The following is a 138965-nucleotide window of genomic DNA, read 5'->3' as shown; positions in this document are numbered from 1 at the left end:
GGGCCTCCTTGTATTTGACATTATAACTCTTTTGCATCTGGAAGAAAATATTCCAGCTTGGTTATGTGTCTTGCCTGGAGCCATGCAGTGAATCACTGGCAAGAAAAGGAACAGATCTCAAAAGCCCTGCAGCTGCCAGCTCTGGCCATCAGACACCTCTCCTTCCTCCAGCCTCAAAGTTCTTTAAATCTGCACACATTTAGTACATAATGCATACATTTCTCCATTACAACAGCAAACACTAAAATTTGGGTCTCATTTAACAGCTCCATGCCTTCACTCTGAACCAGAACGTTGTGGGGAGGTGAGGCAGGTAAAATGTGCTCTCCAGCAGGGCCCTGTGTGTCAGGGTATGGCAGGCACTTGGTCTCAGCAGATTTGTTTAGGCCCTAACATCTCTAACAGGGCATGCAGATCAGCCTGTTCTCATTTGAATGCTAAGTGGCAGTCAGAAGTGGAGGTGGGTTGTGAGCAGAAGCAGATGTGGGTGAGCTGCCCCACCTCTCAACCTCCAGCCAACATTTCTCCATCTTCTGTAGCCTCTCTATGGAGGGACTCCAGCTTCATCCCAGCATTAGCAGGCAGAAATGATGCTCAATAGGGCAGTGACCTCATCTGACTCCTGAAATACTCCACATTGTCTCAGCAGGGTACCTGTGCTGGGATATTTAGCTCAGCCTTGGCCCAGTCCTTGGCTTTCCAGTTCTGCTCACACCTGCTGGACCCTCCATCCTCTGCTCCAGGATAAGATACTTCGTTGTCCTTCCTCTCTCAGTTGCCTTCACCTGCTGGACAAGGTGAGCTGAGCTTTGCAAAGGTCACTTGAGGTGTGCAGTAAGCAAATAGATGTGATAAGGATACTGATCACCTTGGGAACATGGCAAAACACAAAGGGCTCTGACTAACTCTGCATGGAAATACCCTCCCTAGAGGGGCAGGCAAGAGGCCAGAACAGATCACACAGCCCTGAGGAATTTCCATCAGCACAGACACAGATGGGCTCCACTCCCAAGTCCTTCCTGGAGGCCCATAACAGCAACTCTGCATTACTGTTGATCAACCAAGACTGGCACTTTGGTCCTTGAAATCGAAGGAGACCATCAGTTGTGGGGAAAACTGGAAGGAAGGCAGCACAGGCACATGGAAATGCTCACCTGGTAGGTCCTCTTCAGAGGAGAGACACTGTAGAGGGCAGGGGCTGTGCTGGCAGAGGGCAGGACTGGGCTGTGTGGACAGAGTGAGGGCACAAAGGGCTGGTTGGGTGCTGCTTGGTCCAGCGTGCCAGGACCAGGGAGTGGCTCACTCAGTAAGGTTTTGGCCACTGGCCTCCCTAAACACAGGGTTAGTGGTGCTGGGAGCAGGAAGCTCCCTGGGAATCCTTCACAAAGGCTGCACAAGACAGGACAGGTTTACCCCTCTGCATAAAGGATTTCACTTCTAAGCACCCAGTACTCACACATAAACTTCTAATATTTGCTAGTGTGGAGCTTCTTGTACACTCAATACATTTTCTAAAAGATCATTCTTTTGTTGAAATGCAGCTGCTGTTGATGGGAAAACCTCAAGGTGAGACCAGGAAAGGCTCACATACAAGCTGGCATCCCATAAGGGCCAGGCCTGTGAAAGGCAAACAGCGTGAAGAGCTCAGCAGCACTTCAGCCCCTGACCTTTTGGTGCCTTGCTAACACAAAAGAAGAGATGCATTGAAGGATTAACTGTTGGTCCATTGACTTCCCCTCAGATTTACATTCATTTCCCACTGCAGGACAGGAATGTTTCTTTCTCATGACAGGAATAAAAATTTCAGTGTTACAGAGTAAGAAAAGGCACACATATCTTTTCAGACAAACTTAAAAGTGTTAAGAAATATGCAAATTATTCTTATGGTTAACTGTCTATTTAGGTCACAAATGCTAAACAGCAAACTATTTCCCCCCAGGATCTATTAGCAAAAATGATCTTGTAATTAAACGCAGTTTTTAAGGTATGAAGGAACTTTTCAGACAGACACATAACCTTTCCTACCTCCTGCCTTTGGAAACCAGAAGGGTCAAGTTTAGATTCTCACCTTGTGTTCAGATCCCAGTCCTGAACTACACAAACCTGGGTGTTGTAGGATCCAGTGGCTAAAACAAAACTAGCCACCAAACCAAACAGAATGGATGGCAGTGACAGGCAAAACACTCAGTAATGCCATGACACAGAGTGGCAGGACAAATAATTCTGTCATGGGGAATTTCCATGGATACTACAAGCAAACTTCCATAAAGTTAAGGAAGAAAAACATCTGTAGGTTGTAGCCTATGAGCTCCTCTTTTAGCTACCAAAGCCCTAAATAGCAGATTGGAATTCTGCACCTCTGATCATCATCTATTTAGCAAGATACTGAGGTGGTTTTTATTTAACAAATTGCAATGGAGCTTTCATCTCTTCCTTTCAGATGTCACATCATCTCTGGTAGCTACTGTGAATGACAAGGAGTCATTCAGACTCCTGTCCCCAAGGCCAGCAACTACCTTTGTACATTGCTTTGATTTTTCTGTGAATAAAAGATCACTTAGAAGCCTGAAGAGATGCATTATTCATCTTTGAACTCCCCTGAAAATCATTTTAAGCTGTTTATAGCTCCAGTCACTTGGAACTTGGGTGCACAACTTTGACTCATGACCAAACAGGTCTGGCCAAATTCCTCCTGAGGTGCCAGGCAGGGGCCAGTGCTCAGGAGGATCTGTTCTTACACTGGGAGCAATGCTTCTCACAGACACCCGTGTTTGATCCAGAGCACAGCACCTCCCTTTGCCCATGCTGGGAATATTGCTACCTCCTACTGCACTGTGTCACACACACACAAAGCACGGGCTATCCACACCTTTTCCTGGTGAAAAATGTATTTTATAGGGACATTTGCATTGAAATATTCTCTTGTTTCTCCTCCTGTGGCATGCCTTCAACTTGCATTGCCTTAGCAGCAACTGTGTACTTCCTTCTTTACCCTGGGGATTCTCTTCCATTGGCTTTGAGCTACAGAATACACATTAACAAACCAGGCCAGGCCAACCAGGCCCTTCCTTCCTCTTCTTTTTTCTTAACCTCCTCTCTTGTACATGAAGTCTAGATTAAGTTTAGGGTGTTTTTCTTGCTGAAAACATGAGATAGTTTACCCAGAGTGTTTTTCCATTTTCCACCCAGACAGAACCAAGAAGGGAATCAGGAACACACCACACTTTGTCTCTCTGGGTTTGCAAACTGTGCTCATAAAAGTGCTGCATTTAATGTGGACTTGTCAACAAGCTCATTCCTACAGCAAGTGACAATTTAGACTGTCTTCCAGAATTTTTAATGAGGAATCCCCTAACAGGATTCAGGGATCTCAGCAGGATTTTAAGAGCCTTACACAATGTCATTGTAACCAGAGTCTGGCACTCCACAAAGCAAAGCAGCCCAGCAGTAATGACACCAACAGAGCTTTCATGTCAGTGGTTCTCCTTTAGTTTTACAAGAGTGACTGCAGAAGAAACAACAAGCAGGAACATTTGTTCCAACCTTAATTGCTAGCTTCAAAACCAGAAAATTAATTTCTTATAGCCATGTTGCACTCCTGTTTTTAATGCACATGTATAAATAGTGCTTTTTAAAACCTCTCTGGCAGCTCTCTAAAGAATTACATTGCAACAACAGCTCCAAATTTAAAGTCAAAAGACACTTTTGGTATAAGATTTTCATCTCCTTTCTGGCAAAAAAAAAACTGTCTTGCAAAAATACTTCTGAGACTCCTCCAACTACAGAACATCTGTGGAGAGCTGCAAATCTGAGGAGGGGGAAGGCTTCCAAAAGGACTTTCAGAAACCCTGATTATTTATACTCTCATATTTCCCTCTTTTCCTACTACCTCATGTTGTAGTGGACACACCATTCATAATAAAAGCTACTAAAAACAGAGGATTTCTGACATTATTCCACCTCAATGTGAGCTCCTTCCTCTCCTCCAAGTGTCACAGCCATAGGCTGAACTTTGCATGTTTTGATTTTTTTTGTTGTTTTTGCAGGTAAATCAATTTCCCAAGATTTTAGAAGCTTATGAGGTGGTTCTGGTCCTGCTACCAGTGAAGGATCCGTCAGCCACGTCTGAGCAACCCTTACAGAATCACTTTGAAAGTGCATGAGGGTCTCCAGCCTTGGGATATGGCCTTACTAAGTAAATGAAAAGGAGGTACTCAGCTGCAGCAGTTAACTCAGAGCCATCCACCACACATCACACACAGTTTGCTCCCCCTTTCCCGGTGCATTTCCCCTCCATTTTCCTCTGTTTACTCCAGTACCAGCAAAGGTCCTATTTTTGTAAAGAAATGCAACACTGTGCAGAGGCTGGGGAGGGCCAGTCACACAGATCCCACAGGAACTTCTCCCCAAGCTCAGAAGCCCAAAAGCAAGTCTTTTTTCCATTTAATTATGAAACCTCTGCTCCTTGCATACAAGAGGGGAAGTTTTATGTCTGTGCAGTGTTTGCTCCTGTAACTTTTCCCCCTTGTCCAAAAAAAAAAAAAGAAAAAAAAGAAAAAAAATACTCAACATGAAAGGACTGCATCAAGTCTGTCACTGAGAAAAGCAATATTTTCCATATAGATACAGCCCTTTCCTGGGTTACTGAGGCTAAAATATTGTTTTAAAAACCTCTCCATGAAATTGAGAGATTAAATCCTAAATTTATGCCTTGTTTTTTCCTTGGGAGGTTTTTGTGCAACTCTACATTAGTCTGAGCTGTGTTACCTAAAACAAAGGCTCCTATTGGTTCAAGTGATCAATTTTAAACTCTTCTCAAATTGAAGAGTCTGTCAAGACTCTTTGAACAATCCTCACATTTCAGTATGAACAATTTTAGAGGAAAATGTCCAGAAATTGTCATTCTGAGTTGCAAAAGCTTTGAATTCACAAATATTTCAGTGTGTCAGGGACAGTTCTCTGGCAAACCTGAGTCTTATTTTTCCTGGAATAAGTGATCAAGTGAGCTGATGTGAGTCAGTCTCTGCTGTACACAACACACAAGGTTTGCCATTAACCCGGACCAGATCAGAACATTAAGTTGATGCTGGTACATTAACTGGGGCAGAGGAAAGGCTGCTGGTTTCTAGCACCAGTTCCTGGGGGAAAGAAGAATTTGGGATTAGAGGACTCACTGGAGCTGGGAAGAGATTCCATTTCCTACAGCGTTTGGTATTACCTCCACATTTAGCCTTGGCTGAGTAACAATCCATCTTTCTGAGCACAAAGCAACACACCAAACCCAGAACCACAACAAAGAGAGTGTGTGCTCCTAAATCATCAGTTCAGGGTCTCACTGCAATTTAAAATGGAGTCATCTGACAGGGATTATCTCTGTGGCTTGAGAAATAAAGGACAATACCCTGGATGGGAAGACATGCTTTCAATCTTTGTCACCTAACTGCTGCCAGAGGACAAGCATGGTGGAAACCAGTCCCAAACATGTAACACAGACACCACATTTCCTCACTCCCCTTTTTCCAACGGCCAGCAAATGAACGCCTGTGACTCGCAGAAACTGGGGCTGAGCCACATTTCTGAAGGCAGAAAGACTGCAGAAAGCTCCAGCATGAAGGAGAAAAAGATCTTTGTGGCAAACTGAATTTAGCAACGTCACTGGAGGCTTCTGACTTAACCCTGCTCTGCCTGGCTGCACGCTCCAACCACCACCACTCCACATACCTGCCAAACCAGCCCCATTCAGCCCACTTGGAGCCCTGCCACCAGCAGCTGGACAGAAGATGACTGATGCAGTTGTAAAGCAACATCTAATGAAGAAATTATTTTTATTTCAGGGCTGTAATTAAGCCATACCTCACAACAGTGCCACTGGCTGAGGCAGGAAGGCTGCTGTGGGTTGTACCAGGAGAAGCAGGGGATGGAATCAGGTTGTTATTCCACTTCAGACCAGTCCATGTTGGCTTGAACCAACCTCAGACCAGTTTAATGTAGCTGTTTCCTTGCCTGTTTCTGCTGCCTGGCCAGGTCTCCCAGATAAAAGGGCTGCTTGCATTGCTGTGGCACAGAGGAGGGTGCTCTGGCTCTGGACAGGAAGGTGTTGTCCAGGTTTCTGGGGACTCTTGGTACCACAGAAGGGGACACGGCTACAGCAACAAAAACTGCAAGGTCCCACTGCCAAATGCTCCACCTCCAGACAGCTTCTCAGGCCCACTGCTCCCCCTGTCCCTGCAGACTCATGGCTGTGGTTTTCATTGTACAGGGACACAAACATTCCATACATGCACTTAAAGCAGAAGGTTTAAGCACTGACAAATTAGTTCCATCTCCTGCACATCAAGCTGAACATGTCCCTTCAGTGGGCTGCCCAGTCAGCTTAGCCAGCTCCCAGGTGGGCACCTCTGCCTGCTGAAAAGCTCAATGCTGAGCTGACAGCTCCCTCCTCTGTCAGAAAGTAATAAAAGCGGCCTAAAGTCTGTCCGAGTGTCCCTCGGAGCAGGGGACCTGAATAACCGATGATATTATACATTGGATTCTACTAAACGTCTCTGAATTTTCTCTGTTCTGCTCCATTTACAGACTCAAAGTTCTGGAATTATTTTGGGTTTGATCATAAACTGAAGTTCACTGGTCTTGTTTGCTGCTTGTTAGTCAAACTACATTTCTCTGATACGGTTTTTAATTCAATTAAGGTTCTCTGAACATACCACAAAGTAAAGTTATTGCCATTTCATTTTCTTGCCACAGCAGCTACTGCTCACTGAAAGTCAGCAAAATGCCATGTACAAGCTTAAAGCAAAGCTGCTGTGTTGTTGTGAAATAAACTACATAATTCAGCTTTCAATTGAGACACAAGCTGAAAGAATTGTGTAGAAAAATAAATGACTTGCAACAAGATGATAGTGGAATACAGGAAAGGTTTTCAGAGCTGCAGGAGGAGGTTGTGCCCTATTTGTGGAACACAGGAAGGTGGGTCACACTAGGATTAAGGGATGAGCTTGTGCAAGTCACTGCAGTCTGGAGCTGATGTGCCCAAGGGCCAGCCAGGGTCCCTGAGAGGTGCAGCCTCCTGGATACATATTCCCAGGTAAGGACAAAATAACTTTCAGTTCAGGCAGTAAATCACCTTCACAGGAGGAGACCAGCAGGAATCCACACTTGGACAGGGAGCACAGAGTGCTCTGGTGGCTTGGCTGCAGGATTTTGAGGAGTGCTTGCTGCACCCCTGGAGGCAGAGGATGGGCTTGGAGACACACAGTTCTTGGAAGGCTGGTGTTCCTCTGAGCCTCAAGGCCTTCCAACCAGGATTCTCTCAACAGGAACACAGAGCTGCTTTCTCCTGCTGCAGTAGTCCTGCAACAGGAGGTGCCAATGCCAGACACTTGAGCAGCACTGATCTGGGGCTCGTGGGCATCCTTTCCCCAACCACTGCTAGAGGACAGCAAAGTTTTGGAGCTTCTGCTCCCCCTCTGCATATCAAAGGCTTTGGATTTCCCTGTGTGAACAGTAAAGGATCTCTCTTCTTTGAGAATCCTATCCAGAGCACAGGAATGCTGCCTTCATCAGGGCTGTCATGACAGCAACACATCAAAGCACCCCTGGGCCCAGCAAACTACCACCCATGGATAGACACAAGTGAGTTAATTGCTACAGCAAGAGCGAAGGAGGAGGCTAAAGGACAGGCTTTTAAGGTGGCCACTTCCTTTAGGACTTCAGATAGGTGACTGGCCCTTCAGGATTCTTTATCTGTGAGGCAGATCAAAAACTAAATCCATCATGGCCTGCACTTGGCCTAAATGTGATGTAGACTATGCAGAGAGGAAGACTGATGGCCTACATGGAAGAAATAGAACTCCTTTTGGTTTGGACTCTGCTGGTTTTATTTTTTTTTATTGGCACCATTGGGAAAGTTCCCATTTGCTTAATTAGGCCACATATGAGGAAACAGGAAAGACACTTGGCATATTTGGCTTGACCTGCTAATTTTAATTGTTTGTTAATCTGAGCTGCCTGGGTTCAGATAAAAGTTCTTGACATTAGGAGCTGGATATCCAAATCAGCTGGGAAGGATAAGTGTTGGGGATTTTTGGGTTGGCTTTGTTTTTTTTTTTACAGCAGACACAAACCCACATTTTTATTGTGGTAGACAAATGCCTTACACCGCTCAGCTTATAGCCCCAGAACAAAGACAACATTGACATACCATCATGTTTGGTTGGCAAGCACTTCTAGATACTACTCCCAGTTTCTGACAAGACTTTTAAAAGCAAATTATTATGCAATTAACTAATGGGCAAGTGATGGAAGCACTCTTAGTAAATCACGTAAATGCTCTGATGTTTGAAGGAAGCTCTCAGTTTCCTGGCACAGAAACTACATTTACTCCTCAGTCAAGTACATAGCTTGACCAAAAATATAAGCCATGATATATTCCCTAAGGGAAAAAAACTTACCAGCTACTGCATCCTATTATTTCTTCTCAGTTCTTTTTTTTTTCTGATAGCTGAAAACACACTTGAAAGACTGTCTGACTTAAGTAGAGCTGATTGCAGAAGGTATCTCTGCAATAAAAATATCTGCAAGAGATATTCAGAGGTGTTTTAGCTGTTCATGGCATTCAGTTAATAAACCATTTTTTTCCCTGTATGGGCCCTTATCTTGGCAAAAAAAATAAATTGAGGGGAGGAGGAGAGAGGGAGGGAGGGGCTTATGTTTATGACCAAACTAATAGTTTTAGAATACATTGCTTTAATTCATAAACAAAGTCTCCACATGTCATGTGAGAAGAGCTGCACTTCTGCAGCACCTTCTCACCCTTGACACAAAAAACTTATTGGGGTCCTGGCCACCATGAAAGTCAGGATGAAGACTGTTTTCAACAATACACACACAAGACAAGAGAAGGTGGCAAGTTCACACTACAGACACCTTCAGAAGGTGTGGTTTACAGAGAGCTAGACTGAGGATCCTCATTGCTGGCAGTAGAGCTTGTTGGCTACCTTGATTAAAATCAGTTTTGAATCCATTAAGAGCTACCTATTCACCAAATTGGGAAAAGTCAGCTCCTGAAGTACTTTCATTAACATCATGCCCAAACAGTACCCACCTGAGAGAGCAGGACCTGGGGCCACAGACCCATCCAAATTCAGTGAGTGCTCTCCCTCAGGCAAGGAGCTCCTGCCAGGAAAAGGAAGCACACACACTGTGATCAAAACACCTGACAATGTTTTGTAAACAAAGCAAAATTTCCCAATGGATCATGAAAAATAACCAGTAGGCCACAAGGATCTCTATCAAACAGTAATAAAAACAATTATGAAAAGAACCTATGGCCTAGAAATAACTGATTTCTGGTTCAAACCCCACCAGCCCAGTGTCCAAATCACAGGTAATTTCCCTATGGACTTCAGGAAAATGAACTTCTGTCTCAGCATCAGAGGTGGAGCTGTACTGCTCAGCCACAGAATAAACCATCATGGGCCTCTGACTGTGCACACTGTCAGTCATCCATCAAGAACCAGTACTAAGCTGTAAAAACCATTTACCACATTGAATCAAATGTCTGCTTAGTAAGAAAAAGTCACCTTCCTTGCAGTGCTTTACAAAACAAGCCAGTCCCTGGGAGCTGCTTACTGAGAGGAGCCAAGCAGCACCTTTCCTCTACAGGCACCAGAGTAACCCATAAAAAGGTCAGGCTAAAGTTAGCTGGCAATGCAAATGTTGTCAAATGAGAGAATGGAGACAAACACTGCAGATCACACATCAGGAGCAGCACAGCATCAGTTTCTTACAGTGCCCAGGTTAAACAGGCCATCCCCAAGTGCCAGCTGAAGGCTGCTGTGCCTGTTCACAAGGGAGCCCTGAGAGACAGAGAGGCTGTTTTTCATCAACCCTCTCCATGCACACATTCCCTCTGCAGTGATGCCCCCACCCCAGGTCCCCTGAGGCCAGTTCCACATGTTGAACCTTCTCAGGTGGGCAAGGAAGGAAACTATGAAGTAATACCCTTCCTCCAGTGCATCAGCCACAGGGCTCTGCACCCTGGGATGAGGGCAATCCTTGGCACTAAGCTCACCACAGACATGCTCAGGAGATGCTGTCAGTGAGCCCAACCCTTCCAGGCCCTGCCTGTGAGCCCCTCAGCTTTCTCCACCCCCAAGAGCACAGCTCAGTGCCTGCTAGGAGCAGAGCTCATCTGCTCCACAGGAATAAACAGGCCCATAGACAAACAGGGCACTTTGATACCATTGCCCCCGCCCACTTTTAACTGAATCAATTACGTTGTAAAAGATCTGAGGTCATTAAATACAACTTATGAGCAAACTCCTGGATGTCAGCCAGACCATGGCACAAGTGCCACAGCCAGCCTTTCCTTGAACACCCCCAGGGACAGTGACCCCACATCTCCCTGAGCAGCCTGTTCCAAGGTCTGATCCCCTTTGCTGTGAAGAAATTCTTCCTGATGTCCAGCACAGAGCAGTTTAAGCCTACATCCTCTCACCCTATCACAGGTTCCCAGGCAGGGGAGGCCAATTCCCACCTGGTACAGCTTTCTGCCAGGAGTTGTGCAGAGTGGCAGAGTCATCCCTGAGCCTCCTTTTCTCCAGGCTAAACACCCCCAGCTGCTCCTCACAGGACGTGTGCTCCAGACCCCACACCAGCTTCTCTGCCCTTCTCTAGACCCGCTCCAGCCCCTCAATGTCCTTCTGAGCTAAGGGCCCAGAACCACGCACGGGACCCGCGCTGTGACTCTGCCGGAAGAAAGGGGGAAACGAACCACCCACAGGCAAACTGGGCATCGCGATTCAGGTCCCCACCAAGCTGCCTTTCCCCCAGTAGGCGCGGAGGGGCCGTGCCCAGCATCAATAGCTCCTCCCGGTGTAGGCACAGAGGAGGCCACAGGGAGGCAGGCACCTCCTCCACAAAGCAGCAGCGACAGCGCCAGCCCCGCCGCTCCCCAACTAGCGCGATGTAAATAGCACCGGCGTTTTTATAGCGGCCCTTCCCGGCAGCCTCCGCGCGCGGCCGCGCCGATTGGCCCTGGGGCGGGCGGGCGCGCGCGGCCGGGCGGGGCGGTTCGGGAGCGCGGCGCGCGCGGGGGGCCGGGAGCGCGCACGGCCTGCCCCGCCCCGCCCGTTTCCGCCGCCGCCGCTCGCGCTCGGGCCTGTGGAGCAGGAGGCGGCGGGAGCCGGACCAGCGCAGGCCGCAGGTACCGGGGGGCTCTCTGCCGACCGAGGGGTGCGGGGGGGAGCGGATCGCCGGTTTCTCTTCTCCTCTCCCCCCTTCCCGCCGCCGTCGCCGGGTGGGGCCCGCCCGCCCCCGCCGGGAGTCCGCGGCCTGCGGGCGGGGGCGGCCGGGCCCGGCCAGGCCTCTCGCCGCCACTGCCGCGCACAAAAGGGGAGGGCTGGCCGGGGTGGCCCCTCCGCGAGTTCCCGGGGCCGGTAACGGGGCCTTTTCCGGGCCGCGGGAGCGGGGGAGGGGAGGAAGGGGCGCGGCCCCGGGGCTCTCCCGCGGGAGCCGCCCGCGCCCCGCCCGGGCCCCGGTACCGCCGGCCGGCCGTGGGCGGCGCGGAGGGAGGCGGCGGCGGCAGCGCTGCCCCCAGCCCCGCGGGGTGACACGGGCGGCACCGGGGGCGCCTCGGTGAGTGGCAGCGTTGTGTGACGTCACCAGCGGCGGGGCCGCGCCCCGCCCGCCCCGGGGGTCGCAAGCGGGGGTCGCGCCGGGCCCCCCGCGGCGCACGGGGCCGTGCCGGGGTGCCTGCGGAAGGGCTGCCGGGATCTGTGCGCCGTTGAACTTTTATCTTGGGGAGGAATCGGCCTTTGGAGCGAAACTGGAAAGTTTGGGCGGTGTTTTTTTGGTGGGGCGGCTGCAGCAGGCCGGGGAAACGCCGGGGGTGGTTTGACACGGCCGGAGCCCCGGGAGCCTCACCTAGCTCAGAACTGCCCGGTGTTAAACGAAATCCTGCATAAACCTTTTCTGCCAGGAAAGCCATTCCTTCGAGGGCGTGAGGAACCTCGAGACTACTGTTTGGGTTTCAAAAATAAAACCTAAAACTTCTCCCAGGGGTCTGGAGTGTTAGTTACTACAGATCCTCAGGGTGAAGTATTGTTCCCAGTCCAATGATACCACATCTACTTTGATATCCCTTTAAGAGGTGTCTGGAACGGGCGTTTGTTTGTTTTTAGTTGCTGCCTCATATCCAGCTTTTGTTTCTCTCCTGGTACAGTTCACCTGTTTGTCGCAGGGAACCCTTCAGGAGCAGCGGTTCCCACTCACTCTTTCTCTGTGTGATACAGTATTTGGAGAAAATTAAACACTAAGCCCTCCATAGGTAATGTTAAGTTTGTTGTTGCCTTTTTCCCCCCTTCCAGAGCTTAGCCTAAGTGTCAATTCTGCCATCTCTGTGATTTTGAAATGGTGAACTTCTCCCAGAATCAGACTTCTGTTGATCTTCTTTTTATCTCAGAAATCTCAAAAGTTAATTTTATGTGCCCTAAATGTTGTTTGTGACTCAAAGTATTAAGTTCTCTGATGGCTTTATTTGGGGATTTTTCCCAGTATGGAAATATTAAGTCTTTCCCTCCCTGAAAAGATTGTTTATGAAAATATTTGTTTGCTGTTAAAGGCTTTTCTGATACATGTGTGCTTTCTCCCTCCCCTCTTCTGGTTTTATCCAGGTCTCCAGCCACCCAGCACTGGCATTTCTCATTCAAATCTACAGAGTCTAATTCTGACACTGATTTGGATCAAGGCTGCATGTTTAAAAAAAGAAAAATGTTAGCCTTATTTCACTTTAATTAGTTCATTGGAATGTTTAACAGCATATTTAGCATAAATGTTTGACATAAATTTGTATGATTTGTACAATCACCTGTAAACTTGGGTGATTTGTATCATTTAACACTAGAATACGTGGGTTTTTCAAAAAGAATTTCTCAAGACATGAATGCACTGTCACACAAGGGGCAAAATAAATTCAGTCTCAGCAGAAGTGAGCTGAGCAGCTCTCATGTTATCCCTCCTCGCTCACCAGGCTCAGGCTCTGGCCGAGTGCCACAGCAGCCAAGCGCCAGAGGCGGGGAGTTCTCTGAGCCAGGAATTGACAGTAAAAACATCCTAAATGATCTCAACTGCCACCAGGATGTAGCACTGGGGATGGCTCTTCAGATAAGCAAATTCCAAATGAAAACCTTTTGGAGGGGTCTTGGAAGTATCATCATCTTTCCTCATTTTTCTGACAGTAACTCTTGGTTTTTCTGTTTTTTACACTTATCTTTCTCTCTCAATGTATTTAAGTTGCCCAGAACCCTGTGGGCTCTTCACACCATATCTTTGGTCTCCTCTGTGCTAGATATTTCTGACCTTGGCTACCTTTTCATTAGCCAAGTGTACCTTCTCAGTTTCTCTAACATTTTATTCCCTGCTGCTATGGCATCATCAGGTTCTTTCCACGTCTCCACTCAGCCACCATCTTTTACCTTTAATACTAAAACTCATCTCTCTCTTGTTCTGCTCTGTTGCCTTACAAAGTGTCTTTAAATGCAGTTTGAACTAATGTGGAGGAGAAGTGTAATTGGGTGAGTTTGAGGAAGTTAGCATGTTGATAAAGTACAGAAGTGTGCCCTTGATATTTTAAATTAATCCATGATGAGCTTGTCCTAGTAAAACACTTAATAAGGGTGAAACTCTGTAATAGAGAACAGTGCAATGCAAAATAAATGTGCCAAATGACAGCTGACCTTCATTCCATTCCCAGGGTACAGCTATGCACCTGCACACACCTGAGTGCATGATGAAAATCCTCTGCTCCTTGCCTTTTGGGATAATTCCTTTCCTGCTATAAATAGTGGGTAGCTAAATAGAAAGAGGTAGTTGCTTATTGGTAAATATCAAAAATAAGCAAAAATATCCCAAAATACTGCCTGTGGTACACTGGTTAAGTTACTACTACTTTTACACTACTGTTGGGTGTCTGGGTGCCTTCTGGTCTTGGTGGGATCTGTTACCACTCCTTCTGAACAGTGAATAAAGTAACAAAGGCTAATTGGAGTTGGTGGAGTGACACTGCCCTGTCCCTCCTTCCTTCTGTCCTTTTCCTATCACCATATTTTCATCTGGAAAGAACATTTGAGACTGTAAAAGTTGAACTAAAATATCTATAGACTACCTTTTAATTAAGATATTTGCCATCCACACAACTAACAGTCAGTCCTTCTAAGTGAGTCAGCTAATTAAACTAATCAGAAGAAGGTTTGCTGTCTTTCTCTGACCACCTTTCTTAACCAAGGTCCCTTGTAAAACAAACAGATGGAGAGTCACAAGTATACCCAGTAAAATTGGGCAGTACACCAAATATGAGGTTTTGCTTTCCTCAGGCTCTGACAGTTGTGGGTTTTCTGCTTGCTTTTTTATTGTTGTTTTTTAATCAGAAACAGAGCTCAATTCAGTCTCTTTGCTCAGTTAATTAGCAGTGTTTTGCAACGATAAATAGTTCTGTCTCACCTGGCCTGAACTGTCACATTTTGAGCAGGTTGCTAGTGTGGATGTCTACAAAGGGATTCCTCCTCCTCATCTTCATAGTTTTAAGGAAGATTGTCTTTGCATGTGTCAGTGATTTGAAAGAACTAGCAGCTGTCCAAGTACCAGTTATCTCTGTTTGCATTCTTTGCTAGCATTTCATTTTTCTTATATTTTACACCTGGAGATTCTTTATTCTTCACCTCCCGTCTGCTCTGTTGAAATTGTGTGAAGTGAGAAAGCTGTCTCACAGTGGGATCTTGACTGGGTGCTGACCAAGTGAATTGGCTCATTTTTTGAACCTCAGTCCAAGAGCTGTTTGGAAAGGCTGGGTTCCACGTAAACCACAGCAGAACTAGGCTTCTGCGCTTGAAATTGAAAATGTTCTTGGGAGGATTTTAAATTATACTGTGGAATGTTGACAGATGAGAATGAGCATGCAGTTTGGGATAAAGAAAGTATTAGAAATAAGAATACAGCCTTCAGAAAGTTTAAGTCATGAAGTTGACCAGAAAAGTAAATAAGAACGTGAAGTCTGGCAAGTCAAATGATAAATACAAGGATACAAGGACCTGCCAGAGAGACTCTGAGAAACATCATACCAAAAAAGAAATAATTTCCAAGTTTATCAGAAACAAGGAAGGCTCAGGATTCTGGAGGGCCAATAGATGGAAAAGTGAAAGAAATATTGGATGATGAAGCCATGAGTAGGAAGATGACTTATTCCTGTTTCCTGTGGAGGAGTCCAGGAGTCCGAAGAGGTTCCCTGTGCCAGATATTCCCGTTATGGAGAACAGGACTCATTGGAAGATCTGTCTCTGCTTGAATTTTCAGCAAAGTAATTTATAGAGCAAAGTAATAAATACAGTTACAAGATGCCAAGACCAGATGGTGCTTGCCCAAGGGTTCCAAAGGAAACTCAGGCCTGAAATGACCGAATTACTAATTACACTGTATAACTTCTCAATACCTTGAAGCCACAGAAATAGAGGAGGATTTATGTGGTAGCAGTTCTTAAAGATAGTTCAGCAGGATATCACAGTTCAGTGCCTTTTTAAAAAGTAGAAAACGAAAAAAGCTAACCAGATGGACCAACAACTTAAGAGCAGCAGAAAGCCAGTGTGGCTTTTGCAAAGGAAATGGTGCAGCTCATAGCTGCTGGAGGTTTGTAATTACTTGAGAAGCACAAAGAAGGGAAGTTTGGGAGAAGAGAAGAAGAGGGATCTGTGTTACATCTCTACTGTTCAGCATATTCATAAATGATCTGGTGAGAAGGGTGTTGAGGATGAAGGGAGGAAAAGATGAGAGCTGATTAGGAAGAATTGCAGCTTGTCCTTCCCACACTGAATTACAGGCAGCAAAATGCCAAATGAAATTTGTTCCAGATAAATACAAAGCAGGGGGATAGTCTTAATTTGTTTATGCACTGATGGGATGAAAGTTAATTATTGCCACTTAGAAGGAAGAGCTTGCCATAATTCTGTGAAAATGGAAGTTTAGTGTTCAACAGTGATCATATGAGTTTGTATGAGGGGCTTTGGGAAAGGAATAAAAAAAGGAAAACAGGGATAGCATCATGGCTCTTAGTCCTCAACACACTGATTACAGTGGGGTGCCACAGAGAAAGATGTGCTTTGAGATACATTGCAACTGGAAAAGCAAAGATGAGGCTGGAAATAGTGATCAGAGATAAGGAATGGATTCCATACAAGGGATGCTTAAAAAGATTTGAACTCCTCAGCTTGGCAAAGACATGACCAAGCAGTCTGGTCTAGATCAAAACTGATGGTGCCTCTCCCTCAGTCTGCACTGAGACCACAGAATGCTTTGAATGACAGCGATTTACACGGCTCCAGAACCAAACAGGTGGAATGACAGGAGAAAACACTGTCAAATGTTGGGCTGTTGGGCATAAAGAATAAAAAGAAATAATTATCCCCAAGCTGTCTACTCAGAAAATACACTTATGGTGGTATCAGTGCATTTGCTCCTTCTTTTACTCTGAGATACCTGCCTGTGTTAAGCAGAGGTGTTTGATCTGAACCAGTGCGGTTTCAACAGATGTCTTGTGGTGGGAGAAGAGGAGGAAGGAGCACAGGTGAGTGTTAGTTGTGGGTACAAGTGGCTGTCTGGAGAAGTTGGTGTTAGTTTTTATTGTCCATATGTGCTTTACTGCCAGCACCTGAAGACAGAGCCACCATGCCCAAGCAGAAGCCTGCCTTGCTCAGCATGAGGTGCCCCACATCCCATCTGACATGCAGGAGGTGTCTGGGAGGAGAGGACACCAAGAAAAAACTGGCTGAAATGCAAAGCTTTTTGCAGATTACACACACATGGAAATCCACAGATCTACTATAATTACCTCAATATTAAGCCCTAATCTCATTTTGTGCAAAGTAATCTTGGGACTCAGTATTGCATAAGAGAAGGGCTCTCGTAAGTCGTTGTGCCTGCAGATAGCAAAGATTGGAGTCAGTGGGGGCAAATGTGCAAGAATGGTCTGGGGGGTGCAAGGACAGCAACAGCAGCCACAAATCCTGAGGACAGAATCCTTCTGTCTGCCCCCAAAATCCAAACTTTGCCTTCAGCCTCAGAGAGGGACTAGTCATGGTAGAGGAAGACAAGGGAGAAATGCTCAAATTAGTCTTCTTCCCTAGGTTCTGAAATGGTGTTAATTTACTAATTATGTACCAGTAGGGAGGTGAACAGTATAGGGGTGAACTTTGCAGGCAGTTATCAGGAGCATCCTGCTAAGTTTGGTGTTAACAAAACAGGATGCATGTTGACAATGTTAAGACAGAGTTTTGCTTGCACATATTGCTGGTTTCGTTTTAAAAAAAATTGACTCAAACATGCTTAAAAAAGGTCTTTCAGGAACCTTCTTTTGACTGTTTTTCTCCTTCCAAGTGTTGAATGTGAATTAAATAACCTGGCTTGGAAAGGAAATGAAGGCATCTGTTTTGTTCACACTTAAAAAAAGTGCAAGAAAGCCCTACAGATGAAATAAGAGAAAAGTAGTAACTGAACATAGAAAATAGAAAACAGAAGCTCAAAATTGTGGAAAGTAACTGGGAGGAAAAAGGAGCTCAAATAACTATGAAATTATGGATCTAAAAAGTAGAAATGTGGTGAGGCCTTGCCATGTGTCCTGCTGGGAGGCCTGCCTGCCTTTGCTTTCAAGCTGGCTCAGCCCATTTGCTCTTGTCCTTGTTTCAGGCCCCAGCTTTGCTCACTGCTCTTTAGGGTCTGAGAGAAGCATCCAGTTGTTTTCTTCTGTGGCTGTGTCTCTTCCAGACTGTCCTTTTTCCAGTTCTGCTGTAGTTGTTCCTCATATGGTCACTGCTGTGTAGTTTAATCGTCCGTGTGCCCTGCTCTGAGTCATTTCCAGTTCATTTATAGCCTTTTGACATGGGAGGATCACAGCTGCACACATCAGAAGATGCAGTCATGCGATGGATTCCGACATCATCTTAATGGTTTCTGGTTTGTTCCTTTTCTCCTAGTTCTTAATACTGGAATCTTTAAAATTGTGGCACTTTGGAGTATTGAGCTTTTATTTTAAAGGAATTAACTATATAACTTTTGAATGCTGTCCTTGAGTGGCAGTGATCAGCTCCCAGTCCATCATTTCGTATAGGAAGTTGAGTCTGGTTTTTACATTGCATATCACTTCACATTTCTCTCCTTCAAATTTTATTGCCAAGGCACAGAGCCTGTTAAAGTTCTAAAATCCATCACAGTTAGCCCTTGCCTTTATTGACATCACCAGTAAATTTTGTTGTATAGCTATTTTTCTTCACTTTTTCAGGTCATTTATGAACGTTGAGCTGTGCAGGTTCCACGGGTGTTTTTCTGAGAGCGCTGAGCATTTCCTTCTGCCTGGTTTCCTATCTTTTGGCACTTATTTATCTATACACAGAGAACTTCCGTGTAATCAGGTATTCTGATTATCTCATTAAGTTAAAAAAAAAAAAAGTTGAATGATATTGCACGCCTAATCTGACCAGATTTGGTAATTGACAGCTCTGTTTTGATACATATCTTAGCTCTGAAGATCTCTGGCCTGAAAATTGAGGGGGGCAATGTAATTTTTTTTTCCAGAAAGCTCTTTACATAGTGCAGCAGTTTGAGTTTGAAAGAATGTTAATATGCTGTAATAATAAAGAGAAGTAGGACAATCTTAATGATTGTAATCCCATCAGATTTAAGACATCAATCCCAGGTACAATAATGGAATAAGTAACGAAGTGTTCAGGAAAGAATTAAGCGCTGTCACTCAGCCTGGACTGGGGGAAATAGAAACAAGAGGTGTTAATTGTTTTAGTTTGGTTCTTAAGTGCAAGTGTTCATCTTAACCTTCAGTTAGTACTTGACAGTAATTGCATGTCGTTTTCAGTGAGAAAAGAATACAGAACAAAATCAATATGGTTCATATTAAATTTAGTAGAAAGGCAAGTGGAGGCTCAAGTGAGTCTGTGTGTAGTGAAAACATGAAGGAGTTGGACTCCTGGGCTGTGTTTCTGAGTGGTCACCAGGAAGAAATGCAAAATGCCAGTAATGGGAAATTTGCAGAGGCTGAAGAAGTGAGGAAGTGACTTCATCATAATGCAGAAAATATAGTTGACTGCTGGAGTGAGGAGCATGGTGCATGGCATTCTCTGTTACTGCTATTTTAAAGTCAAGATGATCTTCTCTTGAATTAATGCACGGGGTGAAATGTGCTGGGGAATGACCAAGCAGTGGCTTGTTTGCACTTGAAACGCATCTCCGGGTGTGGTTCTCTGATACTGAATGAATGGGTTTAAGGCTCCTCTCCTGGAGCTGTGCTGCAGGAGCCCTGAGGCATTTGGAGCTGGGATGGATAATGTGGGATGGGAAGGTGACACCTCTACCACTTTGTTACTCCTTGTGCCAGGAATAGACAGGCACTGCTGTCAAAGGTGTAAAGGTAATTAAAAAAAACAAAAAAGCAACCAGCCCTGTGTTAGGGTGCTCCAGTCTGGAAAGGCTGTTATGTGAGCAGCAGGAAGAGGGTGAGCGGAGGCAAATTGTTCACTCCCTTTCCATTTCGGAATTAAGAGGCAGTAAAAGAAACCAATAGGGACAATCTTGAATTTGAAGGAAGTGGCTTTAGACAATGTGTAATTAAGTTGTGGGAACTCCCTCCACAGGATGTTGTGTGTGCTGGAAGTTTTACATGGGTTCAAAGGGAGTCTGGACAAGCTCATGGAGGAGAAATCTGTTTGAGGTTACCAAATTCATGTGAACCACATCTGACCCAAGAAGCTCCTGAGCTGAAGGCTGGTGAACATGCAGGGAGAAGCTTCTTGTTCATTTTTCCTCTTCTTTAGTGCAAGAATCCAGTCCTGAGTTTGTCTGAAATGCCAGGCACTGAGGTGGAGAGCCCTAACTCCTAAGTCAGCGTCCCTATTTCCATGTATGTAGACCTGCAGTAACAGATGGTCTGTGAGTCTCTAGGTGTAGGTTTAGGTGCAGAAACAAATTGGTCTGGTGGTCAGTGTCCATGTTGGAGCTGCTTGTGGGACACAGTGCTGGGTGTAGAAGGTTGCATAGCTCATGATTTGGGTGTTTTCACAGAAGATAGTTTGTGTGTTCCTGGGAGCACTTGGCAGTGCTGAGGCTCGTTCCTGTAAAGCACAGGCAGGTGCTCTGTAAAGGGAAGGAGAGAAAAGCAAAATGTTTTCAAGCAAATTTATTAGAATCCAAAACAATTTTCTTCTCTGAGAGGAAGATGAATTGTGTGTTGTCACACGGGATTTTTCCTGAAGAGGAAGGCAAGGGCAAAGGCAGTAATTTGATAGGATGAATCCTACTTTGAGACTTCACATGATATCTCAGATTAGACGTGCTGTGTCCGCATGACACTCAGCACGGATCTAGTGCTGACAGCTGATTCAGGTTTCCTCCAAAACGTTGCACTGGCAGGCTTTATACTGCATGAGGAACCTCCTGCCCCATCACAGCCAGAGAGGCAGCATGAGCAACGCTCTGTGTCCTTAACGAAGATTCACTGTATGCCCATGCCTGTAAAACACCTATTGTGTACTTTTGGATAACTCTTAATGACTGTATAAAATTCATCAGTCATTAAGGGTTCACTGGGGCTGGCAACCAGTGTTGCTAAGACCTAATGCAGTTAAGCTGACCCTGTTCCCAGTTCTGGTGATGTAGTACAAAGAGGCTTGAGCTGGTTATTTGTGGAGTTAGCTGAGACCTGGGGAGGTTTATTAGCTGGGGCTGAGCACAGCTATGCTGCTCTGGATTTAAAGCTGCCTCTGGAAATGTACAGCTCTATTTGCAAGGCACTTTTTCCAAGCTAGTAAAACATGCCAGACTTGAGCCTGGTTGATGTAGGCTGAATGAGCTGTTATCAGAAAGCTGAACACTCAGCTTGCCTTGTCCAAAGACCTTTCCAAAGGACCTGTGTTTAGGGTTTAATCCCATTGGATACTATGCTGACCTTCTGTGTCAGTTTTTCAATTGTACTTCAGTCTTACAACAGAAAAATTCCATTTCTCTGTGGGTTAAATTTAATGTGCGGTATCAGTAGCCTGCCCTATGCTTTGCCACCTTTGGAACTTTTTTCAAGTGTAGATTTCATATGTAACCCTCCCCAAAAGCCCCAGCAGATTGCTTTTTCTCACCAGCTGCTCCCACATAGTGCTGTAGTTAGAAATAGGTCTATTTTGCAGTACTGTCAAACTGCTTTATGTACTGGCTGCAGTAAGGAGTATAAATATAGCTATTTCTCAAAGGCCTTGTTAGCAACACTTTAAATAATGTGGCTTTTTGGTTTATGAGTGGAAGTGTCCACAGGCAAACTTGCACAGAATTAAGAAAATCTCAACCATTATAATGAAATGTATTGACCATATTCATGTTTTTAGTGTTTTGATTCTGGTGGCTTGGAATTGAACTGAGGTTCCATCCCAGTAATGCTTGATTTCAGGTTGTTCATGGTGTCAGAAGAGCAGATCACTCTGAGCTCAGTGTGTCCAGCTGTACAGATCAGTTCAGACAATAAATAAGTGGTCACTTGCTGCATGTTTTGGGGTATGTACATCTTCCAGGATCTTTTAGGAACCCTGGAGCAGAAACGGGTTGTATCTGACTCCTTTATGTGATTGAGTCACGTTTTTCCATAATTTTTTTCTTACTTTTATTTCAGTCCGAAGGCTATTGATTTCCCAGTTTGCAGCTTCTCTAAGAGGCGAATTTGGGTCACAGTTTCTTTTACTTCACAACTATTCCTATGGAAGAGCAGGGCCATCCTTGTTGATTATGTGGGGGAAAATGGCAAAATAGCACACATAGGCTTACACAGGCCGAAGGAAGCTGATTTAAGGTAGCAGGATTAGCATTTCAGCAGCAAGCTGCAGTATTTCTGGTATTTGTTTATATGTGCTTTCACTAATGAGAAGTGAGCAGCAAAAAAGGATTATAGAATGTATAGTTGCTGGCATTCTCCATTGGGACTTTAGTGGAGGAGAAGATTGAGACTCTTGCCTGCTGTTGGAGATGTGGGAATCCTGGATTCTGCTCTAGAGGAGTGGTTACATCCTTCTGCTGTTCTCCTCCTGGCCTGTTTGTCTGACCCCTTCCCTGGTCGTAGTCCTTGGGCCACTTCACTCACTCAGATGCTCTGCGTTCAGTCTCTTTCTTCACTGTACACAGCTGCTCTAAAATCAGACCTGTTTGCTTTGGGGCTGATCTACTTTGGGCTCCAAACTGCTTTGCTAGTTCTCAGTGTTAGTGCCCAACCTTGCTAAATGGCCAGAAGAAAACTGAGAAAAGCCTGCTTATCCCCTCTTGATCCCTGGAGTCTTTGGGGAAAACTCTTTCTTCCTCCACCTCAGACTTGAACAAAAGTGAGTATATTTTAGGAGTGAATGCAGGTACTGAGGCAGAAGCAGCTGAGGGACTGGGACAGAGTCAGTTCTCCCCTGTGGTAGGTAGAGGGCAGGGCCTCACTGGTCAGGGTGGGAGACACTTGAGCAGGGTTTCTTTTTCTGGTCCCTCAGCCTGGCTCTTGTTCCTCCTGCTGCCCAGGGCAGGGCTGACTGAATGAAGGGAAATAAAGCAAGTGAGAAGAGTGCCAGGCTGTAATTCACTCAGCACCAAACTGCTTCAGTACTGTGCAGAGGAGTCAGCAGCAAGGCAGGCTTTGTAAGATTTCAAAACCTTTGCCTTCCAACATTTTGGTTTTAAGGACTTCAGCAAGATTAGGTGGGAAAGAATTTAAAGGATGTTCTCCCCCTTATCCCCTGCAGCATCCTTACTGCATGCTGAACTGCTTCTGAACTGCATCTGCTGAGTTCTTGCTGACATGCAGTAATTCAGAATTATTTTTTTACAAAATTCTGTATTATGCAAAGGATCTCCCTGTATAGCATAGCAGGCAACATAAAGTTACTAGTAATTAATTGGTAATTGAAATTAAATATAGTTGTGATACCTATGTGATGGTAAAGGGCTGTTTCTTCCATCAGTTACTTTCTCCAGGATGAGATCCAGAGTGAGACAGACAAACCTGGCATGTTTGTTGTCAGCCTATCCAACTTCATAATGTCAACAGTGTGTCCACAATCCTCACTCATGCTGTGTGGCCTTGGGACCTGCCAGAGAGGTGGCACTAGAGAAGTTGTTCCTTGGAAAAATAAATAGCATGCTGAAGAGGCAAATTCCCTTGCAGTAAAGAGTAATACTTGGGGGGGAGTATGTTTAAAACATGGAAAAAAATATTTTCCCCATTTCTAATTCTTCTGGAGTATTTGGTGGATTCCCTTAACAAGCGGGGCTTTATGCTGCAGGAGTCTTGGAGCCTCACTGCACTTAGAAACAGCAGCCTCCTGTAACAAGGATATTAGTGTGGCAACTCTGCAAACAGGAGCTCCTTGTGTTGTAACCTCCTGTGATGTTAGTGGGATTGAGCAAAGGATGTCTAAAGCTCCTGTAATACCTGTGAAAGACACTGGCTGAGGCTGGGGAAATGTCATAATTGAATTTCTTCCATTCAGATGAGTCACTTGAGTCATGTTGTGAGAGTTTCCACTTTCAATCTAGCACACTAGCTGGTTTTGAGAATCCTATAAATGCAAAGGAAGAGGGAAGAGTGGTTCATTGAAGAGTAGGAAAAATTGCAGATCTCTTGCCTCGCTGCAGAAGACACCACAGATTCTCCTAGAAGATCACTGCAGCCATTCTGCTACACTAATTGGGATAAATTATTTCTTGCCCAATGTTCTGTGTGCATCATCAGTGATGCAGTCCCAGCAGCTTCCTGGGTTTATTGGACTCTCCCTGCTCTGTGTGTTGTGTTAAAGGATGAATGTACTTTCATTCAGTTACAGGAGGCAGTAGTAGCTTGGGTTTGGTCTGTTTGTTACACCCTCTCAGGTAGCTCATAGAGGTTTTTTAGCACTGGTGAAAAGCTGTGCTGCAGCAAATTGTAAATTGTGTGTAATGTGCATCTTAAATGAAACTCTTTAGGCCAACAAAGTGCTTTGATTCTCACATACTGCTGGTAGAAATTTGATGTATTTCCATGTTTCAGAATACTTGATGAAGAAAACCAGAGCATGTCAGAGTGCACCAGAAAGACCCAGCTGCTGTGAATGCTGGTAGTGTTGTCCTTGTTACACGCACCACTAAGATGCAGCTCCATTCTAACAATCCATTTTTTTCTCTATTGTGCTACCAAGATGTTGTTTTTCTGAATCTTTGCCAGACCTGACAACCCCTTACAGCCATCCACTGGAGAGGAGTGTATTTATTTTAGCTAAAAATAACTGGCTGAAATATGCTGATCTGTACACTGAATCCTCTAAATTAGGAAATTCAAGGAATTCCTAAATTAGAAAGTGTTGGATCAAGGTTGGATGAGGCTTTGAGCAACCTGGTCTAGTGAAGGGTGTCCCTGCCTGTGCCAGGGGTTGGCATTACATGATCTTGGAGGTTCCTTCCAACCCCAACCATTCTATGGTCCATTGATAATGATAAGTAGAAAGAAGTGGTTGTGATGTTTGGTGACTTCCTTCCGAGGTGGGTGGAGGTGTCTGGCTGTGATCAGAGCTGACATCCTGAGGTGTTTATATCTACCCAGCATTTATAATCTGGGCTGCTTCTGAAAATTGGAGATTTTAAGTGGTGATCTTTGCCTCCTGAATTGAATTTTATACAACACACTTGTTCTAGAAGGAATTGCTTTGTAATGCTGTGGAAGGTGAAACTAAAGTAAAAAATATGAGGATGCCATAGGTGACCAAAAAATGATAATGTGGTTGAGGCTTTTTGTGATGGTCCAGAAGGATCCTCTAGGAGCTGATGTTGAGGGAATTTTAATTCCCTGGATTTTGAATGTACTAGATGGAGAGGACTGTTGGGTAGGTTTGATCTGTCCTGGTGATGGTCCTGCACTGAACTGTGAGCTGGAGAGCCTCATGGGCAGGTCCTGAGCAATGGGAAGGAAGTGGTTGAGCACACATTGCTGAAGGGCATCTTGGGTCCAAATGATGTCAACACATCTCAGGAAGCATTCAAGCAGAGTTTCATGATAGGCTTTTCTCAGGGAAAAGTTACTGAAGAGATAAAATAAAGCTCCTGAAATAATTTTGATACATCTATCCATACATTTTTCAAGCTTTTTTGGGGAAGTGTTTGTAGAAAGATCTACATTAAATAATGAGTTTTTGGGGGTTTTTTTACATAATTGTAGTTTCCCTGTAGACCTTAGGCATAGGTATGTAGAAGGCCAAAACATAAAATTTAACTGGCAAGGAATACTTAAAAAATAATCTGAGTGATGGAAGATGGAAGATTTAGAAGAAGATAGAGTTGATCTGATACTCCATTGAAAAATACAGTTATCTGTAGTGATGCCAGAAGGTCACCTACCCTGGGTGATACTGCAGGGAACTCAAGGCATCACAGGCCAGTCCCTGCCACCAGCACAGAAGGGAGATGAAGGAGGATGGCAGGGAAGGACAGGTTATGTCAGCCACCCACTGTGTCTCCAGGGTGGTTTCATCAATGGCCTGGATAATTATCTGGGAATCACTGCTATTGAACTTGCATCCAACAGACTGTGATTAAACTGAAGGACAGAGCTAGAACCTGAAGGCAGAATAAACAATCAGTCACTGTAAGGACAAATACAAGTGTGGCAGTGGATACTCAGCTGTGTGAAGAGAGAACTACTCACTGTGGAGACATCTGAATGAAAAAAAGTCTGTGAGCTATCAGGAATTAAAAGCTGACTGTATCAACAGTGTTGTCTTCAGGGGAGGGGACAAAGAAAGAAAAAGACACACAATTCCAGATTGGTGTTTAAGCAGGGTATCCCAGAAGATCAATGAAATCAGTCCTTCAGCTCTGGGCACTCTTCACAGAGCCCTAGGAGAAATACTGAATTCAGCTTTTGGGCTCCACACTTTGGTAAATTTCTGCCAATTGGACTCTGCCCAATAGGGAGCAATGGGAAAGTCTAGGAAATATGATTTACAGAGGAGGCTTGAATAAACTGGCATTGTTTTGCCTGAAGAGAAGACTAAATGAAGGCATGTATTCTCAACTGCACTGGGGAAAGGGAATAATCAATTTCCTTATGGCCACAAAAACCAGCATAAACAGTTAATGGGCTTATATTACATCAAAGAAGGGTGAGGGTACACACTGAGGGAAATTTTCTCATTGTAAATGTTGGTAGAGCACATGAGTAGATTACTTCAGAGATTTTGTAGGACTTGAAGGGCAGATTAGCCAAAACTGACATAAATTGAAGTTACAAGTAGTTGATCTTGAAGTTGGTACAGAGGACAGATAATTTCCAGTTCTGTAAAATTCAAACACTACCATTCCTAGAAAGGATTCAAAATCATCTAAAACAATGAAAAGAGAACTTTTATAAGGCTTGGATCATTTAAAACCTTCCACAAATGTAAAAATTAACCCAAGTCCCTAAGGTAAATAACTTTAACTTGTGTACCTATATATTTGCAAGGTGAAAGAAACTGACTTTAGACGTGGATTTGGATCACTTGAGCAGTGGTGTCTGACGAGGCCGTCCTTGACTCTTGCTGCTTGGTGGGTTGAAATGGTACCTGGAACATTCTCTGTACCTGGAGCAGAAGTACAGAATCTCTGTAATATCCACTGCTTCTTCACCACCTAACAGTCCCAAAGTTTGCTTTTAGATGGTAGTTTTACCTTTTTACTTCATTTCATGAGGGAAAAGAAGAGGTGAAAAGGATAAAAAGTTTTTGCTGTGTCCTCTAAATCTCTCCTGTGCTTCTTTGAGGCCTTCTCCCCTTGCCAGCAGCCATGATCATCCTCATAGAACTTTGTTCTGGGTTTGTCATGGCAAAAGTGAACTCACCGGGTGCTCGCTCTGTGCTGTTTTGGTCATGCAGTCATAGGCATTGTGGTGGTGTTGCTGTTTGCTCCATCTCCAGGAAGCCTCATGGGATGACTAAGCAGCTTCCCCTGGAGTGCCTTTGTGTTCTGGAGAAGAAAGTCCTTATGGGTCTGTCCTCACTGCACTCTGCTCTAGGCAGGTCACTCCCTGACTCCCTGGCTTGTCCCTGCATCGGTCACAAATAAACACCTGGAGAAAAGAGAGCAGGCATATACATAGTGCTGCTTTTGTTTGCTTTGCCAGATCCAAAACAACCATCTCCTTCGGCCCCACCCTGACTCCACGCTTTCCTTAAAGCTTTCCAAGCTTTTGTACTGTCTTTTTCAGGCCAGAGTTGCTCATGAGCAGATCATGGATTTGTATGGTCCTGATACAGACCAATCAATTCATCATTGATCAGTTCATTGCACAGCAGACATCTGCACGGAGTACCCCCTTCTCTTACTGCCAGCTGACAGCAGGCTCTGTTAACCTGGAGGCAGGTTAATGCCCAGGAAAGGGGGTTGAGGAGTGAGATGTATGCTGCCAAAATCCTTTGCAGAGTGGTGGTTGTAATCTGAGGAGCTGGTTACCTTGAGATCCTTCTCTTGGTGCTCTGAGGTGGCAGCAGGTGCTCCTCAGTCCAGCTGACTGGTGCTTTGTAGTTAAGACAGCTCAGTGTGATAAGAAAATGTTACTGCCCTTCAATTGAAGCATCTTGTATATGATTACCTGGAATACACTTCTGAGAGGGTACCCTGGGACAGTGCTGCTCACTCACTCATTGTCTCTGGGTGCTGCTATCTCAGCCTTCAGGACAGATCAATAAATGCTAAACCAGGCCCATCCCCTCTCCTTTCTATTATTCTTGCACTTAGTGGGCTCACTGGTGTGTTGATAAGTGCTGGGGAGTGTTTTTTCTTAAAAGGATGGGAATCTGAACTTATCCAAGTCCAGATATGTCTGTCTCTCTAACAGACATGCATAATCAATTAAAAGGTCTTATTAACTGAAGACTTGGTGTTTATTAATTATTAGCATCTCGGTTAAAAGCTGTAACAGTTGAATTAACAAGTCATTGTTTTGTTTTTCAGCTATGGCAGCCATTCGAAAAAAGCTGGTTATAGTGGGAGATGGTGCCTGTGGAAAGACCTGTCTGCTGATTGTATTTAGCAAAGACCAGTTCCCTGAAGTGTATGTTCCCACTGTCTTTGAAAATTACGTAGCAGATATTGAAGTGGATGGAAAGCAGGTATGTGAACCCTTCTCTAAGAGCCAGAATGAACTGGTGTTTGTTCAGAATAGCATGGACATCTCCACACTTACTTAATATTTAAAAATATATTTACAATATAAGCACTAACCACATATTAAGCATGTTTCTGTGGAAAAAAAATACTGGCCTTGCTAGAACGTGCTCATATCCAGTGTCTGTCTAACAAGGTGCTTCTAGCTGTACACAGGCTGAGGTTCTAAAAGCCATGCAATCAGTCTGAGGAGAATGTTGCAGCAGGTAGGAGGGGATGGAGCAGTGCAAAGATGCTGAGGGCATTGGGGCTGCTGGCCTTTGGAACAGAGTCTCTGTTTTAATAGGGACCTGGAATTGTAATTAACAAAGACTAATTCCTAGAGAGGTTTTTTTTCATACCTGCTCCAGGCAACATGCAACATCCTTCTGAGAACAGATGACAGACAGGTTGATTAAGGGGGTTGATTTTTGTAGTGTACATCAGCATCACCTGTCCTGCTTGTCTGAAGGAGCACAATTCTTAGCATCCAAGTGTAGCCACAGCTCACTGAGCTTCATCTTCAGTTTGTACTTCAGTAAACTAATTATTAAAATATTTCATTTTAGTTTTAAATATTTTGAAAATCAGATTTTAATCAGTGGAACCTCTTGAATCCTTTTGTTTCCCTGCAAGCAGACATGTCAGACACCCACTCCAGGGGGCAGCTGTAGGTGCTGATCCCTGGGTAGGTTGCCTTCTGCACTTCTGTCAGCAGGGTGCTGGGTGATGTGCAAAATTGTCACTTTCCAGGACGCTCCAGAAGCACACAAAGCTGGAGCTTTGCACCTTGAAAGCTCAGCTATCTACAAACCCTGTCAGGCAGGCACAGCCTGTGCTGTAGCCACACAGAGCTGACTCTGCCATGGGACTGCAGCTCAGGCATGGGGCAGGTCTTGGTGCTGATGCTGCTGAGCTTCCCTGTTTTGTCCCTGTGGGACCTTGCCTTGGCTCTGGGCTCAGGTACAGCCAGGACATTTTTCAGTCCATTCCAGTTCAGATGCAGTGACTGTGGATCCTGAGAAAAAGAAGTTTTTGAGCTAGTTTTGACTTTATGTTAAAATAGATTTCCTAGTGTTGCAGGGATGGGTTATTTATGGATTTAGTCATGATAGCTCTTGCTGCTTGAGTCTAAAAAGAGCTTTCCTCTCCCATAATGTGAATCAGTAAAAGAAAATTTACTTTTAGACTAATATTAGGACATGTTTTTTCCCCAAGTGACAGGTTCTACAGTTTCTATATTGTATTTTAGACTCTAAGGACTATTGTTTGAAATATGTATGATATCCATTTCTCTGTCTCATCACCAAGTCTAACTTCCTCATTCCTTTCTGCCTGAATCTCTGCATCTCTGAATGAGAGAATAGGGAGTCATGCCCTATCAGCTAGAGGCAGCCAGTAGCTAAAGGAAAATAGCATCAGCAGCTTGAGCAGTATCAGCTGATTTTATTTTTGTAACTAGAGGATATATTTTATCTAAGCTCTTGGTCTTCAGAAAATTTGATTACAAAAGTTTGTAGGAGAGCAGCGCTTAAGCCTTTTCTGTTTGACAGCCACTTACCTCTGTCTTCCTAGAAAAGCATTACCAGAAATGTCCAGAAGTTGTATGAAGACAAAGAGGTGATGGTGAGAGATATTGTGTTGTAGGAGCTGATTCCAGTGTCATAGACATCTCTTTAGAAATATGAACATTTACCACAGAATTCACATTTGCAGCTGCAGAGGTGACTGAGAGGAGGAGTATTTCTGACTGAAATACAGAAGATTATTTTTGTATATGTGTGCAACTCAAGGCTTTGTCTCTTCACACTTTAAACAGAGAGTTGCATTGCACATGCAGGCTCACGTTTGGGTTCCAGTTCTGCTTATCTGCCTTTATCTGAGCTGCTGTGGACTTTTTTCCTGGAACTTTTGAATGCAAGGGTTTAAAGAAGGCACCCATTCCATTATGATGGCAGACTCATCAGAGAATCTTAAGCAAGAGTATATGTACCTAAAGAGCTTGATTAGAGTTTTTAAAGTCCTTTGCTTTAAATGTTGGCTATTCCTTCTACAGTTTTAAACAATCCTATTGGGGTGTTCTCCCCTAGCTCCAGCAAAAGTAGAAAAACTGAGAACATTAAGTACTTTACTTCTTGGTAACAAGAAGCTTTACACACAAATCAATTGTGTTAAATTTGTGCACAAATAAGTATGATCTTGACATTTCTTAGTCACTAAATGTTCCAGCTGTAAACCCATTGAAAATGTGCTTAATTCTAAAAAGCATATTCTTATTCCACTTTCACTGAAAACTGGTATTTCTGGGTTGATTGTCAGAGAGTTTCCTAGCCCTTTGGAGCTGATTCCCTTCGATTCTTCTGTCTTGCTTTCCTGCTGGTAGCTTTTATGTCCTTTTAGAGAATAGACAGTGGTCATAGGTATACAGAAAATACTCATAAGCAGCAATAAGTTGATTTTCGGAGTTACAGAATGTAAAATTCCTAACAGTTCTCCTGGCAAAGGAGAACTTGCAGTCTCCTCCTTTTGAGTGGTATTGACTGAAATATTTTATTCACTCCTGTTGTGTTCCTGGCTTCTGAATCAGAACTTTCCTGGTGATCTGACTCACCCCTTATCTTAATTTTGCAGGTTGAGTTGGCTTTGTGGGATACAGCAGGACAGGAAGACTACGATCGACTTAGACCGCTTTCTTATCCAGATACTGATGTTATACTTATGTGTTTTTCAATTGATAGTCCTGATAGTTTAGGTAAGTAGATCTCTAACTGAATCAGAATCATATATTCTCTATATCGATATATTCCCCTTGGAAGTTGCACTGTAGAATGTATTTTCCCTTGGGAGCTTTCCTAGTTTCAGAATTGCTGCTGGTTTGAGTGTGTAGTTTTCAGACATTAGAGAATTCTCCAGCTACATTAAGAGCTGCAGCAGCACTCTGTGTTTGCCCAGATTGTAAAAATTCTCTTCCCTCTCCTCCCTTCCTGCTCACCAGTATCTGGGTGCCAGGGTCCCTGGGAGAAGTGAACTGCCAGGCAGCTTTTCAGGTGTGCAGCATCTAGAGGCCAGCACACCTGAGCACTCCAGGTGCAGCTGCAGAATTGGTATTTTGGCTGTAGTGCAAAAACTGGCTTCAAAAGCCTTGTCTAAGTTGTTCCTTCAAGCAAGAAAATATGCCATATTACATAATAGTGAATGTCTCTTCAAAAGCTGAATGGAATTTCATGAAGATAGAAAGTGGTTATGCAGCCTGCAGGTACATCCACTGGTGAATCTCAAATGCCTAAGAGCTTATGAAAGCACAGCCAGATGTTTTAGGCTGTTCAGCACTTCCTGCTATACAGAACTTATCAAGGTTTTGCTTTCAAAAGCCCCCAAGTCCTCCTTCCACTAAAAAAATAAAGTCATGTAGGGATGTGAGGAGGAGGTTGCTTGTATATGAGAACAAATTCATTTGCTGCATGGAGGGAGAAATGGCAGATTGAAAATTACTTACCCTAAGCCTTTGTTTCTGTGTATCTGTAATTAGTGTGTTGAATAGTTCTGCTGCAGTAAGGGGAGAGCTGAGAGGGGTTGTTTTGTGTTGCTTTAGGAAAACAAGTGAGGTTAAAACTTAGGCTTCATTATTGTGCCCACCTCTAGCTTCTGGAGATAAATAAAATGTTTCTCTTGAAGCAAAATATTCCATAACTTTCCAGTCCAAAAATCTGCATGCTGTTCTTCAAATTCTCTTGTGCTAACCCTTGTCAGGTAGCTGCTGAGAGAAGCCTAAATGTTACATGTCCTTCAGCCTTCAAATTACTACAGACAGGCTTGTCCTTTTTGGCAACAACAGAACAGGTCTATTTGCTTCCTTGTGAAGAGTAGAAAAAAGGGCATCAGTGTGGATTATCAAGTTACAACAACTCAGGCAGCGTGTAGAAACTTTAAAATAAAACTCTCCCCAGAAATGGGGTTTGTACAGTCATGCCTCTCTTTATTTTCTTCAGAAAACATCCCAGAGAAGTGGACCCCGGAGGTGAAGCATTTTTGCCCCAACGTGCCTATCATCTTGGTAGGAAACAAGAAGGACCTGAGGAATGACGAGCACACAAGACGAGAGCTGGCCAAAATGAAGCAGGCAGGTTCCTTCCAGAGCCTTACAGTAAATGGCAGAAGTGTGTGGTGGTTGAAACAGAGCATTAAGCAGGCACCCACAGCTGGCTGCTGGTTTCTGTGGGCTGTCTGATCAACACCTATATACACAGACTGAGGCATTGATTTGAGGATTTGCTCATAGGCTTTTTTACAGTGGTAGCAAAGAATTGCATAAATGCTTCATCAGAAATAGGCAGTCACTTGCCTGTTTCAAAAAGTCTTGCAGCTTTCAAGCTTAGAGATATGAGAAAACTGATGGTGTCCTCTGGCATTGGATTTTTAACTAACCAGTTCATTACGTGTGCTTAATCCAGAAATTCCTTTGCATTTGTTGGGAAGCTGGGTGGGAAGGGGAGGAGCAGTGTGGCTTTGGGCTGTCCTCACCTGCTGCTTTGTGCTGTTGCAGGAGCCTGTCAAACCCGAGGAAGGCCGGGACATGGCAAACCGCATTGGTGCATTCGGGTACATGGAGTGTTCGGCAAAGACCAAAGACGGTGTCAGGGAGGTGTTTGAAATGGCCACTAGAGCTGCTTTGCAAGCCCGGCGTGGCAAGAAAAAGTCCGGGTGCCTTCTCTTATAAAGCGTGGCCAGAGGAAGATGGCCAAAGCAGCACCCTGCACTTGAGTAATTTTGAAGTGCTGTTTATTAATCTTAGTGTATGATTACTGGCCTTTTTCATTATCTATAATTTACTTAAGAGATTTAAAAATCGAGTCATCTTGCTACCAGTATTTAGAAGCCAACCATGATTTTTATAACAATCTGCATCAAATTCATCTGTGCACCCAAGGTTAACCTCAACATTCCTCTAACAGACCTTTTCTGCACTCACAGGATATGCCAGGCGCTAATTGAAGACAATTCTCTATCTTCTTTCTTGTCTCTATAAAGAGAAAAAGCTGTCAACACAGAGGATTGGTCTGTAACTACTTTATAACTAACGTCCTATTCTAATTGAGTACAACCGTTACATGGCTGTATGGAATCAAGAGTAGCTTCAGTGCTATCACATTTAGGAAGATCTGATTTTCATGGCTTGGTGTAAAACATTAATTTGAAAATGTGATCACTCTGAAATGACCAAGTCCCATTCAGCTAAGGAAAAGTGAGGGTTCTGTGGTTTCATGTTAGTTACCTTTTAGTTACTGTGTAATTAGTGCCAGTTTAAATGTATGTTACCAAAAATAAATCTATTTACCCCAGCTTAGATGTAGTATTTTTTGTATAATTGGATTTCCTAATACTGTTACTTGTAACCTCTGCGTTAAGGTGTTCTGGGTTTTTTAAGAAACTGTATTTGAAAATAAAGTCCGGTGGAAAGCAGCTGATCCTCTTCCCCTGTTCATTTGTAAGAGTCTGACCCATTTGAATGATATGAGTGGTCTGCACACCCAGGAGGAGTTTTTTCCATAACATGCTGTAGGGATGAGAAAAGACAGCCTGCTCACACTCAAAGCTTCTGAACTGTTCAGTTGCCTTAAATTCATTGCTGGACCCAGTTTCAAAACTTAAAAAAAAGAAACTTTTTGTGTAAGTTTGGTTACCATGTAGTGATCAGACTCCTAACCTGTGAACTTCTTGCTGTTCTGCAGCCAACTAAACTCTTTCTGTATTTTCATTTTTCCAAGAACTAATAGAATAAAGGCAGTTTTCTAAGCTCCCTGTATCCTGGTGTCTGTATTCCTCACTCTGGGTTTTTGTCCCAGCATCTGATAGCCTGAATTAGAAATAGCATTTTTGATAAAGCTGAGAGAGAATTCGCTGAGCAGTTGCAAGTGCTTTAATACTTATTTTTATTTCCCAGCAAGGGATACCCATCTGCTGCTTGTGGTGCTTTCTAAATGCTGCAGCAGAGCCGAGTTGCAGTATCTCACCTGGCCCCCACAGTGAGCAGCAAAGCTTCCCAGGAGCTTTTGATAACCAGCAAGATGAGAGTGCATCACTTGAGTTGGGTTTGTCAGTCCTAAGCATGGGACTAGAGGAGCAGGAGGAGGCTGTGCAGGGTGAAGGGAGGAGCAGATGCAGTGTTGTTGTGGGAGCATGTGATGGTTTGCAGCAGCTGGGCTGCACTGGAGCAGTGGCAGAGGTTGCATGAGGCAGGGTGTTTGCCATGGCATTGCATGAGGAGGCTTTCAAGCCCTGCAGCACAGGCTGGGCTCAAGGTGTGGGCCCTGTGCTGCAGCCATGCTGGAGAGAGGATTGTGCTGCTCCTGGGGAGGAGAGGCCAGGGAACAGCAGTGGGCATCTCCATGCTCACACTGGATGAACAGCAGCTGCTGCTGAGCTGAGAGCCTCCTCGCTGGGCTGGGTAGGAGGCAGTCCATGTCTGAGCACCTGGCTGCATCACATAACGGCACACAAAACACCTGTGGCATTTTATTTTCTTTTTCTGGACAATTCCTGATCACTTTTCTTGCAGTAAAGGAGAAGCAGACCCAGACATAGGAATGCCCTGTACCTCTGGTCCTTGTCCTTCCTCTTCAGCCACAGACACCCAGAGTGAATTGTCTGACAGCCCCAGTGGTCTCAGCCACCCCACCCTTCCCTCCTTCCTCTCCTGGGTGTTTGTCCTCCCCCTGCAGCGTGACTGGGTTGAACAGAGCAGGAAGTTCTCAGCTGTGGCCGAGGGGCTGCCAGGGAGGATGTAATTTGCTGGCCTGTTGACAAGTTTAGTGGCTCATTTGCAGTTCCCTTTTTTGGGGGGCTGTTGCAGTTGAGCAAATCTGGGGGTTTTCAGTCTTGCAGGGACGTGGGGTTGCAGTCTGCTGTGGCCACAGTTACAGAACAGATCTTACAGGGGTTTGGAGTCAGGTTGCCTGTTCCTCAAAGCCTGTGGCTCTGTATCTGCTGCTCTTTTTCAACCCAGCAGTGACTGTTAGCCCAATGTCACTAAGCTTTTGCTGACTTACACCATCATCTCAGTTATCAGTCAGCTTTCCTGCCTTTGAGGGCTGGCAGCCTGGCTCCCTCTGGATTCCTGCCACATCTGTCACCTCTGGACAAATGTGAAGCCACATTTGCTCTGGATGAAACAGAGCTGAGGACACAGATGGCCAGACCTGACCTGGGGAATGAGAGCTCAGCACTAATGGAGAGCAATCCAGGCAGGCAAGGAGCTGTGGAAGAGGCAGGGGAAAAGCGAGGAGCCAAGTGCCAGCCCCCTGGGCAGGGGAGGGAGTTCACTACCAGGAGTGGGGACATGATGTAAGCTAGAGGCCAGAAGGTGTGGTTTGGTGGCTTTTGTGATTACTTGGCACTGTTGCTGTTAAACAGTAATTTTTTTACCATGTAGGACAACTGTCAGTTGTCACACAGCCCAAAAGGGGACCACTGAACCCATCTGGTCCCCCTGGAGCTTCTGGCACTCCTCTGATCCCAGCTGAGGAGGCTGCACAGAATGTTTCCAGGCACAGGCCATAGCTCTGAGCCAACAAGGAAGTTCATTCTGTACCCTTAAAACTTGCTCATCAAGGAAGGGAAAGCCCTAACCTGTCCTTCTCTGGAAAGGGCAGGGCCCCAGAAGTAAACTCCCCCACTTCAGAGTCATTCCCTGGGACCAGACAAAAAAGTGAAGGTGCCAGTCTGAGACTAAAAGTGGCAGCAGAGATGTGGCCCCACCCTAGATATCACCCTGAAGGGAAATTCCTCTTCTTCAGGAGCTGTGGCTCGCTGTGCCCAGGGGTGGGTGAGGAGGAGTCTGTGGTCACTGTAACTCATTTTTTTCAAGAGCAAACATGAATCATGTGCCTCGGCTCATCCGCTGTTTTCCAGCACCGATCTCTCTCAGGACACTTGACTTGGCTCCTGCCATCACTGCTGCAACACACTGCAGGTCCCCAAAGATGCAAGATAATCAGGAAAGTCCCCAAAACTTGCCAAAGCTGGGAACTGGAACTATTCCAGTTCCCAGTTAGTGAGGCAGGTGCCAAGAGCAACTCAAAGCAACCCCCCCAGATCCTGCAGTCACCTGGGCACCCAGAGCAGAGAGGCAGCATTGTGTGGTGCCTGTTGGTGACAGCTGGCATTTCGTGACAAGTCCCTGCTCCCAAGCACAAAAGAGAGCAGACAGCAGGGGCGGGCTGAGCGCATCCCCCGCGTGGGGGCCCAGGCTGCCTTGGCTGGTGGCCAGGGCTGATAAGCAGCTGTCTGACCTTGGGCTGTTGTGAAAGGAGCTTGCTTGGCGAAGATGCAGGCAGGAGGCTCAGCAGGGGCTCCCTGCTTCCCCTGGGAGCTGCACTGGAGCTGAGGCCCTGGCTCTTTGTTCCTGCTGGGCTGTGCTGCTCCACTGTCCCTGTTGGTCCAACCCATGGACATGGACACAAGGCCTGACCCCGAACTGCCTCTTTACTTTAGGAGAGGGAAGTGGAGGGACAGCTGGGCCACTTGCTTGGTGTGAGCACAAGAAACAGCCCAGCTCACTTAGGGCTGCCTTCAGTCTGTGGGGAACAGAGCAGTCAATACTGCATGATCTAACACTCCTGCAAACAGACTGAAGCAGTTAGGGAAGAAATGGAAAAGCCAAGGATGGGAAAAAGCAACCCCTGAAATTGAGAAAGGAGCCTACTTCTCTTTATCTAGTGAGGATATACCAAGCTGTAATCCTGTGTGTAGACTTCACCAGCCTCAAAGAAGTGGAAAACTTATAGGACTCTGAAGAAGGGAATTTGTTGCTCCTTTTTCTTGTGCTCCTCCCGTTCCTCTTCTGTAAGAGCCGTAATGAGCGATTCAGGACTCCAGGCAACTCTTCATAATGCAGCTTATTACACCCAATACGTTACAGCAGCCCAGGGTTGTGGGTGACAGAGCCTGTCCCTACAGCTGTCAGCTCCAGCTGCAGGCAGGCCTGGAGACCCTTTAGTTTTGGTTACAATGCATTATATACTTTTCTTTGCTGACCACCTTAATGCAGAAGAACCAATCTATACCTTAATTTTTACCTATAGCCTATCACAACTACTATAATTACCATATTCATGTTACTGTTCACCTATCACTAAAAGTCAGTACGTTACAGTTTAAGCTAGAAGTTGTTTATCAGTTGTCTTGCAGTGGAAAATTTTGAGACCTTTTTTCTACTTGCAACATCGGCAGTCTTGTTTGCCTGTGCTATCTTTCTGCTTGGTAAAAACACCTTCTTGTTTGAGGTGGGCTTATCCTTTGCTCTAAGCCATAAAAACCCCTTCTAACTAACATAGCCTTTGCCTTCTTAGTTATCCAGTAAGACTGGCTCAGCAATTATTTTCTTCGATATCAAAACTTGCTTTCAATTCCATTCCTCCTTCGGATTCTACATTCAAAAATCTTTCTGCCAAGCATACATATTTGTGAGACTTTCTTGTCAAACTTTCATCTTTCCGATTCCTGATGCACAAACTGCAGGTGTTTCTCTCCCCAACGCCATGTTCAGTGGCAGTGGTGTCCTCGGAGAATGCTGCAGCCTTGGTCACACACTGTGCGGGTGGCCTGTCACTACGAAGGCTGGACCATTCTGTGTTTTGCTGCTTTTCCAAAGCGTTTCTGAGGAACGGTAACACTTTCCTGTTAGCTGTGGGTTTTAACGCCACCCCGCTCTGCGCATTTCACTGATGGAAGCCCCCGAGCCCTCCAGAGCAGGTCCGGCCGCCTGTCCGCGCCCCGCCGAGCCGGGAGCTGCGGGCGGTCCCGCGGGGGCGATGTCCGGGCGGGGCAGCGCTGGGGAGCGGCGCGGGGCGGGGCCGGAGGCGGCTCCCGGCGGGACGGGGCGGGCGGAGCGAGGCGGCGGCGGGAGCGGAGCCGCTCCCTCAGCATTGCGCACCATGGCGGCGGCAGGAGCGGGCGGGCGTGCGGCGCGGCTGGCGGAGCTGTCGGCGAAGCCCCTGGGCGCGGCGAAGCCGCTGTCGCTGGGCTCGCTGAAGGGCAAGGTGCTGCTGGTGGTCAATGTGGCGTCGCTCTGAGGCACGACCAAGCGCGATTTCCTGCAGCTCAACGAGCTGCAGCAGCGCTACGGCCCCCGCGGGCTCCAGGTCCTCGGCTTCCCCTGCAACCAGTTCGGTCACCAGGTAGGGCGGGTGGCGGCGCCGGGGAGCGGGGCTGAGCCGTCCCCCCGGCCGGGCTCTCAGGGGCCGTGCTCGGGACGATTTTACCTTTGTTTCCTTAGGAAAACTGCACCAACGAAGAAATCCTTCCCATGCTCGAGCACGTTCGTCCTGGCAGCGGCTTCAAGCCCAATTTCATGATGTTCGAGAAGTGCGAGGTGAACGGGAAGGACGCGCACCCTCTGTTCACCTTCCTGAAAGAGGCGCTGCCCTTCCCGCACGACGACCCCTCGTCGCTGATGACCAACCCGCAGTACATCATCTGGTCCCCGGTCTGCCGCAATGACATCTCCTGGAACTTCGAGAAGTTCCTCATTGGCCCCGACGGCGTCCCCTTCAAACGCTACAGCCGGCATTTCGAAACCATCAAGATCCAGGACGACATTGAGTTGCTTCTGCAGAAGGTTGCCTAGAAAGTTCTCTGCCCTTTGCCCTTGCTGTTGGCTGTTTTTGTTGCAGGGAGCCGCTGCTTTGGCAGAAATCCCAATGTCTCGTGCAGATTTTGCTTGTGATGGTGCATCTTCCAAATCCTTGAAGTGTGCCTGATGTTTTCAAAATTTGCACGGGAATGTTTGGGAAGGTATGCCAGGGCAAGCAGCTGTAAGTTTCAGTAGTTCACTGTGATTCTCTGAATAAAAATTGTGTAGTTTCTTTAAGGCTGTGGCTTGATAAATCTGGGTGAGTTGGGTAAAACGTGGTGGGTCTGTTACCTGTTCATCAGCCCATGTGGGTGCTCACAGGGGCAGACTTGGAGCACTCGAGCACGGCCGTGCAGTCAGGCTGAACTAAACGGAGAGCATGAGCTCTGCAAGCTGTGAATCAGTACCATGTCCTGCCCCATGTGTAACAAGCCTGGCAGAGCGGGAGGGCGGTGGGGAACAAACAGACCTTGCCCCAGTGCTCACTGGGCCTCCCTTAAGGCTTCAGTGCAGAGGGAACACACTGGCATGTGGCCGGGGGAGTGATTTTACACTGGCTGAATCCCCAGTGGGGCTACCAGCAACAGCCCACAACAGGCTGATAACTGCTAGGGCAGGGAGATTAGCGATTCTGCAGCCTGGGGGGACCTAGACCAGGAGCAGCACCCACTGTCCCTCCCCTTGTCCCTGAGCCACTGCCCCCTCACTGGCTCTACCCCATTTTGCATCAGTGGTGGCCCAGCACAGATCCTCATGTGCTTGCCCAGTCCTCCATGAGACCGAAGCACCTTTGTGCATCCCCAGCACCTCACGATGCAGGGAATCATGTGACAAACCAGTTTGTTCATGTTCCCAGTGCAATACCACCCCATTCAACCACCTGGCCCATGGGAACTGTGCCTTGCCTCAGTGTCCTTGTTTCCCTTTGGGCACAGGAATTGCATATGATACTCCCAAGTGCAGATCTGCCAGGAAATATTTCCTTTTTCTTTTCACTTCTTCCATAACAGTTTTTTGACTCCTGGCAACCACGGAGCTGAGAACTACTTAATGAGAAGTTGCTACAATTGTACCCAATGATCTTGGAGGTTTTCCTAATCTTAATGGTTCTATGATTCAGTAATAATTCTGACATATCGGCCCTGCTCAGCAATCCTGGTTTTACAGGCTGCTGCTAAATGACTGGAATTATGATTGGTTTCCCATGGGAAATCATGAGCCTCTGCCAAATTTCACCTGCCATCCTTCTGCCCAGTAGCTCAACTCCTTCTACAGGAAAATGTTCACTCCTCCAATTGCTCTGTGAGCACATTTTCATTGCAAGCCACTCCTCACAAGGCATTGTAACACCACGCATAAACTTGGTGTGGGACTGAGGAATCCTAACCCAGACTGAAAACTTGGGCTCTCCAAGGGAAGGCATAATGCTTTCAAGCATTCATGCATGTTTTCATAATAAAAACACTCAGGATTTGAGGGTTTGGTAGGGTTTTATTCTTGTTTGTAGCTTTTCACTTCACAAATTCACAGTTGCTTTGTTACTGTACCAAGGATCCGTCAAGATTGAGGAGAGACTGGGTAAACCTTCCAACCAGCACCACCCTGCTTGCTGCTACCCCTGAGTCATCGAGCTTTGAACTCGGATTGCACAATCCTCACCGGGGGATTTCTTAAATCCCAGAACAGCTTCATAGAAAAAAACAGGATGTTTTCAGCAGCTATTGAAGGTTTGCAGCAGATGATGCATGGTGTAGGGGATTATTTTTTCGGTTAGTTCTACTTCCTTCATTAATGCAGGATGTTGAAATAGGTGGAAAGTACAGGGGATCAGGAGCAGCAGAAACCTAGGGCACTGAAAATCTTTCTCAACGTGAACTGTGGCACTTCCTCATTCCTGACTCACCAAACTTGAGCGTTTGAGTGGGGCCTCCTCTGTTCCTAACCAGCCTCTGGCTCTGGCCAAGGCCCACAGGGAGCAGAGCCCAACACCTGCTGCAGCTCCATCATGCCGAAAAAGGTCTCTTGCACTTTGCACTGTGCTTATTCTGTGCCTATGGCCAAGGGATTTATTTACCTTCTGACTGCTGGGGCCGTGCTAGCAGAAAAACAAAGCAACAGCTCCAGCTGTGCCAGAAGCAGCACAGTGACACGATTCCAGGACCAAAATGAGCCATGCCAGCAGGAAAACGAACAATCCCAGTGTAGGCACACCAGCAGGAACTTTGCAGTGTGGCTGAAATCTGCCCAGCCTTGTTATTCCCAGTCTCATTTCAGCATTCCCTGGAGCAGCTGGCTCTGAGGTCCAGTGGGCTGCAGCACAGAGGGCACTGGCTGGAGCTCCCTGGCAGTGACAGGGACACTGGAGCATGGTCCCCACACAGGCTCTCACCCCAAACCTTGGCTGGTGTTGTGATGAGAGGAGGTGAACGTTTCACCACAGGCAGCAGCTCTGTACTGAGGGGAGGCATGAAGAATCCCAGGCAATTCTTCAGGGATTATAAATCAGCCAGTTCTATTTCTGTAACTCCAGAGAGAAACAGACTGACTCAGAGGGCAACCTTAAAATAAATACTACTTTAGCAAAATTGGCTGCTTCTGTGGCTTGAGGAAGTTGTCCTTTCAACATCTCCTGTCTGTCACATATACACTCCTACACAACACTTTATTGCAAACAGTTAATCCCTCTGTTAGTGTTCCTGTTTTTCCATTCTTCTGCACATCAAAGTTTCATATATTCTCTCCTTCCTAGAAAGTGTTTGTCCCCTACTTGTTCCCCCTCCCAGTGATTCTTCCCCCCTTTAGCTGCTGATAGTGGTGGCCAACTTCTTAAATACTTAAACAAGTTCAAATATTTGAAGCTGTCAGGAGTGTTAACTAGTTAAAAAAAAATTATCCTTCCTGGCCCTTTCTCCCTCACCCAGATTCCCTAGTATTCTGCCCACCAAACCCTGGGCTATCTGCCGAAATCCTGGCTGATGAGATGTGGTATTCAGAAGCGTCTACTCAACAGAAGTGCCATCAGCCTGAGTCTGAGATCTTTCTTACTCAGCCTGTACAAGGTTCTTTCCAGTATTTAAATTCCCTTTCTCCTCAGCAGCTTTCAGTCAGTGTTTGATCATTGCCATCATAAGGCAGGCTGGGAACACCTGCCCCAGTCGTGTGGTACTGAGGGGGCTTTGCTGCTGTTAGTGCCACTTTCACACCCATTGGGATGAGCTGGAGATCAGGACAGAAGTCCATGGCTGAAAGGAAAGTGCTTGAGGAGCCTGGAGAACACAGACACCTCTGTCTACAGTGAAACTGGAACAATGTAATTTTCTTGCACTGAATCAGAAAGGCCTGAATTAAACCATTTAATTGTTTACCACACTTTCTATGAGGAGTCAGTAATTCATTAGCAGAGTGAGGTCAGCCACCAAGCACTATCTCAGAATAGCTGACTCATTTTAGAAACACACCCAGTCTTGCCATAATAGGGTGTGTTAGAGCCCGAAGGGGCCCTGCCCTCTGAGAAAAACTGAAGTAACAACACTCAACTCTTACTGGAAGGAGAAAATGGTTCTTTCAGCGTTAACTGAATGGAACTGCCCTGCTGTCAGGAAGATAAAAGGCTTTTATCGCGTTACCCTGGTTGCTGCAGCAGTGCCAGGCTGGCAGAGCCCACCTGCCCATGGTGCTGCCAGAAGGCTCCTGGCACAGGCAGCCACAGCACCCCCGCCTTTTTTTCACATAATATAAAGGGATTTCTTTGGTGCATCCGTTTAAGGCAGATTTTTTGAATTCTTCCCAAGAGCCCTCCTTCTCAAGGACAGGACATGGTACTCGAGGGATCAATGCTTGAGTCTCCTGGAGCAGCTCTCTCCTGAGACAGTGCCCAGCCTCCCGAGCACTCTCCAGTCGGTCTCACACACCCGTTCTCCCGCTTACTCCCACAACAATTTGAAGTCAAACGCCCTCACCAGTGTGCCCCACGTCAGAAAATGAAGCGTCTAAAACTGAAACCACAGTCCAACCAAATGGTTCTGCCACCAGTTTTGACAGAGAGAGAGAAAAATAAAATCTTTATGAAGAGCTAAAGGTTTCAGCTTGGGTTCGATCTCTACTGAGCCATAATTCAAGGAGGAGATTCTTGCTGAGACATGAAGTACACCGTGTCTGGAGCCCAGAGCAGCGGGCTGGGCAGCTTTGGGGAAGGCTGGGCTGGTGCTGCCGCAGAGGCGGAAGGGAGCACAGTGTTCGCAGAAGTGTTTTTATCTGAGCACTCAAAGAGGCTGGCCCGGGAGCCCTCTCTACCACGAAGCTCCCTCGGGGACAAGGTCTATCCCCGCGGGAAGAGTGCTCCTGCTCCCCGGGCTCCCCCTGCAGCCCCAGTACGGGCGCTCAGCTCAGCGCAGCAGCCACCCCACCCTCCCGAGCGCCCTCACGGTACAGTCGCAAGATGGCGGCCGCCGCCATAGGGCGCGCGGCCCCGCCCACCCCGTCACGGAGCGCGCGCGGGCGGGGCGGGTCCCTCCCACTCGCCCAGCGCGTGCTCGCCCGCGCGCTCGCGCGCGCTCCGACCTCCGCCCGCGCCGGGTCTCGCGCACGGACATGGCGGCGGCCGCGGCCGGCGGGGAACGGGCCCGGCCGGACCCGGCGGAGCAGCGGGCCGAGCTGGGGCCGCTCCTGGCTACGGCCCTCCGGCCCGGCGAGTCCTGGTGAGCACACCCGCGCCTCCCCTCTCTCCCCGTCCCCCTCCCCTGCGGGCGGCGGGGCCTGCGGGCCGGGCCGCGCCGCCGCTGAGGGGCCGCGCCGGGCGGTGCCGTGTGTTGCAGGTACCTGGTGGAGAGCCGGTGGTTCAAGCAATGGAAGAAGTACGTGGGCTTCGACAGTTGGGACATGTTCGGCGCCGGCGATCCCAACCTCTTCCCGGGCCCCGTCGACAACGCGGGCCTGTTCCCGGGGCCCATCGACAACTCGGGCCTGTTCGGCGGTGAGTGCTGCGGGCAGCGGGGCCGCGGCTCGGGCTCGGCCGGGAACTTCCCCGCGCTGCTTTCGCTTTCGGAGCCGGGCGCTGCAGAGGGCGTGCGGCCGCACCGCCCTGGGCGTGAGGGGACCGGCCCGGCTCTGCCTCCCCGGGAGCGCTGCTGTTCCTCGGTGTCCCGGCAGTACGTGTGTGGCTCTGGAGAAGGAAAGGCGCTGATTGATGCCCTGCTCTCCGCCGTCTGTCTCCCTTTTAGATCCACAAACTCAGAGTTTGAAAGAACACCTCATTGATGAGCTGGATTACGTGCTGGTGCCCACCGAAGCCTGGAACAAACTAGTAGCGTGGTACGGCTGTATAGATGGACAGCAGCCTATTGTCAGGAAAGTAAGTATGGCTGAATCAACTTCTCCTCCTGGTTTCATTTTTTGATCTCCATCAAACGTAAACGGTTTATTTTGCCAGATGTCAGCTAAGACAGGATTCTCAGTAGCTCTTTGGAGATAATAACGTCATATCTTTTTGCCTTGTCTGAAAGAACAACTTGCCTGTACTTCAGCCAAAATGCCTGAATGTTCAGGGGTTCTGAGTTGATGGTTTATCTGGAACAAGAATCCTGAACCTTGTTCCGGTTATGATTCTTTGGACTACTACAGTGCTTTTATATTGCATGGAATAGTGTGTACTTTGTGGACAAGTATAAGTTGTTGGTCAAACTAGTTTATCTTCCAGGACAGAATGAGTCTTTTAGTACAGATGGATTAGGGGCTTCCTCTGGAGTGTAAGGTGATTCTTATTTTCTTTTCCAAAATTGTGTGATTCTAAAATCTTTATAAAGAGATGGATATATGGTTTTGTTCTGTTAGTCATGTTTTTGGTTGACAAATGCAGTCAGGTATGCATTCTGAATACATAACCTGTTTTGTAGGATGAAATTGACAAGTGTTTGTTTTCATTTTGTTTGGGGTTTTTTTTTGGTTGGTTGTTTTTTTTGGAAAGTGTATAGGTAAAAGGTTTTTTGTTTTTATTTTAGTTTTAACCAATTGTACTGACTAAATTCAGCAATGCCACTGTGTGGGGCTCATTAAGAAACTAATCATTACACCAGGTGTTGATATAATGTATGGAGTTAACATCACTTATGTTTAAGCAGCACTATGTTGTGAGTAAGGTTTACTTCAAGGTGTGCAAGACCTAGCTAGTTGTGGCACCAGAAGGGAAGTAAGATCAGGAAGTGCTGGAATGTTGTCATTCAGTGTGGGCTAGAAATTGCAGGTAGTAAGAAATTCTGATGTCTTCAGGACTGGTGAGTTAACCCAGGATCACCTGGTTACCTCAGGTTCACTCAGCTGAGTCGACAGAACTCCCATGGAAGCAAGAAGCGGGAGAGGAGAAAATAATTACAGCATGTAAAGGAGGTGTGGTTTTAGAGAAACATGTAACATCTTGAAGAATTGCAAGTGTGTGCTGAGAGGGAGAACTGGTGCTGTTAGTGATCAGTGCCTCTCCAAGTGAGGGAGCTTTCCTTCCTGAGCTGGCTGATTGCTGTCACAAAACCTGGCATGTCATTGCACTGCCTTTTCTGAAAAATGTGAAATCTGACAGGAGATTTGGGAGTTATTGGGGAAACCTTGGGCTTAACTGCATGAGCCTTCTTTTGTTGTGGTGTCTGATGCTGTTTTCAATGGTGCAGTTACCAAGGGGGTAGAGCTCAGAGCTTGTGCTGATTTACAGACTAACATGCCAGGTTGTTCTGGGTCTAGTTAAGAGTAAATTTTTCAAGTTTTGAATTGCTATGAAACTGTCAGTCTCTGTTGTTAACCTGATAACTGAAGGGGGTTTTTATATTTAAGAAGATGCTAAAATATAGCAGTATAGTAGGTGTGTGGGATATAACAGCATCTTACAAAAATCCAGTAGGTCAGTGAGACACAGAAGCTGCACTGCAGCACCTGAGTAGGATGTGGGCAGGATCTGGTTACAGTGTTCCCCAGATAGCATTAAAAGTCAAGCACTTAAACTTGTGGTCCTTGAGTGCCTTAAGACTTCCTAAAGATGGATCAACTATAATTCATACATAAAAATATCCATAAAAGTAGGATCTGGGAAGTGAATTACAGGCATCTTTATGGTTTTAAAAGATATTTCTTCCATCTCTGTGTTTGATGATCAGAGCCAAGTACAGGAGGATTAGACTTGATTTATTTGTGGTTCAGCTTCTTTTGATAGTCTCAGACCATATTTTTGGGCAGTCATCTATAGAGTCCTGTGGGAAGGTTTATTACTGTGCTTCCTCAGCAGCTGAGTTGTGCTGACATTGCTGTGCAGTGGCATGACATGAGCTGTACTCTGGCAGAGAACAAGGAAGCTGGTCAGATGCAGTTTAAAAGACATCTGCAGGTGATTAGAGACTCCATTCCTCCATCCTAATGGACACGATGATCTGATCAGGAACTTCTTGGAAAGAGTTCTTTTCTTTTCTGAATATGGCTCTTCTTTGTTTCTAACTACAGAATACTGGAGAACAGGAAGTCATGTTTAGTGACATTTATTCTGAAAAATAAATGGAAAACTTTTGACTTAGTTTTTTTTCTTTCCTAAAAACAAGTCTGCTCTGCCTGTCAAGAAGCTGTTTAAACAGGGAGCTTTACTTTCTGTTGTAACAGCAAAGTACTAAAGAGCTTTCCAAATGTGTTTGTTATTTATTTACCTTTAAAGCACCTTGCATATCTAATACAACCTTCTAAAAGCAACAATCCTCAGAAGATGGAAGCATAATTTAGTGGAATTGTCACTATATGTCTAGGTCTTAATTCTTGGTTTCTTTCCAAAGCTGGGTAGTTTTTTCTGTAATATGTTAGGTGTAGATCATACCAAGTCTGGTGTCACAGGAATAGAATGAATTATTTCAGTTGGAAGGGACATAATCATCTGGTCCAACTGCCTGACCAATTCAGGTCTGACTGAAAGTTAAAGCAAATTAAGGGCATTGTCCAAATGCCTCTCACTGTTACTGTTAAAAATTATGCCAGCTTTTTCAATGAAATGTGTTCTCATTTTCAGAAGCTTTGTAGCTGCCAAGCACTCTGGAGAGAATTGAGGTGTGGGGTTTTCTTTTTTTTCTTGCTCTTCCTATTACATTGCAGTTGTCTCATAACTGGCCTGTGAAATGTGCTTTTCTTTCTGGCATAATGTGTTTTATGATCTGTAGGTGAAGAATGGTGTCCAGTTTTATGGAAGATTTTTAAAAAATACGCTGCAAGCTAGTGTCATGAGTAAATGTACCTATTGGAATATTCTCTCAAATGCAAAATTGATTTGAAAGGTACTCTGAAATAAAGCAGTGTCATCCAAACAACTTCAGAGGTACTTTACTGTTCTTGCTAGGAGAGAGTATTGAGGCAGGTTCTGTGTACTGTGCAGAAAAATAATTAATGCTTTGGCTTGCTCTCTTCTGGTAGAAGAGATTTTTTCCAGTGTTCCAGCCTGGTTTAATTATTTTATAAAACTTAACCAAAGACTAGAGATAAAAGGTAATTTTCTTCTAGAATGCTTTGTGTTATCAAGTATTTTTCATGAATGGTTAGCTGACACTATCAGTTCAGCTGTGATATGGATCTCTGGAACTCTGCATTGTGGAAGGAAAGCACTGGGATTTCCCATTTTAAAAACCAAACAAACCCCCCCAAACAAGCTGGTGGCTGAATCTAGGAGCAATCAGTGTTCAGTTTATGGCTTGACTCTCATTACTCCAAAAGGCTCACAGCATTTAGAACTGTGTGCTTCAGGGGAGTGCTCAGTGTTGCAGCTTTGTGTTGCCTTGTTCCCTGTGTGTAGGTGGTGGAGTATGGGCTCTTTGTGAAGCACTATAAGGTCGAGGTTTATCTCCTGGAGCTGAAGCTGTGTGAGAGCAGCGATCCCGACAATGTCATCAGCTGCCACTTCAGCAAGGCAGATACTGTTGGTAAGTAGTTCTCTGTTAGATAAAGCTGTGCTCTGAGGCTGTCTCAGGAGATAATCTCTGCCCTCCAGAACCTCCAGACTGGAGCAAATCTGACTTTTCTCTCTTTCTCTCATGGCTATATTTTTCACATGTTAAAATGCTGAATGTCAGCTGTCCTGTATCTACAGTACTAAACTGAAGAAAGCATCTGTTGTGATATGACACTGGCCAAATGCCAGGCACCCTCAAAAAGTGCTCACTCACCCTCCCCTGCCACAGCTGGGCAGAGGAGAGAAGAAAATTAATGAAGTGTTAATCAGTTGAGATAAGGACTGGGAGAAAACACTGCAAGGGCAAAACAGGCTCAACTTAGGGGTATAAAGTGAGTTTATTACTAACAGAATCACAGGAGGATAATGAGAAGTGAAAATAAGCCCTTAAAAACACCTTTTCTTCCCCCAGCCCCTCCCTCCTTCCCACCAACAGGGCATGGGGGTTTGGTCAGTTTATCATCTGAGGTTTTCTTCTGCTGCTCCAGGAGAGGAACCCTTCCCCTATGAGGCCGTGGGGTCCCTCCCATGGGTGACAGCTCTCCATGACCTTCTCTGGTGTGGGTCCAATCTCATGAGCAGCAGTCCTCCCAAAACTGCTGCAGTACGGGTCTCTCTTCCCACGGGGTGCAGTCCTCCAAGGACAGGCTGCTCCAGCCTGGAAGCAGGGCCTTTTCTCACCACTGGGTCTCCCACTGGATCACAGCCTCCTCCAGGCATGGTGGGTGGATCTCCGTGGATCCCCAGGGGCTGTGGGTGGATCCCCATGGGCTGCAGGGGCTCAGCTGCTTCACCCTGGTCTCACCACAGCCTGCAGAGGAATTTCAGTTCTGGCACCTGCAGCACCTCCTCCCCCTCCTTCTCCACTGACCTTGGTGTCTCCGTGTTGTTTCCCTCACATGTTCTCACCTCCTCCACTTTTCTGACTAGGAAACAACTGTGTGCAGTTTATTTTGATTTTCTCCTTAAATATGTAATCACAGAGTTATTACCACCCTCTCTAACTGGCCCAGCCTTGGCCAGCAGCATGTCCATGTTCAGAGCCATAAGGGATTGGCTCTGCTGGACATGGTGGAAGCTTCCAGCAGCTCCTCACAGGAGCCACCTCTGTGGCCTGTCCCAGTACCAAAGAGCAGGCCTGCAAAACCAGCACAGCATCTTTATGGGCAGCTTGACAGTAGTAACTGAAAACTTGAACCTGTGTTTTCTGATGAAGAGAAGTTGGCCTTTGGGCAGAAAGTTCTCAGTGTTCTGCATGTTACTGGTTTGAGGGCTTGACAGGCAAATACATGACTGAAAACAAAAGTTTTTCATTTTTTCAGACTTAATATTTGACAAACTACATGAGCAATTATAACTTCCATAATACATTTTCTGCTTGAAGGATCTTGAAGGATAAGTGATGTACTTTCTTGCTGAAAGAATGTCTTTGTGTTTTTCCAAAAGCACTCATGTTTTAGGAATTTTGTTGTTTTTACTTTCTCCTGAACAGCTACCATTGAGAAAGAAATGAGAAAACTATTCAATATCCCAGCTGAGAAGGAAACCAGGCTATGGAACAGATACATGAGTAACACTTATGAGCAGCTCAGCAAGCTGGATAGCACAGTGCAAGATGCAGGGCTCTATCAGGGTCAGGTAAGGGGCATAACTTTTTCTCTCTCTTTTTTTTTTGTGTCATGCAGTGCTTTTGCTGATGTGTATTTTTTTCACTTGCTTTTATGTACTTTGAGCAAACATTGACAATGGGATTTGCTAATGCTTTTGCAAAATGTGTAACAGACTTGCAGTTACCTTTATTACCTGCACTCTCTTTCAGGTTGTTTTAATAGAAGTGAAAAATGAAGATGGCACGTGGCCTGGACAGCATTGCCTGGCAAAGTAAGCAAGCATGTTCTAAAGGTTTCTGTTATTTTGTGCAGCTTGTTTGCTAGGCTTTAGTGACCACATGTTCTCTCTGAAAGCCTGGTTATCACTGGCTGTTGGGGCTTGCTTTGTTTTGGTTATTTTGAAGGAGAGAAAAATCTCAAATATAAACATTCTTCAGCAGTTCTGCTGCTGGTTTCTTTTCTTAGCAAGAGTGTGTTTTAAAGCCTGTTTCAAACAGGTTGTATAGGGATTAAATAGCTTAGGGTTTCTATAGTGCTTAGGAGGCAAAAGTGCTATTTGTGTTGAGCTAGTGTGCTTAAAAAGCTACCTCTACACACTGCACAGTAAAATAAATAATCTCTCCTTTGCTGTTGGAGAACAGAAAGGATCTTGAAGTGTATTCCCAAACCTGCCAGTAGTGAATGCTCAGAGTTCTAGTAGTTCCCCATTAAAAAGGGTATAGAATAGGTGACCAACATCCCTCCCACAAAAGACAATTACAGAAGCCTGTAAATGTGACACAGATTCCCTCAGTACTCTATGATTTAGAGAAGAGGTGGGTAATTGCAGGGCTTGGTGAAATATGATGTGTATAGAGTGAATGGTGTAGAATGGAAGTTGCAATGATAAGGAACTGCTCATATCAAGTCCTGCTACAGAAAGTAGAATTTGATGACTTCCCCTGTCTGATGCCTACTTGGTGCCATTCCAGAGGCCATCAGACTTGATATTGATAAAGGAAAATGCTTTTCTGTACAATACAGTTCACTTACAGAGCTTGATGCCAAGTGATCTCATTTGAAATCAAGATACACTAGTGTTAAACTTGAAGAGTTGATTAGATAGGTCAGCAAAACCTCTTCTGAACCAGTACTTTGAGAGATCATACTTACTACACTGAACTTTCTATAGAATTTCCATGTGAAAAGCAACTAAACATTCATATCATGTACCTGGTTGAAGTCAGTATGGGAGAGGCAGCTGTGCAAGACCAGCCATAACCTTTTGTTTCTACGTGAAGCAAAGCTAAAAAGGAGCTGTGTAGCATTCTCAGGCCTCACAGTAGTCCTTTGTCAGCAGCTACTTGGATATGTAAAGGCTTTGATTTAACCTCTAGTGATAGATAAATGAAAGTGGGTATTGGTATGTAGATTACTATTGTCTAATGACATAAAAATATTTACTTATTATAGCATGAAACTTGTGAAAATGACTTGATGCTTATAATGGTGGCTGAAAGAAGTGTATTAAGTGATACAAGGATTATATATTCTTTTGTACTTTGTCTTGTGCTTCGTCCTATCTCAGGCAAGATTTTGCTTTAGTGTTCTATTTCTCAGCTCCAGAAAATACATGGGGAACTTAATATTTGGAGCTTTGTTTTTTCTGGGCTGCACCAGTTTATTACTGAAAGCTTATGAGGGAGTTTTTCCTGAATTTAGAGTTTTGATGACATCAACCAAACAGAATGTAGAGCTCCCTGCTGTTGATAGAGAAATGGAGAGCACCTGCATAACTGCCCAAGTGCCAGGAGAGGTTCTGGCAAGCTGGGAGTTCATATCCTTCCTACTCAGAGGGTGGCTGCAAAGTGACCATGGGCTGGGTGGTTCTGTGTCATCAGGATTTTTCCTCACCATTTGCTGCTTGTCAGAGGCACTGGCCCCCTAGCAGAGGAAATAGCTTTTCCACAGGTTTGGCAGCTGTCCTTGTGTTTCCCCAGCCATCAGTCTGGCTGACATTTTACAGGAAAAATGCTCTTAAACTCCACAGCAGTCCTTGGGTGGTATATTCAGCCTGTGCTTGGCCACTGCTGTTAGTTTGCTGCTCTCTTAAGAACAAAACAGTTTCTCCTTACTGTAGTTTCAAACTGCTTTTACTTCTGGACAAAGTTTCAGAAGGGGGAATGGATTTTACTTATTCTAGGAATTTCAAAATTAAAGGCATACTTTGTTTCTGAAGGGAGATTATATCAATGGCTCTGTGGAATTTAGTACTCTTAAATTGTTACTTACAGGACTCCCAAAATAAAGCCCTGAACTAGCAGAATTCCATTTCAGCCCTAGCACGCTTTTTTTTTTTTTTCATCCTGGATATAATTTTTTTTAGCAAAGGCAAACAAGAAGTTGTGTTAGTTCTTGCAAATAACACCTTTTCCACCAGGGATTGTACTTGAAAACTGAAGTGAAGTTGTATTTGGTGTCTGCCTGGTAGCTATCTCTCTCCCTTTGCAATATGCAGCAGTAAATTTCCTTTTGGTTCTTTGGTTGGAGCTAGAATTTTCCTGCTATTTCCTCTTCCTCTGTTTACTCATGGCACTGTGTGATTTCAGAGGACTCCCTCAGCAACTGGGCTAAATATTTAGTGTGCAGATCTTTATTCTCTGGCTTTGAAGTGCTTGAGTTTGCAGCAGATGCCAGGCTTGCAGAGGAGCCCTGAGGATGTAACATAAGTTCTGGAGGCTTTTGCATGTAAGAACTTTCTAAATGAGCATCCATTACCGCCTCTGCTTTGTCAATTAAACAAAATCCCAGCTAATCTGGCTCTAACAAAAACTTTTTGTCACTAAATCACTATTTTATTATTGCTTGTGTAAAGGAGGAGGACTGACTCTACTGCTCTGAAGGTGGCCTCAGCTGAATTGAACCACTTTTTCTATCTGTGCCTTTCAACCACCTGAAAGCCTTTTACAATACTTTTCAAGTTGTTTAGTTTAGGAGGTTTTTTTACCTAAGAACCATATCAGAGTAATTTGATTTTATCCTCTTTGTCCTGTAAGTCTCCAGATTTCTCCTCACTTGCCGTTTGTGTGGGTTTTTGGCAGGTTTTGTAGCAGGACAAAGCAGCTGCCTTTACCTGCAGATGGGGACAATGTGCTCCAGTGTTATGAAGATGAAGTTGGGTTTCAGTGGTAACCCACTGAGTAGGCCAGAGCATTTTGGAAAGTTCCAAGTCACAAATTTCAAAGATGAAATAACTTTGTTCTCTTACTTCAGAGCAAGGTCTTGGGGCCTCCATTTCTGAGGGAGCAGAAGTCACATCCTGGGAGAGATGGCAATAGAGAGGGCAGACCAGTCAGTCTGCATGTTCCACAGAAACCCTTTTTATGGCATTGGGAATAAATAGTTGGCATCTAGGTTGTCTGTTGTCACTGTGTGTGAATGAGGTAGTCCTTGAGAGCCTGCAGTACTGTGGGGTCATTAACAATGGCTTTCCAGGCTTAAAGTGGGAAGGTTTCAGAGAAAAATGTTTTTCTTAGCTGCTCTCTGTGCCCTTCACCTGCAATCAGTGACTGCCTTTGTGAGCATCTTGTGAAATGAGGGGAAGCAGCTGTCCTTAGGAAATCCTTTCTTCAGTAGTTACACACAGATGAGTAATTTCTAAAATGTAGGAGTATGTAGAATTCTTTATCTTCCCAAATACATTTGGTTTCTGTTCTTTTATTCTCATATGGAAAGCTCTTAGCCTCTCTTGTTGTTTTGCTACTTACATGAACCTTCCCAATTTTCTAGCTGGAACTTGATCAAGATCCTGGATGACTTTGTGGGTAGACTTTTCCCTTTGTGAAAAGACTCTTGACTTGTGACTTGTGTCTTACCTTTGCTTTCTGATCTGTTTTTTTATCTTCCTTTATAATTCTTAGCTTTTTTTTTGTTTGTGTAGGATGCTGTTGAAGTACTTGGAACTCTTTAGTTGCCATGTGACTCTTGATGAAACACTGTCTCTATGCTTCTGTTGGAAACCTTGAAATCCCTTAGGAGGTTGTCCTCATTTTCCTTTCTCACCAGTAGATTTTCTTCTTATGATTTTCTGAGTTTCTCTCTCTGGGAGCTCAAATGTGTGAAGCAGAGATGCTTAGTTCTCAAGTCTATCATTTTCTAGATTGCTTCCCTTTGCTTCTAGATAATTCACTACTTCAGACTTTTAAAATGTGTTCTTGATGGATTTACATGGTGTTGTTACCTAAATTGTTTTACTCTTGACCCTTGGAACCCACACATATGAGCATGAGTCTGATAATTGTTGTATAGTCCAGACCTTCTGCTTTCCCATTGATTTTACTTTGGTGTCCAGGCAATCTTGAAGTTCCACCTCCAGCATGGAACAACAGAATGTTGTGTATTGTCCCAGAAATGGTTCTCTCAGTTATTCTGGTAGATCTCATTCTTTCCAGGATACTTTCCTGTATACTTTTTTGTTGTGCTGGCTGCTGAGGTTTTCTAGCATGCTTCAGGTTTTGACTGTGTTTGGGGTTTTCCAGTTTCATCTGGAAGCTCCTCCTGTAACTTGTTTACTTCTGTATTTATTTTACTGCTATTATATTTCCAAACTGTTGAGGCTGTCCAGCTGTTCTGCCTTGTCATGGCCTTTATGGCTTGTTCATTGTTGTATGGCTTTTTCCCACTGAGGTTTTCCAGAACATTTTTTTAGTGCCATCTGAACTATGAATATCATTTGAAAACAAGGGCCACAATAAAAAAGAATAAATGGACAAGCTGAAGCTTGAGAGCCCTATCCTCTGCTGGCTCCCTGCTCTGGTTTGGTGCTAGTAGCCATTGTTTTGTGGCTGTTGGTGTCCTGCACCTTTTTACTTTTGGTTTTGTGCATTTATTTGGGCAGAGATGGAGAGATTAGACCAAATCCCAGTCAACTCTTACTATTGAGAAATTAATTAGTGTCAAAATTAGTACTGTCTTGTGGTTTTGCCTTTTTTTAATGGAACTGTCTATGACAGGACACTGTTAAACTTTAGTGCCTTGTTGGTTGTCATCTTCCTGATTAATGTTGTGTTTGAATAGATGGTCTGAGTTTCAGGTAGGGAAGGACTGACCTGGTCACTTTTTAATGCAGGTTGAGTGTTCTGTGGTCTTAAGATTTGGGAGGTTTTGCTTGCTTATTTCAAGGTGGTTTACTCATAAATTTAAGCTTGCTTCCCTCTCATTCACACTGAGTTGCTACTTCTGTCTGGGACCCAGATTTGCCTTTAAGCAATAATTGTTGCTCCTGCTTCTGGTACTTTTTTCCTGGTATTTCTGTTCCAGACAATTGTTTGGAAATGTGATCAAACACATTAAAGCGGTAAATTCTGTGTGGGGTAACTAACTATAGCTCAGCAAGTCCTTGGAGTTTTGTGGGAGGTGGGGCTGGGGATAAAGAAAGTAGTAGCACTGTTTCTGCTTCTTTTTCCTTTCTCCCAGATCAAGCACTGCAACTAGCAGAAACTTTACTACCTCTTCAAAATCATCAGCAAGTTCTTATTCCTCAGTGTCTGCCACTTCTGTCATTACTAACGGTGATAGCAGTAACTCCTATGGACTGAACAGCTCCCACCTGGGCAGGGGGTAAGAGCAGGAATGTTCTGTTTGTTTTGTCACCCTTCATGTGAGTGATCCCATGCATCCTTGCATGTATAGAAAAGGAGTGTGATGGTGCCCTAGAGGAGTTCTACTATTCTTGTGTACCCGTTTATCAACCTTGGCTTTTTGAAACCACTGCCTTCTGCTGTTCCTTGCTGGCTTGCAAAAGTAGTGCATGTTCCAGAGCTTACTAACTACCAGAGCATTGCCTGTTTTGTGAGGTGACTCAGAGCATGAGGGAAGGGATTGTATTCTTTTGTCTATCTGCCATTGTGGGAGAAGCCTTCCAGGTACAGATCATAATTCTCTTATTATTTCTTGAAGTGCATTATATAGACTCTTGCTGAGCTAGGGTAGTGTGCTGTTTACTTACAGACAGAGGAAATGAATGTGTTATGAGCCATAAATAAATAATAGACTTTGTAAGGATTAATGTTTCCAAAGTTAGCACGTACATTTTGTTCCTGGTATTCAGCATTAGCCCCTATGAAGCAGCAGAAACAGGTAGCCTGATTAAAAAATTTCAGTAAACAGTTTTCTGACTTGTATTTGATGTGACTTTTAAATAGTAGTGAGACTTGACAAACTCATTGTGGAGTTCACTGTATTGTCTTTTCTTGCAGAGGTTCTGGGTTTGTCTGTAACTCTTACAACTGCAGGGACAGTGCTTCCCTCTCACAACCTGGACTCTGTGGACTCAGTAACCTTGGAAACACCTGCTTCATGAATTCTGCATTACAGGTAAGAATTAGAAAGAGCCCCCATTAGAATTAAATAAAAGATCAGTCTCATAAATATTGTGGATTAAAATCTGTGAAAAGAAAAGAATATTTAATGTGATTCCATGGGGAGACTACACCTCAAAAATAAACAGACCAAAAAATCATGTTTAGTTTGGCTTATGTTTAGCTCATTAGTACTGTAAAACAGATTACAGTGTTAGGGACTGAATCTGAAATATGTGGCATTTGAAATGGCCAGGGGAAGCTGCATTGAACAGGTGCCTGACTGTAACATGAGGTCCCAGTGCTGTGCCCTGCCAAAAATGTCTGACGTGGAGGATGTTTTGACTTGTGTGGGCTGCACAAGTGACATGAGCAGGTCATTGTGTGCAGTTCTGGGCCCGTGTTAAAGATTCTTGAAAAATGAAGAGCATGAAAAGCTACAGGAAGGGTTCAGGTTCATTGTGCAAGGTGTTAAGAATGAAACAAGGTTAATGCAAGGTTAATAATTATTTCTTTACTTTTGAACCTAATTTCTTAGGATTAAGAAATTTAGCAAGTTTTTCCATTCATTTTAAAGAATGCAACAACTTGCTAGGGGTAGTTTTTTGCTGAGAAGTTAAAATACGAGAAATTGTATGAACTTTGATTTAAGGAATGGGCAAACTTCTAGTCTGGTACCAATGCTGTGAAATTACTCAGTCACTCTGTGATGGCTTTGAAATCTGGAACAGGTCTTAAAATAACTAATGCATTATGCACATGGTATTCAGGACACCACAATAAACTTGGGCTGCCCTGCTTTTTATTCAACCTGACTTTATTTTCAGTTGTGTCATGGTCCTTAAGCCACTCTGTTTTCTTGGACTTAGCTAAGAGACAACTTTAAAATTTTTTGTTATCCAAGTGACTTAAATCAAATGTACTTTAGTCTTAGTTTATCATGCAAACTAATTAAGGACCAGTTACTTTCTTGTATTTACCATTATGCTTTAATTTTCTAGATATCAGTCTTTCAAATGCAGATTTTTGCCTTAATTTTTTCTTTGTTTTACTAAACAAGCTCTTGAGCCTCACCAGTTTTGTTAACCTGGTACATGTTCTGATGTGAAAGTTGGTTTTGTTGTTTCATTGTCACACAAATCTATTGTCCCGTGCAGTAAATTAATTTTCTTAATCCTTTCTCAGTGCCTGAGCAATACTCCTCCTCTGACTGACTACTTCCTGGAAGACAAATATGAAGCTGAAATAAATCAGAACAACCCACTGGGGATGAGGGGAGAAATTGCAGAAGCCTATGCAGATCTCATTAAACAGATGTGGTCTGGGAGACAGTCTCACGTGGCCCCACGGATGTTCAAAGTAAGCGTGTCATGTTCCTGTAGCACAGCTCTGGGACAGAAGAAACAGTGAAAGCTAACGTGCCTGCCACATATTTCGATGTTATGAAGGCAATAAGGGCAGAATTGCTCCAGTGTTTCATTGTTTGTGAATGCTTTTTGGGGTACAGGGAGGAACTTGTCAGTGAGCAGTGTCTTTCCTCAGAGTTTGCTACTGCTCTTTAATGTTACTTAGTAAATGACCTCCCAGCCTGAGGGCTGTTTACAGATGAATCAGAATGATCTTTGCTGCAAAACTAGACAAGGTCATATGAATTGCCAGCTGTGAACTTTGGTCAGTGAGAAAAGGTGTGCAAGTTACAAATCTAAGCATTTAAATTATGAAGTGAACATCAAAACACCTCCCCTTGTCTATAACTTTGTTTATTGGTGTAATGTTCTCTTTGCTTCAGTGTGAAGAGCTGCTTTCTGCTGAAATACTGAAAGTAGCTGGGGAAATGGTTCTGGCACCTTTCCTTGCTTTAGCATCCAGTTCTTCATGGCCTGCTGCCAGCAGAAGGTGGTGGTGAGCTGAGCTCTGCCCAAGCCACAGCCTGAGTGTTCTGTATCCCCTCACTCTTGCCTTGGTGTTTCAGACACAGGTTGGGCGGTTTGCTCCTCAGTTCTCAGGATACCAGCAGCAGGATTCCCAGGAGCTCTTGGCTTTTCTGCTGGATGGCTTGCATGAGGATTTGAACAGAGTGAAGAAGAAGCCCTACTTGGAGCTGAAGGATGCCAATGGCAGGCCTGATTCGGTACAGTGCCCTTTGCTTAAGGATTCCCAGGGCATTTAGTTGGGTTCTGGGACACTTCCTGGCCTTCCTGCTCACAGGCCATGCAAACATCCTTCCCACAGAGCAGTGTCCCTGGCACAGGACAGCCTTGTCATGCCTTGTGGCACGCTACCTAAATAGAGAAAAGTAATTCTCTTATGGGGTTTACCTGATAGAGGCCAAATAAGTTTCTTGTTTTCAGTTTTCTTCCTGAGACTAAAAGTCTCATGCTAAGAGCAGCCTCTGATTGCCCTGAATAGACAAATGCCAGATGCCCTTTGGTAAGGACTTTATAAGTTGTCTTATGAAGGTCTTCAAGGAATTGTAATTTGTCTCCTTTTAGGCTGTCTTTGTGAAACATGGCCATCGTTTTCCAAGACAAAAAACTCTGTTTTTTTCTTGAAAGCTGTAACTGCAGTTGCCTTTCCAAAGCAACAGGTAGCACTCCATTCCTTCTGGAGAGTGGGGCAAACCTGGTTGTCCTGAAGAGCACCATGTGACCCTGTCACTGTCCCCTCAGCTCTGTTGATGCTTCTGGCATTGTGTGCACCAAGGAATACCTGATCAAACTGAGCTAATACAGATAGATTAAATTTTACTTGATGCTAGGCCTTAATTTCACTGAGAAGAAATCTCAGTGTGTTATGCTGGACACACACATACTGGTAGTGCTCCTTCCCTCTGAAACTGACCTATCAGTATCAATTTCCAAGTTTTCTTTGGTCCTGGTGCTCAACCCACTGTAGAAATCTTTGTAAGAAATAACTTCTAATATATTTTTTAAAATTGCTTTTATAGGAGGTGGCAAAAGAGGCATGGGAGAACCATAGGCTGAGGAATGATTCCATCATTGTGGATATTTTTCATGGTCTTTTCAAGTCTACCCTTGTTTGTCCCAAATGCTCTAAAGTTTCTGTGACCTTTGATCCCTTCTGTTACTTAACTCTCCCACTGCCCTTGAGGAGGGACCGGCTCATGGAAGTTACCCTGGTGTATGCAGACCCACAGCGCAGACCTGTCCAGGTGAGGCATGCTCCAGACACAAATCTCTTTGAAGTTATCTGAGTTCTATTAGATTTTAAAATTGAGACTCTTAAAGTAATCTGAAGGATATTGATGTCCACCTTTGAGTGAGGTAGTATGGGTTTTGTGATAAAAAATCTGGGATGTGAAATCAAGTGACTTTATAAAATCTTGGCCCATGAAACTGAAGGTCATGGTCAGCTGGAAGTGGCTTCCTGTGGTGAGATGACCTGTCCTGATGCAGTTTTGAAGGAGCTGATTGGCAGTGTTTCCATGTCTGTCAAGATTTTTGCCCCGACCTTTAGCAGCATTGAAGAAAATGGCTCTAAGATGTTTTTTATCACAGAAAAAACCAACAATTTTATGTTCTAAGCAAGCTGCTATGTCTGGTGATTATGTTTTTTCCTGGGTTTTACTACTGCTGAGCCTGATCACAGCAGAAGGCTGTTCATGGCTTTCATTCCCTCCAAATCCCTGCTTTGTGTAAGGCAAAGCTGAGATCCAGGAGACCTTCAAGTGTGTGGTTGTGACCTTAAATTCAGCAGAACTCCTGTAAATTAAAGATTTAAGAGTTTTAAGATTTTATTTCAATTTTCTTGCTGTCTGCCTTGTATGGGTTTATTTTGCCTGGTGTAAATATAACATTATTTTTGTTTCTAGTACCGGGTTGTGGTGCCAATGATGGGGGCCATCTCAGATCTGTGTGAATCACTTTCCAAACTCTCTGGTGTTCCTGCAGAAAATGTAAGGATAAATGCAGACAGTAATTTTGATAAATGTTTGTTCTTGAAGCATTTTGGTGGCCTAGCTTTTATATGGGTGATAAGCTGAACTTAATAGGTTAGTGACAAAACTATAATAAATTAAAATGCTGTTCTTTGCTTGTAAGATTAAAAATTTGCATGAAATAGTCTATATTTATTCTGATAGTTCCATTGCAGTAGAGAGGTTTAAGAGAAGGGACAGAAAAGTAAAGTGCAACTGATGTTGGTATGCTGACAATTGTGATAGAGAATTGGAATAAACTGTAGCTTGAATTTAAAGGTAGTTTGCCTAAATTTATGTAAGCTTTTACTATAATCACTTTGCAAATCTCACTTGCTGTCCTAGATGGTGGTGACAGACGTGTATAATCACAGATTCCACAAAATCTTCCAAATGGATGAAGGTTTAAATCATATCATGCCAAAAGACGACATCTTTGTGTGAGTAAACTGGGAAAATGCCACATGTGAAGAATACTGCAAAACATTTGCTTTGGTTTTAGGCTCTAAAATCCAGTTTCTGTCCCCTCACAAGACCTGAGCCTTCTTGTAGACCTTTCTCATGACTCAGCAGTAATGCAGCACTGCTCCTACCAACAGGCCAACATCTGCAGTGTTCAGCTGGTATTCTAACACAGGAGGACCTGGCCCTTGGATCATAATAAACTTTTAGTCTTGTCTGTGCTATGCAGTTTAGAACTTCCTACAAGACACTTTAGGACACAGTTACGTCTGGATTACAGTTTTGCTCTTACTGACATTTTTACTTTTGCTCAAGCTTGTTGTTCTTATATTTTCCAAATCAGCCAAAAGCTTTGCACTGTTACTAGGATAGTACAAAGTCTAAACTGTTGTGCTCTGCCTTTCCAAAATCCTTCATTGTTGTTAGAGCACCATCACTGGGGGTTTTTATGGGCTCTTGACTGGTGCTTAACACTGTATCTAAACTGTTGTTGTGAGGGCAAAGCTGAGGATTTGGTCGTGCTTGATGTTCTGCATGTGTGTGGTAGGTGAGATATTTCCAGTCACCTCTGAAATCTGGTGAGGTGAGGAGAGCAGAAGCCGTGATCCTCTATTGCAGCTGAAATTTGAGAACATTCCAGTGCAAGAATGTTGCTGCCATGGAATTGTTTGGTCTGTGTGGAGACCTGCACTGACGTCCTCTGGTGCTGTGGGAACCTTTCAGGGGGTGGGATGCTGTGACATCCTGGTGCTCTTCTGTCATGCTGTCTGTTGTGACCTTACTGCTGAGATGTAATGAAGGAGTTTTGTAAAAGTTCTTGTCTTCAGCTGTGTGACCAGTTGGGATCTCTGGGAAGGATATGTGGCTTCTGTGAAATCTGTAGAGTGTTAGTTTGTAAGTCTGTCTGTCTCTGCAGCAAGTAAAACATTTTAAAAACAAGAAGCATGATATTACAGTGGTAATTGCAAAAAAAAACCCCTGCTTTCATACAGGCACAACATGTTGTAAATCCCTCCACAGAAAACAGCTATGTCTGAAGCAGGTCTGCTCTGGGGTGTGGGGCAAGCATTGGCTGAACTGTAGCTCCAAGTGTATTTTCCTTTGCAATTGCCACTTCCTTTTATGTGCAGGGTAACTGTAAATGAGGTGCTGCTGTGAGTCACAGTGAGTGAACTGACCTGGGTTAAAAATAACCTTCTGAGGAAGAGGAGAGGTAGCAGGAGGAAGTTTTGCAAATCCTGTTTTTCCATGTACACCCTCCAAGATCTTTTCAGCGCTAAGAAACAAGAGCAAGAAGCCAGGCAAGGGCAAGAATTAGGAAAAAGCTGTTCATAGGAAGTCCTTTTAATGGATAATGCTGCCAGGAAAAAGATATATAAAGTAATATTCTAAGTACAGCTAAAAACCAGCATTCTTTTATTGAAAAAGTCTTGTTTAAAAAAATGAGCAGAGAAACACTTCTTCGTAAAGAGGAAAGTTTTTAAAAGGCAAATGCATAATTACTTCTAGTGTGGGCAATCTACCTGCCTTGCCTGGTTATAAAAGATCTGTTGTTAGGTGTTCTGAGATCATTCAGTAAATGGTAAGAGTAGTGTGAAGGTTCTTGAATTCCACTTTGTTTCCATCTATTATTTTTTTTGTCCTGCCAGCTTCAAAATCTATTTTCCTTTAGGGAATGTACTTTTAGTTGTGGATGTACCTCTCTGCCTTCTACTTCTTCCAGAAAAGATGGTTTTACAGTTAAAGAGGAACTTGTCAAGTGCTGCTCAAGCTGTTGTGTTTCTGCCACAAGTTACGGGCAATGACTTGGCAGATCAGGTTTCTGCCTCCTGCAGGTGCTGTGTAATGTGTGGCTGGGAAATGTGGTATGTGGTGCTTTGTTCAGACTGCTGCTGCCAATAACTTCAGGAGTTTCTGATATCTCAGCAACTTCTTAGATTACTGGCAAATGTCTCACTGTTTATTAAAAAGAGGAATAAAAAATGTTTCAAAAATAGGTCTTTCAAAACCTTCCACCTTTAAAGAACAACCTTGTTTCCACTTGAAATGTTGAGAAACATTTTATTTCCCCAAAGTCAATGAAGAAGAGTTTCTCACTAAAAATAATTTTTTTCTTCTTAAATTGAGGAAAATTCTTTAGAGGAGTGACAGGAAAAGACTTGCTGTTTATGACTTGAAGGATGCTCTGTATGCCTGCCCAGTCCATGAAATGTTCAGCTGGGAAAAGGTGCTCCTGTACTGGTGATGGAGCTGTGGGGTGTATAAGTGGTTACACAGAGTGATGCATCTCTCTGCTGTTCCTGAAAGAAAACTGCCTTTGTATCACTTAATGAAGGGGAACAGATGCCTTTTATTAGAAAGTACAGCACTGTAGGGTTTTACAGTCACAGTATTTTCACCCAAAATTCACAATTGAATTAAATAACCTAAAAAAGACTCTAAAAAACCATGCTAACTCATCAAACATTTGTTTGCACTGCATTTATACTGGTTATTACCACAAAAGAAACTCTTAAAAACACTTTCTAGAGTGTTGGGCTGAAAAGATAGCAATTGCTTTTTAAGAAAGGAAGAATCCTTCTGGAAGCTTCTTGCCTACCATGTTTTGAAAACTTAAATTTTTCCTAAGATTTGTATGAATCAATGGCCTTGTATGGTAAGACTAAAACATACCAGCTTTGAGTCTAGGAAGATAGAAGTTACAGAACAGATGGGTTTTCAATAGCATTACTTATTTATAAATCACATAGGGAAGCTGCATCATTTCAGCGTGTTGGGCTCAGTGCAGTAAAGCCAAGTGAGAGCTATGTCAGCTGTCAGGTGTGAAAAACAAACTGGAAAGGGATTATCTGGTAGTCCTGGCCCCTTTTTCAGGGTATGTTCTTAGGCACTAAATTAATGTAGGTGTGCTTCAATTTGACATATAATGAGACCTGGGATATGACTGAGTACCATCAGTTAATTTTATTTTCTTCAAGTAAAAGATGTTTTCTAGAATCAAAGTATCTCTTGTATTTAAATGATACTCACTTCATGATACTCGCTGTCTCATGTGCTTGAACTCTTTCCTAACTCATGTTTTATTGATCCTGTCCCTTTTACATGCTCATCATGTGCTCTTATTTCCCAGTAATGTCCAGTAGCAGGACTTCCCTGTGGGAAAACTGTAATGTGTATATCTCGCTCCTTGTTTTAAGTAGTTGCAGTTAGATGCTAAGTTTCTTTCACTGGTTAGAAAACAAAGGGAAAAACTATCTAAAACAGAGTTAAATCAGTACAGCATATTCAGAAACAGATATTTCTTATGCATATTTCCCAAACTTATATTTTGAAATTACACATGGCTCAGTGGGTTCTATTGATTTTTGAGGTCTTTTTCTGAAGTATTTTGTTGCCTGGTCTTTGAATTTGGGTGGGCTCACAGGCCTTTTCTTTTGTTCTTCCCGATTCCTTCCTGTGATTCTTCCACACTGAGTGAATTCTGAGAGAAGCTGTGATAAACTGAAGGCTGCACCCTTCCATTTAAATAACTTTTTTAAGGTGTAACAGTTTCCTCACCTGAGAAGCACTCCTCCCTTCCACTGGCAGAAGCAAACCAAGGTTGTTTTAGTAATCATCTGTGCTTATTTGCTGGACTTTGAGAATCCAAAGAATGATTGGATATCATTCATTGATATCCAATGATAGGGCAATCCTGGGGCTCTGCGTTCATGAGCAGTTGCCATCCAGTTGTTCCTGTGTTCCTTGTTCTCATTATTCCCCTATAAACAGGACCTTGCTCAGATCTCCTACCATGATCACCTTTGTGGCTGTCTCCTGTAACAGAAATCAGTTGTGTCAGTGCTTCTGAAGCTGTGGGATCTGCTTGTAACTTAAACTGGTAGTTCTTGCCTTCTGTACATTTCTTAGCATCATATTAAGTTGTTTCAGGATTGAAAAATTTAATTATGAATGTCAGTCTCTAACAGTGTTTCTGCAGGCTTGCTTTGCTGAGAGCAGTAGCCAGGCCTGCCTGTGACAACAATACCCCTGTGGTTTGCCAGACCTCTGATCTTACTGTATTGTGCACTGGCCAGCTGGCAACAGACATCTCAATCCAAAATTCAAAAACTCCTAACACTGCAGGAGATCTGTGCTCCAGCAGGGCTGTGGCTTAAAAAAATTAAAGTCAGTACTTTTGTACTGGTGTCTTGCTTTTGACACCAATGTCTGTTAAGTTTCAGCTTTTGATTTGGGTCTCTGTTGGTTTGTTACTGAGCAGATCATGGATTTCCTTGAAATGCTTGGGTTGGGAATGTCAGAGGGCAGGAGCTCTCACAACACATTGCAGCAGGAATAGAGCAGCTGGAATGGGCCTTGGCTTTTCTGAGCATTTGCTTGACAGAGGACATGGTCTGCAGTCATAGGTATTGTAGTCCAGACTGTGCTGTTGGTGAAATTTGGGAAATGTGCTGTATATGGGATGTATGGAATATTGAGCTGCCACCTTCTGTGGGATATTTCAGTGGCAGGAAAAACTGTGGGGTTTTTTCTGGTTTTCACCCTAGGGTTATCAGGGAAGTCACATTCAGTTTTTGCAGGGCATCTTGGATATCTTGAGATGTGTATTGTGAATTTTCATGTGCCACTAAAGTGGTTGGGAATACTGAATCTGGAGGAGTGAGGAAGGGGGCAAGAATTGGACTCCATTTGGAACTTAAGCTGAATGGATTGCAATTTGGAAAATGAAGATGTGCCTTGGATGTCTAAGATATGTTTTTCCTCTGAACTGCTCAGTTTCTGGTTCATCAGTTCTTCTGGTTTGTTATCTTACCTGTTGAGCTTTCTGATGGTAAAACCTCAAAAAGAAGAAATGCAAATACACACTGGTTGATATTTAGGTGACTTTAAGTAACTTTGAAATGCATTCCAAAATTTACCTGGCACCTTTTACACAAGAGAACAAAACTGTACATTTTCTTCTCCACTGAGAGGGAAGGAGGATTTGGACATTTTGGAAATTGTCCAAGCCTGTTCTTTCACAAGGGTTTGCACTCATCTCTTTCTCGTCTTGACAGGTTTGGAACTGTCAGGTAGTCCTGGAGCAAGTTGTATTAATATTTATCAGAGAAGAGCTGAGATGCAGAAGTGGAGAGGGTTGGTAGAAGACTTGAAACAAGACCACTGACCCACCATGCAGGGGCAGTGCAGCCAGAGAATGGTGGGAGTATCCCACTTCTCACAGCTGGAAATGGTTCTCTCCAAGCATGTTGTTCTGTGGAAGGACAGGCAGGTCTGTGGCAAATGATCAGAAATCTCTCCTGTAAAGGTGGTCTGCAAATCAATTTGATTCAGTAGTTCAGTGTTTGTACTGAATGCTCTCATTGCCCAGGCTAAGCAGAGCACAGCATTCAGCACACAACCCAAACACTTGCTGTTTCTTTTCCCCAGGTCCTGGGAAGCCCAGCCCCCCTAGGACCTCCGGCTCCCGCTCCAATGTAACCCCTCACATGCACCTGCTGGTGCTGTCCCATCACCAGGGATCCTGCTGGAGCTTGGAGCCGGCCTACAAGGGCTCAGGTAAGTCCCACATGAAAACAAACTCCACAGCCCATTTCAGGGGCATTGCTCTCAGTGTTTCTTCTTAGTTCTGAGGAACTTAAGAAGAAAAATGTTCTGATGGGTAAACTAGATACCCCTGTTCTCTTAGCCTGGCTAATGGGGCATATTACAGAACATGTATTGTTTATGTTGATGAAAGTTTCACAAATTGATTTGCAGGTCACCTTTAACCTATAAAAGTGTGCATATTTGAATAGGATCTATTCAGTTGGCCATACATGCCATGTTTTCTGCCTTCTCTTACAACATGCTGTGTATTACATTTAGATAATTTCATGGTCTTGAACAACCATCGCTGGCTGCAGAGGTGTCGGGTTTGTTAGTGGGACTGAGCCTACAGCAATTACTGAACTGAGTTAGTGAGGTCAGCAGACCAGCAGGTCCAGTAGTTTTATACAAAACATTTGAGATGTGTAGGATCTTGTAGCAAACTGATCTGTGAAGTTTTTTCACACTTAGTAAAATTGGGGTTTTCTTGTTTGAAATGAGAGTTTGCGTCCTTTCCAAAATGAACTTGTATTTATTTAAGCCTTGTAGAAACCTCCTGTGTGAATTCCTCATCATTTTTAATCTTGTTCCTCTGAAAGACTGGCAAAATCTTTTGACCAGTTTCTGCAGTGCAAAACTGTTCATTGTCTTAAGAAAGTTGCATTTTCAGTCTCTGATCTCTTAGATTACTTGTTTATATGTGTTCTGGTATTATGAAAGAAAGTAAACAGGTTAGGAGTATCTCCACTTCCTAGAAGAGATCAGAATATGTGCAGCACTTTCTCCCAGTTTTTTTCCAATCCTGTGTTTATTCTTACTATCTACTTTTGACCCTGTTGTGGCTTCTCAGCAGCATCTCTGGGTTGTTGTGCAGTAGTAACCCCCTTCAGACAGATCTGTTTGGCAGCTTCTGCAAAGCATTTCTCCCTGCCTTTCTTCATTCTTTTTCAAAATAGACTTCTTGGTTGTTGCTGTAGACTGACTTGTCGTCCACAATCCTTGTTTTGCAGCTGGAGTTAATATCACAGATCCCAGGACCTGTGAGGGAATGTTTCAGTAACATACAACCTGTATATTAGCCTGGTGTTCAGCTCATTGTCCTTTCCTGTAGCTCTGGTCCTTCATAGCTTTCCATTCTTCTGTGCACTTGCTTTACCTTCATTGTGCAGTGGAACAAAAGTTACCTCATTGCTCTCTGCCTCCTTTCTGAATTGAAACCACACACCTGAACCTCCACAATGCTGATAAAGACTGGTCAAGTCCTACCCTATTACTTAGCAGTTTTCAGACACTTCTGAGTTGTCATGAATTATAAAGGCAATTAGCCAGTATCTAGCAGTGTGGTAGCAGCTGAGCTGATGTTTCTGATTTCTAAAACCATGCTGTGTCATCTGGAGTAGCATCACCTTCATGTTCTATTATTTCAATTAGGTTGTAACATACAGAATTATGGGGTATTGTCCAGCAATTCCCAGTATCAGCTCTACAGCCTGTTACACTGTACATAAAGTACTTTGGCTTTGGTTATTTTTTCAAGGGATAGCTGTTGCTCAGGAGATCATAAAAATGACAGCTCTCGATTCTGATATGTCTACTTTTAGTACTAGTATATTAAAGGTGTCCTGAGGTGGAAGGGGTAGAGGGACACTTGAGTAATCTGTTGTGTTGTGACGGGTGTGAGATGCTCTCTGCAGAGTGTTATGGGGTGCTGCATGCTGGCTGTTTGTGATGGGTGACCCCTACCTGTGGGAATAGTCTTTTATTTCTGTTCCATCTGTTCCTTCTCATGGGCAGGGCTTCATTAAGGTGCTTGAGGGTGGAGTGTAAATGGGGCTTCATTAATTGCTGCTTGCAGAGCAGTGTGGGTGGTGTGAGAGGAGTCACAGGAGTGGCATGCACTGAGCTGTGTTACAGGAGTCCAGGCTAAGGGTCTCCTAGGACCTGGTGTTAATCACAGCTTATATTCTGGGACTGATTATGGCCTTTTGTGGTTTAAACAGTGCTAAGTGAAATAATTCACCTTTTTGTAGTGCTGTTTCTCAGGAAACTTTAGGAGGTGTGGACTGTATGCAGTGCTGGTGTCCAGCTGAGTAGCATTGACAGCCTAGAAAACCTCAACAGCTGCTGGCATTGGACTCTTATGCTGACTCTGAGCTCTTGTGTTCTTGGTGGGCTGGGACTCCCTGGCAGGATGTTTTCCTTGTGTACTCTACTGAACTCAGTCCAAGTCCCAAGCTGGGATCCTTTTTTGTTGTAAGTAGGATGAAGCAGAATTACAGCTCTGAAATTTGTTCTCCTCCCTGCTCTGAACACAGGAATAAAAAATGTTTCTCAGCTCTGGAGAGAATGGGAGTGGCTTGTCTAATGGAAGAGAATTGTTAGGAGTTTGAGGCATTCAGATATGTGATTGTGGTCTAGGTCATTATGTGTAGTGACATCTTTTCATGAAATCTTTCTTTCTCTTTCAGTTTTAAGATAAATCTGGGACAGGTGACTCACTAAATTAAAGAGCAGTGTGACTTGGCATTCCTGAAAATGAATCTTTTGTAATGCATAGGCCTGAAGCAAACAGTGTGATAGTGTTGGAGCACGTGGTTACTTTTGCCTCTCCTCTGACAGCTGCAAATACCTCATTTGCTGTTTCACCCAGGGCACAAACTGCGTCACAGTCTCCTCACTGTTCTCCCAGGCTGTTTGTTGTCTTCCAGAATTTTTCTTGTTTGTTTACTGTCCTTGGATTTTTCTGTGAAGCAGATGTTTCCAGACTCATGATTTTATGAAACATTAGCTGCTCAGTGATGTGAGCTCAGGCCATGCAATTGATTGAGAGGCTGGCAGAATTCAAGACCCAAAGTATCAACAAGATTTCTTTCTCCAGGGGGAACAGACACTGTCAGAGGAATTTCAGAGTACATTTAGTATCTTTCCCTGGTGGAGTTGTCGGGGTAGTGTCTTGGGAGGTGATTGGTAACAGGGGTTTGAATTAGGAATAAAGACAGAGGGAAGGTGGCAGCTGAATCATTTGCAGGTGTGTGTCCTGTGCCACTGTGAGCCATGGGGTATGTTCAGGAAACTGCTCTGTAGCATGAGGACAGCACAGCCCTCTTGTACTGTGGGGAGAGACTTGAACTGAGTTCATATTGGTCCTACCTGCTGTGCTTCTTGGCAGTGGAAATAACCCCTGGAAATACCTATCTTTCAAACAGGTATGAAGTTTGCAAGCCAAGTGAGGATGGCTCAGAGTATGTTACTCTCTCCATTTACTTTCGGGAGAAGACAGTGAGGCAATCCAGCAACACTTCAGGGACTGTGCTCTTTGGGCAGCCACTGTTAATATCTGTGCCCAAACACAAGCTCACTGTGGATCACCTGTACAGTGTGGTTTTGGAGCAGATCAGGTAAGTCATGGCTGTACCTTTGAGTCCTGTGCCAAGCTCTAGAGGTTGCTTATTCAATTACACTGTAATAGGATTACTGAATCCTTGTTAACAGGGAGAATTTTCCTTGATTTGTGTGGGTTGTATAAACCAGGATTTGCATTGCATTAGTGTCTGGAGGCCCCAGGGACATTTCAAGGTCCTGGTGTTTTTGACTTTGTAACAGATATTGCTGGCTCAGCCTTGCAAAAGGAATCAGGAGCAGAACTGAGGGCATGTTTTCAGGGCTCACAGATGGGGCCACCATAACTTACTTCTGCCTTTTCAATATACAGCCAGTGAAACATGGAACAAGCAGTGAGAGCAAAGATTCAGGGAATTGTTGTTTGACTCATTCTGAGGGTTCTTGGTGCTGTCATGTAAATGTAAATGGTGCTGTACAGGTTGGGTTCTGGTTTGCTGGAGGGAATTGGGCAGCAAGAGCTGATGATAGAGGGGTGTGCTGCTGTTCTGGTGCACAGCTCCAGTATGGCTGTGTAAGAAATGTATCCCTTCTCTTCAGCCGCTGTGTGAAACTCCCTCTGGCAGAAGAATGCTCCCCACCCTGCCCAGACAGAGGAACCTGCAATGGCTCCAATGGTGTGGTTGAAGGTAAAGCCCTTTCAAAATCTGCTGGGAGCTTTTCAGCACTTTAGCTTTCTAACAGCATTTGTTTTGTGCTGTATGTATTTGGCTTAGGCTCTAGCAGGTTGTTTCTCCACCATGATCAAGCCACACTGTTGTGCTGGACATCTGCTTGGTACAAGGAGAATCTTGTAGACCATTTCTTTCCTAGGGAGATCAGATGTGAAGCAGCTGGAGAACAAGGTGTGGATGTGCATTCATTCTGACCAGTGTTAGGGAAGTCCTTGCTTAATTGAGGTGTCCAGGTGCCTCCCTCCAGAGGCAGCTGTTCTGACATGCCCTTTGGTGATGAAAACTGGCCTGTTAGGTGACAAAGATTGTGAAGAAATTTGTCTGTTGGAGGACACAGAATCAACAGTCTCATTCCTAGGCCACGTGCTCTCTAGGAAGCTTTTAAAGCTGATGGCACATGAGTGTTTCCCTTCCCTGTTTGAAGTGATTCTCTAGTGTAGCCCTGAGGGTAACAGCTGAAATTAAGTTACATGGGGAAAAAACCTGCCCATTTTCCCTAAAGAATGGAAATAACTTTCCTGATGACTTACATATTCCTTTCTGTGAAGACACCCAACTGCAACTTTGCTGATTCTCTCTTGGGGATGCTTCTTAGGGTGTGCTGTCAGAAGGAGTCATTGTTAACCTGCAAACTGAGCACTCTGCTAAACTGGCATCTGCTAAAGGAGAAAATACAGCTTCAGATGGAGTGATTAGCAAGCAGAGGTTTCTTTTTCTGTGTGCCTTTTCATTGCTTCCCACACAACTGGTGTGTGTTGTACAGGCTGATGCAAACAGCTGTCCATGGGAGGTGTCAGGCTAAACTTCCATTCAAGCCCTGTTACGTTGTCCTTGTTTGAAATGTTTGTCCAGGTGACATTGAAGAGATGGAGCATCAGGATGGTGGAGAGGAAGGCAAGGAAAAGCTGACAGAGGTTGACCCCTGCCACTCTGAGGGTTGTATGCAAGTGGAGTCAGCAAGAGACCTGCAGCCTTGCAAGAAACAGCATTTCACTTTAAGCCTTGTGAATTCCTCTGGGACCTCGGAGATAAACTCCATTGTTGAAGGAAAAACTTTAAAACTGAATGGTAATTATTTTCTTGCCTTTTTTTTTCTCCTTTCTTCTTTTTACACCTCTACAATAAATATTTCCTTTTTTTTGGTAGCTTTTTCTGCAGTTGCTATTGACTGGGATTCTGAGACACGGAGGCTGCTGTATGATGAACAGGAGGCACAGGTTGTAGTATGCTCTTCTCATAAGTCATCTATGTAAATTTGCATGGTATTTAAAAGGTGACAGTAGACAGTGTTCTGGTGGGTCATCTTTAAACTTCTTTTTGTAGCAGAATAAGACAGTTTTTACTGTCTTGATAAAAGCTCTAAACCCAAGCGAGAACATATATTTTCTCTTGTGGACTATTTAGCATAAGAAAGTGGATGGAAGCTGGAGATGATTGTCTGTGTGGGGAAGGAGGTGCAGAAATAGGTAGTGTGGTGAAAGTGAGCATGTAATTTCTTGATGTCAGGGATTACAGAGTACATGGAATTGAATAAAGTACCTGTCTCTTTCACTAGGCATTTGAAAAACATGGAAGCATGCTACAACTACAGAAGAAGAAGGCTGTTGTAGCCCTCAGAGACTGCATAGAGCTCTTCACTACTATGGAAACACTTGGTGAACATGACCCGTGGTAAGAACCTCTGTCTGCCTGCCATATTTACCATCAAATGTAACTGAGTTCACATGATTTTGCATGGGATTCTTATAATTTCTCAGGTCTGTCCTTTTGTCCTCATCTTTGAGAAGTCTGTCAGATCTGTATTAAGTCATTGACTCAATAGCCTGTGGACGTGAGTTAATAAAAGTATTTGTTTCCTGCTTATATTTAAGAAAAAAGTATCAGTGGGAATGCAGCTTCCAATAACCAGGCTATTTTTAAAAATTAGTTTTTGTACAATGTGCAGTCAACATACTTGCTGTAGGACTATAAAATAAAAGCAAGTGGAGTTTGGAATTCTCTGAGGCAGAATGTTCACCTGCATATTCCACAGCAGTGTGCCTTCTGTCAGGCAGGGGCTGTGCTTGTGCTAGTGAGGCATTTTTAATGGAAGGCCAGAAGCTTTTCTTTTGATGCAGTCATTAATTTCCTTGCTTGTTACTCCTTCCTTAGGTACTGCCCTAACTGTAAGAAACATCAGCAGGCCACGAAGAAGTTTGACTTGTGGTCTTTGCCCAGGATCTTGGTGGTGCATTTGAAACGCTTCTCATACAGCAGATACTGGAGGGATAAACTTGACACGGTTGTGGAATTCCCCATCAGGTAGGGTTCTTCTCTCAAGCCAGGAAGAGCTTGGTCAAGAAAGATGTACTTCTGATGTTTCCGTTGGGTGGGCTTGTTGTAAAGGCTGTAACTGGAGCAAGTGTTTTCTGAGTTTGAATGGCTGGACAGCAGGCATGAGTTGAGAGGGTTAGTGGTTTTGGGGGGTGGTTTTTGTCAATGCTGCTCATCTTTATACATCTCAAAGAGCATTAATTACTAGCAGGTACTGTTTCTTCTGAAATTCACTTAAGCCCATGTGATTCAACCAAGAGAACTTCTGTAGCAATTTTAGCAAATTTTTTGGCAGTGCTGCACTTGCAGTATTGAGTATTGCACAATTACAAAATGAAAGCCTGCCTTGTCCCTCTGCTTCTGCTTGCTGGCATCCTGCTGTGGATGAAGCATATCCCTTACTATTCCTGTCTCACTCTTCATGCCTACACGGGGACACTCCAAGCTGTGTTTTATTCAACACCTCCCTCTAAACTGGCAGTGCTTGGTGTGTTTGTCAGGACCTGCCTTGTGTGGGAGGGGTGACAAGCCTGGTCTTCACACTAACAACACCTGGCCCCTGAGCAGCAGAGCAGCGCTGGTGCCATGCTTCAGTTCCTAAAAAGTGATGGTTACTGGTGTACTGATAGTTCTGTGTTTCCTTCCAGGGGTTTGAACATGTCTGAGTTTGTCTGTGACCCAAGAGCAGGTTCATACGTGTATGACCTCATTGCAGTATCCAATCACTATGGAGCCATGGGAGTGGGCCACTGTGAGTAACTGCTGCTGTGTCCTTGGTGTGCAAGGAAATGTGGGGACAGGGGAGGGCTCTGCACTGGGACACCCCAATAGCCCTCACCTAAGGTGTCTGCTCCAAAACTGATCTGTGTTGTGCGTGCAGGCAGTATTGGATCGGGATCCTGTAAGGATTGGAGGCCAGATAGGTCTTTGGCCTGAGGTCTGACTGATGCCTGTGGGACCCTGGTTAGTTGTCATTAGTTTGTGTGATGGTGTTCCCCAATTTATGAGTGGAGTCCAGATTTTTCAGTGCTGCACCTGAAATTGTGACACTGGTTGACAGTAGAATGTCTCCACCTTTGCACTGATAAGGGCTGACATAGGAAAATGTTGTTTCATCAGGAGAAAAACCCACTTGTATACAAGTTTGGTACGTGATGAGTCTGTTTTCTGTCACTGATTTTGCTGCAGCACAGATGAAAAGTGTAGGTGAGTTACCTGTATCAGGTGTCCATGCAGATACATGATGTAGGTGACACTTGTAAAACCACCCAGAAGCAATTTACCATGAGAGGATGATGAACTCCTGTAGCTGAAGGGGCACGTGTTCTGAGGCTGGAGATCACAGTCACAGAAGTCTTGGCTGGAAGAGATGTTGAGGGACTTCTAACTTCATTCATGAGTGAGGATTCTTGCAAGAGCCAGATCAGATCCATTAGCAGCAGAAAATTTTTCTTTCAAGTGAAAATGCAGAGTCTTAAACTGTGTGTTTGGGAAAGCTCTGACTTAAGGGCAGTGAACAAAGCCTATTACTTTTTTTCCCTAAGTTTCTTTTCCCTGAATCTCAGCTGGCAGGGTTAAGCCTGGTGTGTGGAACCTGGTCCTAGACTAGCTGGGCCAGTTGGCATGTTGTAGATACTCATGCTGGTTAACTAGGCTTGGGGCAGGCAATGCCAAAGCTGGCTCCTGGCTCGCATGCACACGTGGTTGGAGTCTCAGTGTCCCAGGTGTGCACTCCCTGCTGGCCCTGCCCAGCCTGCTGAGCTGCAGTTCCTCCCTGACAGACACTGCCTACGCCAAGAACAAGGTCAATGACAAGTGGTACTACTTCGATGACAGCAGTGTCTCGGTGGCTTCAGAAGACCAAATAGTGGTGAGTATTTGGCTTGAGGCTGTTGCAGCTGTGCTGAGAGTGTGGTTCCCTGCTTTGGGTGTGACATTGCAGCCAAGCTGTGTGGATGGTTTCAGATGGGTTTTCTCTCTGTTTGGTAGACAAAAGCTGCGTATGTGCTGTTCTATGAGCGCCGAAACAGCGAGGAACATTCTGCCCCCTCTGCTCCCCAGGAAGAGTGTGATGGCATGGACACCAACTAAGCACCACCTCCAGCACTCAGCCACCATGGTAGTGGTTGCTCTCGTAAAGCAATGCCTGAGGCACCTGAAAATTTTTCTTCCTTCTGTAGGGGTCAAGCAGAAAATCAAGCACTGAGAGATTCAGTGCTGGGGGTTGCAGAATAGCACTGAAGAGCCAGGAATAGGTGCTGACACTTGGGTATTTAGAGGCCAAAAATAATATATATTGGAGCTTCAATAAAGTTCTTTTTAAAATCTGGCTGAGCTGTGTGGCTAGAGGCAGGGGCTGGGGCTGTGGTTCTTGGGCTGAGGGTTTTAGCTGGGGTTGGGAGAGGACAGCCTGAGCTGGAGGCCAGCACAGCTGAGCCTTGAGGGGCCCGTGGAGGAGAATGGTGGGTACGATTCTGTGAATCGGCATTGGGGCTTCCTGCCAACTCTCTGGTGTTGCTGTGGGCCTTGCCTATGTCAGGGAGGCCTCCTGCACCCTTTCTGGAGCTCAGTTCAAATCTTTGTACATCTGGTCTGTTGCAGTCTCTGCCATTGTACCTAGGTCCCCTGGCAAAGCAACAAACGTTTCTCTTGCTTGCATCCTTTCACTGATGCATTTGAGGCTCTTCTGGGCAGTTTTGACTCAGCATTTTTCATGTGAACACTGAATCCAGTGATGCAGGAATCTTGGCCAGAAGTGAATCATACCTGCCTGTGGTGTGGCATATGTGCAGGCTGATCCCCATGGAGATGCAGGATACAGCTGCTCTGGCTCCTGTTCTTCTGTAGAGAAAATACCATGCATAACATTGATGATTTCTTGTCTTTTCCATCTCCTACACCCCTCACTTCCAGGCTGCTCTGTAAGCACTTTTCTGCTGCCAGCATTTCTCCTATGGTTTGTGCAGTGATGACAGCATTTTTATCCTTTTTTGCTCATTTATGTCTCCAGCCAAGCTCAGCACTGTGTCCCCAGAGCTGTCACCAGTTCAGATGACAGCCCAATGCAATGGATTGTGTGAGTTTTCAGCCTTTTCTCTTGCACCTTTGGTTTTTTTGGACTGCTCTTTCAGCCCTCCTCCACCCTTGAGTGCTGCCTTTCTATCCTCACCCAATCACCCTCTGTGGGGCTGCAGGTGTCATAGTCCTGTCCCAGGTCCTGTTTGCCTCTGCTGTTCAATGGTTCTGCTCCATCCTTTTGTCACAACTGGCAAATGCTCTTCCCTCTGTCCTCCTTTACTGTGTGCTGCTTTATAGGATTCAAGTCCGTCTTTCTTGAGAAGAGACTCCTGTGAGTCTCAATGGAGAACTGGTCTTCCATGTGAAAAATGGGAAAAATTCCAGAGCCTTAGCGTGTATTTTTTAGGCAACCATCTAGCTCAAGGTAGTGAACCAAACAGGAGAGTTTTTCCTTTTAGATCCAAGTGTGTTGGCAGAATGAAAGGCTGAGACTGGCTGTCAGTGTGCTTTTTGTTCCCTCTGGAATATGTGCTTGCAGCTGCTGTGACTTCAGTGCTGGCCATCACCTGTTGTGGTGGTCAGCAGTGCTCATCCATTTAACTCCAAACTTTCCACCTCAGCTCCACCTTTCTGCAGCCCAGGCAGTGCCTGAAATTGCAGTGTGCCTGTCCCTGCACCCTGGGAGGGCAGCACAGGCAGCCCTTGGCCAGGGCCCTGGAAAGTGATGGGGAGGAGGAGGGGGCATTGTCTCTAGCCAGCATGCTGCTGCTGATGTGATTCTCCTTTGTGGAATTAGCTTTAAAGCATTAAAATTTAAATTTTGAGATCACAATTGCTTAGTTGCTTCTGCTGTTTAGTTTTATTTTTATTTTTGCAACTCTTAATATTGAATTTTTTTTTCCTTATTACTGAGGGGAGCATGCAAAAAGCAACTTTTAAGCTGTAGCACTGCACTGAAATTAATCAGCATTTTTTGTTTGTTTTACCCTGAAAGTAAGTCATGTGGGCATTCCAAAATGGGGAATAGAGGAAAACGGAGGACATTAAAAGACCTTTTTAAAAGATAAATCAATCTGAAGTAGCCTTTGTCCTCCTCCTCACCTCCCTACCTGTGCTGACACTGAGAAATGCATCTGTGGGGTTCAATCTCAGATCCTGAACAGACTCTTGTACTGCAGAACAAGCAGCCCAGCTCTGCTTTCTCTGCCTCTGAGCTGCTGGGCTTTGGCTGGTGTGTGTGTGCTGTAATACCAGACTGTTTTTTAGACTAGCACTTTGTAAGTGGCTGGCTCTGTTGTACAAAGAGGAAAATTAAAGAGTGGTTTGCACTGAAACTGGGTTCTGTTGTATTTTCAGCTTTCATTGCATGGTCTAGGACTGCTGGTTGTGGGGATGCCTGGTGCTCTAGGAGAAATTTGGGCTGGGGGAGAGTGAGTCCTGCAGAGCCAGTGGGGATCTGGGAGAAAATCAGCTGTTGAGGGCACAGCTCTGCACAGCTGAGGGTTCACTTTGCTCCAGGTTTGCATTTTCTCTCTGCAGTGCTGGGTTGCTGGTACCTGGTGCTCTAGCAAAGCTGTCCTTGCTTTTTTGTGGCACTGGGCAGCCTCAGCTGTGGTTTCATCCTTCCTCTTCCTCTGCAGACCCCTGAGAGGTCCTGGTCTTCCTTCTGTCCATTTTCTCCAGGGGTACCAGGGCTGCCACTGAGGTAGCTGTCCTGCAGCCTCTGTAATTTCCTCCTCAAGGCAACCTGAACACACTTGTGAGAGCAGGCTGGAAGAAGCTGAGGAAGTGCAGTGGGCTTGTGTGTGGGATTGTCCCAGTCCTGCAGGTCAAGGTGGGCTCTGAAACCCTGGTGAGAAGGTTTGAAGTCTTCATGCCAAAATTAGTGTAAGAGCAGAGGAGCTTGATCTCAGCTGGAGCTCCTGAGGGTTAATGAGCCTTAATTAGAACAGCAGCTGCTGAGCTTTGCTGTGAAGGGCTGCTCCCCAAAACATGGTCTGAAACCCATTGTGAGAAGAAGGGAAAGGGGCACCTTCTCTGTTCACTGGGAAGGTATTTGGTGAGAACAGAAAATCAGTGTCACAGGCCTGGCTCAGCTCCTGCGTTAAAGAGGATTTACAGTTTCACCTTGAGTAAAAGGTGCTCAGAATAAAGAAGGGGGGGGGGGGAATAACAGCCTGAGTATGGAAGAGCTGCTTTTTACAAAGCATTTCTCTAGGTTGGGACTGTTCTCCCTGGGGAAGAGGTCTGAGGAGTTTCTATGAGGGATAAGCCAGGAACAGTTGCTCCCTGTTCTCTACAGTGCAAGGTGGGCAGCTTAAAGCATTTATTATCCCACCTGGCCCAGTAAATAACAGCCAGGTACTCTGCAACACCCTGCTCACAGGCAGGAGAGTCTGTGTGGGCACTCAGGTGCTTACAAATGGACTTGGGAAGGATTAAATTAATGGGGAAATAGTGTGTATGTGTGTCTGTGGGCTCAAATCAAAGTGAGGGCACTGCAGTTCGGAACATGATGTTTTTATTTTAATTGCAGCCTTGCTAAAATACATTATATAGTTCTAGATAACAGATTTCTTTTCAAATAACTTTTACAAGAAGTGACAAAAGCATATTCTCAAATTCAGAAGATGGAGGTCTGAAGTTCTTCCTTAAACATGCCTTCAAAATGGAGGTCTTTTGCCATGAGCTCTTCTTCTACATCTTCTAAGGCCCACTGATGATCTGTCAATTCTAAGGCTTCCCATTCAGTCTGCATTGGCAGTGAACAGAAGCAGAGAAGGAAAAGCAACATAGGATTAGTTAGACAAGAACTACACAAAGCAGTGCTTGCTTTAAAAACTGCAACAAACACTGATTTCTATTAAAAACCTGGCAATCCTGTCAACTCTGAAATCAGTGGTTTATGCTTAATTAGATGTTAGTTGCTCAATACAAATTGCATCACAGAAATTAGAAAAACTACATTATCTACTTTCTGCCAACCCTCTTCCCTTCTGGAACAGTCCATAGCTTCTATAACAGCCAGTTCTGTTCTGGTGAGCCAAGTGCTTTGCAGTGAGGTAATTCTTTAGTTCAGAGTTACTTGGTAACAACAGGTAAGAGGCCAAAAATTTTGCACCTGATCACAGACTTGTGCACAAAGCCTGCAAAAAACCATGTCACATGATGCCCAGCAAGAGATTTGTATTTCTTGGCCAGAACACTTCTCCTGCAATACGGGCTTTTCCCCTTTTGTTTCTGCTGCGACATGTAGTGGGTTTTGGTCCCTGCAAGGCTGAATTGGCAGAAATGCTGTGGAGAGCCAGTACTGAGTGGAAGTGGAGTCACTACTGACTGGAACTGCACCTCAGTGCTGAGTGTGGCAGAACAGCCAGTGCTCCAGCACTGCTGCCAACTGCAGCCATCCTCTTCCCTGGCTGAGCCTCTGCCTGGGTAGTGTGGGATCTTTAACCAGGAAGGTTATGAAAACAAACTGCAGGAGCAGACCATCCCAACTTCCCAGGCAGCAGATGATGTGTAGCTAAACCTCTTCTACAGCACACAGAACCAGAAACCAGGTCTGTCCTTCCTGCATAAACCTGGCCATAAACACTGCCTGTGAAAGGCAGAGGCCGTCTAACAAGCAAGGGCCTATGGAAAGTGCTTTAGGAGAACTTCAAGATAGTAAATTGCTGATGGATTTTCCACTGGACTGACTGACTGGCTTATGTGATTTTCTTACCCAAGTTCAGTCAGGAGCCTGCTGGACTCATGCTCAGCTGCACTATTAACACAATTTTTGGAGAGCCAGCTTCTGCTTTGGAACTATACCTCAAGGTAAAAAAACCCCTTCCTCAGCAAAAGCAGAGCATGAGACATGAATTCAGCTTTTGTACCAGCAATGACTGATCTGTCAGGTTTACTTCAGGGTATCTGGGCTCTGCCAGACCCAGAGTAACTCCCACAGCCTTCAGGAGCTGTCAGCTCTAATTTTAGGAACAGGAATCCAGAGCAATTCCCTTACTTGACACGTGGAGATGAGTTACATGCAGCTTACAACCCTGCAGGCTCACACAAACAGGAGTGCAGGTGACAATACTGTACCTTAAATGCTTTGTTAGTATCTGCTGGCATGGCCATTGCTGCCCCTGTCATTTGTTCTTGCATAACCCTGGACTGATCTGCAGCTGCAAATGAGAAATGAGAGCTTGATTTCTGTGCTATTAAACAGCATCCCTGGAGCATGGTGCAGTTGGGAAGGTTTTTATCTAGAGATGAGAACACTGCAGCAACAGCCAGAATGCAACACTGCTGTGCCAGGAGTCCTCACAAGACATCTTGCTCCCACCTGCTCTTAGCCAGATTTACATAAAATATGCAGAAAAACTGAGGAAAGTAGTTTTCTATTCCCAATACACATCTGTCCTGCCCCACATTAGGGGCAGGCAATCTCTGCAGTTTTCCTTAAAACATTAAGAAATCTTAATCTTAATTTCCTTAACGTTAGGAAATCTCTGCAGTTTTCCTTAAAACCAATACTTGCTAGAAATAAAACAAACCTGAGCACAAAACCTTTGCATGCTGATTTGATGGGAAAGCAAGCCTGGGCTAACAACCATGAGAGTTTATGAGTCAGTGGCTGGTGCAGGAGATTTGGGTACTTGCTGCAGGTGATGTCAGACCTGGCCCATGGACAGTAAGTAACCTCACAAAAACAAGAGGAGAATTCAGGAGCTTCTTGGCTGGAAACTGAGAAATCTTTTCCCCAGCCTCCCCCAGACAACATCCCATGGAAGGGGCAGCCAGTTCCCAGAAATGGCAAATGCCTTACCATTATCTTGGCCCAGGATGAGAGTATAAATGCTTCTGAGTCCAAACACATTCAAGAAGTACCAGGAAGCAGAGCTCACCCTGACAAATCAGAACAAGCACAGTTGTTACCAGTTCAAAGCTGGCTCATGACCTCATTCTAGCAGCACACACAGACCAGCCAAGGGCTATTAACACATTCAACATTTTCCAAGTGGGAACTGGACCTTGCTTGCTGAGGACAGGGACTTACCAGGATGCATCCAAAGTGAGCAGCTCAATTCCCTGCTGCAGCATTGGCTTAAAACGCAGCGTCAGGGGAAACGGGACCTTTGCTGCAGGGTAAAGGAAAAAAAGCCCAGTTCCACAAAGTGACACTGCATGATTGCAAAGGGCAAGGGGAGCAGATAGCTCTTTTATTACATCTAATGTAGTCTGCAATGTGTACAATAAAAAGTTAACTTGGATTTTTGAAAAAGCTGCAGTTCTGTATTCATTTTAACATGAAAAGACTTTCTGAAATTTAATCAGATGACCAAACCCTCAAAGGTACTACTTCAGTGTGAAAAGGAATGTCCCTTGTTAAGGAAACAGTTATCTATCACATTAACAGTATAGAAAAAACCACCCAGAATTATGAATTTAAGTAAGTATTTTTGATGTGTACACTCCACACAGTAACCAATTCCCTGGACAGGTTCAGAGCAAAATCCCCCATATCAACCTGAATTTCAGGCAGTTTTAATAAAATACTGGTTTTGTCACTACAGCTGTTCCCAAGTACATGAGCTATTTTCTTTGAGACCATGACCAACACTCACAAAACAATTTCCACCCTTTGCAATGGGACAAGCAAATCTGTGCAGTTTGTGGAGTAAGGAGCAGCAGTGCCACAAGCCAAATTTATGCTGCTTCTAACTGACTGCTCTCAGGTCCAGGAGCAAATCATCTGATGCAGCTCAGACCCTCAAGGCCATCTTCAGAGACACAGGCAAACCCATGTTACTCCAGACACTTACTTGTGACAAATCCTGAAAATGTCATGTTGATCCAACCACCAATGAGGATCATAGGCAGGACATTGGTTACATTCCCTTTCATCATATCTGTCAGCATGGTAGGATCTGCAAATCATAGATGGGGTGTGAAGTAGCAGCACATCACAATAAAGACAAACAAGTCATTACATGTCAGATAATTTACTTAAGAAACTGCATGAGACAACACTCCTATCCCAGTATCTACAATTTTCCATTGCTGACAATACTTTGCAAAATGAGATGAGCAGCCAGTGTGGTGGTGGCTCCTGCCACAGAGGTGTTGTGTTCTGTGCTGTGCCTGACCCTGTGAGCTGACCTGGGTAGAGGAAGGACAACAAGCTCCTATTTTGCTGTATACATTAATTAAATTAAATCTAAATTAAACTTTAGGGAAGACCCTCTGGGAGCTGGAGCAAAACACTGGCAAAAGGAGACAAGAGCAGGACTCCCACTCCTGGCTACCCTGAGGAGGTCAGGTCTCCTGAGATGCTGCAAGCAGCTCAAGGCTGAAGTTAAGCAACATGAAGCAATCTAATGTTTTTGTTATCCAAGAGAGGAATCTCACTCCCACCCCCTCCCTCACACTGCCCAAGCTCCCTGCAAAGCTGATTCACCTTCCACCCTCAGCAGACACTGACAGGTTTTTCTACCTGGCTGCAGTTAGGGTACCTTAACATACCTGTCATTGGTGAAGGAGGCACTACCTTTCTTTTTGTTTTCTTAAAAAATCCATCCTCGGGGTTATTAAAAAAATATTTCCGGGACAGGAAAGACTGAAAGCAGAGAAAGACAATGCCAACACCATAAGAAGTAAAAGGACAGAAGCATTAGTTCTTGCTCAGACGTTCAGACATCTCGTGAGTTCTTTCACAACCCACCTTCCTGGGATAGGTGCCTCACTGCCCATGTGCTCTAAAGCTCATCACATTTTTCTGCATCCAGAGTATCAGATCTCTGGCTTTCTAAAATTCTTAAAGTAATTATAAGAATTCTCTGAAGAGAAACCCATGTTAATTAAAGAGCCTTTAGTATTTTGCGCAAATTCTTTGTGCTGGGGGAGCACCAATACTGACACATGGAACATTTTCACTCGCCCAACTGACCTCTGGATTTCACAAAATACACACTTGGTACCAACAAAGCCAACATGAGCAATGCATTTTTAGTTTAGCAAACATTTCAGCTGACACTCTGTGACCACCTTGTTACCACAGGCTAGCATTACGTCCCTGTGTGCTTGCTGGCAGATATTAAACACAGCAGTTTGGAGGCACATGTCATGTCAGCATGCAGTTAAAACATCGAGCAGTGACAGCTAACATAAATCTCAAGGAAAAGACATAAACGGCGGTGCTGTGTCCAAGATTCCTGGGAATCTGCCCTCCTGGACACTGCTGTGGCCAGGGGTGACCCGGCAGCGTCCGACCCCGCGGGCCCTTGCGGGCGCTGCTCCTCCCGCGGCACTGCCCGGGCACAGCCTCGCGCTCTGTGCTCCTTTCCCGGCCATCCCTGTACAGCCCGACCGCGCAGCTCCCTACCTGCTTTGGAATGTATTTTCCATTTTCCCGAAGGACTCTGCTCCGGATCAGGACTTGGCTGGAAGAGAGACACGCGGCGTTAGCGGCGGGCCGGGGGAGCGGGGCGGGCGGGGGTGAGGCGGGCCCTGACCTGTCGGACACCTGCTCCTGCGTGAGGCGCTTGTCGCTCTGCAGCAGGATGGACACGTAGTGCCGGATCATGCCCACGAAGAAAGTGATGAAGACGATGGGCAGCACCACCCATAGCCGGATGTTGGAGTCCAGCAGCAGCTCGGGCTCGCTCATCGCGGCGGTGCCGCCTCGGGCCCGGCTCCGGCCGACACCGGGCCGCCGCCGCACGCCGCGCTTCCGCTTCCGGGAGCGGGACCGGCCCTTCCGCCGCCGGCGGAACGGCGCCAGCGCGCGCCGCGGGCGGGAAACTCGAGCGCGAGTGGCGGGAGCGGCGTGAGGGGACAGCGGCGTGAGGGGACAGCGGCGTGTCCCGCCCTGCCCTGCCCTGCCCTGCCCTGCCTTGCCTTGCCTTGCCTTGCCTTGCCTTGCCTTGCCCAGAGAGGACGGGAGGTGAGCTCGGCTCTGCTCGGCTCGGCTCAGGTGAGGTGGGCTCAGGTGAGACGGGCTGAGCTGAGCTGAGGGGGTGGAACGGCCGCCTGGGACACTGCCCACCTTCGGCAGTAGGTGCGATGGAGAGCGGCCAGGCTGGCCCTGGCTGGGCTGTCAGGCTCCGCCTCGCACCCAGAACAGAATCCCAGCAGCGGTGGGGCTGGAAGGGGGCTCTGGGGATCACCCAGTGCAGCCCCTGCCAGGGCAGGGTCACCCAGGGCAGGTGACGCAGGAGCGGGTCCGGGTGGGTGGGACTGTCTGCAGGGAGGGACAGTCCTTCCCTGGGCATGCCTGGGCATGCCTTCCCCGGGCAGCTGTTCCAGTGCTCTGCCATCCACAACCTAAAGAAGATTTTGCTCATGTCAAAGTGAAATGTCTCATGTTTTAGTTTTGGCCATTGCTCCTTATCCGGTCACTGGGCCCCACTGAAGAGAGTTGGGCACCATCTCCTTGGCACCCATCTTTCAGATATTTATACATCTGAAACAGTTGTGAAAGGCTCATTGCACTTTTGTTTTTTAGCTGTTCCACTTCCATGCTGATATTTTAAATAACTCATTTTACCAGCCTCTGCCAAGCAGTTGAAATTTAGCATGAGATGCACACACATCTTTTTTTCATAACCTTTAAGTTTTAAAGGTGAGTTGAGTTTATTTTTCTTTTTAATCTTTGCCACCCCCCCCAAAAGAGGATGGTGAGATGGAGGTTTGTGCTGACAGAGCTCACTGGCTATGATTTGTGATTAGGGACATGAACAGGATCACTTAATGAGTTTGGGCTCATGAACACCCATCTGTGAATCCTTTGTTGCTTTGTCCAGGCATGTGGAGAGGGTGTTGAGTTTAGCTCAGTGGATGCACTGAGTCCTCATAGTTGCTCGCTTTTAATTTGCCATTTCATTTGCCTGGTGTCTGAATAAAAGACCAAGCCTTATTTTCTGAGGAACTGAATTTTAGAAAAAGTGATGTATTGTGCTATTTAAATGTGACAACCTGCACAGCAGAAAAATGTGGTGTGATATTGGTTACCCAGGCAATCTGTCTTTCTTTGAGCACTCTCAATTTCTGTCACGTTCCCTTTTGCTATTCACTAATACATTCTAGATCTGCTTAAAAAAGAGATGAATAAAACATTTGTCTTTTTCTTGCATTTTTTTAGGCAACAACAAAGGTTTTGTTACCATGGTTTCAAAAAGGAAATTGTCCAAAGTTGATGCTTCTGAAGAGAGCTGCAAGACAGACTTGCCAAGTAGGTGCTTGGGTATCTTCTTAGTGGGATGGAGACCCATTAATAGAAGCAACAGCTCCCAAGCAGGGGCAAGGCCAAAATGGCAGTTCTGATAACGCTGATTGTTAATGACACTGCTGATTTTGTATATATTTGATGCAGCATATCTTGTTTTCTCAGAAACTAAGAAGTCACGGAGTTCTGATAAGGAAAATGCCTCTGCCTTCTGTGGATTGGAGAATGAGGGAGTCTTTGAAGAGCTCCTCAGGACATCAGGAATTGTGCTGAAAGCTGGGGAGGGACAGAATGAAATAGGTATGAGTTCAACATTTGCTGTTTCTGATTCAAATCAAAACCTGCAAGGATGGATAGTACAAGGTAATGATGTGTTTTATTTGCAGCACAAAAGTGCTTGAGCCAGCTTGTTTCAAAATTCAAGCAAACCCTCATTTGGCCTCTTATTTGGTATATACCTCCTGTTCCTGCTTAATTCAGTGCGTCACCTAAACTCATCATTCCACCTCTTTGGGTGTATACCTGTTTAGTCTAAAGACTTCTGAAAGATTATTGGAGGTATATAGAAAAATATTAGACTGCATCTGTGATTACAGTATTGAATTACAGAGGCAGGAGCTCTGAAATGGGGAAGCAAACGTGGCATTGTTGCCTTTCATTTCAGGCAATGCCTTCAGGGAGCCCTGTATTCAGTGCCTTCAATGCTACTCTCAGCCCTGACTTGAGAAAACACAAGTGCTGATTCCACTCAGGCTTTTGCCAACTGGACTTCTCAATAGAGCAAATGCAGAATGTTGGTGGATGGGCTTGAGAGCTTGTACTTGGTGTAGCTGTTATGATGGTGTATGGACAGTCTGTGTCTCATTCTTTATTTCCTTTCTAAACTGTCTCCTTAGCTGTTGATCAAATAGCTTTCCAGAAGAAGCTCTGCCTGGCCCTGGAGAAACACCCTACTTACCCAGCTGTAAGTAACTTTGGCAGAAGCCACCTTTAAAGCTGAGTAGGAAAATATGCAAATGCATCTGCCTGTCCCTGCTAGTCTCATACAAAAGTGTGCCACACAGCAGCTTATCTTGGATTTCTATGGTTCAGATTTTCCAGTTCTCTTAGTGTTGCTGTTCCAGCCTTTTAGTCCTACAGTTTTTCTGACTGTCAAAGTAATTTTCATTTGCAATATTATTCAATAGACAAAGACTCTTACAGCAGACAAATCACTTGCATAGCTTACTGATGGAAGCTGGGTTTGGTTTTGTGTTGGGTGGGAGCTGGCAGCATTAACACTGCCATGATGTGGTGCTCCTCCCCAGACAGCAAGTCCAGGGTGAAAGTCCTGAGGCAAATGACTTGACTGCAAATGTTTTTTGGGTGTAGCCCTCGTCACATTATCTCAGCAGAACAGGAAGAAAGGCAAAGTCTTCTTAAATCAAAGTAAAATGTGAGACACTTGCTTTAGAGTTACTTTGCAGAGCAATCTTCTGGAAATGGCCTAGACTTGCAATCATTTATTATCCAGCATTCCTTCCATCACAGTTTCTGGCTGCAGTTCCCTGGTTAGCTCTTCCTGGTTCTCATCATCTGCTTGCAAAATGCATCCTAAAGGACAGCAGTTGACTGAGGTGTCCCTTCAGGGTGGATAACAACTTCTCTCTGCTTTGCAGGTAGTGAAGCAGTTCATCAGTGGCCTGGAGTCTCACATCAAGGACAGGAACCAGTTCAAGAACTGCCTCTTGCCCTGCACTCCTGTACGGACTGAGGGGTCGAGGTAGAGAAAATGTGTTTTGCCTTCCCCTTCAGTCAGAGCCAGTCTCTAGTGATGTGCTGGGACATTGACCAGGGTGCAGCTAAAGGCTCCAGCTGGTGCACACCAAGGCAGCATGGCTGGTGTAGTCCACTGCTGTTTAATTGCAGGGAGTTTAGAGTGTCAAGTCACAGAATTTACTGTCTGCACATATTGGATTCCATGGCATTTTATGGCAAAAACCAAATACTATGAAAAAAAAATTGCCAGGGGTGGTGAAGGTCAATTCCTTTTTGAGATTTTTTTTCCCTCAGGAGATACAGCCTCACCACAGACTTTCATATTTCTAGTCCTGTAGAAAGTGAGCTGGTGCAGAGCTAAAGTGCAGTTGTAAATCTTTTTATGTGTCTGTGATTACCATGTGCTACCTTAAGTCATTGTATGTAGTTTTTAAAAGAAAACAGTAATGGGAAGAGTTACAGCCTGTTCTCCCAGCATGTTTTTGACACAACAGTGATGGAATCTTTCATCTTGCAGGAATCTGGTGCACTCATATTGTGAAAGCCTCATTAAACTGCTTCTTGGGATTAAGATTTTACAGGTATGGGAACCTTAGCTTGCTCTTTACAATGGTTTTGATTGTAGGGAACATTTTCCTTACTTAAGTAAAGGATTAATAGAACCGGTTTCGAGGCAGGTGAGGCTGCATCTGGAATAGTGTCCAGTTTGTTGTTGCAGGGACACTAAGATGCTTAGGAGGTGAGACACATGGCAGACAAGCAGAGACAGAGGGAACTGGGTTTGTTCAGTTTTAAAAGAAGATTTAGGGAAATTTCATGGTCTTCAAATGGTTGCAAGGTGTAGGGAGCACAGAGCCAGACTTTCCTCAAAGGTGAACAGGGGCAGAATGAGAGATGATGGCTCAGGTCAAGCATAGGAAATTCTGATGAGATATAACCACTTCCACTGTGGAGAATCTTTAAGTGCTAGAGCTGGCCACTGTTTTCAAACTTATCTAAAATTGATGCTTTAGTTTTCTGAGTGGTGAAGAGCAGCTCAGGGTCTGAGAAAGAGAGGTTCATTGGCCCAGAGAATGAATTGTACCTCCTGCCCATATGGCCATATTCTGTTGGGTTATGTGGGTAGTTTATACCACCCTCTGAAAAGTGATTTCACTTCTTAGGCTGTGTGCCTCGTTTCTGGCATTAGGCAAGAGATTTCTTATACAGGCAATACTTTATTGAGCCTTTCAAGCATTTTATTCTCTGTGTGTATTTAATCTTTTCTGAAAGGTCAGTTTTGGTGGCAGTACCACAGCGCAACCAGTAAATCACCCTAACATTGTTTTTTAACATTGTTTTTTTCCTTTCTTTTAGCCTGCTGTCATAACACTGTTGTTGGAAAAGATCCCTGAATTCTTTTTTGACATGTGAGTATAAACTGGCTTCTCTCTGCCTTGAAATGGAATTTCTTTTGGACAATCCTGCTGCCCAGCAGCAGAGCTCTGGATTCTGTAGGTGTGACTAAGCTGTGTATCCTTTTCTGCTGTTCCAGTGTGGGCACCTTTGGAACAAATTTCCCCCGGCTCATCATCAATCAGTTTAAGTGGCTTGACAGGCTCCTTGACAGCCAGGTGGGTGCCAGAGGTGCAATCACACAGATGCTTTTTCCAAACAGCTTTTGGAATGCCTCTCAGGTGGGATTAGATTGAATTATTGTGCTGATGAGAACTGGTGTTGTTCTTGTGTTTACATGCAGAAGGAGAGATTTAATTTTTTCTGTTTTGTTATGTTTGCCTTGAGTGACATCTGAACATCTTTTACTATTTTTCTTATTTCCTTGCTCTAAGTCTTCTTTTACATAAATTTATATCTGTGCATGTGAATTCACACAGATGACCCCATTTTAAAGCTGTTGTTGGCAGGAAGTTACAGTTCCCTCTTGTTTAATTTTAACAAGGTACTGGATACTTGCAAGTGTGTGGGGATGAATTCTCTGTTCCTGTTCTGGTGATTTTTTTCCTTCTTTCCCTAAGTCAGTTGTTCTCTGTGGGTTACTCTCTACTGAAGTACTAAACACTGGGAAGTTTGTTGTGTTTCCCAGTTTCCTCTGCTCACCGAGATCATTATATCCTAGCTGTAAAATATCCTTTTTCCACAAAAATCTATGCTCTGCTTCATGATGTCAGCAGGACAATGAGTTAAGGGACAGTTGGCACAAACTCAGGCAGGTGTTCCACTGAGGGACCTTAGATGCATAATATTGTTGTGCTGAGAGATTTGTGCATTTCACCAGTGCTCCTGTTGTCTGCAGGATCTGGTCAGGAAGTTAATGCAGATGGTCAGTGTCTCTCCGGTACCAATCCAGCACGATATTATCACCAGTTTGCCTGAGATCCTGGAGGATTCCCAGCAAAGTGAGGTTGCCAGAGAGCTCAGGTATGGATGATTTGGTTGGGAGGGTTTGTTTTGTTTTGTTTTTTCCCCCTTGCACTTAGCAGAAAAGGACAAGATGCATTAATGCAGGTTGCTCTGGGGCTGACTGAAGTATTAGGACAGCACTGTGTTCCTGTTAACTACAGCATCTGGGGACACCCAGCACTGTCTTAGGACATTCCATTTGTACTGTTATGCTCCTAAAGAGAGCACAGGCAATCCAGAAAGAGACATTGCATTTAGACAATGCTCCAAAACTGCTTTTATCTAAATTATTATTAAACTCTTAACTACCTGGAGACAGCACAGGTAGCATCCAGTTAAGTACTCACTACTTCTGCTGGATAGTCTATGATCAGTCACTTGGATATTACTACTGACAACTTCTGATTTGTCTTGGATTCTGCTGTGGTAAGGATCAACATGGTTTTTATTAATAAAGAAAACCCCAGGCCCACAACACAGTAATTGTGTGCATGAAACAGAACTTTCTGGCTATTTTATGTACTTTTCTCAAGCATATTTACTGATCTGGGGAACCTAATGCCAAGAGTTACCCTCCCAGAGAGCACTGCCATAGGCTAGTCCTTACATCTGTCTTTTTAAATAAGGTATTCATTTTACACAATAATTTGAGTAGTCTAAGTGTTTTTAATTCTTGTTATTGCACAGATCACTTACATTTCTGCTGGAGTTAATTACCTTTTCAAACCTGTGATCACTGTTGCAGATTATTACTGCAAGCAGTGCATCCTGTTCCTTGTACCCTCTCAAATTGTGACTTTGTTTTCATTCTCTGTTTATTTCTTCAGCTTCTAGATAAAAAATCTTCACACATTTTTCTTATGCTAATCAAACTCCTCAGACTTCTCTTTTCACTGTTTGTGTATTTTGAAAGCTGAGATCCAAATAGTATCAGCAGGGCATACTTGTTTGTATATTCTCCATAGCCTCTACCTATTTCTGATGCAGAAAACAACTCATTACTTCTAATGAGTTAGGGAGCACAGACAGAGTTACCAGGATGCTGCAGATAAGCTGTTTTTCAACTAACAAAATTTAAGTACAACTTCTTACTAGAGAAAGTTTGAACAAATTTTCCATAATCCCAGTGGCATATGTTGTTGTCAGCTTCAGAGATTTTTTTTGCAGTGGCCACAAAAACTACTGGAATCATACAATACACTAAAGATACATTCTTGGTTTTGTTAAGAGGACCCTTTGTTTTCTTTTCCCTGTGTATCAGCTGCCTGCTGAAGCAGGGCAGACGGCTGACAGTACCAGTCCTGGATGCCCTTTCTCGTCTGGATCTTGATGCAGAACTTGTGGCTGAGGTGAGAGCTTTTACTGAGCACTTCAGCACACCCCAGCCCCTGCTCAGCAACACGAGAGCTGGAACTCTTCATTCCCAGTATTTGGCTAAATCTGACTCCCGCAGGCTTTCAAAAGTCCTGAGCTCCTGAAGTTGGAAAGAGGTCAGAAGCTAAAGCTGGTTTTTAAACATGTATGAGGGGTTCAGCAAAGAGCAGAGAGAAGTTTCTGAATTCCTGCTGTAACAGCCAGGAATTTCAATCACAGCTGTTTTAGCAAGTGCAGAATCACTTTGTCCTGCTGCAGTAATTTTTTACTGCCTGTCTTAAACCTTATTGTCAATATTTCATCTTTTTTAAGTACAGTGACCAGACTAGACTGTTATATTCTAAGGAAAGACACACTGGTGATTAAATAATTAAATAGATTTTCTCTGCAGAGTGCTGATAAAGGAGAAGAGATGATGATGTGCCTTGTGCCTTTTGGATATGTTGCATTGCTGCACTTTTTGGAGTTGGGCTTCTTATGAATAAAATAAAATAAGTTCATTTGAGTGCATAGTGTTTTACATAGTCCCAAAAGGCTGGTGCTGCATAGCAGGCTGCATAGCAGGCTGCACATCCTCCATGCTAAAGCCAGTTACAAAATGGTGGAGCCAAGCTCTTCCTGTTGAAGAGTGATAAGGGACAGTGGCCACAACAAGAGCTTTAGGTTGGACATTTGGAAAAACAAGTTAAGGTCTGCAGCATTGACATAAATTATCAAAGAGGTGGCAGAGATTGGAGGTTTCCCATCCTTCAAGACTCAACAAAGCCAAGGTGAATCTGATCTAGTACTGACAATATTCCTGCTCTGAGCAGAAGGTTGGACTGTAGTCTCCAAGGATTCCTTCCCACTAGCATAACTGTGTTTCTGTGAAGTGTTGTCTTCCAGCTGATGGAGTGCTGCTCTCTCCTCAGGTGAGACAGTCTGCCATGACCATTGTGCCTTCTGTAAAACTGGAAGATTTGCCTGTAGTAGTAAAATTCATCCTCCAAAATGTCAAGGCAGCAGATGCAGTAGAGGTACAGTATCTTTCTCATAATGAAATATGTGTTTTCCACACCAGTGTGTGTTTCAACAGAGGGAAGTTCCTTCACACACAGAGCTGTATGTTTTTAATGTTTTCAAGTAAAATTTTAATATTTTCAGGGATCAAAGCCAAACCTTGCTGAGCCATCAAACACACTTTGTTTCATATGTTGAGGAAGCCTCAGCCTAAGCCAAATGAGATTTGTGATCTGCCCAAACCTTTAAGGGAGACCCCTGTAAAAAAGTGTGCCTATGACATGGCAGCCAGTCTGTGCTGGTACACTGCATTTGAACAGCAGTCATATTGGTAAACTTGCATGCCCCAGAATTCCTGAGGCTGTCATGTATCTTGCTCAGCTGCTAAACAGGATAAAAACAGTTCACAGCAATGTAAAGCAGATATAGGTGGGAATTTCACAGAGTAGGTCTTAAAAAATTTGTTTTGTATGACATACAGGTGAAGAGACAAGTTTTGCTGGTTCGTTTTCTAAGTTAAAAAATTAAATTTGGGCATGATTAAATACTTGTGAATCTTTACAAATATATGAGTTTTGATTTGTAATTTTAGGGTTATTATGGGAAACTTTTATTTTCCTCAGCTTTTTCTGTTCTTCCCTCATTTGTCACAGTGATTTGTGCATGGATTTGTGCTTTACAGGTGATTTCTGATCTTCGGAAGAGCTTAGATCTGTCTTCGTGTGTTCTGCCCCTGCAGATTCACAGCTCCCAGAAGAAGATTAAAAGCCAAGTCCAGGCCAGGTCCTTAAACAAGTTTACTTGATTCTCCAAGGGTAGGATGAGACAAGAGAACTTAAACTGTTCCTCTTCTGGTCTCTCTGGCACAATTGACTACAAACATGAGCCTAATTTATCCTGTGGAAAGGCACAGACATCTTTATTCCTTCCAACTTGGTACTAATGCAATACAGTTGTCACTCCTTGCCCTGCCAGCTTCCCCTGCCATGGATGTAGGTCCTTTTGAGCCATCTGCCTCCATGTCTGCATGGGGATAAGCAACTTCATTTATAATAATGTTGCTACCAGTTTATCTGGTTTAAGTTCCCTCCAGTATGTGTTCCATTGATTCTGTGACCTCTGTTTCCACCCTCTTGGGAAACTCCCTATCCTTGCCAGAGCATTCCCTCTGGACAATGACTGCTTTAAGTAACTGCTGTGACTGCTGGGCTGCCTTGCTCCTTCTGTGACAGTATTTGCAGGGACTGAGTCTCCTCTTTTCTGATGATTTGCAGTTCTTCCCTGAGCCAAGTAACCACCAGCCAGAACTGTGTGAAGCTACTTTTTGATGTCATCAAGTTAGCTGTGCGATTTCAGAAAGATGTCTCTGAAGCATGGATTAAGGTAATATATCTGATTCAGTCCTTGTTTCCTTATTTATTTGGGCTCCTTGATTGAGCCTGAGCTTTTCTTGTAATCTAATGTGGTATTAAAAGGCAGATGTTAGCCCTTCATTTTACTGATACAGATTTTATTCTACAAGAGAGGAAAAGTGTATTGAGACTGAGCTATGTGAGGCCTTAAGGTGTTTGAAAATGTCCTGCTGGAAATCAGTATCAGCTGGTATTAGGCTAAATTTAATTTTAAATTGCATTTTCTTGTAAACCATGAGGCTGTTTCTTTCCTCATTACTCAATACCTCAGTACCTTTCTCAAGCCTCATGTTACTTGAGAATATCCTTGTTCAAACTCAGTTTTCAGCTATTTTTTTGAATACCTCCTGGATTCTCTGTTGTTGGCAAGATCCAGTTTGCTGACTTTGATGGGTATCCTGCTGTAGAGGAGAAAAATCTGTGAGCAAGGTGTCACAGACTTTTGGTGTCTACCTTTTTTGATTTGGTTTTGGAATATAGTGTTTTACTGTAGCTTAACAGCTTGCTTGGTTTTTTTCCTCTCAGGCTATTGAGAACAGCACATCTGTGTCTGACCATAAGGTAATAGTTCTGCTCTGTAAGTGCCCTCTTCTCTTGGTTTCTCCAGGGCTTTCTTCATGGTTGTAGATTAAGAGATTTTTGTATTTAGATCAGAAACTTGTCGGTCATGTTTCATGGATGGTTCTCTTGGTATTGGACTTGTTCCAAGTATAACAAACATCCATTTTCTTTGCAACTCTTGGTTCATCCCTTCCTTCAGGTTCATCCCTGTCCCTTCTGTTAAGGGACAGAGTTAATTCAGAGTTAATCCTGCTTTAATTCTGTACTGTTGTACTCATAAAGTTTTATTTAAGTTGTGACTCTTGGGACATTCTGAGCTCTTCTTTTCTTCTCAGTTTAGACTTCAAGTCTTGACTTGGAGTTATCTGAACTGTTTAAAATATTTCAGCATAATGAGTGGTGGTTATTTTCTCTAAAAGGTTCTGGATCTGATAGTTTTGCTGCTAATCCATTCTACAAACACCAGGAACAGGAAGCAAGCTGAGAAAGTTTTGAGGAGCAAAATCCGATTGGGCTGCATGCCCGAACAGCTGATGCAGAACGCCTTCCAAAACCATTCAATGGTCAGTGCTGATCCTGCTCTAGGACTCTCTCTTTTATCTCTCAAAGATCTTGTCAGATGATGATTTAGCCCTATGCTGCATTATTTACACCTTTGCAGTAATGTTCATGTACTTCTCCTTTATAATTTTTAGTCCAGATCAGTGTCCCAAGGCACATGTCCTCTGTTGTAACTGTCATGTGTTTTTTTGGAGTCGAACTTTCTTCAGCATTGGATGTGTTGAAAACAAGCATCAGTAATCTCCTCTTTCATGGTATCTGTATTTCAGGTTATCAAAGACTTCTTCCCTTCAATCCTAGCCCTTGCTCAGACATTTCTGCACTCAGCACACCCAGCTGTGGTCTCCTTTGGCAGCTGCATGTACAAACAAGCTTTTGCAGCCTTCGACTCCTACTGCCAGCAGGTACAGTGTGATGGATGGCAGCTGTTTTATTTAGGTTTGCACTTTGTATGTCATGATCCTTTAGGGGACAGGGTTTCAGGCAGTTTGAAGCCTTTGGGAGGAGGTCTGTGCCAAACAGTAGACCAAGAAGAAGATGGGGGACAGTCACAGCAAGACTGGTAGGAAGTGACTTCAAGCACAAAGATTGCTGTTACTATCTGTACTTGATCAGCATAGTTCATATGAGCAGAGCAAGGCAGACATTTTTCTGTTGATATTTCACTGTGGTTCTTTTGGTGGCTTTTTCCTTAGGAGGTTGTGAGTGCTTTGGTGACTCATGTGTGCAGTGGAAGTGAGACAGAGCTGGACATTTCTCTGGATGTGCTAACGGATTTGGTGGTGCTGCACACATCCCTGCTGATGCGCTATGCCACCTTTGTGAAGGTATCTGCTTTTCTGGCTTTGTACTAGATTGTACTAGATTTTGGGGCCCTTACACCACTTTGCCTCAGATCCAGAATAGGCCAGTACTTCTCCAAAACAGAGGGATTGGAAAAACTTGTACCTGTAAAGCTTTTCTACCTGGAGAAAGGTAGTGGTCAGAAGTAAAAGGTAACTGCTGTCAAAGTGTGAGCTCTAAGATAGGACTGTATGATTTTTTTAACAGGGGAAATTGAGATAGATAATTCCCTTTAGCTGGACAATGCTTAAATTACAGGCATGGAATGGTGCCTACAATGGAAATTTTGTCTTTATTTAAATGAGCTATTTCAAAACTTGGTAAAAACCTGCTCCCTTTGTGGACTGCACATTGTGTCTACTGAAAAACTGACAGTACTTCAGCCAGTATTTGAATCCTAAGACAAAATTGCTTGCAGAGATGGAAAAAGACATATCCTAAAATTTAAAAGAAGAAAGTACTCTGTGGGGAGAAAAAAAATGGACTACTGAATTCTAAGAATCATAAGCAGGGTCAGACCCGTTTCCAAAAGTAGTAAAAGTGGTGATTGAGGGAAGAGCTAAACAGCAAGGCAAGCATGTGACAGTACTTTCCTTGAACACTCCCCCATCTGTGGTGGCTTGTAGCTTAAGGACAGCTTGTATTTAAGAGCCCTTAAAGAAGGTGGGTGTGGGTATTCCCACACCTCTCTGATATTTTGGTGCTCCTGGTGATTTAATTATACATTGTGGGAAAGGTGTATACTTTTTGGTGTTTAGTTGGTTGATTGTTAAATGAAAATTACTTGCTTAATTACTTGCTTGTCAAATACTTTGAATCCCGTGACCAAACCTTTGATAGAAAATAGACATCTGTCACTTGTCCTGAGCACTCTCAATATGCTTATGGTAGCCAAATTATTCTTCCCTTTCAGTCTCTGATAAAATGAAATCCCATAATTAAGGCCAGAGCAATAATCTGGCATTTATGTTTGGTTAATTTGAATGTAGCTTTTTCATGCATGTACAAAAAAGGTAAAGTTAATTATCTTCCCTGAGGTTGACAATTATTGTGGTTTTGAGAATATAGAAAGGGATTCTTGACATTCTGAGCTGGTTTGTGGCTTCTCTTACAGACCATTTTAGACTCTACACAGAAACTGAATCCCTGCCAGATCCGGAAGCTTTTCTACATCCTCAGCACTTTAGCATTCAGCCAGAAGCAAGAAGGGAGCTACATTCAGGTGAGCAGAGACACAACAGAAAGTTGTTCAGTCTGTGCCTTGGTTCTTCTGCTAGGTTAATTAAATACTGGCATCATCTATGAACAGGGATTGATGTCAGGATAGCCTTGAGCTTAAAATTCTCTTCTCCCCAAGTGTCTGCAAACCAGCTTGTGGCTCCAGACTTTCCACCCTGAATCAAGGGCTTATCTCAGTGTCTGTGCCTCTCATCTTTCCCAGAAAGGTCCCCTTCTCTTGCACATTTGAGAAAGGCAGAGTTGTTAGACATGTTGTTGGAAGAGTACTGATGGTAGTCCCTAACCAAACCTCCCAGTCAAAGTGGGACTGTCACCAGCATGGTGTCATGTTGATTGTTGCTCTGTCTAGCTGAGCCTTGAGGGCTTGCAAAAGTGTAAATTCAGCAGCCTCCTTGCACAGCTGTTTTTCCATCACTTGGAAACCTTCAGAAAGCACAGTTCACCTTCCTCCCTGAGATGTTTGTATTGATTCAGCCACTTAAATTCTGCGCACCAGAAACAATAAAGACTCTCTTGTTAGAAGAATTGAGCTGCACAGAGCAGACTATGTGAAGTGATAGATTCCACACCTCTTGTGCCTCTGGTTTAAACAGGAGAAGCTGTCAAACCTGGTCTGTCTAAATCCACTTTGATCTTGCACAGGATACCTTGTGTGACTGAGCTGCAGCATATCAGTGGTGGTACCTTTGTCTGGATTTCTGAATCCTTGAGCATAGCAGATAAAGAAATAATTCAAAGATATTTATTCCACAACAGAGACATCAGGGTTTAAAAATCTTCCATTCATAAAGTTCAGCTCTAGAAATTAGGACTATTTGTCTTTCTTTGAGTCCTTGTGTAGTTTGTAGTTGTAGGTGTGTTTGCACATGCTAACTTGAGTCTGTAAAGGAAAACTGCTCTTCTTCTCCTTCTGATTGGTTGGTGGCATGTAAAACAGCATGTCTGTAGCCATTTTATCCTTCCCCCTCACCCTGTTAATTGGAGCTCTTCAATGCCAAAATTCACAGTTGTATGGCAGGTTTAGCTCCTTTCTGACCTGGTTTCCTCAATGATTTCCCCACCTCCCACCCTGAGTCTTACATGTGACTTGTGAAAATTGCCTTGGCAACACACAGTGTGACTTTGCAGCCCAGCAGGACCTGCCATTGGGATGTTCTGCCTGTCACCCTCAGAAGTTGTGAATAGAAGGGGAGGAGTGCCTAGAATTTAGTTTGAACTTAGAGTTTGTAACTGTGGAGATCCAAGGTTGGCAGTTTGACTCTTATCCTCACTGATACTGAAGACTCCAGGGGTAGGTCACCAAAGAAATCAGTATCCTGAAAGCCAACTTCCTCTTTGCCTTCTCTAAGTGTTCTTCTAAGCTGTTGCCTCTTAGACATGAGGATCTCTGCAGGTAGATTAGGAATTTTTCCTTGCACTGCACAGATTGTCTTTGGACCTTCACCACAAACTGCTCCATCCCTCAGGCTCCTGAAGGTGACAGTGTTTTGAAGTACAGCTCTGCAGCTGTTCTTTGGGTGTGACAGGCTCCAAGACCATCTGCTGTTTTTTAACATACTCTTCTATTAATTATAGTTGAAACCTGGACCAACTACATGTTCTGTGTAGTAGTTAGAGCAAAGTCAAACCAAATCACTTTTAATGCTGCTTACAACCTTACTTGGAGGTGGGGCCAGCATTTTCATAATAAATGAAATGTCAGAATGTGCATTCCTTAAGCAAAAATCCCAGTACACCATCCCTCTGTAGCCCTTGGAGATGACATTAAGTGAAGATACCAATAAACTGTGAGTGATGCACACAAGTAGCTCCGTGGTGACATGGTCTGTGTCTCTTTTCAGGATGATATGCACATGGTGATCAGGAAATGGCTCTCCAGCACAGTTCCCAACCACAAACAAATGGGGATTATTGGTGCTGTTTCCATGATAGGCAGTGTGGCATTAAAAAGGTGAGAGAAAATGTAGAAATGATGAATTTGACATGGCTTTCAGGCCTGGAGTGAAACAAAGACAGGAGGGCTTTGCCTTTGAATTCATGTACGTCTTGGGCAAATCCAGGAACTTAAAACTCTCCTTTGCATACTGTGGTGTTTGGTATTTCAGCCTGTGCAGTGCTGCTCACATGCTGCTGGTCTCAAAGGCATCCCAAATTCCTTGTTAATGCCTATTTGTGGATCCCTTGACCACACTGCACGACCTGTTGCTTGGAAAAAAACCGAACTTTGGTGGACTGACTACAGATCAGCTTCTGACTCTAGGCTGAATAACCTGAGGTGCTCTGTGTTTGAGTCCAAGGAAGTCTAAAAGAGAAGAGAAACAGCACCAGGTGTTTTCCTAATGTATTCCAAAGAAATCTTTTTAATATGTAATTCTCTGATTTATGGAGAGAGAACCTTGTGTGTGTGATGGGTTTTGCTGTCTTTGAGTCCTGTGCCACAACAGCAAGTTTATCAATTGCTTCCAGGAGTGAAGGAGATGCTGCTTCACTGGAGAGACCAGAGCTGAACAGTGAGCGTGATGAGCAGGTGAGTACCAAAACCAGGGCAGTGTGGGACACAGGGATGTTATGGTCAGCAAGGAGGGGTGACTGGAAATGCAATCTTAGCTGAAGTACTATGTGGGTCTGGGGGTTGGCTTTCCTGAGCCTGGGGTTCTTGTACATTGACTGCAGAGCCAAGAGTCTCTTAAAAGTGGTTTTGGAGAAACAAAAGTGCCTGCTGGTGTTGCCTCTGCTACACCAGAACAAGCAGCACTGCAGCCATTTAGTGAAAGTCTTCTGTCCAGCTGTTATTTCAAATCCAAAGGAAAGAAGCAGGACAATCTGCTTCAGTGAGCCAAGGGTGACCATGGCCATCCTCCCAGCTTTGGTAGCTGTGCCTTTCAGGCCATCCAGACAAAGTAGTTCTGCTGCACAGGATTGGCCTAGCAGCCTTTTTCCTTAGTTTCTGTTAAAGAGCCTTCTTCTCTGCTGACAGTCTATTTAAGAGTGATCCTGGGCACACTCTTTGTGCTATTTCATGGCAGAGGACACCAAAAGGCCCGTGTTCCTTCTTAAATCTCTGTCTATTTGAGAGTGTTCACCTTGGAATGTTACTCTAGAGATGAAGCTTTGAATATGCCTCACAATAAATTAATGTAAAAAGGACTGAAGGTAAAAACTTGAATTGGATCCATTTACCTTACCCATTTTTGCACTGTTTTCTCTCTTTTCAGCTGTCTACCCTGCTGGACCTTGTGGGCTTCTGCTGTGAGCAAACACCAGAGGTCTTGGCTCTGTACTACGATGAATTTGCCAGCTTGATTGAGAAGCAGAAGGGCAATTTGGACTTGCAGCTCCTAGTATGTTGCAGAGCATTTTGAACTTAATCACTTACATGAATTCTTCAGGAAAAATGTTGGTTTTCAAACATTGGCAAGATAGAGTCAGTTTGAGGATTTCACTCTAGTCTGGGAACTTGTTTTGTTCTGTGAGAGATTGGTCAGATACAAAATCCTCATTCAGCTCTCTTGGCTTTTTCTGATTGTGGCAGATTCCTCATTAACAGGAATGTGCTCATGTGCTTTAAAAGCTTCTTTTTTGTGAAATTTTACATGACAAGGGGAAGCCTTTTAAAGGAAACTAAGTGACATTTCAGAGCATGCTGTTCCTATTCATAGATAAAAATAGAATCTGAAAGAACTTTAAACTTAGTATAGAAATTGGTTTCTGGGTCAGACTATTAAGATTATCTGATCCCTAAGATCTTGGAAGAGCCACAGTCATTAATGGTAATAAATAAATGGATGTATGGTGATAGGAAGAGTTTTGTGAAGGCCACTTGACAACTCCTTCTTCCTGTTGGGAGCCCCTTTTACATGTGGGCTGCTTTCCTCTTCCAGCCAGCTGCTCTGCCTCTCTGCATCACTCTGGAACTTGCAGTCAAGCCCACATCCAAAGAGCAGGGAAGAAATTGGTTGTGCACACTTAGCAATGTTTCCTGGCTCTGTCTCTAAAGGCAGCCCTTGGCTCTCCTTGCAGGCCATGGGCCTTCATTACTGTGATGGTTCCAGGATACTTTTGCTTGGCCTTATCTTCTTCTGCCTCTTCCACTGCTGCTGTTGGAGCTTTCTTCACTGAGCCCCTTTGCTGACCAAGGTTTTTTTTGTTTTCCTATCTTTATAACAGGATGAGTTTGGGAAGAGTTTGGTGGAGGATTTTCCCAGTGACTTTGTTGTGGATCTCAACCCCTCAGTGCATGGGTATGCTAATCACAAATAAAGCATTGGTAGTGTTTCTGTCGCTGAGAACTGAAGTTGCCAACAAGATGGTATCTGTCTTTCCTTGCAGTTCATTCTTGTTCCCAGTGAAGTCCTTGTACAATCTGGATGAAGATCAAAGTCAGGATGCAATTGCCATTAACCTCTTGCCATTGGTGTCACAGAGTGAGCTTGGCAGGGTCACTGCTGGAGCAAGTAACCAGAGTAAAAGGTATTTGACCCTCACCTGTGGGATGGCTGCAAAGGTGAAGGGTTTTCATTTGTGCACTTCAGGTGCCTGATAAGGAGCTGGTCAGAGAATTTACCAATTTCCAGTGTTCTTTTGATGTTAAACATACTCAGATAGGTTTGGAGGCATAGTTTGGTTGGGAGCTGGCGGTCTGTTCTGGCTTGGGCTGTTTAGGTGATCTTGGGTGTGTCATGATGATAGACAGTGCTAAACCCACAAACATGCTGCCAAAAATGAAATTCAACTGAAGAAACAGGGCATTGTCTTTGGCAAATAGACCAGGAAGCTTGTAAGATGTAAAAAACTCTAAGTAAACAGGAAGACACCTAAGTTAAAAGAATCATAAGAGTCATAGACTTGTTAAAGTTATAAAAGGCTCTCTTTTTTTTATTTGCACCTGCACATTGTTTGTAATTTGTTGTAGTAAAATTTTGTTGAGATTTTAGCTGTTCTTTAAAAAAGACATGATCATTTTAAAATGAGAGAAAATATAGCTACTTTGCATGCATCTATGGAAAAATTTTAATTTTCATCACTCAGAATTGGAGCAATGGCATACTGTGAAACATTGAAGGAGGTTTCTCCTCTGCTTATAACTGTGTTGTGCACACAACTCTAATTTCTTAGAGTTCCTTCTGAGTTACTCAACTTTTGATTTCCACCAGAAGTAAATCTGACCCCATTTTTTGTTCATTGCAGCCATTTTTCTGCCCTTACATGCTTTTCCAGAAAACTGGTAATCACCAGTTACTAATTTGTGGGAGTTTTTTTCTAACCCTCATGGTGCATTTCTGCTCTGTGTTGCTGGGACTTGCAAGAAGCAAAATAGAAGGCATAGGCAAGGTAGCCTGGGAAGCACAGAGGATGTAATGGAAAAGTGATGGGCATTCTGAGATACATAAAACATCAAACCCACTCCATTTCTTTTTTCCCCCAGGGCAGTGTCACCCCTGTGTCTGTCACCCTGTTTTCGGTTGCTGAGGCTCTACACTGCAGAGCAGAACAGTGGAAGCCTGGAGGAGATTGATGCCTTACTAGGTATGGGAAATGCACTTTTTATAGAGCCTGGCTGCCTGCCTTGCTCCTGTGCCAGATCTGCACAGATTTCCTCCAGCTGCAGGAGGGGTTGTGCATTTTGTGAGGAGGCTGAGATGCTCTGTGCCCAGCAAGTGGAAGGGAGACAGGGGAGACAGTTGCTCTGTCTGGGGATGGAGTGGCTGATGGGCCTTACTCCAAACAGCCACTGGAATTGATGCAGGCTGTGGTAAGAGGCTTGGGCTATGCAAAGACCAAAGCATGGCTAGCACACAGTCCAACCTATGCTTTTCTTGCTCTGTGCCAGGTTGTCCCCTGTACCTGACTGACCTGGAGCTTGAAGGGAAGCTGGACTCTCTGTCCAAGCAGGAGCGTGAATTTCTGTGCTCCCTCCTGTTCTATGCTCTCAACTGGTTCCGTGAAGTGAGTAGAGCCTTGTCTGCAGGTTCTGGAGTGGGGAGATGAGGGAAGCCTAGGAGAGCTGAGGTTGGTCAGCCAGGAGAGGGGAAGCTGGAGGGGAGGGAATGTTGTGGTCTTTTACTGTGGTCTTTGTTACCTAACAGAAAGGTTGTGCTCCACTTTCAGAGAGGCTGTAAATTTCCTTTCTTGGGGTGCTCTGTACTCTCTGTTCTATACCTCTGTGAGCTGACAGAAGAGTAAAATGCAGTGCCTTCAAGCAGATTTGGACAGTGTATTGGTCAGTGGGATTTTTCCTGCTGGGGTTCTCATAACATGAGAAGGGCAGATGTGGTGCAATTCCACATTTCCAGTCCTTCTGCTCTCCTCCCAGGACTGCCTCTTTCCTGGCAGACCTGGGAAGTGCCAAGGGATCTTCAGAGCCACAGGTATCACAGAATCTGACAATGTGCTGTCCGCTGATTCCTCTTGTTCAATTAATATTTTATCTAGAGGTGTTGTCCTGTTGCTTTTTTTAGATTGCACCAATTGTATCCATGTTCTTATGGACTTCTGAAGAGCTTTGTTCATGCAGTGTGAACCTGGTCACACAGGCCACCTGTGCTGTGTTGTGTATTTATTCAGAACTTGAGAATGTTATTCAGAAAAGAAAAAGTAGCAAAGTGGGTACAAATCTCCCTGATTCAGTGAGCTTGGTTTGTGTCTCTAGGTTGTAAATGCCTTCTGCCAGCAACAGGATGCTGAGATGAAGGGGAAAGTTTTAACTCGATTACAGAACATCACAGAGCTGCAGAATGTGCTGGGAAAATGCTTGGCAGGTGAGTATGAAACATCTGTACATTCTGGGCCTGTACCAGGGGTTGCCTTAGACATCAATGGAGGAAACAAATGGTAACACACACTACAGTTTTCCAGTTTTAAAAGTTTGTGCATGGACAGCTATAATTTTCAATTTGTCCAAATCCAAACTGTTCTTAATCACTTCCTCAGTGACAAGCACACAATTTACACATTCTAGAGTCACAAGCACACAGACTTTAGCAGATCCCCCAAGTATTGACACACCTTGTCCATCTCCCAGTAGCCTGCCCAGATCCCAGGCACTCTGATCTGCTCCACTGCTCCCTACTCACAGCTGTTCCAGCTCACTGCTCGTTAGCAGGTAAATTCTTACACTTACCTCACCACTCCACACTTTCACCAGGACAGTGAAATTTATGAGACTTCCTTTAGATATGTATCTGGCCTCTATGTTGTCATTCAGGAGTTGAATTAACCCAGTTTCTACATTTTGGCTCTTTCAGCAACCCCTGGCTATGTCCCACCACCAGCTACTTTTGACTCTGAGGCCCCGGAGGCCGTACCATCCGTTAATGCTGCCGGTCCGGCCAGGAAAAGAGGTGGTAAAGAAAATTTAAAATGTTTAAGCAAACAGATGTGATGGGGGTTGGCTGGCAGATAGCACCTGTGTGTGCCTAAAGCACTAAATTTATGGCAAAGTCTATCTAGCTGGAAATTTTACCTCATCAACTCCTGTTGCAGCTGAAGAGGAGATGGAAAAATAACCTACACCAAATAGGTGTTGGATAGTCTGTCTCCTTGGGAAAGCTGCTGCATTTAACAGTGAAAATCCAGGGCTTTCATTGATTGTTTTCACCTGCCAAAGTACTTTCTGCTTCTGCAGCAGCAAGTTCTGTCTTTGATGGGTTTGTGGCATCATCTGGTACTGAATCTGTGGCTTGAGCTGCCTTGTAAACCCCTGAGCTTTAGGTTGTACTTAACCAATGTCCTGGGAACCTTGTTATGCCTCTGCTGCACCAGGAAATCTTTCCTTCATCCTTTTCCATTGCTAGCTCCCACAGAGAAGACACAGAACTTGCCTCTCAGTTTTCAAGCTGAATCAGATTGGCTTTGTCCTTCCTGTCTCTAGTTCTGTTTCTAGATTAGATTTATTTCTGGTTTAGATTAGCATTTCCTGGGAACATGTCTGCCTTAAGCCAAAGTGGACAAAAATTCACATTTCATTCAATAAGAACAACTGGAGGAGGCCATAGATGAGAATGCCTTTCCCTCCTGTGCCAAACCCATTGTGCAGGGTCTGGGCCTGTTATGTAGGAGCATGTTGGAGGCAGAAGGGAAGTTTTGACAAGAGGAGGATCCATCACTTTACATACTGTATTTTGAAGGAGCACTTCATCTATGGACCTGTGCTCCATGCTTTCTTAGTGCTGACTGAAGTCCAGCCTGTGCTGGTCCCAAGTGCTCCTAGTGCTGAGCACAGTGTGCAGCCTTTGAGTCTGAAGTTGCTTTTCTGTTTAAGGAAGGAAAAAGAAGGCTGATGGCAGCAAAGCTGGCTCTGCAGATCGTTCTCAAGCAGAAGACAGTTCTGAGGGAAACCAGCCTGATACTGAGCTCTCTGAGCTGGACAAGGTACGTGTGCAGCCCTGGGGACTTGCAAGGAAGCCAGAACGGGGAAGATGCCATGGAAGCAGAAACAAAAGCTTTGAGGGAGGGGTTGTTCATTCCAAAGTTAATCACAGTCAGTGGTTCAGTTCTGCTTTCTGGCACCTGCCTCCCATCAGAATTTTGTAAATTATCCCTGCAGAGGCCATTCTCCTGCAATTTCCTTTTCAGAGTGCTGCAGACAGAGAGGCAGGAAATCCTCTGGCACAGCTGCAGAGCTACCGCCCGTACTTCCGAGAGCTGGACCTCGAGGTGTTCACTGTGCTGCACTGTGGGCTGCTCACAAAGTCTGTCCTGGACACAGAGATGCACACCGAGGTGAGTGGAGCAGCCTGAAGCCCACACTGATGAGGCTTTGTGGAATGGCCTCTCTCAGGGGCTTTAGCCCTCTGTTCTACTGAAGTGCACAACAGGTTGGTGCTAAGATGTGTTGGCCCAGGGCTGTGAGCTGAGGGCCAGGAGAGCATTTGGCCTCAAGTACTTCAAAGCACTGAGGAAAAGAGACTTTCCTGAGAAGAGCAGACATGTCATATAGTAATGTCAAAAACAAACTAATGCAAATATTGCATAAAAGGTGAAAGGTACTGTATAATATATATATATATATAGACCTAATGGAAAGAAAGGGGCTTTAATATTGAGCACAGGTAAGATACAGGGTTGTAAATACTCTTAAGTATTTTCAAGTCTGTATTAAGTATTAAGCCTGTCAAAAAGAACCTGTGACATAAACTAAAACCTTTATTGCAAAAACTCAAGGGTCTCAAGGCATCAGGAGATCATAAACAGCACAAATGTTGGAGTGGAATCATGGAAGTGCTCTCAGTGAGCAGGGTGCTGTATATCATCTGGGAGCTTGTAAAAACTGCATTGCTATGGCTGTGGAAAATAGATGTGCTTGATTTTTTTAATACCCTCTTTGTAGGCAGGCTGACTCCATCTGGAGTCTCATTTTGTCAGGCTACAGTAAATGCATGAAATGGGAAAAGGCCATGGCAGGCTGGAGCACAGCCTGGTCTGCCCTTGCAGACAGCTGTGTCTGTGCATGCAGGTCACAGGCCAGCTGGAAGACTGTTTGACAAGTCTCTTGGGCTATGTGGCATTATTTCAAAATACTTCTTGCCTTGTTACTCAGTTGGTGAATTCTGTGATTCTCTGGACTTAAACCTCTTTTTATCTTTAGGAGCTTATTTCAATGTCAATGTATATAAATCTGTTCTTTCTCAGTTAAGTTGTACTGACATTGCCTCAGCTGTTTGGAGCATCAGGATGGCTTCATGCTTTGAGTAACCAGAGCCAATGCCCCATCCAGGTTTTATGCTCCCATGGGGGAGCATAAAACCAAGCATCTACCAAATAAGTCCCTCCTGAGGTTAACCTAGTCAAGGAGTCATAACTGGAAACAGGGTAAACTTGAGCTTCAAGGCACTACAGTTACATCTGGGTCCTGGGACTGACTGTTCTTTTAATTGCAGGCTCGTGAAGTTGTGCAGCTGGGGCCTGCTGAGCTTTGCTTCCTTCTGGATGACCTGTGCTGGAAGTTGGAACATGTGCTGCCCTCAGGCTCCACGAGGAGGGTGCCCTTTCCAAAGGCAAGAACAGCAGCAGGCTGTGGGTCCTGGGCTGAGGCAGAGCACGTCAAGGGCTTCCAGGCTTTTCCTAAGAAATGTTTTTCATCATTTCTTTCACTTGTTAGTTAAAGGAAGTGTGACACCCAGCTGCGTGCCAGAGCAGCACTTGCTCTTTCAAAAGACTTGTGTACACTGCTCTTGCTGAAGTGTTTGCAGCATCTGGTTCTCAGGAAAGGGTATTTAACTGAGGGATGTCTCAGGAATGGGTATTTAACTGAGGGAGTTTTGTAGCCTCAAAACTCAAGTGACTCTTTTCCTAGCCCTCCCTGGGGACACTGGCTGTGCTGCTCCAATTTAGCCAGGCCAGATGGCTGCAGCAGCCAGCAGAAGCTGCTGAACCCATGTTTCTGCTTTTTCTGCATTAGAAACCCCTCTGAGTGCAGGGACTCCTTGCTGATGCCTTCAGGAGGAAAGTAAATGCATGTCCCACTGCATTAAACTGAGAAATGCACTGCAATTGGCTGGGCTTTTCATAGTCATTGTTCTTTCTCCTTATCTTTCTACCTATCTTAATTCCCACATGCAGAGACTGTCTTCTCTTAGTGTTTGAGTAAAGTGTTGGATTGTCTGATCCAACCTAAATGATTCTGTAAGAGAGCTGTGTGTCAGATCAGTTTCATCCTTTTAGTCAAATGTTATCCATTTGTGTGAGTTGGTGGTGCTTGTTCAGCAGAAGCCAACTTTCCTACCCTGTGACCCTTCCTGACCCTGTATGGCATGAGGAATTGCACTGCTTGGCAGCAGTCTGAGATGTAACAATTGAAGTTATTCTCAAGAGAGGCCAATGAAGCAACTTCTATCTTATGGGTTTGCTGCAGGAAAGAGGCAACAAGGATATTGGCTTTTCCCATCTGTGTCAGAGATCTCCCAAGGAAGTTGCTATGTGTGTGGTTGATCTACTCAAGCCATTGTGTAAGCACATGGAGAACATGCATAACTACTTCCAGGTTAGTGGACAGCAATTTTGACCAAAAAAAACCCTAAAGTTTTGTCTCCTGGAAAGATACTTTTAATTTTGTTTGGGGGAAAAGAAGAGTCTCTTTGTTTTCTTCAGTTTTTTTAAACGTGGAATTTATGGAATGATTCTTGTGCCATTATCTTTGTTTGGAATAGTGTTTAATGGATTATTTGATCTGTATTAAAGGCAGCTGTACAAAATCAGGGTGCAGAAGATAAACCAGGAGAGAACATCCAGGAGCACCAGCTGATGTCCTCTTGCTACCAACTGCTGCTACTGACTTTTCGCTCCTTATTTGCTTGGTGAGTTTAAAATAAAAGTTCATAGTTGTACCTACTTATTGCTTCTTCTTCTTCTTGTTTCTTTTCTTTAAAGTGTTTGCACCCTGCTAAAGGCCTGTCAGCCGTGAAAAACAACCCACTGCAGTGGGTGGAGGCTTCTAAGCACTTCTTAGTAAAGCCAGGTTTCTTTGCCTGATTCTGAGCAGTGCTAAAGCTGTAGGTGATGAAGCACTGAAATTCAATCTGGCTTTTGGGTCAAGATCAGCATAAGGGGCATACTGGCACACCTAGCTGTGCAATTTCCAGTCTGCCTAGGGATCTTGGATTTTCTTACCCATCCTTTCCCATTTCCTTCCCCTCATCCTTTGCTAAATTGCCACTGCCTGAACCCTGAGTGATGGAAGAATTTCTTTTGCCAGTGAGAAGGGATGAATTTGTATTTCACTGGCAAAAAGCCAATGCTGTTGATGCATTCAAGCTGGATTCATAAATATCCAACTCAGAAATGCTTGTGCAGCCTGCAGACTTCTGCATCTGCTAACATAATCTAGGATAGTATCATAAAAGTTTCTAAACCCCAATTTGGATTTGCATGTGGAAAGCATTTTACCTTTGTTGTACTTCATGAACAGTAGTAAGTGCATAAAAAGTTGTCTGAGGTTTGTCTCCTGTTGACCTCTACTGGAGCCTGAAGGCCCCTGATCCACTCCTGACCATTCCCAGATTTGTCATTTCCTCTTTAGGCACTGTGAGTGTTGGTTGTTCCTGAGTCCACCTATTTTGTAAATCAAAGAGCCTGGTCAGTTTTGTACCAGACAACCCAAGATCAGTTTTGCTGTCCAGTGTAAAATCTGTTTTGCTGCAGGTCAGACAGCCTTATATATTGGGCTGAGCTGCCCAGCCACTGAAATTCAGCAACCAAATTGCAGCTCTTTTTACATTTGTTTAGTCAAGGCCTTCTACCTTACCAATTGTTAATTAACTTGTGTGGTACAGGTGTACTTGGGCATTAGCATTATCAAGTCTACCTGTTCAGTCTATAGAATTGGCATGTGGATGTATTTGATTATTTCTAGCATAGATATCCTCACAGACACTGGGAGTTCAGAGAAATAAATGAAGATCTCTAGAGTTTCCCCCCTGTTAGGCTCCTACCAGCTGTTCAGGAGGTGACCACCCATGATCACTGCATTGCACAGCCACTGTCATTATACATCCTTTGGTTTAGGTCTGTATAGCATTGGCTTAGTATATATGGACCTCCACTTATGGCAAGTGGCCTCTCCTCACCAAGCTAGATCTGCAGCCTAACTGAAAAGCTGATATTGTTTGTGCTCAATGCTTTCCATTACCATTGAGTTTTCAATTTTTTATATCCCTTTATAACTTTCATATTGCAGGACTTATCTTGAATATCCAGCTTCTCTATTTTTCATCTTGCCAAATAGGCTTAGATATGCATTTGCATCTGATATCTCTTCTGATCTGATTATGAACTGGATTCTTTTCCCCCCTCAGGAATGGTTTTTCTCAGCATGAAAATACTGACTTGCTGAGGTCAGCTCTCCAGGTGCTTGCAGACAGGCTAAAGCCAGGAGAGACAGAGTTTCTTCTTCTTGAGGAACTGATAAGGTAGAATCTCTATTTCACAATGTTTGAAATGAACAAATTTCAGGGATTTTTCTCTGTTTTGTGTGGGCATTATGGGCAAATGTGTGTTTGGGAGCTCTCATAGAGACTACACTGACTCCAAACAGAGCTTTGTGTTTAATTGAATGGCAGTGTAGTCAAACCTCGTTAAAGGGGATTAAAAAATGTAAAACATGCATGAATCTGTGAATCTCATTTGTTTGTATGCTGTCTGAGACAAGGATGTTAGTAGAATGGCTATGTTCTGGAGAGTTAAAATGCTTACAGGTACACTAGGCAAAAGCAGTATATAAAGCTGTTGCTAGACTCAGAGTAGCTGGGGCTTGAGAGAATTTTTCAGTGATTGAATTCCTATGTATTAGTGGCTGATCACCCCTTTTTCAGAAGGACATTGCCAGAGACAAAACACTGGGATCTGGAGACCTTGGATCTGAGATAGTCTAATGCTTCCTTTTTATTTATGTGTGTCTGAGACATTACCCTGTCTGCATTTTTTTTACTTTTTCCCTTTCTTCTCATCCCCAGTGAGAGTTTTCAGTACCTCCTGAATTTCCAGCAGAGTGTTCCCAGCTTCCACTGTGCCTATATCCTCACTCAGCTCCTGATTGCCATTGCTGAGAAACCCATGTCTGGCTGGAAGAGGGAGAAAATGGGTAATGTGTGAAGAATCACTCATCTCAGATGAGTTTTGGTGTGGTCTTTGCCTTTCAAGGGAGAGATTTCCCTTTCACATCCTGGTAATCTTACTAGGTGAACAGTCCTAGCCATTAATAAAGGGAACAGCAGTAAATATATTGGACCCTCTTTGGTATGTGTTCTACTGTGCCTCAGTCACATGCAGACAGGCAGACTCCAGCTCTCTCAGCTGGTGTTTTTAAAAATCAGAGCTTCACAACTTTCAGGAGTTCTAAGCATGAACCTGCTGTTCAGTGTTGGTACCAGTTTAATTACTGGTTGTGGAGGTGAGTGATCACAGACTTGATCTGATGTAACTTCCTACTGTAAGTACAGATGTCTGTGACAGCTTGTTTCCAAAATTTATTGAAATGAGCTGCAAATACAGCTGTTACTCCAGGGCAGAGAGAGGAAAATCTGCAAATTCTTAACCCCATGCAACAAATGTTTCCAGTTAAGAAAGCTTCTCTCAAAGATTAGGACCCATTACATAAGATAAATAGCAGATAAAGGATAGGCATGGTTGTAGGGAATATACAAGAAAACGACTTGATCTCCACTTCAGCACACACTGTAATAAAGATTCCAGACAGTTGCCTCTCTCAGCCATTCCTTGTCATACTAAGACACCTCTAGAATTTGTCCTTCTCTAATCCCCATAGCCACACAGAATTGTAACTTGGGAGAATGACTGAGTGTGGCAGGCAATAACCTATTTTAACTAATCATTTCCTGATTTTAAACATTTCTGCAAGAGACAAGCAGGTTTGTTAGCAGTTTTGATTTCAGAAATCTGTAGACTTTAAACTTGTCTGTTCACATTTATTACTATAGTGCTGTGGCCAAAAGGCCAAGTCACTTGTTATTGGAACTCTATTTCTAGAAATGGATACCCTAAGGGTTGCACATGGCCTAATTAAAAACAAATAGATGGCACACTGTAGGAGCTGCCAAACAAATAAAGTTTAACTTAAATTTGTCAGAAGTGGCCAGAGGTGGATGGTGGTTCTGATGTGAGCAGGTATTCCAGACCAGGAGCATGCTGGATGTGCAAATACTTTGTTATCATGATACATGTCCTTGTGGCCTTGCAGCTTTTTAGGGAAAATGCATTCTGACTTAGAAAGGTCAGGCACATGAGAGGTAGTGATATTGTGGTCTTTCAAAAAATCGTTTGAACATGCAGCTTTTATATAGAAGAAGGAATTTTTTTTATTATTATTTTTCTTTCACTAAGTTGTCCCTTATGTTTCCCAGCTTCTCTAGCAAAGCAGTTCCTCTGCCAGTCCTGGGTGAATCCCAGTGGAGACCGAGAGAAGGGCAGCCAGTTCAACAGTGCCCTGCACACCCTGCTCTGGTAAGGCCCAAGCCATTCCCTTAGGCACACCAAGACACTATTTTTTTAGTGATTACTGTTGCTACAGAGGAATGGCCCCTCTGAATCACAGCCCTCATGCTTGCACAGCTTGGCCTAAAGCCCTGTTTCTACACTGTTTCTAAAGCACAGTTTCTTTCTTTCTTCTTTCTAAACCAGAGTTTCATGGTTTGAAGTGTGAGGTCCAGCTGAGCAGGACCTCAGGATTTCCTCATCAGGTCCTTTGTCACTTGTGTCAGGAAGTTCTCATCAATGGCCTCCAGGAGACTGCAGGATTGCTTATGCCCTGCTGGGCTGTCCTTGCAGCAGGTGTCATGGTGGTTAGTCTGCCGTGAGGATCAGGGCCTGCAGCATGGGGGTACTCCTGGCTGTCTGTAGAAGGCTCTGCTGGCTTTCCTGATCCAGCTTGCCTATAGCAGACAGCCATTTCAGTGTCACTCATTGGGTGTTCTCTTTCAGAAAGGATAATTCAATCTCATCCTCTTCCCAGCCTGCCCTTCCTAAATACTAAAATGAGGGAATACTGAATCCATGTATGTTTCAGATCATGGTAGCTTTTAATGACATCATTGTGACAGTTCTAAGTAGTGCTTTGGGTTTCCTGCATGTGATTGCCTTTGGCAGGGAAAAGCTTAACAGTTTTAGGCCACATGTTTCAGGTAGGGCAGTGTTCAAGGCCTTGTTGTGTCATTCTGTGTAGCATCTACTGATCACCTGTGTTGGTTTTGGATTTAGTGTCTACCTGGAGCACACAGACAACATCCTGAAAGCCATAGAGGAAATCTCCAGTCTTGGTGTTCCTGAACTGATGAACTCTCCCAAAGATGCATGTTCTTCTACTTACCCTACCCTAAGCAGGTGATTGTAGCAATAGAAACTTTGAATTCTATGATACACATAATGATATTTTCTGCTTTTAAATATGTAGCTTTCTTATTTTGTGGCCTATTGTGATTTCATGTTGGTACTGTGGTGGCTACTCTGGACACTTGTAAACATTGTTTTGGCACTATGCAACAGGTGGCATGGGGTAGTTTTATGCCAAAGTGGAATGTCCTGTGCTTAACATGATGCTGAGTTTATTGCTGTGAGCCATTTTAACTGGAGAATGAACTGCTGTCTGTCATCAGTGTTGTCTCTGTGGTATAAAGCACTCCAAAAGTCAGCCCCAGAGGCCTGGGGTGGCTGTAGGCAATCTGGGCAGATATGCAGTGTGCAAAAACACACTCAGGATGCTTCTGCCCCAGCATGGGAATTTGGAACCAGGGGTGAAGAAAGTTCCTGCACTCTGAAACTTCCAAAATCATCTTATCTTGAGAGCTGCCATCCTTCCACTGTGCACCCCTACAGCTACAAGGAAGTGGTGGTGTCTAAATGTCATTCACACTGAGGAAGTGCTAGTGACTTCCCAGGATTCTCCATCTGTCTGGGCAATTGGGCTGGGTTATACCAGCCAATAGGGGCCAATATTCTGTGATTTCCTACTGAGAAGGATGCCCAGCTGGGCAACCTTTGAGTTTTCTGCATCATTCTGGTGACAAACAGCCTATCAAAATGCTCAGAGCTAACTTGCAGTTTTTTTGTTTTCTCCATAGGCAGACATTCCCAGTTTTCTTCAGAGTAATGATGGCTCAGCTGGAGAGTTCAGTGAAAAGCATCCCAGCTGGGAAACCATCAGACTCAAGTGAGGTAGGAAAATTAATACACTGGACTCTGTAAGGGGAAGAAAACTTAGGTTAAACTGGACAGTACAATATAGATGTATAAATTGGAAAGGAATTTACTTCTGAACTTTGTCTAGGAAATGCAGTCAGACACCTTCCTTCATCAGTGTATATTGACATTGATATGCAGGGTAACATATAAGTAGCATCTTTTTTTCCTGATTTGCACCATGTCAAAAATCCAGCAGAAGCTGCAACCAGAAAAGAGGCATTAATCAGCAAAATACTAAACTGTGCAGTTGGTCTGCACACCCGTGTGGGAGCACAACATTATTTTGCAACCAAGAGCTGCTCTGAGAGCAAGCAAGTTAACTCCTAGCACTTGAAGCCACTGATCAGGCTGGAATTGCCATGGAGTGTTTCTGCTGTGATAAATATGCTTGTGTGAAGCTTTGTTCCTTTGTCTTCAACAACAACAGTGCTTTGGGTACAGCAAATGCTGAAAGCACATGCAGCAAAGTGAGAGGAAATGCAGCCTCTTGGGTTCTGTCCCCTTGCATCCCGTAGGTGCAACTGGAGAAGCTGCTGCGCTGGAACATCGCTGTGCGGAACTTCCACATCCTCATTAACTTGGTCAAGGTCAGGCTCTCGCTGCTTTTCTGCCTTTGCCCCCAAATTCTCAGTAAGGCCTGGTGTTCCTAGGCTCAGGAGCACTGGGGAAAAACGAAGTGTGACTGACTAGTGGAACAAGCTGGAGGTGATAATTAAAGCCAGTTATAATCTGTGCCCAGTCCCACTGGATGAAATAACCCCCTCTGTTTTGGAGCTGGTTCATTCAGTGTTTCTTGAGTGCGATGCTGTTTGGGCCAGAAGGTGATAGGTACAGCTCAACTTTTCTCCTTGCTTAGGTTGATCATTACTGTTTATTTTTATATATCTGAAGTGATGATTGGCAAGCCCAAGTTTTTCTATACAGCAGCATTCACTGGAACCCTGCCTGTGCTCCAGATGCCTTTGGAGAGCATAAAGGGTAAAGCTGAACCACTTAGTTCAGTTTTGCCCAAAGTTCAGTTTAGTCCATAGCAGCACAAGGGTTACCTTCCTATTATTCTGCCCATCTCAGTTTTGCTTTTTCTGTTATGTGATTATTTGCCCATCAGCTGGGCTTGGGTCTCTTGAGTCCCAAACTGTTAAGAACTTTAGACTCGTTGAGATAATTTTGTGCCATCTGCAAAAGGTGCACCTTAGATCACTGAACAGCAATCCTGCCAAGGGCTTCCACCTGAGAGCCACTACAGTTCATGTGCTTATGTGGTGTTCCTGCTGAAACTTGAGTGTGGATGTTGCTTTAGAGCAGGGTTCATACATTCACAGGGGTGTGCCATGAAGGGCTGTTTTTAATTGGGTGCTGTGCTTTTCCTTAGACTTGTGGACTGATCTGACTTGTTTTTCCTCTTGTCCATGTAGGTATTTGACAGCAGGCCTGTACTCAGCATCTGCCTGAAGGTAAGCAAAAATTCAAGATAACTGAAGAAAGTAGTTTTAAGTAACAACTTTCTTGAATCATTGCCTCTAGTGCAGTAGAGTGGGTACTGGATTCTCTGGAAGGAGCACATACTGTGTTCCATACACTTTGCTATACACATATATAGCAAAGTGTAGTGATTCTAACATTTTGCATTTAGTTCAGTATTATTCCCAGATGCCCAGTGGATAAAACCAGGGATGTGTACAATGATGAGACCTTGTCCTTCCTTTGCAGTGATTAAAGTGGTACCCTTTACTGATCCTATATTTTCCAGTACAGCACATATGTACAATACATATTCACATGAATATAATCTTTTTCTAAGCAAGAACAGTCTCTGGGGTAGCTTGGAAGATTGTATCATTATCTCATCTGACTTTGTGATGGTTCTTTGAGAAGGAGTTTAAATTTGCTGATATTTATCTCTCTTTTACAGTATGGCCGCCTCTTTGTAGAAGCATTTCTGAAGCTGGCCATGCCTCTCCTGGACCACAGCTTTAAAAAGCACACGGTAATCCTGGGGACAGAATGGCTGCAGCCAGCTGGGAACCATGACTGATACTTCCTGCATACACACACCTCACCTCTATCCCATAACCCTTTGAAAGGACTGCTAGGACTAAGGCTGTTTCAATATTCTTGTTTCCCTATGGAAAAGTCCTTTGAGAATGATTTGCTGATCTGCTTATTTATTGCAGGATGATGTGCAGAGTTTGCTGAAAACCTTGCAGATGAGTACCAGGCAACTTCATCATATGTGTGGCCATTCCAAGGTAAGATAAGTTCCAATTGCAGCACAAACTCCTGACCTAAGGATGGTTTTATTTCCCTTCCACTGCTTTTCTAGAGCATTGGCAGGTTCTATTTGCATGCTTCCAGCAATGTCTGTGCAAGCAAAAACTCTGAGAGAAGGTGAAATAGCCTTGTTTAATGGCCAAAAGTTGAAGCATTTATCCTGGAAGTGCCTGACTTGAATGTTAGGTCAGGTTAGCATAATATTTTTTAACACAGAGGTTCTGGACATCTTTAGTTGTTGGCATCTCTAAGAGGTTGTTTCTGAGAATACAAGCTAAGATCTTAGAGACCTTGAACAAAGTACAAATGCCAGATTGATAACATAGGAGAGAAGCTTTGCCAAAGATGAACAGCCTTGTGACTCAGAAGGATCAGCAACAGGAGGTAGATGGGAAAAAGCCCTGCTCAAAGTCCTCTTAGATGGCTTTTATGTTATGCTGGAAGGGCAAAGGGAGAAGGAGGATGGTGATAACAGAGTCTATCTCTGTGGGAGACGGGGCAGGAAGGAAGGAGGGGATTAGAACTTTGCTTACAGTGTGGAGAGACAGTCTGTGTTGCAAGAGAGAATCACACAGGAGCAGACAGGAAGATCTTCCTGTGTGCTGCTTTGTTCCTGACTCCTGAAAGGTTCATGAACACTTGTCCAAGAAGGGAGCTTTGCCAAAGTAGCTGAAGGGAGAAAGCCAGCTACCAGCATGGCTCCCAAGCCAGATTTGCTACCCATTTAGGCAAGAGCTGGCATCAGGAGCATAGATATTTAGCTAAAGATAGAAGATGCTGTTGCACCTCTCAGCACAAGGTGAAAAGTGGAAGCTGGCAGAAACCCTGACAATGCTAAAAAGTCCTTATGTTTCAAAGTGCAATCCTTGTGCCTGCTTTAAAGTCACAATTCACCTTGTTAGCAGGATCACAGCAGCTTTTCATGTTATCTTTGACCAGCATGTTCAAGTGCTGTGTCCCATGGTCCTTGTTAGCACAGGGCTGCAGTTAATGAACACCTGTGTTCTACCACTTCTCTGGTACAGATCTCTTTACCAAAGCATTTTGCAAGAATGAGAAGGCAGAAGCTGAATCTGGGGCAAGTAAATGTATGCAATCAATGTTCCATACTTGTTGGAAGAGGAGTTGACACCAACATTTGTTAAACCAACCTTCATTTCACTTTCACACAAACCTCAGGGAGTCTCACTAACCCATGGTGCAATGTGACCAAGGATTTGTCACTCTCCCTCAATACATGTGTCTTTAAAGAGCATTACACAGCAGGCAACAGCAGTCAGCTTCACCTGTCATTTCCTAAGTATTTGTCATTTCCCCTTTCACACCAAGCCTCTTTTCTGTTTATATACCTAACCCTGGGCATGTGGACAGTTTCTGGAGACAGAATTTTGCCAGTGCTGTACTTTGTTGAGTCTCCAAACTGCCTGCACACAGTGGGGCAGGTTCCAGGGCTTGGGGAGCTCTGTAAATGTTGATTGTGTCATTAGCAAGGGTTCTGCTGATTAGGTTCTGATTAGTGCTGATGATTGTTAGCTCCTGCCTGTTACATAGGCTGGAGAACAGCTTGCTGTTGGTAATCAGTTACCCATTCCTTGTTGGCAGAACCTGAAGCAAAGCAGTGTCCCTCTGCCCAGGCATGTTGAACTCTTCCAAGAAATGTAGGTGACCTGAATTCAGAATACAGCTAATGAGAGCATCTTAATCCCAGAAGATTACAGAGTATTCTCATGAAAGAGGAAAATATTGCATACAAAATAATTGTGCAAGTTTTGGCAGATTGACAGGATTTCTGGTTTAGCAGTGACTGTTCTGTACTGCAGATTGAAGCCTAGCAGGAGATGCTCACCCAGAGCTAAATCTCTTAGGATACCTGGCATAGCTGCCCTTCCTCTGGTGGCTTTTGCTTACAGCAACTCCATCTGTTCCTCCTGTTCTAGTTCTCCAAAAGCCAATGCTTCTTTGCTCCAGAGAAGCTGGATTTGGAGATTATAGTGCACACACATTCCAAGGAATTGCTTGAGGCACTGAGGAAGAAAAGGTTGTGATGGAAGTGGTATATTTAACACTTTTCTCATTTTTTCTTTTCTGAGCTTGGGAATTCAGCAGAGGAGTTAGTAGCTTCTCTCTAGAGTTCATGATAAAAACAGACTTATTTTAATGCAGGTGAATGTGGATATTTGGATTGTTTTAAGGAATCGGTTTAGACAAAATACTGATCTGAGCTTTATTTGTTAATAATAGCTATAATTTGACCAAGAAGTGATATCATGTGGGCAAGCTTTGTGGGGATCATGTCCGTTCCCACCTGATAACCAATGGCTTTTAAACAGCTAGAACACTTAGGCAAGAATCAATCCTCATCACATTTTACTGTTGCATAGATTCACCAAGACATTGGACTGACCAACCATGTGCCATTGTTGAAGAAGTCTCTGGAACAATTTGTGTACAGAGTGAAGGCAATGCTGGCGTTCAACCACTGCCAGGAGGCCTTCTGGGTCGGCATCCTCAAAAATCGGGATCTTCAGGTGAGAACCATTGCCCTGCCCGGGGCAATTAAAATCTGGGATAGGACAATGCTCATCTTGTCCAACTCTAGACACATCTCTAACTCTCCCCTTGTGTGTGGATATAGCTAAAAGGCCAAATTCAGTGTGACCACAGTACAGTCATGTCAAGTGCAGGAGAAAGAAGCATTTTATTTCAAGATTAAGAGTCTGCATCTCTAGGCTCTTGCACTGAGGGGTCAGATTTGATCATAATGAACAGGTACAGGGATTTTTTGGCTGTTCCCTGGCGAGAACTTCATGCACAAGAGGGAAGAGATAAAGGTCACTTGAACACCTTCACACACTTTCATGTGTGGCTTTAAAAGAAGCCAGTTTTGGCTCTTCATCTCACTGTGGAAGCAGGACATTTAAACAAACCTGATGTTTTAAATTCTAAAACTCTTTATTTAAGAAGGCAACAAAATGCCCTTTTCTCCCATCCCACCCTGGCACGCTTTGGCCACTTCACGTACACTCAGTACAGATCTTGTGTTCAACTTAGGGAGAAGAAATTTTGACTCAGGCCTCTGAGGAGAGGGGCTCGGATGAGGACGAAGGGGACGAGGAGGATTCAGCGGAGGGCCCCGCTGAGGAGGTACTTCAGGGGCCGCCGGGCTGCGCCTCTCCGAGGCGAGGGAGGGCGGGGGTGCAGCTCCGGTACTGACGGGGGCCCGTCCCGCAGGAGCTGAGCGGCAGCGACACGGACGGCAGCGAGGAGCGCGGCGGGGCCGGGCCGGGCCCTGAGGCAGCGCGGCCCTGAGGCACCGGGCGGGCGGGCGGGGCGCGGCTCCCGCGCAGGCGCGGCGGCGGCGGCGGCCATGTCGGTGCAGGAGGACCCGGTGCAGCGGGAGATCCACCAGGACTGGGCCAACCGCGAGTACATCGAAGTGATCACCAGCTCCATCAAGAAAATCGCAGACTTCCTCAACTCCTTCGGTGAGGGCGCGGGGCGGGAGCTGCGGGCGGGCCGGGCTGGGGCGGGCGGTGCGGCGGCCCGCGGTGTCTCACTGCCGCCTCCCCGCAGACATGTCGTGCCGGTCCCGGCTGGCCACCCTGAACGAGAAGCTGACGGCGCTGGAGCGGAGAATCGAGTACATCGAAGCCCGGGTGAGCAGCGGGGGAGGTGGGCTGGGTGCGGGCCGGGCCCGAGGCCGGCCCTGGTTGAGGCTTTTCCTTTTCCCGTAGGTCACCAAGGGGGAGACGCTGACATAGGCCCGGGGCGGCCCCAGCACCGCCGCCCCTCACCCCGCTCGGGGCCCACCGCCACCGCCGCCGCCTCTGCTCGTGTTGCCAATAAACCGCTGTGCTCCTGCCCTGCCTGCTCTCTGCGTGCCTGCCTGGGGCCGGGCCGCGGGATGCCCGGCTCCCTGCCACCGTCCTGGATGTCCAGAGCCTGCCCTTCCATCCGCCTGACCCACGGGGTTTGGGCACACGTTCCTCCCCACGCGTGGGGGCTGTACCACAGGGGCTGCGGGCCAGGCTGTTGTCAGCTCCTGGAGGCACCTGACTGGCCTTTGGGGCGCTTTGTGCTCCTGCTGGGATCATAGAAAATCTGGTGATCCCTAAGGTCTGGAGGGTGTCTCAGCCTTCACATGTGCACATGTCAGGGCAGTGTGGGGACAGCAGGCTCGCCTGGCTGGTGCACATGCCACAGGAGAGAGCCTTTTGCCAGCACCCAGGAAGAGGTGTTTCTCCTCTCTGCGAGGCAAGTGGCAAGGAGAAGGAAGTCTCTCAGCCCTTCCCCACCACTCCTCCATTTATCTCAGTTTTTCAGTGGGCATCCAGATCTGCACATTCACTGCTCATATTTAGTGTTTGTTGGGGAGTCCATGGAATTGATATCAAGAAAGGTTTTATTACTTCCCAGCAGGCTTTAAAAGTTTTGGTGTATTTTCCAACTGTAATCTTAGCTTTTTCATGATGGCACTGTCATGCCTGCAGTGTTTACTGAGCACCTGAGTTACTTAATGTTTGTTATATTTTTGATGCTGTCTGACATCAGCCGGTTCCTTGTTGATGTAGGTCCTCCTCTGAGCTCACAGGTTTGTTCTCCATAGGAATCTCTGTTTTCCATTGTTTGAATAAGTGCTCCTCCAGCTTTTTCCTCAGCTTTCATGGTTACTGTCATTTTGGGCTGCACATCAGGGAGGCTTGGCTGCCTTTGGAGCACAGTACCTGTGCAAATGAGTGCTTTGTAGTAGCCCTGCAGTGAAGTGGAACAGCCATGGCTCACTGCTGTTGGGTGTAGGGGCCATATCAAATTATACTGTTGTCATAAGAAGATTGATAGATGGAAGGAAAGCAGCTCTCCCTTGGCTCCAAGGTGGCTGCTCTGTAGCCCAAGTACATCAGAAGTACTGCCATGGCCCATGCATTGCTTACTGTGCATGTGCTGGAGTCCTGAGATCTCCATCATTGGAGATAACTCAGTATTTAAACTCAGTATTTATCTGGAGAAGGCCCTGAACTAATTGCATGTTGAAGTTAGCCCTGCTTTGAATGGGATGGGGTTGAGGCAGAGACCACCAGAGATTCTTGCCTAAATTATGCTAAGGTTCTTCAATCCAAAGACTGAATGGGAGACAGGGTACCACAGACAATCCCTGGCACTGTGTCTGTACTGGGCTGACCTCTTAACTCGAGATCCATTGCTTGTTTCTGTTCCCAGCTAGTAACATGGTGTGTCTCAATCCCTTCCTGGTCTCCTGACTGCCTGTTGGAATGGCTCTTTTTCCTCTCATACCAGGATTTCTCAAAGGAGTAGGTTTTGCCACGCAGTTGGGGCAGTCTGCTGGAAGGTGCCACTCCCCCCAGGATTTGTGCTCTCACAGAGCTTCAGCACTGTGGGATCAACCTGTCTGGTTCATCTCCCAGCAGCAGGGATGCTGGGCAGCTCACTGCACTACAGAGTTCTGCCCTTTTCCTTTCAAGGAGTCTTACTAGTTCCCTAAGGAGCCAGGTTTTCTGGTTGGGTGCTGCTTATTCCAGGCTGTCTCTGGGAGGTGAAGCCTCCTGGTCCTCAGGCTGGTACTGCTTCCTCCAGCAGCTGCTGTGGCATGCAGCCTTTGATACAGATGGAGCTTTGATACATTTCATTATTTTAAATACTGGGGAATTCTGTTTGCCTTTTTTCTTTGTACTGTATTTTGGTTTTTGGTTTGTTTTTTTGGTTTTTTTTTTAGAATATGATGCCCCAGGAACCCACATTAAACTTTTCTGGAGTGGATTTGTGTATTCTAATTTAGATGATTTATGTGGTATGTTAGTGGTGCTGTTCTCCCCACCACACATTTAATGTAGCAGAGATGGCTGTGTCCTCTATGTCCTGATACCATGCTGTCCTCATCTCCTGAGAGGGCTGGGTGCTCTGCTTATGGTCAGCAGAGACCTGATGGTGGTCTGAGACCTTTTTCCAGAGTCTGAACTGCAGAGAACCTGGTTTGCAGCCCCCTATGAAGGTGCCAGAATTGATCTAGAGAGCCTGAGCCAGTCTAGCTTGAGAAAGGTTTGTCTGTCTTGGATGACAGACACTGGGCTTGTAGTGCTCACTGCCTGCTGGCCAGGCAGCCAGGCCTCATGGAGGGATTGGAACAGTCCTGCAGTGCTCATTAGGGGCTCCAAGGTTTGGGAATGAGCTGTAGTGTTTTGATCTGGGTGGAAGACATGGTGTATTGGCATCACCCTTTGTGTGGTGTCAGCAGAAGTAGAACTTGATTCAGATCTAGAACTTGATTCAAGATTTGCATAGGCCAAAAAAGTTTTAGTCTGATCCAGAGTACATCTTTTAAGATGAATGGATTGGACCAGATTTCTCAAATAGTTCTAGCTTTTAGTAAATACCCTTTGGGCTCTCAGTGCCTACTGTGAGCAGACCCTTGATTTTAGGAAACAGTTTTAAAGTGAAATGTACCTTCATCCCCTTTATGTTGCAGGTGATTGAACCTGATAATTCAGTGAGCTGAGGCCATTTCAAGAGAGGAGTGTTTTAGGACACAGCTGAGTTGTTGAGGGACAGCTGCACTTTGATCCTAAGAGCTTTGCAAGGCTGAATTTTAAAAATCCCAGAAGATGGTGTCTGCTTGCATCCTGGTGCCAAGGCACCGACAGCAGCTGATGTCACTGGAGTAGTTGTCTCACGAGGAGAAGATTGGCCCTGCCAGCCTGGGATTGCTTCTGCTCCCCAGGTCAGTGAGATGGGAAGGTCACAGGAGTGTGGGAGGTTTTGTGTCCAATTTCCAAAAGCTGCCAGCAGTGCTGCTCTGAGCTCTGCACATCCTGGGAGCTGGAAACTTGGCCTTGGAGTACATAAAAGCATTAGGGTGGCTGTACCCTGAGCTCACCTTTCCACTTTCCTTCCCCATCCCTCTCTCCCTGTTCATTCTGACACAGCCTGTGTGTTTTCACTTTATATCACAGAAGTGTAAAGCCAGTCGTTGACAAAACCCTCTTTTTGGAGGAAGAGAGGATTATTGTTGGGTATGTCCTGGAGCAAAAGTTTGAGAATAATATCCTGGGGGAATAATGGGCAGATAAAACTCTGAGTCCTGCTGACTTCAGTCAGGCCTGTGGGAGCTCTGAGGTTCACCTTTTCTGGGGGATGTCCCAGCCAGTTTGGTCAGTGCTGCACAGAGCTGCTGGCCCAGCCCCAGCCTGGCTCTGTGACTCTCCCTGTGTTGCCCCTGTGCCAACAGGTAACCCCACCAGGTAACCATCCCGTGCCTCCTTACCTTTGTAGGCTGTTCTGCTTCCTGGCCTTGCCATCTCCTGGCAGGTACACTGGTGACAAAGCAGTGGGGACAGGTCACAGCCTGCCTTGCTGACAGAGTTACAAAATGGATCCAGGACCAAACCCATCCCACAAAACATCAGGATTAAATATTGAAATCCTTGGCATTGCCTGTGTGCTTAAGAGTGCTGAGGAAAAGGGCTTTATCAAGAGGGAGGATCAGCTGAAGCTGGGAATTGTCCCTCAGGCTCCTGGTGCTTCCCAGGGAGCATCTGTGCTCCCCTGCCTTTGGCTCTGCTTCCATGAGGCATTTCCAGCCCTATTGCTAGACCAGAAGACTGGGGATGGAAAGGGAGCCCAGTGAACTGGGAGAACAAGAAAAGGAGAGGAGCAGATTTTTTTGGAGGTTGCTCATGGAAGCAGTTCTCCAGTTAGGGCAGTGTTGATCCGTGTGCTTGCTGCAGCACTGCTCAGCCAGGGCAGGGGCTGGGAAGGGCTCACTGTTCCCTACTTCTGTCAGCCAGCAGCCTGTCCTTTTTGGATTTGTGCTTTGTGTTGGGGCTGCACTGTCCATCCTACTGATGGGCCTGGGCTAAAGCAGCCAGACTGTAACTGAAGAGGGCCCTTGTAGCTAAATTGGAAGGACCAGCAGCCAGTGCTCCAGAGGCCAGACACCCCCTCCCTCTCATTCCTCAGAGCCAGTAATGTGCTGATCATAATAAAAGGGAGCTCCCATAAGGAGGGAATTTCCATCATTATCTGCAGCCACTAAGGGGAGGATCCTGTGCTTGTCAGTACTGGAAGCACTCACTCTTCTGCCTCGGGAGCTGTTGATAGCAGCACCTGAGAAACTCAGTAATCCTCCAGGAAGTGAGTGATACATCCTGGCCTTTGATTTAGCCTGCTCAAATAGGCCTAGTTCTTAAATTTAAAGGGCTTTAGCAAAAATTGCACTGTGTTAATTTAAAATAGTAATACAATGAATTATTTATTATGGCAAGTAATTCCACAGAAGGATACAGAATGAGAAAAAAATTTCCAAAAATCTTAGTAAGGTACAACATGATCTACTCATATGATTCCACAATTTCATAGCAAAATCTCAGGCTTTGTCCCAGCCAAAAGCAAACATCTTTGACCTGATTTCAGCATAACAGGGTGTTACTGGTTCAGTGATGGTCTGGAAGGTTAGGGAGTGGGTTGTGTACAATGTTTGTTGCTTTTTTCTTCTCTCTTAAGTCTCATAGTTTAAAAGCAGAAAGGTAGCTGTAAACTACCTGTAGCCTGCAAAGTACAGCTGGCAGTGAGGTATAATCCCCCTGCACTTACCTGTGCTTCACAGGATCACAACAATTGTTGAAGCAGACTTTATTTAAAGCAAAATAAGTGGCAAGTAAGTAAGTAGCACAGGAGGGAGTAATTTAACCAACCCATTGGATGAAAGTCAGGGTAGGGCAAGAGGAGTCATGGGACTGTTTAAATCTGTCAGAAATGTGATGACATAATGAGCAATAACTACTCTATGTTCCATCACTGGGCCCCTCCTACACTCACTTAGCAGTATTTCTACATTTCTCATGCAACCTGCCTGTGTGACAAATCCACACACACGTTGCACCCAATTAGTGTCAAGCACAAGAGCTGCTCTGCCTGTGTCTCACCTCTCTAAACCCCTCCTGGAAGCAATTTTCCCAGCATACAAAGAATAAATCACCATTCTCCTTAATCTCTCAGAGGACAGATCCCAAATAAGGGCCAGGTAAATGCATGTAATACATGATAAAGCATTACAATCTTCCCAGCAGTAGATACAGGATATTAGCTGCTTTAAGTGTTCAATGCTACATGTAATTAAAAATGGCAGGGGAGGTGAGACAAGGCACTTGAGTAGGCACTTGTAGAAAAGTAGTGGAATATCTGGCTTAAAAACCACAAACCTCAATCATTTCTCCCTCTAAAAAAATAGCAAAAAACCACAGCAAACAGCGAAACAAACTGGAAAAGAAAAATAAATGCACACCTACTCTAGGAAGTATAACTTACTTTACCTGTGTCCCAGTCACTCCAGAAGCATCAGGAGATAAGGAAGTGAGGAGAGCAGAGGGAGGGACTACAATCTTTCCTGGGGTACCAACTGCACCAGGGTCAAACCATTAGCTGAATTTGACAAATGACTTACATGACCACACCTTGTGTGACCAGCAGCCACTGTGCTATTGGAGTGTCCCAAGGAGTCTCCTTTGACACTGGCTGTCACTCCTCACATACATTTTCAGGTGAACAAACATCTGCCACCTTGTGCTGTGGTGCACTGCAGGAATTTGCCCCCTCCTTTCCTACTTTTGTTTCATTGTGGTGAAGATTGGCTGGCTCAGAAATCATCCCTGCCAGTGAGGGAGCAGCTGTCCTGAACAACAGACAAACAGCCCTGGGGTGGCTGCAGATATGTTGTGCTGTAAGATGAGTGGCTGAGAAGGGCTGGAGGGGAGCACCAATGACCTTACAGTGGGTATAGGATGAGCAGAGGCTCTGTGTTGTCAGCACCCTCTGTGGCTGCTGGGGACAGGAGGTGTGGAGGACATGTTTCCCTTTGCTGCCACTGGCCCAGCTGCACAGGCAGCCCCCCTGTGCCATCCTGGGATGTCCTGAGCAGGAGGGGAGCATGCCTGGCCTTCCACACCCTCATCATGGTGTCCTTGCTTAGCTTTAGCAGAGCCCAGGGCCTCTTCCCACAGAGTGGATTCTACATCCCCAGTGCCTTCCTGATGTCCCAGGGAGGCCAAACAAGTGGGGCTGGGTCTCCAGCCAGAGCAGGGGCTGTGCTGGAGCAACCACGGGCAGGAGTGAGGGGTCCTGGCTGCTGAGGGCCATTACTGCCTGCGGCGGGCTGGGACCTGCACAGCTCCTCTCTCTGTGCCAGTGGGACTGGCCCTTGGCCACATCCCCTGGGCTCAGGGACATGGGAACACACGCCTGCAGTGTGACCTCAGCAGCAACAGAGCAACGGAGCCGCCGCTGCTCCCCCGTGAGTCAGGGGAGGCCACGTGAGGCCCCGGCCCTGACGCCTTCCCTGGGCTGGGATCCCTGAGCCAGGATCCTGAACCACCACACAGCCGTGCAGGTGAGTGCTGGCGAGGGGCTCAGGAGCTTCTTGGGGCCAAGCCTGAGGGTGCTGGGGGGCTGCCTGCTGGCTCTTGGTACTGCTGGCCTATTGGTTACTGTTTGAGGCACCGAGCCACTGTACAGGAAAAGGGTGCTGTGGGGATTACAGGACTTCCCTATAACCTCTCTTACTGACTCAACTGGAGTCTTTTTGACTCAACTTCCCCATCTTTTAAATAGTTCTTTTTCTCTAAAATCCTTGCAGCAACCCCAACACTTTATGCAAAGAGAAAGATTTGTTTGCCTTAATTTTACTCAGGCTACGAGCATTAACATTTCTGGCTTCTGATGCATTAATATTCTTCCTTCAGAGCTTTACAGCCATCACAGAGAGGCACAGGGCGTGAAAGGAGAAACACAAACTGAGTAATTTCATATGTTGCATGTCAGTGCTTAAGGCAGAGCTGGAAAATGGGCAGCAACATCCCCAGGGCTTACAGGTGTGGGGCTGGCAGCAGTGCAGCACCGTGTCTGGGCCTGCTGTGAAAGCCAGGGGAGGAAGGAAGTGCTGGAGCTGTGGCAAGGAGTGCATGGGCTGTGCCTGCTCCTTCCTCACCCCCATGGGGCTGTCAGAGCTGGGGAGCTGCCCTTGCTGTGGTGACATGCACTTGCTGGGTCTCTCTACATGCCTGTGTTCAAGGAGAGTGAAAAGTCCAAGTTTTGCTACTTCTCTGTCACATTTCAGCTGCATTTGACAACAGGAAGGCAAGCAGAAGGGTAGCAGAATTATTACCACAGCCTGAGGAGACTGGAGCAGGAAGGGTTTCAAACGGAACTGGTGTGGATCAGTTTTTGTTGTCTCACAGGAAGAAACTCAGCTTTCATCACAGCTACGGCCCTCCAGGACGTCTTCTTGTGGAACCAGCTGCTAGGACCAACCTAAGACTGCTAAGACTTGCAGGTGTGCTTTAAGAAGTTGGTTTGGTTTGATTTGAGAGAAGGGAATTGAGGGACTTTATCTTTAAAATAAAATTTAGCAGGTTTAGGTGTCAGCATATAACTTAAAATGAAAGGTGAAAGTAGTTTCAAAGGGAAAAGATCTGGGATTGTCCGATTTTTGTCTTGAAGTTAAAACAATCTTATTTTATTTTATTTGCATTTTTTTTTGTTTTCCCATTGAGCAATATCCCTCAGATATATTTAATCAGCTAAGCAAAACTTCATGCATGGAAGTTGTTAACCTCACTTTCTAAATCTGACTCTGCACACAAATTTTGTTCTAACACATTAAAAAGACCTCACTACAATTAAATTCTGATTTACTGTGAGGAAAACAAGGTGAGGTCTGTTGTTCATGTCATTCCCCAGTGAGCTCATGGCCAGGCTGAAATGCCTGTATATCATCATCCTTCTCTCATTATGAGGTATAATCAACTAAGTCACTTTTAAAACATACAATAATTAGGCACCTATACTTATCCTTTGTTTAGATCTGATTTTCTTTCCAGAAGAGCCACAGGGGAATTAATGTGCATAGTCTAAGAGAAATTAGCTACCCAACTTCCTTGGCTAATGTAAATCTTGGTGACTGACTGGGCTGAGCTGTGCTGGAGGCACAGAAAGGGAGATGGGAGCAGATGCTGAGTGCTCTTGGATCCTCTTGTGGCATCCAGGTCTTACCACAGCAGGATACAAAAGTGCATTAGGCAACTGTGTTTCTGTTGCTGGAACAGCTGAGCAGTCTGCTTGTTCATTTGGGCCAGCAAATGAGCAGTTTTGAAGTAAATCAGTCTGATAGCAGATGAAGATGACGTTGGCAGTGTCTGCCCTGCCTTCGGTGTTGAATCTGCTCTTCCTGTGTGCATGGCAGGACAGGTCAGGTAGTGCCCTCCTGCTCACTTTGTCTTTGGGATGATGCAAAGCTGGGATAAGGCAGCTGCTGTGACAGGTTCCTGGTAGGGGAAGAGCAACCTGCCTTAAAATGCCACTGAAAGTGGCCTTCACTAAGTATTTGGAAGCCCAAAGACAAACCTCCTGAGTTTCATTAGTAAAATATCAGGATACTTTTAAATTATTTTCTGAAATTGAATTAATCAGCTGGGAAAAAATGTTTATATTCAAAGTACTTTTGTTCCTTTAGCTCTTGTATTTTTACCACGCAATCCAGAGAGAGCCCTAAAGGATTTAGGTTAAACAAGCAACTGTTGCAAGGTCTAAGTTGAGCAAATAGGAAGGCAAGAAAGAGACTGAAAAAGGCAGAAAACCATAGCTGGAGATATCTAAGTGCCTATGAACTGACATTCTTGATTGAGTGGCCAAGAACGAGTCTGTCCAGGGTGTGGTGTGCTGGGTTCCTACATTTCCACATCAGCTGATGCTTACCCACAGAGGGGACAGATGCATTTCCTGCATTCCCTATCGGTGCTCACAGCTCCCACAGGGCTGCTGCCACAGCTACAGCAGCAAAGGCTGGATGTAAGTCAGGGAAAGGGGAAGATCTGTAGACCTTTTGCATAGATACACCACTGGGAATAATTTCAAAATGTTGTTAAAATATTGTTCTCTCATAATACACTTTGGAGGCAGGTAAGCTGAGTTTTCTGAGCTGAGCACTGAAAGTGGTTATGTAATTTTCCCAGAAGTCTTTTGAAGTCTGTTTGTGTCTAATTTCCTCTGTCTGAGAACTGACACCCTAAAAAGTTGTTCTGTTTGAGTGTTTGCTTATGTGTTACAGTATCCTTCTGAACATATTAACTGACCTGTTTTGGGTTTTGTATTAGAATGTTTTCTGGACTGATATGATTGTCTTTAGAGAACTGAAAGTGCCAGTAGAAAAAGAAACATGTTTTCCTCTGGAAGTTTGAAGGGTATACTTAGTTTTCAAACTGCTTGATTGGAAGTGGTTTGTTGACTGGATCCAAAAGTCATATTGTAAGAAAATGCGTGGACATATAAACTGTTTTACTGTTGCATCCTGCATAGTGGAAACTGTGCTTTAGGCTCCCCAAACCCCTTCTTTTGCATCTCTCAGTACAGCTGTTGGTTGGTTGCAATGTTGCACGAGGGGAGATGCATCAGTGCAGAATGCCTGGACCATGCTAGGCAGAGGCAACAGTTCAGAACCACAGCCACCAGAAAATGTGCACCATCAGAATATTCCAGCCTCAGCCCAAAACTTCTGTGGCAAGTTTATCAAAGCAAAAGGAAATGCTTAATTTTGGAGATGTCAAAACATTTGTTTCTGTGGCAAATACCAGTAATTAGTCTGGGATCAACACTTAAAAGTTTGTGATTCATAAAGCTAAAGTTAATGGAAATTTCCTTTGCATGACAGCTTGGGAAGACAGATGTTGAAGTATCAAAGTCTTCTGTGAGGCAAGAATTCAAAAGTCTTGTGGGACTTTCCTAGGAACTATTTCTGTTCTTTTTCCTGGCTGATACATTTTAAGTATTAGGATCTAAAAGGTACAGGATAATTGCTCTGTTTCATGAATTGAACCCAGCCTATTAGGTTACTCACATCTGTGGTAAATGTTTAATTAGACACCTTGGTAGCTTTACAAAACAACAATGTCAATGATCAAGTCTGACTTCTTTTTGTTTTACTCATGATGATCAGACTTTTGTTCTTTCCTAATAACCAAAGGCCAGTCGGGCTCACTTGGAGGAGTCAAGAATTGGGTCCCAGGAGGGTAAATGAATCATGATGTGAAACAGAGAAGTGATTTCAAAACTGAAAGGCCCAGAGAGAGACACTGTGTTTGCAGAAAATCATAGACAGAAAACCAGGAAGGTCAGTGACCTGATTCTAATTGTGCTTTTTCTCCCCTTTCAAACAGGCACAGCAATGGAGAATTTGGATGTCCCAATCCCAGATCTTACTGAAGAACAGCAAGGTGAGGGATGCACACAAAGATCAGAGCTTTGGCTCATGCACAGGGCACAGCAGTGTTTGCCAGGGTGGACATGAGTCCATGAAATCTGTTTCCTCTGAAAACACACCCTATCCATCCTTGCTTGTAAAAGAGAGACCAGCACTCAATTCCCAGCTCTTCCACAGGTTCCTGTTAGGCTTTGTGCACATGCAAGTGGGAATTTAGGTACATGAAGCAGACTTTACTGTGCATTAAATGCCTGATGAGCAATCTCAGTGCCTTGGTATCCAGTCCTTGGGGTCTTTGTGCCTGTCTGTAGAACAGCATGGTCAGAATAAACACATGTAAACAGCTAGGAATACTTTGGGAACACTTGCCATGCTTCTGTAACTGAGACAACAGCATCACAGAGACATCAGTCATTTGTATGGACTATTGACATTTGTCTGCTGTTTTGTGGCAGACTGAGGTGCTTTATACAATACAGCAGCACTCTCTTTCCTGTATGCTTTTATTGGGCAGTGTGTTACAGCCTGGTGTCTGTCTCCACACCTGCACTGAGCACCACAGGAACACTGCCATGAACCCCCCTCTACTCCTGCACAGTGACAGGTTTGTTTTCCTTACAGACATTTTTCAGAGAGTTTTTGCTGCTGATGCCAAGTACTTGGAGACACATGAGAAAATGAACCAGTCCTTCTGGGAATCACTTGTGAAATGCTTGGCCTCTACTGACCCACCTATCCTGAATACTGAAGAAAAGAACAATGTAAGTTACCAAAGGAACACTTATCCTTGTTATTTTACTTTTCTACTATACTCTGGGGAGAGAGAACACAGTCCCACTAGCTGATGTACTGAAATACATTAGAAGGTGTAACAGGGCACTTAGATAAATGAGGTTCAGGCCACTGCTTTTTGCTTCACTGCTCTCCATGTGCAAAAATAACTGGCTCTGTATAAATTCCTCAGGATCAGCTCAGCTCAGTGTGTTTTAGGCAGGACCATTGTTAGTCATATTTTGCTGTAAGATACTGCAGCAATTGCATGGCCTTTTTCAGACCCTATAGCTGTATTTCTCCAGCTCTCTGAATAGTTAACTATTGCCCACCATGCTGTTTTTCCCAGTTGATGGCTCTGCTCTGAGTTGCTCAATGGAGTTTACATTCTCTTCCCATCTTTGACATGACTCTTTGTCCCTGGTTTTCCCTTTGTATAGTAGGAGCAGGGTGGGATACACTCATTTGCCCATGAAGGTGTGCTTCTACAGGCTGTGTTTTATTGGAAAGACCATTTGCTAGTTACTTACCTCCTTTCCAGCTCCTTAACAGCTGTGATGTCCTCCCTGGAGGCTGTGCTGCCTGCCTGAAAGCCATAGAGAAGAAAGGAGTCAGGGCAATGGCTCTTCTCTACCTTTTGCTGAAGACTTCCAACCCATCTGGGTACAGGCAGCTGCCCAGCTCCAAGGGAAAGGGTGAGTCCTACCTGTTCCTGTCAGCTGTCAGTGGGACTTGACAGCAGCTTGAACACTCTGTTATGTGCTTGGAAGTGATTGTTAGTGAACAACTGAACTTTCTGGAAGTGCTGCTCAGGAAAGGCAGTTAGGTGTGGTGGTAAGGAGAGCCAAAGTTAGTATTTAACTGTAGTTAGACTTGCCTTCTTCTGGGGAAAAAACTACTTGTGTTTAGGGAGAGAGCATGTCCTGGGATGATGCTGCCAAAGAAGTTTCTCTGACTTGAGAATGTTTTCCCTGACTTTTTGCACAGACTGTTATCCAGCCAGCCAGGACCCCCCTGAGCGCTCACAGTGGTAGGAAATCAGAGCTGAGGCAGTGAAAATATTTGTACATATATAATTCCCTAGCAGCATATGTAATACTAAAAGGAATGGACAGAGGATAGCACACAGGGTGCTGAACCTGGCAACAAGATAAAAGAGACTTATTTGCCTGGCTGTGCAGGAAGAAACCAGGGGCACTTTCACTGGGTCCATAGTCATTAATTGTCTTTAATAGATGACAGAGGAGCACTCACTTAAGATGACCCTAAATTTAGCTGGGGACCCTCAAGGACATCCTGTTCCTGCTTCTGCCTTGATTAAACATGTTCCTGAAGGGGAGAGACCTCCCAGCCTGGTGCACAGCCCAGCTTTGGTCATCTCCCAGAGCAGGAATGTTGGTTACAAGACCCTTGGGCTGTGAGCAGCCTCGAGGAGCCGGAGGAGAAGGAATCCCATCTACCTGCCTGTGCCCAAATCCTGCACCTCCTGATAAAGAGCTGCTCAGAGCCCCGGCCCTGAGCCCAGAGCTGGGTGTGAAGCTGTTCAGAGTCACCCCCGGCCGCAGGAGGCAGCAGCAGTTGGGATCCTCAGGGCTGTGCTCCTGTGCCACGAGAGGGAGCTGGAGCCGCGGCGTCGGCACAGGGAGCCCTGGCAGAAGTAGCCCAGGGCAGGGTGAGCCACTCCTCTCCTGCTGAAGCATCGTTCAGCTGCTGCTGCTCCAGGGAGTGGGAATTTGCACAGCGGTAACATTATGAATAATTAAACACCAGAATATGAAACTTTAGGTGTCTACCACAACCATTTAAGAAGGTCTAAACTGTAGCATGTATGATGCTTTCATTTGATGCTTTATACTACTACCCTTTGTGTGCCAAAAACACAACTGAAATTAGACAAAGGGTCTGATTTCCTGTCAGGCAACTTTTAATAAAGCATTGGGAAATCTGTAATTGTAAAATAGAAAATGTAGTCACTGATAATGTTTTTTTTTTCTCTCTGTACAAAAAAAGATGAAAAATTGAAACTCCTGAAGAGTTTGGAAAGGAATTTTGTATATTCAGAAGAGGACAAAAAGTCTAAAAACTCATCCCAGGAGTCCATGGATGAAGATACACAAGGTAAAGAGGATTTATTTTATTTTCCCTGATACATAATTTAGTCTGACTGCATGTTTTTAAGGATTGACAAAGGAGATGTGGCATTTCTGTAGAGCTCTTAATAAAGTAAGAAATTGTGCAAAAGAGAGAGTGTAGCAAATCATCAGTACCTGATTCATAATCAGCAAAACAGTGGCTGCCACCCACTCTTGTGGAAGTTGGTTTCAGAAGCATAGAAATCTGCTGCAAGATTCCTTCCATAAATAAAAGATCCTAACTTCTCTCTACAGCCCTTTATACAAGTTAATCCAACTTCAGGTTTTGCTGAGTTTCACCAATTCAGCCAGCTTTGAAGGGAGCTGTGAGGCAAAAGCAGCCAATAGTGATCCTTGCATTTCAAAGCCTTGATTTTTACCTTCATATGGTTATATTGGGAGCAAACAACTACAGTGCTGTTGTTTCTGATGCTGCTAGCACATTTTTCTTTACTCTGATGAACAAATACTTTCTCTTATCCAGACAGTGATGAGGAAGATTTAGGAATACAGAAGACTGAAGGCCAGTTACTTGGAGGTAGGACAAAGTGACAACAGTATTGGCTTTTACTAGAGGCAACCAATACAAACCAAAAAAGGATTATTTTTTGCATTCTTTGGGTTAGCTGTTGAACAAAGGTATATTAACATGTGTGGATGTAAAAGAAAGACAAGTTAGAATTTGGCTGTAGGAAAGACATTTCCTACAAGATGAAGCTCAACTAATGCTGACACTCAGCCATGCCCTGTGCTCAGAGTTGAACCAGGAAAGCAGCAAAATCTGCTGTTGTGGGAGGAGTCCTTCTGCCTGGGTCTGCACAGCTGCCACTGAAGTGCAGCAAGAGGGTTCTGAAAACATCTGTCACAGCCACCACCTAGAGGGGCTGCAGTCAGCCCACAGCACTGACTGGAGATCATCAGCAAGGGCCACCTTGTTCCTGAGGATTTTCCTTTCCTACCAAAGGAAAAATGGAAAATAAGTACAATGCAGATGAAGAAAATGTGCTGTGTCAGTACATAAAAATACCTATAGAACTAGGGATGTAAAAATGTAAAAAGCATTAATATTTTAATTAATTTCTTAAACTGAGCTCAGCCCAAATGTAAGAGCAGCTCATTTAAAATTGACAGAAGGAGATCTAACCTGTCTCACAGGAGTCTGATTCTACCTGAATCATTCTACCCCTCCAGATACTTGGAGAGATGGAATAGCAGGGGGGAAGAATTCAGTCACTTCCCACTTTTTGACTGCATAATCCCCAGCAGAGGCACCCTCTTTTAGTGGTTAGAGTTGGTCTCTTCCTTGTCTCTGTTACACATCCACACTGATTTCAGGGAGCTGATGGGCTGGCACTGGCACAGACACCCTCACTGCAGGTATTAACCTACCTCATCTCTGTGTCATGTTTTAGGAATACCAGCAGAGATGGTTCCCTACAGAGATTCAGGTAAGCACTCCTGGGTCACCTCATCCTGCTGGAATGACTATAACTGCAGTGTCTTCTTTCTGACCTGCTGAGACATTAAAAAATAACTCTCAGCCTGTAAATCCCTTGGTTTCCAGTTAGCATGGTGTTGGGCCTGAGCATGGTGCAGACATTCTGTTGCAAGGCTGTGGTAGTGCCTGGCTGACAGCAGTTGATTTGTACAAGGTATTCTGGCAGATTAACCTATTTTTGTAGGCCTGTCAGGCTCTCACAAGATCAGCTCATAGCAGTCATTCTTTAGGGGAAAACCCAGCAGTTCTGTTGGGCAACTGTTCAGTCTTAGCCAAAAAAGCTAGAGGTAGTTTTTAGCATTCCCTGAAGCCCTCTGTCTCCTGCTGAGCAGGGGTGCAAGGCTGGGAGGGATCTGGAACCTGCTTTCTGCCAGCAGTGATGCTTGGCTCTGAGTGCACAGCATTCCCAGCAGGAGCTGCCAGGTGAAAGCCTCAGCAACAGAGCAACAGTGCCAGGCAAGAGGCCTGCACAGACAGGCAGTGTGAAGGCAGACGTCCTCCCACCAGACACTCTGCACAGCCCCAGAATGTTTGTAAAAAGGCCACAGCAGGAAATTGCCAACAGCTTAATTGCATTACTGAGCTCATCCCTCCTGTGCCCAGGCCAAGGCCACAGGATGAGTTAGGAGAGACAACCAGCCCAGTGGAAGCAGCCTTTGGAGAGGACATCTGCTCCACTTCTGTTCTGTGCAGTGGAAAGTTACAAATTGCACCATAATCCCTTGGGGAGTTTTTTGAGTTACCTATCCCAAGGAGCCATAGGAACACCAGGGCAGAGGAATCCACTGCAGGGCCATATTCTCCCCACACTGCCAGGTGCAGAAAGGGTCATGGCACTTTTCCCCTTGGTGTTTGGCCTCTCTACCACTCACCCCAGTTTTGTTGCAGATAGGTGATTGCTCACTGTGCTTCTTGGTACTGAGTATGGTGGGAAGCTCTGTATTTGTATTTTTCCATCAGAAGTAACAAAACTATATTTCTTTTCAGAGATTGCCAGAAGAGAAGATTCAGATGTAGATGGTGAGTACAAACATGCAGATAAAGAAGTTTATTTTGTGGATGTTCTTTCAGGAGTTTTGCTTAGTGTGGTGAGGGCAATACCAGCTCCTTGATGCTTAGAGATTGTCTAATCAAAAAGTAGAAGGTTGAAAACAGATAAGAACATGGAATGCTTTAACAGAAAAAATACTGTGCAAGTCATTCCATGATGCCAAGTTACAGTGGGACTGTTACCTTTAGGAAGTAGAGTAATACAGGACAGACACTTGCCATGTGTGAATTGATGTTCTGCTAAATTCTTTATCTATAGATCATTCATACAAACGCACAGGGTTGTATCTGTGAGTCAGAATAAAGCAATACTATGTTATTAATAAGAAAATAATTGACTTTGCCCCCAAACCAGAATGTGATCAATCCAGACTGCTCAAAGAGGCAAAAAACTGATGCCTGTATCAGGTGACCCAGAGCAGAGTTTCTGTTTAAGGTTTAATTGTTCTGTGGTTCAAAAGCACCACAGCAAAAGTCTACAGCTCATGTAAAGGACCCCTCTAGTACTCACCTGTTCCATCTTAAGAGAAAATTCACTGCCAGGCAGAGGTTGCCCAGTGTAGGGGAAATTAGCACCTGAAACTTGTTCTGAATGAACTTCCAAAGGCTTGGGTGCAGCAGGTGCCTCAGGGGCTGCTCAAACCACCAACAAAGAGAAAAGGAAAAAACTGCTGCTTTAAACCTGTTGTTGGAGAGATGGTAAAATACTCAGCTCTTTCTGGCAATACAGGTGGAGAATTTGGCAACTCCACTCATGACAAAGAGCAAACTGCTCTGTGTTTAAACCTCTAAAATACCTTATTTGTTCTTATGTTGTTTTTGCTGTGTGCCAGTGTAGCTGCAGGAGACTCATTTCAGCAGCAGGTCTCCTTTTGGGAGGTGCAGAAGTACTTGGTGTCAGGTGTTAGTAGAGGGATGTTTCTCACACTCTCAGAAATGAAGGGATCCTTTTACTGTAGCTGTGGTTGTGCAAAGCACCCAGGAATCAAACTGAAGCTCCCTTGTACTATGGCTTTACTCCCCCACTGTCATTCTGAGACTATGGCTTGTCCCAGAACAGGCAGAAAAAACCCAGAGTGCTTTAAAACAATTCAGTATTGTTAATACAGCCATCTGGTTATACTTTTTAAAATTCATTTTTAAACCCATGCTCTTTGGAGTGATTTTAAAATAGCTAATTTGATTTTTCTGAAAGGATTCCAGACTAACAAACAGTTTTACATATATTCTGCTCTGACAATCTATTTCAGATACAAAAGGGAAATAAACTTTGAACTCCTTAATTTCACAGTTCCATAGTACTAAAAGACTTCTCTTTTTTGTAGCTTATGAGGAGGAGAGCACTCACCCCCCTCAGTGCACAGTACGGTGGATGGGCATACGGAAGGATGGTAATTGATTTATTAAATCAACCTGATGTCAAACCTGTTGAACCTTAGTCCAAGAATAAGATCTCTGATTCAAAAAATCCTTTATTTTTCCAACATGAGTACTTTGTTGAAGTGCATCAAGGCTTCATGATGAAAATCATTGAGGCTTCTCACAATGTTGAGCCTAGTCCCTGAGAAATCTCAGGGAAATTGCTTTCATTCCATGAATGATACTCTGTACCTAAAGGTGAATTTGGAAGGGCCATGGCTGCCGTTGTGACCTAATCTTCCCTCTCAATTTCAGATGAATTCTTTCATTTTGTCATTCTTTGCTTTGCAATTGGAGCTTTACTAGTTTGCTACTACTACTACAAAGGTAAGGCAAAATTCAATAGAAGGATGTATCATTGCACTGTAGAAAAATGAACAAAACTAACATTTATTTTGTTGCCTTAGATTGGACCATTTCTCTTGGGATTGGTTTAATCACCTTTGCTTCCCTGGAAACCACTGGGATATACTTTGGTCTAGGTAAGTGTCCCTCCAGCAGCAGCTGTGTCCCTGCTCTAAGGACAAGGTCACACGGTTGCCACAGCCCATGAAATTGCCGGGGCTGAGATTCTGTAACTCACCATGAAACTCCCCCAACATCTCCCAGTTACAGAGGGGATGCAGACAAGCAGCCTTAATGCTACTGAAGGGAGAGGTTGACTCATTTTTCCTTCTCAGTGATCACAAGACCCTGAGTCACCTCTTTCTGCAGCAATGGCCGAATGCTGCGTTGCCATGACAACGTGTAATTTTAGCAGCAAGGCCTGTCTTCCCAGATCCACTGCATAAGATGCTGTGCATCCTGGCTGCCATGCATTCCCCTGAGACTGAGGATGAGCTTGGGCCAGCAGCTACTGGAAATATTAAAACCTGTGCATTTTGACAGTCCTTAAGGATGGTGTAGGAGTGCTGCCACCAGCAGCAAGTTGTGGCTCCCAAACCAAGAACTTGTCTCCTCTGTAATCTCATGTTATCATGGTGGGAGGTTATGGATGGTTCTCTCATTACTCAGCCTGATCTTTGTTACTAATGATGTTGCAGATGTGCTTGTTTAAACAAGTGTCAGTGTTTGGGTTTTGCCATTTTTTACTTTTTTTGTTTTATGGTGCTTATCTTATACCTTTGTTTTCACACCCAGTGTACCGAATTCGGAGTGTCCTTGACAGCTTTGTTCCTCTGATTGACAGATTCAGGCCAAGAGGTAACAGTGCTCTTTTTCCTGACAGCATGTCTTGCCTAGACCTTGGTTTGGTCAGGAATTAAGACCAACTCATTTAAATGACAATTTCCCATCTTGACTGCCTTAAAAAAAGGAGTATTTTACTACAGTTCATTACAGCTGCTTGGGTTTGAAAATTAATTAGTCTTGACTATTTCCCTGTGGCAGAACATTGTCACATTTTTAATAGTCCACCCTGTATGGGGTATTATTTCCTGGCAGTGTCTGTGTAAGAATTCTATAGCTTAAATAAAAACTAGGGGGTGGAGGAGTCTTCACTTGTTGGGTCTTCAGACAGACTCCTGGTTCATGTTTACCCATGTTTAGGGACACAAAACACGAAGAATACTGAAAAGCTGCATGGATACAGTGCAACCTCAACACAGCAGTCCTGACAGGTGTCTTTTTCTTCATCCCACAGGCATGAGGAAAGCTGCCTAGGAGGAGTATTTCAGGAGAGTTCCCCAAACCTGGCTGTCCAAATTTCCAGTACTAAAGGAACTGCTTTATGAGGTGAACCTAACAACCAAATGGCCAATGTGAAATACTGAAATGTGAAACTTCTGAAAAACATTGCTGCTTTCCCTCCAAAATAAACCTGAAACTGGGGTACAGGACCCCACTCTGGATTCTGAAGTGGCTTGGGGCTCAGCAGAGCTTGGAAGACAATGGAGATGTAGCTTTGTGTTCAGTTCCATTGAAATACAAACACAGTCACCTTCCCTGCCCCAGGCAGCCATGGGGTGGTGCATCTCTCATTTAACAAACCACTCCAGTGTGCCTGTGGTGTACCAGAACCAACAGAGCAATGGCCTGTGCTGGCTCTGGCTAAGGCTCTGGCTGTTTCTGTAGGGATTCTGGCCTCCTCCTCCTCTTCCTCCCCCTGGTGCTGCCCAGAGCAGGCAGAAGCCAGCCCTGCTCTCCCAGCTGAGCCCCGTGTGCCGGCCCTGGGGCTGATGAATCGATTGTGGCAGAACTCAGAGCAGTGGGCGGGCAGTGGTTCCACCCGAGGAGAGCTGGGGAGATGTTACAGGCACTAACAGAGTGCTGCAGTAATGAGATTATTATTAACAACAGCAGATTTCATCTTTTCTCAGGGGAAAAACAAAGTGTTTGATTTGACTCATACTCCAACCTTTTTCTTTCTTTGAGTAAAATAAACGCAGAACTTTAACATTATAGGATATGTTACACATTGCAAGAATGCAATCATAGGAAGACTGCAACAAAACTACATTTTAAGTAAAAATGTAAAGTCTTCATACCCACAGAATGATGAAGGTAACCAGTTGAAAAGAAAAAGCCATAAACATGGACTTTTAAGGAAATGTAAATCTGAAAGCTGTAAAGCCAAACAGCTCAGACTATTACAGGAACAATTTCAAGCCTTGCTCAGAAAACTAGAAAGGTTACTTTTTGTTGTATGCAATTTGAAGCACCAGTGCCAGTCACTCTTGCCTGCACCAGTTGAAACACCAGAAACACCAACAGTTGCACTCAGGCCTGCACCAACACAGCACAGCTGCCACCCAATGCCTCCAGAGCTAAATTGTGCAGGAAGGATGAATATAAGTTATTTCATAGTATTTATATGCTCCTTTACATGTCTTTGTAGAAATATTTCACCATCCCAATCTACTGTATATTTTATGTTAGTCTGCAAATAAAGTCTTGCTCAGAGCACTGTAGCCATTCTAGAGGCAAATGGCTTTTGGGTGAACTGAAAACTACAGTCACCCTGCTCTGTTGAAAAGGGCTTTTTTGGTGTCCTCTGCTGTCTAATGTCTTTCTGAAAGGCAATTTGTGGAACAGTCAAGATGAGAAACATGTTTCAATACTTAATGTTTTAAATTTGGTACTCTGCATTAAACATAAATTTTTAATTTTAACAGAAACTGCTTAAGGGTAAAATAAGCAAAACATTTTAAAAGTGCAAAACATTTAAAAAGTCACCAAGTGCATCCCACCATGTGAGAGGAACAGCTAAGCCACTTACAGCAGGTCCCATGAGAAAAGTCAGTTCTCAACAAAAAAACAACTTACACATTGAGCTGCATCCTCTTGAGTACCTGGGAATTTCCTGCTCTTCTTCCAGATCCTTTAGTCCTTCTCAGCATCATCCTTGCTGTAGCATCAGCCAAGCACTCAAAACTACAAG

General features: G+C 44.7%; 7 protein-coding genes across 11 annotated transcripts; 6 read left to right on the top strand and 1 right to left on the bottom strand.

Moving 5' to 3' along the window:
* The first annotated feature begins 11100 nt into the window (after positions 1-11100).
* RHOA (ras homolog family member A) lies at positions 11101-34015 on the top strand. 3 transcript variants are annotated; one of them, XM_066557853.1, is made up of 7 exons: positions 11106-11206; positions 12224-12328; positions 18323-18452; positions 28021-28178; positions 30844-30964; positions 32202-32332; positions 32756-34015. In XM_066557853.1, the coding sequence occupies exons 4-7, from the start codon at positions 28023-28025 to the stop codon at positions 32927-32929; spliced, it is 582 nt and encodes a 193-aa protein (XP_066413950.1). In that variant the 5' UTR covers positions 11106-11206; positions 12224-12328; positions 18323-18452; positions 28021-28022; the 3' UTR covers positions 32930-34015. The 3 variants fall into 3 exon arrangements, with proteins under 3 accessions (XP_066413949.1, XP_066413948.1, XP_066413950.1); XM_066557852.1 differs by lacking the exon at positions 12224-12328 and having other exon boundaries at positions 11101-11206; XM_066557851.1 differs by lacking the exons at positions 12224-12328; positions 18323-18452 and having other exon boundaries at positions 11104-11206.
* A 4114-nt stretch (positions 34016-38129) lies between these two features.
* On the top strand, positions 38130-39079 carry GPX1 (glutathione peroxidase 1). Its single transcript, XM_066558052.1, has 2 exons — positions 38130-38387; positions 38486-39079. The coding sequence occupies exons 1-2, from the start codon at positions 38145-38147 to the stop codon at positions 38834-38836; spliced, it is 594 nt and encodes a 197-aa protein (XP_066414149.1). The 5' UTR covers positions 38130-38144; the 3' UTR covers positions 38837-39079.
* Positions 39080-43399: 4320 nt separating this feature from the next.
* Positions 43400-76472, top strand: USP4 (ubiquitin specific peptidase 4). Of its 2 annotated transcripts, XM_066557846.1 has the most exons (22): positions 43400-43539; positions 43657-43814; positions 44062-44192; positions 47643-47769; positions 49291-49436; positions 49618-49679; positions 54863-55006; positions 55645-55762; positions 56932-57105; positions 57719-57877; positions 58694-58918; positions 59579-59662; positions 60029-60123; positions 68941-69132; positions 69674-69762; positions 70660-70875; positions 70954-71024; positions 71363-71478; positions 71959-72108; positions 72768-72871; positions 73902-73990; positions 74110-76472. In XM_066557846.1, the coding sequence occupies exons 1-22, from the start codon at positions 43433-43435 to the stop codon at positions 74209-74211; spliced, it is 2859 nt and encodes a 952-aa protein (XP_066413943.1). In that variant the 5' UTR covers positions 43400-43432; the 3' UTR covers positions 74212-76472. The 2 variants fall into 2 exon arrangements, with proteins under 2 accessions (XP_066413943.1, XP_066413942.1); XM_066557845.1 differs by lacking the exon at positions 54863-55006 and having other exon boundaries at positions 43420-43539.
* A 1170-nt stretch (positions 76473-77642) lies between these two features.
* EMC3 (ER membrane protein complex subunit 3) lies at positions 77643-82853 on the bottom strand. The gene is made up of 8 exons (XM_066558321.1): positions 82638-82853; positions 82508-82565; positions 81649-81742; positions 80949-81053; positions 80183-80264; positions 79952-80031; positions 79225-79307; positions 77643-77890 (listed from the first exon to the last, which is right to left on the bottom strand). Exons 1-8 carry the CDS (start codon positions 82790-82792, stop codon positions 77762-77764), a joined length of 786 nt encoding a protein of 261 aa, XP_066414418.1. The 5' UTR covers positions 82793-82853; the 3' UTR covers positions 77643-77761.
* Positions 82854-84288: 1435 nt separating this feature from the next.
* Positions 84289-117765, top strand: FANCD2 (FA complementation group D2). The gene is made up of 43 exons (XM_066558376.1): positions 84289-84355; positions 84515-84649; positions 85246-85313; positions 86008-86111; positions 86625-86688; positions 87464-87516; positions 87642-87720; positions 88401-88525; positions 89769-89856; positions 90793-90897; positions 91563-91663; positions 92155-92263; positions 92818-92853; positions 93273-93416; positions 93684-93818; positions 94110-94241; positions 95372-95479; positions 97338-97447; positions 97963-98023; positions 98712-98837; positions 99664-99737; positions 99826-99966; positions 100922-101022; positions 101327-101442; positions 102146-102254; positions 102741-102836; positions 103757-103866; positions 104071-104217; positions 105375-105491; positions 106349-106477; positions 106675-106790; positions 108288-108401; positions 108945-109072; positions 110352-110451; positions 111205-111327; positions 112065-112158; positions 112701-112772; positions 113601-113639; positions 114098-114172; positions 114360-114434; positions 116838-116984; positions 117508-117600; positions 117688-117765. The coding sequence occupies exons 1-43, from the start codon at positions 84289-84291 to the stop codon at positions 117763-117765; spliced, it is 4344 nt and encodes a 1447-aa protein (XP_066414473.1).
* Positions 117766-117786: 21 nt separating this feature from the next.
* Positions 117787-118318, top strand: BRK1 (BRICK1 subunit of SCAR/WAVE actin nucleating complex). The gene is made up of 3 exons (XM_066557973.1): positions 117787-117941; positions 118030-118112; positions 118191-118318. Exons 1-3 carry the CDS (start codon positions 117824-117826, stop codon positions 118215-118217), a joined length of 228 nt encoding a protein of 75 aa, XP_066414070.1. The 5' UTR covers positions 117787-117823; the 3' UTR covers positions 118218-118318.
* Positions 118319-122253: 3935 nt separating this feature from the next.
* TMEM40 (transmembrane protein 40) lies at positions 122254-137436 on the top strand. Of its 2 annotated transcripts, none has more exons than XM_066558364.1 (14): positions 122254-124852; positions 125700-125794; positions 128673-128729; positions 129338-129477; positions 130029-130182; positions 131498-131605; positions 132104-132157; positions 133032-133067; positions 134105-134137; positions 135493-135558; positions 135842-135913; positions 135994-136068; positions 136727-136789; positions 137229-137436. In XM_066558364.1, the coding sequence occupies exons 3-14, from the start codon at positions 128681-128683 to the stop codon at positions 137246-137248; spliced, it is 870 nt and encodes a 289-aa protein (XP_066414461.1). In that variant the 5' UTR covers positions 122254-124852; positions 125700-125794; positions 128673-128680; the 3' UTR covers positions 137249-137436. The 2 variants fall into 2 exon arrangements, with proteins under 2 accessions (XP_066414461.1, XP_066414460.1); XM_066558363.1 differs by having other exon boundaries at positions 125579-125794.
* The last annotated feature ends 1529 nt before the right edge of the window (positions 137437-138965 follow it).

Source organism: Molothrus aeneus, chromosome 12 (genome assembly GCF_037042795.1).
Source record: "Molothrus aeneus isolate 106 chromosome 12, BPBGC_Maene_1.0, whole genome shotgun sequence".
Classification (NCBI taxonomy): Eukaryota; Metazoa; Chordata; class Aves; order Passeriformes; family Icteridae; genus Molothrus; species Molothrus aeneus.
The sequence above is the reverse complement of the archived record's forward strand: the minus strand, read 5'-3'. Positions and strand labels throughout refer to the sequence as shown.

Excerpts from the sequence above, each read along its gene's own strand:
- FANCD2 (XM_066558376.1), top strand. The coding sequence starts at position 84,289 with ATGGTTTCAAAAAGGAAATTGTCCAAAGTTGATGCTTCTGAAGAGAGC. Across the intron at positions 92,854-93,272 it reads CATCTGTGTCTGACCATAAG|GTTCTGGATCTGATAGTTTT; the intron begins GTAATAGTTCTG and ends TTTCTCTAAAAG. Across the intron at positions 93,417-93,683 it reads CCTTCCAAAACCATTCAATG|GTTATCAAAGACTTCTTCCC; the intron begins GTCAGTGCTGAT and ends TCTGTATTTCAG.
- BRK1 (XM_066557973.1), top strand. The coding sequence starts at position 117,824 with ATGTCGGTGCAGGAGGACCCGGTGCAGCGGGAGATCCACCAGGACTGG. Across the intron at positions 117,942-118,029 it reads AGACTTCCTCAACTCCTTCG|ACATGTCGTGCCGGTCCCGG; the intron begins GTGAGGGCGCGG and ends GCCTCCCCGCAG. Across the intron at positions 118,113-118,190 it reads TCGAGTACATCGAAGCCCGG|GTCACCAAGGGGGAGACGCT; the intron begins GTGAGCAGCGGG and ends CTTTTCCCGTAG.
- TMEM40 (XM_066558364.1), top strand. The coding sequence starts at position 128,681 with ATGGAGAATTTGGATGTCCCAATCCCAGATCTTACTGAAGAACAGCAA. Across the intron at positions 133,068-134,104 it reads GGTTCCCTACAGAGATTCAG|AGATTGCCAGAAGAGAAGAT; the intron begins GTAAGCACTCCT and ends ATTTCTTTTCAG. Across the intron at positions 136,790-137,228 it reads TGACAGATTCAGGCCAAGAG|GCATGAGGAAAGCTGCCTAG; the intron begins GTAACAGTGCTC and ends TTCATCCCACAG.
- EMC3 (XM_066558321.1), bottom strand. The coding sequence starts at position 82,792 with ATGAGCGAGCCCGAGCTGCTGCTGGACTCCAACATCCGGCTATGGGTG. Across the intron at positions 81,743-82,507 it reads GAAAATACATTCCAAAGCAG|TCTTTCCTGTCCCGGAAATA; the intron begins GTAGGGAGCTGC and ends CTCTGCTTTCAG. Across the intron at positions 79,308-79,951 it reads CATCCTGGGCCAAGATAATG|CTGCAGATCAGTCCAGGGTT; the intron begins GTAAGGCATTTG and ends TCTCATTTGCAG.
- USP4 (XM_066557846.1), top strand. The coding sequence starts at position 43,433 with ATGGCGGCGGCCGCGGCCGGCGGGGAACGGGCCCGGCCGGACCCGGCG. Across the intron at positions 43,540-43,656 it reads CTCCGGCCCGGCGAGTCCTG|GTACCTGGTGGAGAGCCGGT; the intron begins GTGAGCACACCC and ends CGTGTGTTGCAG. Across the intron at positions 71,479-71,958 it reads CTTGGTGAACATGACCCGTG|GTACTGCCCTAACTGTAAGA; the intron begins GTAAGAACCTCT and ends CTCCTTCCTTAG.
- RHOA (XM_066557852.1), top strand. The coding sequence starts at position 28,023 with ATGGCAGCCATTCGAAAAAAGCTGGTTATAGTGGGAGATGGTGCCTGT. Across the intron at positions 28,179-30,843 it reads TTGAAGTGGATGGAAAGCAG|GTTGAGTTGGCTTTGTGGGA; the intron begins GTATGTGAACCC and ends TTAATTTTGCAG. Across the intron at positions 32,333-32,755 it reads AGCTGGCCAAAATGAAGCAG|GAGCCTGTCAAACCCGAGGA; the intron begins GCAGGTTCCTTC and ends GTGCTGTTGCAG.